This window comes from Clarias gariepinus, chromosome 1, assembly GCF_024256425.1.
Source record: "Clarias gariepinus isolate MV-2021 ecotype Netherlands chromosome 1, CGAR_prim_01v2, whole genome shotgun sequence".
NCBI lineage: Eukaryota > Metazoa > Chordata > Actinopteri > Siluriformes > Clariidae > Clarias > Clarias gariepinus.
This window is the reverse complement of record NC_071100.1, coordinates 22847740-22991918: the sequence shown is the minus strand read 5'-3', so window position 1 is coordinate 22991918 and position 144179 is coordinate 22847740. Positions and strand designations below refer to the sequence as shown.

The window sequence follows — 144179 nt, the reverse complement described above, 5'->3', positions numbered from 1 at the left end:
TTTCTGAAAGATTTATCTACAGCAGGCTATAACAAGAAAAGATCTAAAAATATATTTATCTGTAATAGCTTCTCTGTCCATTCCAGAGGAAGAAAATATGCGATTTGTCATTTTTGTCTGTTTATTTTTTGATAAGCAGGCTCATGACTTGTGAGAAAAGAGAAATGCAACTGCAAATAGACTTTGCTTTTTCATTTGAAATTTGGGAGTCAGTGTTCGTTCGCGAAGGCGAAAAAGCAAACGTTAATGCAAAATTTGCAATTGAATTTATATTATGTCACACTTTATGTGTCCACATATGGAAAACGCAGTTGCAAGTGCAATTTGCAATTCCTTTTGAAAAATGTCCGGGATTTCACTTCATACAGACCTTTTGGTAGCGCACTGCCTACTTTGCCTGCCGCAGATCAGATGAAGAAAAAGACCAAGAAGAAGACAAAGCAGACGGTGAAGGTGGGTTTTACTTTTTGCACCGAAATGAAAATTAAGTGCGTAGTTATTATTGACAGAGAGTCAGAATGTTAAAAAACGATAAAATGTAAAATAATAATAATAATAATAAATTAACAAAAGTGTTAAAAGTTAAAACTACAGAGTCTGTGGTCAAAAAACATGTAGTATATTTTTAGCTGAATATTACACAGCTTATGTTCGTTCTTTAATTGCAAAAGGAATTCAAATGCTACCTGTGGTTTAGCATGTTAGGTTCTTTTCAGAAGCATTCGAGGAGAACAAGAATTTAAACAAAGAAACAGGAGAATGTTCTGAAGTCTCCATCAGCACCACCTCATCAGTCAGGTCAGCACCAGCCCATGAGCAAGCTCAAGCCCACCTCTCAACCTTATAGAGAGAGGAATAGAGTTGCTGAATGGTGTTTAGGTAAATCTCATATGTTTTAATACCTTTTTTTGTTCCATTAGATATTAAGCAGCCTTAGGATTTGCAGACTTTGGACAAACTTGTTGGACATCCACCACAAGAGAAGACTGATGTAGACGGTGAGAAACTTTTCCAGCCCTGTTCCTGTAGCTCTTACATACAGCAAGCAACCAATTAAAAACATTTTCATCTCCTTTTTGACTGATTCTTTTTACAGGAAGATTGTCACAATGCTGTGGACTTTGTGTAACTCCTGTATAAATCATACTTTTAGTTGAGCAGTGTGACATTTAATATCTTTGTGACATTTTGTATCATTTAGTGTCTTGATTTGACAGATTTTGCTTTTTGTCTGTTATATTGTATAAATTGTAAATTTATTACATAATGAAAACTATATATTGTAGTTTGCACATTTAAGTTTATTTTATTTATGTTTTTATTTTAAAGCATGGGCTCGATTTACAAATTAGTGGTAATAGTAAACTGTAATCTTTTTAATATTGTTAACCTGCTGGTTTTTATGTTGTAATGGACAGAGGTCAGTATGGAAACTGACTGGTCTAAGGTGGTGTTTGTTGTGGCTCATCACTGTATGCTGTTGTTTAAGGATTTTTGATATATGAAAAGCAGCAATTCCTTATGTATTTTATATAAATATATATATATATATATATATATATATATATATATATATATATATATTAATATAATAAATTATTCTGTATATTGTGAATATATTTAGATCAGAACACTAAATCATTCAGTATATTGACAGTTAATATATAGAGAAATATATTTTCTTTCCGTAAGGGTGATTAGTGCCACACCTGTTCGCAATCAAGAAATTACTTAAATAGGACCTGCCTAACAAAGTAAAGTAGACCAAAAGATCCTCAAAAGCTAGACATCATGCCGAGAAATAAAGAAAAATATGAGAAAATAATTAAAAACAATTATTAATAATTGAGATCTAATTGAGATCTGTCTGGAAAAGGTTATAAAACCATTTCTAAAGCTTTGGGACTGCAGTTAACCGCTGTCAGAGCCATTATCTACAAATGGCACAAACATGAAACAGTGGAGAACCTTCCCAGGAGTGACCGGCCGACCAAAATTACCCCAAGAGCAGTGTTGGGTGTAACGTGTTACAAAGTAACTTACAAGTATTCTGACAGTTACATTACGCTGTAATTTAACTGATTACTTTTTAAAGACAGTAATTTTGTAATGTAACTAGTAACTTTAAAGTAACATCCTCCAACACTGCCCAAGAGCGCAGCGACAACTCATTCAAGAGTTTACAAAAGACCCCACACCAACATTCATAGAACTGCAAGTCTCACTTGCCTCAGTTAAGGTGAGTGTTCATGACTCCACCATAAGAAAGAGACGGGGTTTGCATGGCAGAGTTCCGAGACGAAAACCACTGCTGAGCAAAAACATAAAGGCTCGTCACATCTTGATGATCCCCAAGACTTTTGGGAAAATACTCTGTGGACTGATGAGACAAAAGTGTGTCCCATTATGTGTGGTGTAAAAGTAACACCACATTTCAGAAAAAGAGCATCATACCAACAGTAAAATATGGTGGTGGTAGTGTGATGGTCTGGGGTTGTTTTGCTGCTTCAGGACGTGTAAGACTTGCTGTGATAAATGGAAACATAAATTCTGCTGTGTACCAAAATATCCCGAAGGAGATGTCCACCCATCTGTTTGTGACCTTAAGCTAAAGCGAACTTGATTTCTGCAGCAGGACAATGCACAAAGCACACCAGCAAGTCCACTTCGGAATGGCTGTAGAAAAAAAAAAATGAAAATTTTGTGGAGTAGCCAGTCAAAGTCCTGACCTGAATCCAATTGAAATGATGTGGCATGACCTTAAAAAGGCGGTTCATGCTCGAAAACCCTCCAATGTGGCTGAATTACAACAATTCTGCAAAGATGAGTGGGCCAAAATACCTCCACAGCGCTGTAACAGACTCATTTTAAGTTATCGAAAACCTTTGACTGCAGTTGTTGCCGCTAAGGGTGGCCCAACCAGGTATAAGGTTTAGGAGGCAAACACTTTTTCATACAGGGCTATGCAGTTTTGAATTATTTTTTTTACTTTAATGATAAAACCTTCATTGAAAAACTACATGATGTGAGTACTTGTGTTATCTTTGACTAATATTGAAATTTATTTGATGATCTAAAACATTAAAGTGATCATCAAATAAATTTAAATTTGTATGATAATTGTGATTTATATATGTTTTTTTTACACATTTCATACTCATTTTTCCAATTTTAGATTTTGTAAAGCTGCTTTGTGACAATGACCATTGCTAAAAGCGCTATATAAATTAAATTAAATTAAATTAAAAACGAGCATGAATGAAACAAGTACAAGGGCATGTTTACAATGTTGTTGTATCTATATATGTTTCACTTTACAACATATAGACTGTTTACAGAGATGTCAATATTGACACAGACAGATAAAGAAGTTTAACGAAGGGGGGGGGGGGCAGAATTGAAGACAAATCATGCAGTGTACAGTAAATGTCATGGACATGTCAGGCTCCGCCCCCAATCAACGCTCCCAATCTCACGAATTCTAATCACATACACCTGAACCTCATCACCAACACATACAAATACACCTCACTTCCCTTCACTCAGCGTCTAGTCTCCCCTACAGACAAGGACTCCATGACTCACCTGTTCCAAACTATCTTCCCACTCTGTGTCTCCGGCCTTCTCGTCTCCTTCCCTCCGTGTCCTGTTTACCAGTTCCACTGTTCCTGATCCTCTGTCCACCAGCTCCAGCGCCATTTCAGATAAGACTTTCCTGTTTACTCTCTTTGCTCACATCTCACCCCAAACAGTTTATATTCATTGTAAATAAAAGCGCCCATTCAGGTTTTCTATATTCCTGTCTGTGGAGTCTGTTATTCCGTAACAATGAGACCATCAACTATGACAAAGTTGCTCACTTTAAGGTTAATTTATTAACATATGCATCCATCTATTTCACCTTAAGCAGTACTTATTTCACAGTCTATACAGTTTATATTTATGTGCAGATACTTCATACAGATGTTTACAGATATTTATACATATGTTTATGCAAAGCTTTTTGCACTAACAGACTATTTCCATTTACCATCATTACCACAGTTGTATTTTATTTATATTCTTCTATTGTATTTTGTACTTGTACTGATTTTTTTTTTTTTTAAACAACTACTGTGTGTGTCTTATCATGACCAATGGGGATAAATAAAGTTTTTTAATGTAATTGAATTGAAAAAGGGGGTTTTCATACAGGATTCGAGAGTTGGGTTCAACAACTGTGCAAATGCACGGCTTGTAATGGAGCCCATGTTAAGTCATACCTTTGTGTAGAGGAAGAGTCAGTTAGTAATACAAGTCACTTTTCATTACTTTTAATGAAGCCCCTTTAAGTATTACTACTATAAAAAGGCGTTTCCATGATAGCCAGTCTGGTCCAGAACTTCAAAACTATCACAGTATACCTGTCATCATATAACATTTATGACACCCTTGTAGAGACACATATGCATTTTTCCTGCTGCCCTAGTGAGGTCCTTTAACTCAATTAAATACTAATGCAGCTAGTTAATGCTTAAATCTAACCATAATCGTAGCTGAAATGAAAGCTACTTTTTAAAGAAAACACATATATCCTTTAAATCTGTGAGTTATTCTTATCCTTGCGGGGACACATGTTCCTTACAAATATAAAAAACATGCCCCAACCCCACCCCAACACACACACACACACACACACACACACACACCATGTGCCAAATTTAAATTCAGTCTAACAGGTGTAGTCTGAGCTGAGGAAGGAAAACTAAGAGGAGCAAATGAAAAAAAAATGTCCCACATTTTTCACATACTGTAACACTGTGACTACCTAGTATTATTTTTTATAATTATTATTTAAAGTCTTCATAAAATGCTACAAAAAACACACAGCTGTGGTAATAATTTTAACCGTTTTATAATAGATTAGCAGTATTTAAAAAAAATAAAATTAGCTTGTGATTCTTGATGTGTGCTACTTAACGCTTATGGCTGAGTGTAAAAAAAAAAGTAGATTATATATATATATACTGTATACAATTTTTTTCATAGTACGATTTGAATATGTTGTAGTTCCTAAAGTTGTCCAGCAGGGGGCAGAGCGCCTGAGTGTTCATTATAATGAGGATGGGGGGAGCGCTTTTCCTGCTTGACTCTGTGTGTGTGTGTGTGTGTGTGTGTGTGTGATCCCAAACCCGAGTGGCCTGTGCAGAAGGCCGGGGGTTAGACCGAGCAAATGGAGCAACGCAAATGAATCTCGAAAAAAAAAAAAAAAAAACCCAGCAGAGAATCACAACCACAGCGGCGTTTCGGGAATGTAATTCCTCCTGTCTTTTGTCTTCCTCGTCCCTCCTCATTTCCTTCATGTCTTCTCGCCGGAGTGAAGGTAAGATCCTTCGTTTCTCTCCGTTTATTTATTTATTTCTTCCACACTTGGTCGAGCTTTATTTCCCGGCTCCTTTGTTGAGACTCCAGCCCGTGTCCGTGTCCGTTTCCGCACAGCGCGTTTTCTCTCCGCGTTTCTCCCCGAATCTCCGCAGTTCAGCTGCACGTTAACGTCCTTTTGTTGTGACCGTGAGATGAGAGCGTTAGCAGTCTGTGTCTTTAACAGGGTCTCTGGGCTGGAAAAACGAAACGTGGCTGTTCAAAACCCTCCACAAGGGTTCACTACGTATTCCTAATCACTCCGTTAATAGCTGTATAATCTACATAATCTCAGCAATAATAACCTGAAACACAGTAACGCATGAAATAACTGTCAGACCTGATGTCGGTTTAATGGAAGATTCATTTCTAAATGTCCAGCAAGACATCAGTGGTGTTTCTTTCACGATTTAAATGAGGAAATCAAACCATTTTATTCGCCTGTAGACAGATTATTACTATGTTATAATAGGAGCTCATTAAATGTTTGTGGTTGAAATGCTGTAATTAAGTAATTAATACATATTTAAAGCTGAGAATTATTATTATTATTATTATTATTTTTTACACTGGGATTGTATTTTATTGAAATGAAATATTTTGAAAAGTGTACAAACATCAGCTTTTTTATATTTTATATCCCCCAGGTCGAGATCAGGCGATATAGTCATGGACGACGGTGTGAAGCGGCGAGGAAGATCTGCAGTAAGCAATCAACTCTACTTAATGCAAGGAAAGTGGTTTTGACATCACGCCAGTCTACACCACCGGGACATCTGAGTCAACGCCTGGCTCTGACAGACGTACACATGGGTTACACACTCTATATGTGACCAGGATATTTAAAAAACATTTTTAAAAAGGCTTGTCCAGAACCAGCACACACCCGGACTGAGCTTTGATACAGAGCTTTGATACAGAAATCACTGGCAGTCATGTCTCTCTCTGTAAGTGTTTTTATGTGTTTGTTTGTTTGTTGTTTTTTTTATTTATTATCGAAAGCACATAGTCTAACATGCAGACTTTGGTATTTACCGTTCACCGCTGTTAAATCCCCTCCTGTTGGGACCAATCGTTTGAAATCCCTCCGGGAGAGAGGAGGAGAAGTGATCGGGGCTCAGCTTGTCCCAGAGTAGTTCAACCCCCCAAGGGAGAGAGCAGGAGAAAGACAGTGAAAATGAGGGAGGTAAAGCCTGAGCGGATGACAAAAGGACCCCTAAAACCGGGGGACAGATGTGGAACCCCCTCCCCCGCTCATTCCTCTCGTTATCATCTGTTCCCTTTCTCTCTCTCTCATCTACGTATCGACTCTATTGTGCTTTAATAAAAGCAGCCAGGAAAGTCACACTTACCATATGTATAGGGTTAGTAACCAGTTGTCAGTCAGTCGAGCCAGTACTGATCTTTCAGTGGCTCTAGTAAAGTGTGCTGATGATTAAAAGTCATCCCTAACAACCTGCAACCTCAGAGTAGCTCATTTGACTTCATGACTCTGTTTGCATAGACTATTCTGCATAACCCTAATACTGCAGATCTAATGGAGAGTCGCCCGACACACACCTGGATTGTTCGACTGCGAAACCTTAGTATCTGTACGCTCAGAAGTAGGTTTTAACACAGAAAGCATAAAGGCATCATATCTTTTACAGAAATGGCTCGGATTTATTTAACAGCCTCCGAGAATACACTTAACAGCTGTTCCTAATTTGTACACCTTCTTAATGAATTGAAGCCACTTTCTACAATTAGAAGTAATGGAAAGGAAGAATTGTTTATGTGTGACCTCCAACAGACTTTTTCCAGCTTCTGTCGGTTTCTGTTTGTCAAGCAAGCAGAAAAACAAGGTCATTTTATCTCATGGCCAGTTGTTTGTGTAATCTGCTGAACTCGTGTAAACTGTAGTGTTATTCTGTATAATAGGCCTAATGTTTGGCTTGCCTTGCTGTTTGTCTTCTTGGTTTAGTCCTGTTCTGCCAGTAGAACTTGTGCAAGTCTAACCGGTGCAGTATTTAGCTGAGGTGGATCTCTGCAAAGTGAGCTTGGCTAAACTGACTTAAGACTTTTTAAATCCGAACACATTGGATTTACTTCGCCAAATTGTGTTATGAATGGCATTTCTGGTATGCTGGTGTGGTGTGACACGGCTGACTGTCCCTGCATATGCACTGAGTATCCACATGTACAACCAAGACTTGTCTTCCTTTTAAAACTTTTAATGCAGCCAATTTCTTCAAACTTTTCCTGTACTTTGCATAAAATAGTTGAAGTTTTAGGTTTCTCTGATTGATTTCAGTGATTGCATAAATTTTCTCTTACTTTATCGACTTTAATTTAAATTTGAACTTTTATTTTACTTTTGTAGTCTTTCCAATGTAGTTTTTTTTCATCGCTTTCCTATCTCACTCATTGCTAGTAAATACAATGAACAACACACCCCCTTTTTTCATGACTATGTTTTGTCTATTTCTATACAACAAATTGTGCCAATCTAATTCTATCTTTCCTTCTTTGTTAAATTTTTTTTTCTCAGACGGTGCTAGCAAAGGCGTTATATGATAATGCGGCTGAGAGTCCGGAGGAGCTGGCTTTCCGGAAAGGTGATATCTTGATGGTGCTGGAGCAGGAGCAAGATGGTGGGCCGGGGTGGTGGCTCTGCTCCCTCCACGGGCGCCAAGGCATCGCCCCTGCTAACCGCTTACGGCTCCTCCAGACAGCACCGGCTGCCCCCCGTGCCCCCAGTGTGGACTCAGTCTATCTCTCTCCAGTTCAGCAGTGACACGTTAATGGCTGGACGGAGGGGTTAATTAATTAATAGGGACGGAGTGTATCTCTCTCCTTCAAGCCTAGCTGAAGGGATGTAGCAGAGACCTGCAGGGGCATCAGGATCTGGTAGTCGTCCACGCTCCCACTCCAGCTCTGGTGCTAGGCCACGGCCAGAATGGGCAGATATAGGAGTTGAAGGACGTCCACGCTCACCGTCCCTTAGAGGACAGACAGGAGAAGTGGATTCAGTATATCAGACTCCTGCCACAACAGCACCACTAGGGGCACCTTACAGATCGCAGGGTGATTCAGTGTACCTGTCACCCAGTGCTGTGCCAGAGCTACCGTTGAAACAGGAAGCGAGGCTGCTTATCTGAGCCCCAGAGATTCAAGCATCACAGGCCATTCAGATGCCGGTTATTTGGTTCCTCGGCCAACTGTGGCAGCTTTACCAGGTGAGGATTTTTATCAAACTCCGGTTAACATGGCTTCAGTGCCAGTGCTTCAAGACGGATGGAAACTTCCAGGAATGTACCAGACCCCGAGTGCACCAGGGACAGCCATAACTAGGACTCCACAAGCCGAGCGCAAGCTATCTGCTGGATCTGTTGTGGTATCGGTTGCCTCGGGACAAAATGTAAACACACCCCCAACAAGCAGGTCATCTGCCAGAGCACAGGGTCAGTGTGCCACTCCCCCGGTGGGTCGTGGAAAAACATCACAGGTTTCCGTAAAAGGATCCCCTCTTGTTGTGCGAAATGCGGCCTGCCAATTTTGGACGTAAGCCTCCTCCACCAGCGCCGTCGGTTAGAAGTGTGACCCGGAAGGATTTACCTCAGGGGCAGGCAACATCACCTGCTGCAAAACCCACTATGCAGGCAGGTCCGCCTACGGAGACTGCTAAGGAGGAGAAACAACGACAGATAAGTAAAGATGGTGGGAAGAAGAAGGACATAAAGATGATGAAGACGGAGTGCACACTTTCTGATGATGGAACACATGGTGATCAGTTAAAGGAAACCGTATTGTTTTACACTTATCCCATGCTGTTTCAGTTTCACATTATATTTAAATGTTAATAGGTAAATAGGACTTACTTGGAAGGTGTTTGTATTTGTAGATTACAATGGACGTCTGCTGTTCTAGTGATTGTTAATATTGTTAAACCAGACTCACCTTGGTATATTTATTTGATGCTGTCTTTATATTCATCAACAAATTTTTGTTTGGTTGAGTTTATCTAGGTGAACTAGATAATAGATCTTGCAGCATTTAATACCTTGGAAGTGTACCAAGATGCATGGTTGTTGTTTTTTTCTCTTCTAAAGTGAAACAGTGTTAATTACTGTTAATTACTCATAGTCATATGAAGCTCACCAAAAAACAATCTAACTAACTAGCTGTTTGCTAGCTACTTGTACGAAAGCTTGTTTAAAATCAAATCACATTGTCTGTGGAGCATCAATAATTGTGATAAAGAGTATGTGTCACGAGCCAGTCTGATCAACCCAGCACATCTAAGTCATAACTCCTGCTAATACACTCTGCGCCAATGGCGAGAGCACACCTGTTACCAATCAGCCAGGGACTTTAAAAGTAATGCAGAGAGCTCCTCACCTTGCCGATGTATCTTACTACGTGCCTCTCGTCTTGTTTCTTCGTGAAATTTCCTAGTGTCCTGGATTTGTGTTTTCGACCTTGCCTGTTGTGGATTTTACTTTCGTGCTTTGCCCTCCGGATTTGCTTGCTTTGGATGCGTCTATGTGTATGACCTCGTCTGTTTATCTACTCTGAGTTTGGATCACGTTTTGGATCATGTAACTTGTCTCTCGGCTGGATTACTGGTCACCAACTTTGCCTGCCTCTCCGACCTCGACTTGCACTATTCCTCTCTTCCTCACCATTGTTTTGTTTATTTGTGGTCATTAATGGCACATTTCTTGTTTTTGTGCGCTTGATAGAAGTAGTGCATGATAAAGTCATGCTAGAAGTGACAGCAGTGTTAGCGATGTAATATGTCTACAGCTGTAGCAGCTCACAGAAAGTAGAGCTTGCTGTAGTCTGGGTCTGGAGGGGGTTGAGAAATTTTGAGGGAGTTGCAGCTGGAAACCAAAAATTAACCACTAAAGTAAGAAGTATGGAAAAAAATTGACAAACAGTAATAGATGGAATTGCATTTTTAACAGAATTTTGACAAAGTAAGCAGTGAGCAAACTGTGAAGTCTGGTCACACTGTGTCTTGTGTCACTTTTTTTGATACACTGAGATACATCTACAGCTATTCGTACAGATTTTTAATAAAACATTTATAAGTTTTATATTCTGTTTCTTTTTCCCTTTCCCTTAAATTATCTGTGAAAGCAGGAGAATTTATGTGAGATTGTCGGGTGTTGACATCATTTCCCATGTGACATTAGCAGTAGATGTTTTCTCAGCTTCAAGGCCTTTTACTTGACATCTAATGATGTGTTTTTCATTATACTTGACAAGCAAAATGTCTTGTTCAGACTGCAGGCAAATCCGAGATGTTTCACAGATCTGATCTTTAGGACTGACTGTCCACACTGTTATTTGAGAGTGATCTGATCGGATTTGTCTCTGTTCAGACTTGCAGCTCAAATCTGACACAGTGGCAAACTACCTGCATTGGTTGCCGCGGTAACGATGCCAGAGGCATGGATACACGTGTGATGTGTGACGTCAAATACTGGTGATTTATAACAACGGAAGGATAACACGAAGGTCGATATCATTGTCTAATTGTGGTCCATTTCGTCCATTGCCTTTCTGCCTGTTTTTCAACCATTGATCTATGTCCATACTACATGATCGCATGAACTCAAACTTCTGCATCACATTGCGAGTGACATAACGAACAGTATGAACTCTGATGTCAGTGGGTAGAGCATCCAGACTGAGACACATCTTAGGAATCCAATCTGAGACCACCACTGGATGTGGTTTAAATATATATTTTTTTATGTTTTACAGACTACATGAAAGCAATCTGATTCAAAACTGGTTCCAATCTGGATAAGCCAAAAAATTTAATTTGTGCTGGTATTGTAAGGCCTTAAAGTGTTAGTTTTTTTCTTCTCATCTCAATATGAAACATGAAGCTGTGTACACTGCATTTGACCAGTCAATTGTCACTATTTCAAGCTCCATCTATACGATAGCTATTTAGTACTCATAGTGCATCAATAATGGTAACAAAAGTCCCCCCAGGAACCCACAAGTAAGTTTCTATGTGGGTTATGCCAAATACATATTATAGAGTGTTTCTGCTGGATTAAATGATGATCATGATGAGATGTATGTTGCTGAATATGGAATAGAATGGATTCCACTGTTGTTTGTCATGCTGCTGTTAAGTAGTTTGTGTTACGTTAACTGAGCTTTGATTCTGTGTCCTAATCCAGGGAAAGCCTGAGCCGCCTCCTGACTCACAGGCTGAAACTGGCACTTTGCAGGTCATCTCTACAAATGTAACGAGAGTGAGCAACAACACATACAGACATTCACAAACTGCACAACTGAAAATCTGGACAGGAATCATACAGAACCTCAAATGGCCTCCCATAAGCACATGTGGGAGATAACGGAGGCTCATGACTTTAGTGATGTATAGAGAAATGTAATAAAAAAATAAAAACGGTACACATGGGCCCATTCTATGGACAACGCACTCTCCCTGGCGAGACTAGATCATTTTCGATGCTTTACACATTAACTGAATTAACAAAAATACAATAAAGTCTGGCTCTTTGGAAGCAACATATAAAGAAATGAGGTGACTCAAGACTTTTGCACAGTATTTAAAAAATGTCCTAATTATATATTTCATGAAATATGCATTTTCCAGAAATAACAGTTGAAATTTATTATATTATATCTGTATTCATTAAGTCCTGTGATTTTAGTTTTTTTTTGAATGGGGATGATTGTGGAACGTTTAAAGCACAAAGGCACTTCACATTGTTCCAGTGATCTGTTAAAGATCTGTGTGAAGATGGGAGTCAGCTGGTCAGCACAGGATTTCAGACAGGCTGGTGTCACACCATCTGGAACTGGAGCTCTCCTTCTCTTTTGTTTCAGAAAGATCTGGCGAAAATCCTTTTCACAGACCTGGAGTGCAGGGGGGTAAGAGAGGGTGGTTGTCAGAGGTAATAATGGTGGTGTAAAAAGAGGGTCAAGACAGGGGTGTGGTGTGAGACTGGGAGTTTCAAATCTACAATAGAACTCATTCAGGTCATCAACCAGTTGTTGATTCTCTACAGAGTTGGGGGATGGCGTCTTGTAGTTAGTGATGGTTTTTTAGGCCTTTCCACACTGAAGCAGGGTCGTTTACAAAAAACTGATTTTCCAGTTTTTCAGAGTAGCTTCTCTTAGCCGCTCTGATCGCCCTTGTTAGTGTGTTCCTGGCTTGGTTGTACAAGATCCTGTCCCCACTCCTGTAGGCATCCTCTTTGGCCTGACGAAGCTGTCTGAGTTTAGCTGTAAACCATGGTTTGTCATTGTTATATGTTAAACAAGTCCTGGTAGTGATGCACATGTCCTCACAGAAACTGATGTAGGATGTTACTGTGAGCTTTTCCAGGTTGGTGGCAGCACCTTCAAAAAATACTCCAATCAGTGCAGACAAAACAGGCCTGTAATTCCTGCTCTGCTTTACTGGTCCATCTCTTTACTGTCCTTACTACAGGCTTAGCAGATTTATGTTTTTGCCTATAGATCGGGAGAAGATGAACCAGGCAGTGGTCAGAAAGTCCTAATGCTGCTCTGGGGACGGAACGATATATACATTTACATTTACATTTAGGCATTTGGCAGACGCTCTTATCCAGAGCGACTTACAAAAAGTGCTTTAATGTTTACAACATTGGATACATACTTACACTGGGTTAACTAGGTTAATAACTAAGTACCATTAGTCCAACACATCTGAGGGTGTTTTTTTATTTTTATTTTTTTTTTCGGGGGGGGGGGGGGGGGTTAGTCCAAGTACTGGAGAAACAGATGCGTCTTGAGTTGTCGTTTAAAGATAGTCAAAGTCTCTGATGTACGGACATCTAGAGGAAGTTCATTCCACCACCTAGGTGCCAGAACAGAAAAGAGCCTGGATGAATGCCGCCCTCGATCCCTGAGAGATGGTGGGATGAGGCGAGCAGTGCTGGAGGATCGGAGGGAGTGTGGTGCAGTTCGTGGTGTAATTAGCGCAGAGAGGTAAGTGGGTGCTGGGCCACAGGATATGCATCCTTTATTGTGGTGTAGCAGTGATCCAAAGTATTTTTGTCTCTGGTGGGGCATGAAATGTGCTGTTTGTATTCAGACAGATCACGTTTGAGGTTTGCTTTGTTAAAATCTCCAAGTATAATTATAACCGAGTCCGGGTGTTGTTGCTCCGTGTCTGTGATCTAAGCAGCAAGCTGTTGCAATGCTGCGTTCACACACGCTTGTGGAGGGATGTTCACACTCACAAGAATAAACAAGGTAAACTCCCGGCGCGAATAGACAGGCTTGGAGTTGATGAAAAATGCCTCTAGATCAGGACAGCACATCTTCTTCAAGGGTGTCACATTTGTACACCAACGTTCATTGATGTAAAAGCATGTCCCGCCGCCTCACGATTTCCCCGTTGATTCTATGTCGCGATCCACTCTGGGAGCCCGGCAGGTGTAGCGCGTTGTCTGGAATGGCTTCATTCAGCCAGGTTTCAGTAAAACACAGCACAGCAGAGTCCTGGAGAGCAGGAAAAGTTTGTCCATTTTGTTGGGTAGAGAGCGGAGATTCGCCAGTTATATACACGGCAGTGCAGTTCTAAAGCCGAGCTTAACGAGCGTGCCGGCTCTCTTTCCCCGCCTGCGCTTTTTAAAGCATTTCAACAGCGCCGCTGCTCCGCCAGTTACAATGTTCAGCAAAACGTTTGAAAAATCTAAAACTGGTTAGAAATTGTGTGCTGTGTCCTGCTGAATGTTCAGCAGTTCATCCCTGTATAAGTGTTAACATTTGAGAAACAAAAAACAGGACAAACTAACAAAAACAGTAAGACAAATAGAGAGCTCCACACCGAGGCAGCCATCCGCGGCGCGATCAGGTCTATCTGCTCACATGCTGTGTATTTAAGAGGGGTCATGTGTGATACTGCATCATGCTCCCTCCAATCCTCCAGCACTGCTCGACTGCCCCCACCATCTCTCAGCCTCCAGAACTCTTCCCTGTTCTGTCAGAGTCACTGGCAGTCTTCAAACAATGTTTTAAAACCTATATTTTCCTTAAGTACTTGGGCTAAAAAAAAGAAGAAGCGCGTCTGCCAAATGATTTAATTATAAAGTTTACATTTGCATTTACATGATGTTCAGTGTAGTCCACACCCAGGCTCAAACCATGGACCCTGGAGCTCCTCTCTGTGAAACTGTAAATTCAAACTTCTTGCAGCAAATAATATTAATAGTTAATATAAAGTCAATTATTTGTCGTTGACTTGTTTAACCAATTATCCAATGTTAAAGACAAAGAGCTGAAATTGTAGATATCAGTTTGTAAAAAAATGAACTGGTAAATTTAAAGTGAACTTGCAAAAAAAATTAATTTGACTTCTGAGTGTTCAATCTCATCATGAATTCCTCTTTCAAACTGAGTATGTGGAGAGAATGTTAGAAAATTATATGATATACATGTAGCTCGAGGTAAATAGAAAACAATGCATGCACTGCATGTCTGGGATGTTCCACCCTTCGATGGAACAACAGTCCACCAAAGTTACACAAATCTGCAAATTTTGATGTAATCCCACTCATCCTCACTGATGTAAATCATGTAAAAATCATGTAATTTACCTTGCTGTTGCTGGCCGCTAGTCTATTAGGTATTTAAAGTGATCGGTGTCTTTTCTGTGCAATTCTAAGAAGGGCTGTTTCAGTGGAGAGTAAGCCATGAAAACTCAAACTAATTCAGAATATCGTGTCTTATCTGAGATGTGTGGACTTCGATCATCGCTCAATTTTGCAACAAATGTTAAACTCTGCTTTCCCACAAATGTTTAAAAGATCAAATATTGTGATTAAAAAACACACAACTATGATCAGATAGCCTTGGACACAGTGGTTGTCTCGCATCTGATATATTTTAAGTTTGTTCTACCCTGTTTTAACCTGTTTCATTAATTATTGCAGTTGTGTTTGTTTGTTCATTTATTATTATTATTTTTTTTTTATTGTTGTCCTTGGTTTTCTTTATTTTCATTAAATGTCTTAAGGCCTGCAAATATGCCTTGCCTTCATCTTCTATCCGATTCTGACATTTTCCCAAATTTGTCAGAAAACATCTTGATTATCTCAAGACTTCTGAGCAAATGTTCTGTGGACTGATGAAACGAAAGTTGAACTTTTTGGAAGGAGTGCATCCAGTTACGAACACATAGTTCACAGTTCATAAAAATATCCAGCTATCAGTTTGTGACCTCAAGCTTAAGTGCACTTGAGTTATGTAGCAAGACAATGCTACTGTATAAAACACACCAGCAAGTCCACTTCTAATTGGAAAAAAAAAAACAATATTAAAAATTAAAGGTTTTGGAATGGCCAAGTCAAAGTCTGGACTTAAATCCGATTGAGATGACGTGGCATGACCTTAAACAAGCCATTCATGCTAAAAAAAAAACTCCAGTGTGGTTGAATTAAAACAATACTGCAAAGAAGAGTGGGAAAACATTCCTCCACAGTGATGTGAAAGCCTCACTGCCAGTTATTGCAAATCCTAGATTGCAGTATTTGTCACCAAGGGTGGCCAAAGCAGTTATTAGGTTTCGGGGCAATTATTTTACCACATACAGCCAGGAGTTTTGGACAGCTTTTTCTGGTTAATAAATAAAATAATTTAAAAAAAAACTTCTTATTTTTGTGTAATATTAAAATTAGTTTGATGATCTCGATCATTTAAGTGTGATAAATATGCAAGAAGTGAAAGGAAGATGGAAATATATTTCTGGAACTGTAGGTTTTTTAATTTTGAGCAGCTACACACAGGACTAAGATCACCATGTGCAATGGCAACTCTATATTGTTGTCCATGGTTCTGAAATGAGATTTCCAGCAAACTCAAATACTATAGGTGTGATGGTCAGGTGTCTATATACTCTAGTAAAGTACATACAGTATAGTATATATAATATTATTACTATTTTTGTTAAGCTGCAGAGACAAAGAGTGGCAGATGGTATTACCTCCAAGTTTGTGAAATTATTAGGAAACATTTTTAAAAGAAATTAGATACTTTTTTTGCTTCTGTACAATTTGTTATATAAGATTTAGGTGAATTTATATCCAATATTGGTTAATGTTAATTTCTGTCGTGTGTGTGTGTGAGAGAGAGAGAGAGAGAGAGAGAGAGTGTGTGTGTGTGTTTGTCAAGTCAAGTCAAGTAGGCTTTTATTGTCATTTCAACCATATACAATTTAGAACACAATGAAACAAAACAACGTTCCTCTAAGAACAAGGTGCTGCACATGACATAACATAAATCAACAAAAAACTAACTAACTAACTAAGAAATCTAATTAGCTGGCTAGCTGAGACAAACCAGTTTAACATTATAAATTAACAGAAACTATCTAAGGCCAATACAGAAAAGACAACATAAAGTCCACATGCAAATGTGCAAACAAGAGTGAAAAACGACAACATAACACTTTTCAACACTCTGTGGTAATAATTTGAGGTAGTGGAATGAGAAACAGTAAACATTTCCTTGTAAATAGCAGCAAAGATAGAAAATAGTTTTTTTTTTCTTGCAAATAAATATTATGCAAAAGAGCACTTTCAGGTTGGTATGTACAATTGTTAGATGGTTGTTGGTCAGTGTGTTTGTGTGTTTATCAGTTCAATCCTAATGTTGTTAAGTTATTGAGTGATTTGTGTGCACGTGTGTGTGTGTGTGTGTGTGTGTGTGTGTGTGTGTGTGTGTGTGTGTGTGTTTATCAGTCCAGTCCCTTTGTGTTGAGGAGACGGATGGCATGTGGGTAAAAGCTGTTGCACAGTCTGGATGTGTGTGCCCGAATGCTTCGGTACCTTTTTTCAGATAGCAGGAGGGTAAAGAGTGAGTGAGAGGGGTGTGTCTGGTCAGCCACAATGCTGGTGGCTTTGCGGATGCAGCGTGTGGTGTAGATGTCTTTAATAGAGGGGAGAGAGACCCTGATGATCTTCTCAGCTGTCCTCACTATCCGCTGTAGGGTCGTGAGGTCTGATATGGCACAATTCCCAAACCAGACAGTGATACAGCTGCTCAGGATGCTTCCGATAGTTCCTCTATAAAAAGTAGTGAGGATTGGTGGTGGAAGCAGGAAGAAAAGACGTTGTTGGGCTTTCTTGTGCAGAGAGCTGGTGTTGAGGGACCAGGTGAGGTTCTCCTCCAGGTGGACACCCAGGAATTTTGTGCTTTTAACGATCTCCACAGAAAAGCCGTTGATGGTGAGCAGAGAGTGATTGCTCTGTGTCCTCCTGAAGTCAACAACCATCTCTTTTGTCTCTTCGACGTTCAGAGACAGGTTGTTGTCTTTTCACCGGTCCATTAGCCTCTGCACTTCCTCTCTGTACGCTGACTCATCGTTCTTGCTGATGAGGCTCACCGCAGTCATCAGCAAACTTGATGATATGATTGGAGCTGTGTGTCGCTACACAATCATGAGTCAGCAGCGTGAACAGCAGGGGACTAAGCACACAGCCCTGGGGGGCCTCAGTGCTCAGTGTGGTGGTGCTGGAGGTATAGTTCACGATTCACACTGCCTGAAGTCTCTCGGTCAGAAAGTCCAGAATCCAGTTACAAAGGGAGGTGTTCAGGTCCCATAGGCTCAGCTTCCCACTCAGGTGCTGGGGGATGATTGTATTTAATGCTGAACTGAAAAATGTACAGCATTCTGACATAAATGTCCTTCTTGTCAAGGTGCGTCAGTGCCAGGTCGAGTGTGGTGGAGATAGCGTCGTCTGTCGAGCGGTTTGAACGATTCGCAAACTGCAGTGGGTCCAGTGAGGGGGGCAGCAGGGTCTTGATGTATCTCATGACAAGCCGCTCGAAGCACTTCATGATGATGGGTGTGAATGCAACAGGGTGGTAGTCATTGAGACAGGACACAGAAGACTTCTTCGGCACTGGGAAGATACATATTGTGTGTATGTATGTGTGTGTGTGTGTTTCTCTCCGTGGATGTGACCCTGGATCCTGATACAGCTCATCCTGAACTCAGAGTGTCTGCTGATGAAAAAGAAGTGAATCGTAGAGACACATGACAGTGGGAAAGCAGAGTTTTTTCTCAGTGAGAGTTTATCATGAGGTGCAGGTCAGAGGAAACACTGAGTGGATATTAGGAGTGATGAGAGAGAACATTAACAGGAAGAAGGGGATTCCGTGCTCATCTAAGGATGGAGTCTGGACTGTGGGATTGTTGGAGAATCAGTACAGGGCTAATGCTGGTCCCGCTGTCCCCATCAACCTGAGAGAGAAGGTGGAGATGTTTGTGGATTATAAGCAGGGTCTGGTCTCCTTTTATGATGTGGAGGCCAGATCTCATATCTACTTTTTCACTGGTCAGTCGTTCACTGAGAAACTCTATTCATACTTTAGTCCATGTTATACAGATGATGTCTTATTTTTTCAGGACACTGAACCACTAAGCATAATTGCTCTTATTAAATAAATATTCTGTATGATTTATAGCTTATAACATTTTAAACTGTATGTTTTACAGCTGGCTATAATCATTACTTATGTATAAAAACAGAATAATTTGTTTAAAATATATGATTTGAGACTAACTGTTATTATATATAAAATGAGCATAAATTCAAAAACAGCTAAAACATGTAGAGCCTTTATCATTATCTGATTTAAGCAGTTACAATTAAATTAAAGTCATTATTAGACACATGGATGTTAGTCCAGTTACTGGATTATTACATGTTTGTGGTGTTAATCTGATTTCTCTAAGAAACCCTGATGAAATGTAGACATTTATATTTACTTTACTAGGCATTTGGCAGACTCCCTGTTCCAGGGAAAGAAATTTCCATCATTATATAGATCCCCATACTGGTTACTAGGCTACTAACTATAAGTACCATTAGTCAAACACTGTTGGAAAGGTTCAACCATTTAGAAAAGATTCCAGAACATAAAACAGTCTAGATGCATGTCTACCTTGATCCCTGAAAGATGATGGAAAAGTTGAGCTGTGCTTAGGAATCTGAAGAATTAAAAAGAGCTTTATTGGTAAGTACATTTGCACATACAAGGAATTTGTGACAGAAGCCTTTTAGAGAAGACAATAACACAAACAAAACAAAAAAGATTATAATTAACAAAGAATGGAATAAGATTTGGAGCCTCAAATATTATCAAATAAGGCAGCATCAAACCCTCCAGGGTCCGGGTTCGATTCCCGTCTCTGTGTGTAGAAAAGTTGCATGTTCTCCCTGTGCTTGGTGGGTTTCCTCTGAGTGCTCTGCTTTCCTCCCACAATCCAAAGATATGCAAGTTAGGCTAACTGGTGTTCCCAAATTGCCCGTAGTGTGTGGATGTGTGTGTGCCCTGCGATGGATTGGCACCCTGTCGAGGGTGTACCCTGCCTTGTGCCCTAAGCCTCCTGGGATAGGCTCCCCATGACCCTGAATACAGGATAAAGCAGTATAGAAGATGAGTGAGTGAGTGAGTATTATCAAATAAGAGTGGTATTGCACAGTATTTTGCATATTGCACATATGATTATTTCACATATTTTAATTGCACACTGGGGAGAATATTTGACTGTTCATGAGATAGATTGATCTATCAAGGAAAGATATATCCTTTCAGCAGTCCAAATCCCTTGTAGTCTTGTGATATCTGATTTATAGCTAAGACAAACCAGACAGTTATTGAAGTGCACAGGAGAGATTCAATGATGGTTATGTAGAACTGTGTGCCCAAATTCTGTTACAGGTTAAATGACCCTCAGCTAGCTAAGGAAATACAACATCTGCTGTGATTGTCCATCTTTATGTCCTAAAAAATAGTGATGCCCAGGAACTGGATTGACTCCATTGATGGGGTCTGTAGAGGTGCAACCATTAGTGTAGAGAGAAATGAGCAGTGGGGAAGGAACACATCTCTGGGGGATGGCAGTGTTCATAAACTGGCTGTTGGACATGAAAAAGCTGTTGATCGATTAAAAGAAAGGGCTAGGAACAGAGAGGTGGGTTAGTTTGGTGTGGAGCAGAACCAAGCAACAAGAGGACCGAGAGCCTTGTGGGACACTAGTAGACAGTTTGCGTGGAGTAGATGTGGATCCCCTCCAATTTATACAACTAATCTTCTATGTAGGAAGCTAACCATATCCGTGCCATGCCACAGATTCCAAGGCTTGCAAGGATAGACAAGAGAAACTTGGTGTGGCAGTTAATTGCTATTTTCCCCCCATCATAGAATATGGCAAAGTAATCAGCAGTCAGAAAAGCCAGTGGGTTGAGTAGTGAAGAGAAGATATTGTGGAGCTTGCAAGGATTATTTGCATAAGCTTTCAGCTTTTCCCTGTTAAAGGCAGTTTTAGTGAAACTGCAGTTCTCTGCAGTTTTTCTGCAGTTCCTACTTCTTTTCTATTGTTGCACAATACATAGCCAAGGAGCAGGACAAGAAATCTATCTTGATCTATTTGTCACTAGCAATAGAGGAAGAAAATGAGTCTGAGAGGGATGATAGGGTACAGGAAGACACAGAGGAAGGGGAGACAGATTGGAGGTCTCTGCGGGTAGAAGAGAAAGATTCGTGGTTGGTTTTAGGCAGGAGAGGAAGAGTGAAGATGAAGGATACCAGATAATTATCAGATTTAACAAGAGGAATAGCAGTAATTTTTGTGGCTGGGGAGGGGTAGTGGGAATTTCCTTCTCTTATGTGTGGGCGGGCAGCTGTTTAATGTTAAGAAAAAGTTGTTAAGGAGAGGGATTGCCAGATTACCTCACAGCAACCATAGCTTTTTCTGACAAATACTACGCTTTTACCCTCGAGGTGGGCATGGCTATATGCATCAATCAACACAATAGTTTATCATAAATACACAGAATATGTGGAAGACAGAGATGTACGTAATGCCCCTACAAAGTGCCAAAATGTTCACAAAACATTAACAAATGCATGAAAATGCAGGGCTTACTTCAAAAAAAATGTATGTAACTTTTGGAAACTCAATCTTTAGAGATGTGTGGACAGATTATTATACATATTGTAGCGTTTTACCGGCGGAAGAATCTTGGAGAGACGAGTGAGCTTAATTGCTGCCCAATGCAATGGCTGGGAGAACTTTATTTAAACAACACAGTACAGTCACTGTATAGCATGAACAGCACATTCATATGAGAACCTAGACCTAATTTAGCCTTAGCATGAACCGGAGCACATTCAACAGGTCTCACCCTCTAACACACAAACTTAGCCGAAGCCACTAATCCAAACACCCTTCCCCAACAGGGTGAACGCATAGAACAAACCCCTCCTGCAAGGCATGATGATCGCCAGCCGAAGCCCCACCTACGCCACACTGCCCCCACTCGAGCTGTGACCGTCCCCGGTCACCATGACGAACTCCGTCTCTGAGGCGTGAAGGCGGTCGGCGAGTCCTTTTGCAGGGGAGGGAGGAGCGCAAATATTGTCCTGAGGCGGTCCGGCCTCCGCAGAGTTTGCTGTTTCGCCGGCGTGCGGCTGATAGGGAGCGAGACAGTCTTGGTGGAGCACAACCACTTGCGCCTGCCCCGCCAACCGCATAACTGCCAGAGCTGTGAGTGTCATAGACCCGTTGCTGCTTAAGCCCGGCGTCCGCCAAGTGTTTACGCACCAACTCATGGACCCGAAACTGTTTGTCCTTCAAGGAACAAAAGTAATCCAACCCAGGCTTCATGGGTAAATCCAGTTGGGGAGGTCCAAACATTAAAGCAGCTCGCGTTAGCTGCGATGACTCCTGTACCGCTGTGCGGTATGCCCAGAGCACGAGAGGCAAATGTTCGTCCCAGTCCCGTTGCCGATCGCTGGTAAGCACGGCGAGTTGTGTGGTGAGAGTCCGATTAAATCGTTCCACGAGGCCGTCACTTTGAAGATGAAGGGGCGTGGTGCAGGTCTTTTTCACCCCGAGGCGCCCGCACACTGCCGCAAACACCTCCGCCTCGAAATTTCGCCCCTGGTAGCTGTGTAACTGCTCCGGGGATCCGAATCGGCTGAACACCTCATCCACCAGCACTCGAGCTATGGTAGAAGCGAAGCGCTCTGGTCAGGAACAGCAAACGCCTCCGGCCATTTCGTGAAGTAATCTACGACTACCAGCACATAACGGTTACCGCGATCGGAAACGGGCCGAGAATGTCCACGCCCATATGCTCCATAAGTGGGGCCCTTCTTTGCCGTGCAGAGATCGCATCGGTGGACAAAGAGTTCACTGTCCCTATGACAGCCCGGCCAGTAGAACCGAGCGCGCAACCGCCGCAGCGTTTTAGTCACCCCGAAGTGTCCCGAACCGGAATGTCCGTGCACCAAACCCAGTACACATGTCCGCAATTGCCCCTCGGGCTCTTTAAAACTGAGCAGCCAAACCAGCGAAGCGTGATCGGTCTGCAGCAAGAAGGGTTGCCCCTATAAATATGCCTGGAAAGGTTTAAGAGCCGCGACGACTGCTAGCAGCTCGCGCTGCGTGATGCAGTAATTCCTCTCAGGTCCAGACAACGAACGGCTAAAGTAAGCGATAGCACGCTCCTTGCCCTCGGAAACCTGAGACAGGACAGCCCCCAGTCCTACATCGCTTGCGTCCGTGTCGAGGATAAACGTGCAAGATGCATCCGGATACTCAAGAAGGGGAGACGTGACCAAAACTTCACGCAACCAGGCGAAAGCACGCGCATGCACAATGCCCCAGCAAAACGGCTGGTTCTTTTTCGTTAGCTCGTGCAGCGGGCTTGCGATCATGGCGAAGTCCTTCACAAACCGGCGGTATTAAGAAGCTAACCCGAGAAAGGTGCGTAGCTGCGACACATTTATTGGTTTGGGCCAATTCTGTACCGCATCGATTTTCGATGGATCGGTAGCAATCCCTTGAGCACTAATTATGTGACCCAGAAAAACGTCTTTTGCCGCAACAGCTGGCGCTTCTTGGGATTAAGCCGCAAATTTGCCCGCCGGATAGCCTGAAATACCACTTGTAGGTTAGGTAATGCGCCCTCAAACTCAAACTTCCCCGTGCACCAATAAATCATCCAAGTAGACCACACAACGGCTGCGAGGAATATCTGTCAGCACTTTTCCATTAACCGTTCAAAAGTAGCTGGAGTGTTACATGCGGCGAAATTGCCATAGCCCTTGCCTGATCGAAAACGCGGTTTTAGGTCGTGCTTCCGGGGCGAGCTCTACTTGCCAGTACCCACAATGCAGATCCAACGAGCTAAACCAAGCTGAGCCCGCAACATGTTCCAGCGCATCATCTATCCGTGGCAACGTAAGAGTCCTTTCAAATTACCTCGTTTAACCACTGGTAATTGACACAAAACCGCCAAAAAATATTTTTTTTGTTTATGCACGAGCACAACCGGTGAAGACCACGGTCCGGATGCTGGCTCAATGATGCCCAAGTCGGCCATCTTACGCAGCTTCTGTTTGGCGATAGCTCGCTTAGCTAATGGAAGGCGTCGTGGATGTAGCCAAACAGGAGTTGCGTTTCCCGTGTTGATCGTGTGCTGCACCAGGTTGGTATGGGTGCACTCATGCTCATCCACTGCAAAAATATCCGCAAATTTATGAAGGAACAACTTCAAAGTGTCGGTCTGTGTTTGATTCAACCCCGCGCTGCTACGCTGCAGAAGCTCGCCCAGTATACTCGCTCGGTCTGCTACCGGATGTTTACATGGCACGACCACCGGGTGTGTGCTACTAACATGTCTGGCTGTGGTTTGGGTATTAGCAACCTGGCTAACCCAAAGTTACTACGCAGAGTTCCGTTATTCCAGTCTAACACCGCACCCTATTTTTCTAAGAGATCCAAGCCCAAAATGCACTCATCCTCGATGTTTCCCACAAAGAAATCATGAGAATGAGTCCGCTTACCTATTCTAACTTTAACCATGCGACACACCCATATCTGTACGTAGCTCCCAGAAACGGTGCGAACATTAAAACCTGGGTCAGGCAGTCCGCAAAAGCGCTCGCTTTGCCCCAGTAATCCACAGCCCAACAGCGAAACAATAGAACCGGTGTCCACGAGCGCCGGTAGTCGTCCAGGACACAGTTCACATAGCCCCCAGAGCGATTTCCTACACGTCCCGACCAGAAGTTGAATTCACAAGTTGGGGGAACAGAGACGGTTGCTGGCTTCCCCTCAGTGCCCCCCGGACCTAGTTTAACGGCTGCTGGGGTACGCTGTCTTCCAGGCCTAAAAACGTTGCAGCGGTAGTCCTGCGGTCCCGGGCCTCGGAAGATTAAAAGCAGTTTGTCTCCAAAACCATTATGCTAATAAAAAGCAGACATTATACACCACTTTAAGATAAAACATGGGTCGTTAGAGCAAACATATCCACAGCAGTCAGAGGTGAAGGCACGTAAAATATCCGAACTAAGGATGTCAGCCGCTCAAATCTAACTGTTGAGTAAAAATGCTGTTATGTGCTGGCTGTAATAATCTACCTTAAACAGAGAATGTATTTGGCTGACAACAAAAGAAGTACAACTTAGTGTTAACAAGGCGTAAGATACTCAACCTTACAAAATGTGATTTATTTGTATTACCAAGTTAAGCAAATTCTGCTTTATTGAAATAATAATATCACTGATTACATTAAAGCTGATCAGCTTATTTTTAGCTTTTAACTTACAAACTCTTTACTGTCAACGGTGGGTACTAACTCTAGTATATTATAAATTACAACTACTACAGTACTTCAAGAAAATGCATATTTTACGAAATATATTATCAGGACATTTTTTAAATACTGTGCAAAATTCTTGAGCCACGTCATTTCTTTATATGTTGCTTCCAAAGAGCCAGATTTTATTGTATTTTTGTTATGTTGTCTTAATAATCAGCTCTGCAAGCTCTCATCTTTGGTAAGTTTTTGTTTTTTTTTGTCTAGTCCCTGTACCTGAAACAGTTTCAAAGGAATGTGTTTTGTTGGTTAAGCTACACAGTGAGTTATGAATCATTCAAGCATAAAAAACATCTAACTCAAGGCCTGAACCAGTGAGAAACAGATCGGTCTCTATTTGGATTACACAGGAGGTCAAGTGTCCTTCTACGATGCAATGGCTAAACATCACCCACTGTACACTCTTATCTTACCACCTTTAAAAAAAAACAGCTTTTCACATCGGGATTGAAGAGACTCAGGAGGTGATGCTTTTGTTTGTTTAGGGTTGATATTTGAGCATGTTAGGTTCGGTCAACTATTAATGTACCTTGAATTAACATGAAAGTTGTCTTATTGTCTTATTATCCTAAGTGTTTTAATTTTTATTTTTAAACTCCTGTTGGTATGAATATTGTAATTATGAATAAAAACTTGTTAAAAATAAAGAAATAATTTAAAACAGAGACACAAATAAATAGATGTTAATGAATTACTTTATTAGGTTTCTAGAAGGTTTGTACAAAATCCCTCAAATTCTGAAATGACTTTCTACCCATAGGGACATTAAAAAGTAATACTACATGTATCTTATCTGTGCTCTAGCATTAAAATATATTTGAAGATAAAGACATTTCAAACACTGAAGGTGGCTAGTTATTTATACATATCACTGAGAAAGACAAACAGTGCTGATTTCCCAGTTCAAACTGTACCCAGACTGTAGTCCTACAAAACTGAGTATGATCAACCTAATGCAGTTTGCATGTTCAGTGCAGGACATTTGGGACCAGACACTGTGCTTCAATCCATCTCAGCTGCAGAGACCACACACACACACACACACACAGACACACATACAACACTTTCTTCTGTTTTGGATAATGACCTTGATCTCATTATCCAAAACAGAGGCAAGTGTTGTGTGTGTGCCATAGAACATTCAGCAGTAGGACAGACACGACTGATCAAATATGTGCGCAAATGAGAGCATGGATTCCAAAATGTTGGGTTGGATGGTGAAGTTCAAGAAAGAGAAACCAACATTAAAGACAAACCCTGCAGTGGGAGACCATCAACTGCTTCCTAGTGAGGACCTTCCACAGACATGAACATAAATGCAGCTAATAAATGGCCAAATTTAGTTTAAATTAAGGTCAAACATTTTTCTAAATCTGTGATATATTCTTACCCTTGTAGGTACATACTGTATGTACTGTACGTCCCAATATAAAAACGTGTTCCCACCCCAACACACACATGCACGCCTACTGTATGTGCTAATGTGCCAATTTTAAATTAAGTGTAACAGCTGTGGTGGCATGGTGGCTTAGTGGTTAGCACTGTGGCATTGCACCTCCATGGTTGAGAATTCAATTCCTGTCTTTGGTCTGTGTGTATGGAGTTTGCTTGTTCTCCCTGTGGTTGGTGGGTTTCCTGGTTTTACACCGGTTTCCTCCCATAGTCCAATGACATGAAGATTAGGCTAAGTGATGTTCCCAAATTGCTCGGAGTGTGTGAATGAGCGTGTACAGTAAGTGTGTGTGTGTGTGACCTGCGATGGAATGGCACCCCATTCAGGGTGTGCAATGCCTCAGGCCCTACTGTAAGTCTACTGGGATAGGCTCCAGGCCCCTTTGCAACTTTATATACAGGATAAAGCCTTATAAATGGTGATTAAATGAGTGTAACAGCTGTAGACTGAACTGTGGAAGGAAAACTAAGAGGAGCAAAAAAAAATTGTCCACTATTATTACATCCTGTTACACTGAGTAGTAGTATTTTTTACTATTATTTGAAATCTTAATAAAATAACACATGGATGTGGAAATAATTTTAACATGCCACAGTTTTTCAGCATTTTAATAATTAAAATTAGCTTGTGGTTCTTGATGTGTTTTCTTGTGGTTGAGTGTAAAATAAAATATGAAAATTTAAGTATGATTTAAATGTATGGTAGTTCCTACTGTTGTCCAGCAGGGGACAGAGTCTTCATTATTGTAAAGATATGGGGAACACTTCTCCTCTGTGTGTGTGTGAGTGTGTGTGTGTGTGTGTGAGAGAGAGAGAGAGAGGTTTATAGCTGTTAATGAATTTACAGTTTCCTCAACATCATGGTAATTTTATAGATGTGTAGATGTATTTGAAATCTTATTGAATTTGTACATAATCATACATGAAAACAATGAATTGTTACTACGCTATTAGTTCAGTTATTGTTGTTTGCATTAGTTGAGATCATCAGAAACTGACGATGGCTGCAACACAGAGAATTTTGGTGAAATGAGTTTGATTTGATGAGGTTTGAGCTACATCTCTCCACCGAACTGTAGTTTTAATCTCAGCTCTCAGTATGCAACAACCATAACAAATTCTCTCACCTTCACCTTCACTCTGCTTAAACACACCTACTGTAGACTTTATTACACAATCACAGCCTCAGTACATAAGTACAGTCATGATACAGTTCATTATGAGTTATACACTCAGTGTCATGTACCTGTGGATACCAAGCACTATCTTCTCCAGTTATTGTGTTTAGATTTAGATTTTTTTTTCTGATTCGTGGTTTATTTCCTCGTCTGTTGCTCTCTTTGCATGTCACCTGACTTCTGTCTGCTAAAATAAGGAATCTTTACCTGGAACTGTAAACATCTCTATCATCTGATAGTGTGAAGCACTACCTTTATGCATGTGGTTTTTATACATATACACTGTAAAATGTTCCATAAATATTTAAATTTGTACTCTATGTATATATCATTATTCCTAATAATTAATCTAAAAGTGTCCACCGTTAATGAACCTACTCCTGTTCTGCTGCGCTGTTGTGTAGTTGCTATATATATATATATATATATATATTTTGCTGTTATATATTTTGCTATACAGCAAACATTAAGCAGCACAGTCAGCCCAGTATTTACAGTATTTTAATGCTAAACAGTTTTGATGTCAGTGAAGAATGTTTGTAAGATTTGCTTTATTATCACATTGATTATCAATCCTGCTGCTAAACCTGCTATACATTGGCATGTTTTCATATTACACACTAATAAATATTAATAAGAATTATTTTACATGCAAAGATCATTTCAAACACACAATCACTTCATGAACTGAGTCAGCAATTTAAAACAAAGTACTGTATATATAGACTTCCGGTCCACTATAAAAAGAACACTTTTACATCTGCTTATTTATACACAGTAGGTCATTTCATTTATTCAGTCAGCCAATCATGTGGCAGCAGCACAGTGATTTCAGAAGCTGCTGGTCTCCTGGGATTTTTACACACATAATTATCATCAACTAAACCCACTCTCATCTCTCCTTACTGCTTTTAGTCTCTGCCTCATGCAAAGACTTTTCATGTCCATGTGCATGTTTGAGTTCAAAGTTTTCTATAGTCCTGTCATGTTCTATTCTGATTGTTATTTTGATTCTTACCCATTAATATCTGCCATATTTCATTACAATCTCCCTAGGATTCCTAAAAGCTTAAGATTGTACTGTTTCAGGGTCTAATTCAGGACTGTGGGAAATGAATCTAAAGCTCTGTATGAAGAGTTAAAATGAGAGCTACAGTCTTACTAACACCACTATAAGCAGTCAGTCGAATGGCATTGTGGGTACTGCAGGATTAAACTAAAGTGAAAAATCATGAACACATAGATGAAAGAAGTTTAAACTAAAAACTCCACTTGAAATTTTGTTACAAAATACATTTTGAACACCACTGAAGATCACATTGTAATTATAAAGATTAACATGTATGCTTTTCAGGGTGGATTTTTCCTTGAAAGCAAATTAATGTAATTTGATTTTCATACATAAAATAGTGTGATTTAGTATTATACTACTTCTGCCTGTTGCAACTAGAACCTAAACTAGTCTGTGTTAACACACATCTCACTTCCTATTATGTTTCTTTAGAAAAAAGGGGGTCTTCCAAACGACCAAAAACGAAAGTACACCAACTGTGGAAGAGTGAACTTTGTAACAAAGCATGTTTACTTTCATCTACACATCTTAAAATAAGTGAGTATTTAGATTTTTGGCAAAAGTGATAAGTTAATTTGGGCTAAACACAGGTGTAATGTAATTTAGTTTGAACAAATAATGTGAAATTGTCTTTCAGGGATGATGGTTGTTGGTGTGACTCTCCTGATTTTCTACAGCTTTATGGAATCTCATTCAGGTATGAAAAAATATTCTCATGTGTGTGTAAGCATTAGTGAATTCTATGGTTGTGGAATTAATGTTGTATATAATATAGTTTATATTTGGTCTACTTGTAAACACTGAAATGAAGCCTGAAAGCAGATTAATTTGCTGTTAGCGTATAAATAAAACTCACAGATAAACATTCTGAATAATATTCTGTGAATCTCTGTACACAAGAGTAACATGTGAAAGTGTGTAATGATTCACGATTATAAAGAAAATTTTCAAAACTCCCAGAGACTAGAACCTGTTCTACATGTGGAATTAACTAAATTAATCGGACCTCGTCAGACCTGTTCAAGCTTTCATTTGTTTTGCATTTGTTCTCTGGGGAAGAGAGAAATGTTTTACAGCATTGTGGTCCTGAAAAACAAAACTGATCCTCATCACTCTTCAATAAAACAACTTCCTGTAACTTCAGGGTTTCTGATTGTTGAGATTATTTTTTGATCCATTATATTAATGTGTCAGTTTGTAAAACATCCATCCCTAGTTTAAACAATGTAAAGGAGAAAAGAAAAAGTCTAGCTCCTTTTATTTTTAGGTTCAGCATGCATCAAAGGTTTTTTTTCCCAAATTCTGTTCTCTCCAAGTTTCCATTTAAGGTTAAGTTGATAGGAATGTTTATTGCATTTCGGAGGTGTGATGTGTGTGCTAGAAGTTCTACATACATTATGCATGCGATGCACCAAGGTACAAATGTTTCATTATACCTGTACAATGTGAAGTTCACAGTAATTAACTTTAAAATACATTTATAGTAAAATATTGCAATATCATAAATCCAATAAATTATGGATGCTGGGATTGAAGCACACAACATTCTTAACTGTAAGGCAAAGCCTTAAGCACAAAGTCACCACAACTAGCCCAAATAACCGGTACTGATTCAGTATAATATTTAGTGGTGTTAATTTAGTATTATAAACGCTTGTGGTTGTACTAAAAGGGCTAGCTCTGGTGGCTCAGTTCCTAAGGATTTAAATTACAGATCAGAAGGTGGTGTGGTCAAGTCCTAACACCACCAACCAGCAATATCTGCATCCTGGAACAAGACTCTTCAGCTCAGTTGTATCCTGCATTGAGGGAATATACTGGATTATGTGTTACTTTAGATCAAGTTATACATTACAGTCTTTACTGTATGTTTTTTTTACTAAACATTTAACAAATTTGCAAATTAGATTGGAACTTTATTTATTTTATTTATTTAAATTTAATGTTAAGGCATTTATAATGCCTTAACATTAAAACCTCTGAAGGATGAAGTGAATAATTTATTATCTCAATACAGTGGCTCTTTGCGAAGAGAGGGATAAACTCACCAATTACTTTATTAGAGACACCTGTATACCTACACATACATGTAATTATCTAATCAGTCAAGTGTCTGGTAACTGTGTTGTGTATAAAATTGCACAGATACAGGCATTTAACTTCAGGCAACGTTCACATAAACCATCAGCACAAAACTCTGATCTCGATGATTTTGACTGTGTCATGATCAGTGTCAGACAGATTTGAGTATTTCTATAATAATTGCTGATCTCCTTCGATTTCATGCACAACAATCTCTGGAATTTCCTCAGAATAGCGGTGTAATAAAACAAATCTGGTGAGTGGCAGTTCTGTAACTAAAAGAAATAAAAGAATGGTCAACATGTCAGTCCTTAAGCAAACAAATTGCTTTCTGTGTTGCAATGTTAAACATTTATGTATGTGTGTATGCATGTACAGGTAGTTCCCTACATAATGACCTATGTATGAACTATGTACTGTAGTGAACAAGTGTTAAACAACCCAGAATAGGTTTTATATTGTAGTTGTCCAAAGTAGCTACATTTAGCTCGGCAAATTCATGGCATTCTCTCATCTGATTCATGAGGTAGTCACCTGGAATGGTTTTCAATTCACAGGTGTGCCTCATCAAGACATTTCTTTCCTTCTTAATGTGCTTTACACAATCATTTGTCTTGTGAAGGGGAAGAGTGGGTCAATAGCCCAATTATTGGTCAGTCAACCAGAACAATCTCAAGAACCAAAATCATCTAATGTTCCACAGACAAACCATCAGCATTGTTCAGGGTGATATGAGGATCACCACAAAGGCAAAGAGTGAAACTGTTTTTGAAATATGTTATTCATTGTTCATTTCATATTTATGTTTTCATCAGCTAATGTGTACAGTCCTATACAATTTGTAAGCGATCATCAAAAAATATGAGTTTCAGTTTTCATGGCGAATGTACTGTTAAAGTCCCACAAGATAAGATATCATTCCATCACCTTTAGCTTTAATTACAGCACATTCACCATTTGAGTCCTGAAATATGCCTGTGCCATCATTGAATAAAAACTTCATTAATGTGATACCCTGGCATTCAGTGCTCTCAGGTCATCAGCTGACTACCTTTTATTTCCACATAAAATTTTTGAACCTAGACCTGACCAACTAAAGCAACCCCACACCGCAAACACTGTCTCCAGAGGTTTGTACAGTTGCCACTATGCATGATGGGTGCATCGCTTCATGCATTTCTCTCCTTACCCTGTTGCACCCCTCACTTTTTGGACTAGGGTCAAACTGAACTCAGCAGACTACATGACCTTTCAAAGTCCAAAGTTTAGGCTCCCTAGCAAATTGAAGCCTTTTTTTCTGATAAGTCTCACTAACAAGTGGTTTTCTTACAGCAACACTGCAGTTTACTCCCAAGCCTGTGATTGAGTGCACTCTAATTTTAACTATTTTATAGTTTTGATTTTTATCATGCCAAATTTTACCAAGTGATCTCCAGTCACGAGCTTAAACCCCAAATTTCTTACACAAAGTTGATGGTTCAGCAATATCCGTCCAGGTTTTGATAATGTGTTAAAAGGTTCTTAACCCAGTTCCTTTAAAATTGTTTTCTTTGCTTGATGCAGCCCAGTAGTTGTACTCTTCTGAATGGTGACTTTTTTTTGACCAGACAGCATAATTGCCTAAATAAGCCTTGCTTTGTTTTGACGTAAGTGTTTTATTTGAGACAAACATCTGACTGACACTGCCATGGGTTTTTACTCCCCATGTCAGGGAAAAACTCCACTCAGTGTCTCATATTTGTTCTGACAGCCTGATTCTTTCTGTCTTGACCATTGTATCTATAAGTTATTATTTGTTTCTTTTTTGAAAAAAAAAAAACAGAGCAGTTAAAGGTGGTTGGGCCAGAAGCTTCTCTTGATGCTGTTGCTGGTGAAAATCTGGTTCTTCCTTGTTTCATCAAACCCAACACCAGTGCTGTGGACATGACAGTGGAGTGGCTGAGGCTAGAGGAAATGCCCTTATTAGTGCATCGCTACAGGGATCATGCAGACAGATATGAAAAGCAGACTCCATCATACGGAGGAAGAACATCACTGTTCAAAGAAGAGCTACAGAAAGGCAACGCTTCACTCAAACTCTCACCTGTCCGAGTCTCTGATGAAGGAAAATATAAGTGTCTCATTGAGGACAAATCCTGGTATGATGACATCATTGTTCACATCAGGGTTGAGGGTAAGTAACATTTTTGCATTTAAGCTTTACACAATTAACTTCACAGAAAACCTGTATATTATGATACCATAATATCAGTGGTTTTTGCATACATTATTTGTATTTTCTATTGTATTTTTTGTTTGTTTGGGTTTTAGAATGGGAGTTAGCTTAATGCGCCCAATGAGAGAAATCTTTAAGGGGGACCATTTGGAAAGATCTTTCTTGATTTGTTCAAGAAGAATACCAAAATTATGTTTAAAAAGATGATTATGTTGGGGAGTAATACAGATACCAAGATATGTGAATTTATTTTTGACTATCTTCAGTGGTATGTTGGAGTACTGTAACTGCATGTCTACTTTACTAATTGGAAAACATTCACTTTTATGCGGATTGAGTTTATAGCCAGAAAGCTGACCAAAATTCTCAAGTAAGGAAAGAGCTGCCGGTAAAGAAGTCTGTGGGTTAGAAATAAAAGCAAGAAAACATGCATATGCATATAGAGTAACTTTATGCACGGCGTCACCACATGAAATACCAGTAATCTGTTTTACATTCACGTAAAGCAATTGCTAAAGGCTCAATAGCAAGGGCAAATAATAGTGGGCTTAACTGGCAACCCTGACGAGTTCCATGATGTAATTTAAACGGTTGAGGAAACAGGCCATTTGTCAAAACTACAGCGGTGGGAGCACTATAAAGTAATTTAATCCAAGAAAGTTAGGCCGGACAGAACCCAAATTTTCCAAAAACTAAAAAAAGGTATTCCCACCCTACCCTATCAAACGCCTTCTCAGCATCCAAAAAGACAACACATTCTGGAACAGAATAATGCTGAGAATATACCACATTCAGTGAACGGCGGATGTTAAAAAAAGACTGACGGTTCTTTATAAATCCTGTTTGATCAGGTGAAATGATGGTGGGGAGAACACCTTCAAGTCTTGAGGCAAGCACCTTAGCTAAAATTTTTACGTCACAATTAAGCAGGGAAATAGGCCTATATGAAGCACAATCCAAAGGGTCCTTATCCTTTTTAAGCAATAAGGAGATACATGCTTGATTTAAAGGGGAGAATACCGGTCTTAAAGGACTCTGCAAAAACAGTCAGAAAAGGAGCAAGCTGTGCAGAGAATTTTTTATAAAAATCTGACGGAAAACCGTCGGGTCCTGGGGATTTCCCAGATTGTAAGGAAACAATGGCAGCTATCACCTCCTCGTCTAAAATTGGCTTTTCTAAAAGATTACGGGCATCAGAAGATAGTATGGGGACATTTAATTGATCAAGAAATTGTTTAGTATACTTCTGCAAGAAGGGGTTAGCGGTGTACAAAGTGGAGTAAAAATCTCTAAATTTTTCATTAATGAAATAAATCAGGAGTGTTGAAAGAAAAGGGGAGATGTGGCAGAAAAGGTGAGCTTTGTGAGACCCTAGTGGAGAGTCTGCATGGAGTAGATGTGAATCCCTGCCATGTCACCCTATACGACTGGCCTTATAGATAAGAAACAATCCATTGCCATGCTATGCCACAGTTTCCAAGGCTTGCACGGTCAAGTACTGCTGAGAGGTCCAGGAGGATGCGGACAGATGACAGTTTAGCCAAATCTGGCACAATGGAATTCCTTTGAATCCAGACTGGTTAGGGTTATTAAGGTTGTTCTGTGAGAGATAAAGAGACATTTGGTTAAAAAAAAATGTAAAGGAAAGGAGAGAAGTGATATCGCCTGATAGCTTAAAAAGATAAATCGGTCTAACCCTAGTTACTGACATCTGCTGGATATAGGCAGTGTTTTTTGAGGATAGGAGTAACCCTTGCCTTCTTAAATGCAGCAGGAACATTACCAGATGATATAGTAAGATTGATGATGAAGGGGAAGATGTACTGTAGAGGTTGGGGAAGATCTGGCAGATTTTAAAAAAATTTTCCAACATAAAAGACAAAAGACTCATCCACAGTCAGGGAGGATGGAGCAGAAGGTACATCGGACACAGTACATCGGATAAAAATAGCTGTGCTATCTCTAATGGTAGAAAAGAAAAGGATTCAGGGTCTGGAAAGGATAATAGACAGGATTATGTAGGGTAAGAGTGAAGGATATCGTGTAATGATCAGAGTTGTGAAGTGGGATAGCAGTGATATCTTTAGCGGGAGATGGACAGAAGAAAACCAGGTCGGGGGATTTCCCACTGTTGATCACTCAAACAGCTGACTCAAACTACCCGCTAACCCCTCTACAATTTTGCTTCTTCAATGTCTTTAGATCACATAGGCCTGGTTTGGTGGCAATCATGTAAATTCCCTAGGAGGAGTATATCAAAATCCAATGGATGCGTTTTAGCAAATGACACAAAATAACTGCATGTTTGTGTGCGTGGTGTGTGAGTTTGTGTGTTGACATTTGTGATGTGTGTTAGTATGTGTGTGTGAGACATGTGAATTGTTAGTGTGTGTGTTTCTACGTGCATGCATGAGAGAGAGAGATGTGAGTGTGTGAGTTTTAAATTTGTAATGTGTGTGTATGTGTGTAAAGTATGAGTGTGTTTGTGCGTGTGTGTGTGCATGTATGTGTCCATGTGTATCCGTGTGTGGCCAAGATTTATTTATTTTTTTGTTTGTTTTTTATTGTGGCCAAGATGTGGGTGTTTGAGTGTTACAATTTCTGATGTGTATGTGTGTAGATTAGGCTGCAGATGCTGGAAAAAAAGCAATACACTATGATGTTACTCAGTGTGATGTCACTGAATGTGATGTCACTGAATGTGTCACTAAATATAATGACGCTCAATATAATGACACAAAGTTATTAACCACTTTTCAGCATAAGTTTAAGTCATGTGCACAGCTGACCCGTTTGAGATATCAAAAATCCCTCTACAATTGTCCATCCTTAATGTCCTTAGATCACATCGGCCCCGGTTTGGTGGTGATCGTATAAATTCCCTAGGAGGAGTATATCAAAATCCATCAAAAGTTGTTCAGATAGCAACAAACAGCTCAATTAGGTCTAAATGTGTACCGAGTTTTGTGTGCATACGTGCATGTGTGTAGCAAGTGCTGCATAGCAAGTGAGCTATGCAGCCAAATCTCTTGTGAGGGCCCCGGGTCACGCAACTCTTGGGCATCCTAATGGCAGTAGATTCCAACCTGTCTGCCAATTTTAAAAAAAGTTTTTAAGCATGTTAAGACCCCCATAAAGCCCAACATAGTGGGTAAAAAAATCCTTAGGAAAACAAGAGGGTCCTGCACATCCTATAATGCTTTTGCCCTAAAAACAAGAGGGTCCTGCACATCCTATAGTGCTTGGGCCCTAAACACAAGAGGATCCTGCACATCCTATAGTGCACAAGAACCGATGCCATAGCCACCCGGACACACCGAAAGAAACAGTGGGCAAAGAGTGCACGTTCACTTAAAGGGGAATGCCTAAAAGACAAAAGTGACAGTTTGGGTCTAATGAAACAAATTATAACAGTGTCCACTGATGTCAAAAGGGACTTAGCAACTAAACTCTAATGTCTATACTGTGTGTGTGTGTATATATAAATATATGTACGTGTGTTTGTGTATGAATTAGCTACTTTTCAGCATTAGACATCTAAACATGATATGTAAACATGAAGCCATATTAAAAGAACAAGAGGAAATAGTGGACATAGTTTAGTACTGCAGGAGTCAGGCCAAAACCATGTCTAGTCAATGGGCTCATAAATGTAAAAATGAGTTATGAGCGTCAAAATCATATTCTTTCCATGTAAAATGTTTGAACAAATGTTTGAAAAATGTTTGTAACAGACTCATCTCTCTAAGTAAATTTTTCATTATATAATATCTACTTATATATATTTGCATATATTTGTAATATCACATTTATTCAAAGCTTCAATTTTATGTAATATGTGGATAGCCATTAGATATTAGCTTAGCCTACTATACCAGTATTTCTTGCTATTTTCTTTGCCTACTGATTATTGTTTATTTGCTATTTCTTTTAGTTTTACTCTTAATTCATAAGGTACCTGGCATCTTATTAAAACGTCAAACACTGAGATGAATCCTGACTCGTCTGTACTTTATGGATGGAGTTTGACTTGCTGTTAAATTGCATGCGTAGATGCAAGGAGAACAGTACAATGGTCAAAAACAAAAGAGACTCAAAATACTATAAGTGTATACTATACATGTCATGGCAGATTCTAAACTGAGGGTTACAGCGGATTCATACACATTCACATTCCATACAAACTTAAATAATTCTTTTGATTGTGTAAAGCTGCTTTGCGACAATGAAAATTGTTAAAAGCGTTATACAAATAATATTGAATTTAATTGAATCTGTCGGACTCAGTGTACAGTAAGAGATTCATGAATCCAAAGATTTAGTGGCTTCTAGGGATTCGATGAGCGCCCTCTAGTGGAATATTATAGGAAAACGCAGTCAGAATCCCTACTGACTCAAGTGACTTGTGAGACTCGGAACCGTTCAGTGAGTGATTCAGAAGGATTCGAATCCGTTAATGTAGCCGGGTTTAACACTCGTAGGTGATCATTAGCAACTCTGAAGCCAAACTAACACGGGCATTTTTATATCCCTAAACTTACGAGTCCTAAAGCGCCGCTACTCCTTAACTGTTAATTAACTGGGTTTTTCGTTTATCTCAAAATTTTGTTAACTGAGCACTCGCGTGGCTAAGCTCATCTCAGTAATCAGGGTGCCTCAGTATAAAGACTGTGTCAAATAGTCTGAAACAAAAATGTTTGTGTGTGTGTGTTCGATAACAAGGTAATATAGGCAGCCTTTCTGAAATTAGTTTTAATACACGAGTCTTAGTTTAGCTCTATACGTGACCTTAAAAGCTTAATATAATTTCAGTATATTTAAAACTTTCTTCTTTTTCATGATTATAGCTCAGGGAAGCCACCCAGTCATCACGATGGAGAGTTATGATAACTCAGGAGGGGTTAATCTAGTGTGTGAGTCCAGAGGCTGGAATCCTGAACCTGTGGTTCTGTGGCTGAATAAAGAAGGAGACACTCTACCAGCTGAAGAGACACAGATACACAGAGAGACTGAGGGCTTCAGTGTGAAACGCCGCATCACTGTTCATGATTATAGTGACTCCAACAGATTTTACTGCAGACTTCAACAGAAACATCACATGATAGAAGCAGAAGTCATCATTAATAGTAAGCAAAATCATTAATACATGAAAAAAAACTTGAAATAAGACATAATAAAATAAAACTTTTAGATTTTTTTAAGATTTATATAGTAACATATGTCATTACATATGAGGTAATTAAACATGAACACGATAAAGATAATACTTTTGTATTAGAACGTGTGCATTTTTGAATTTTTTTTTTGTGTGTGTTTGTTCTGTCTTTCCAGTTATGTCTTGAAATTATGAAGTATTCTTGCCCAGGTTTATAAAAATATCTGTAACAGGCCTGGTTTTATTTCAGGTAAAGTCTTTGAGGCTTGGAAGTGGGACGTCGGCATTTCAGTGTCAGCATGTCTTATTACTCTTGGAGCAATAATAACTGCAGTTATCTGTTACAAGAAAGGTAATCTTAAAATTCCTTTATAACATTCCTAGCACATTCAAACACACTCACTTTAAGTCAGGAAGGGTTGTAAATCATCCACTTATATCAGGTGCGTTAGCGCACAGAAAACCATGCCATGCTTTTTGGGAAGCGAAAGATTTAATTCAGCCCTGTCTTAAAATTTCAGTTTCTTTATCTATTATATATAAAATTACCACAATCCTTTTCTAAAAGTAAAAAAAAGGATATTTAATAAATGAAAAGTTTGAGAGAGTATCACGTTTCTGTCTGCACATCAGGACATTATTACAGAAAACATGATTTAGCTTTAAGGTTTTTCATTAGAAAACCCTAAAGTAGCTATACATTAAAGTTTTTAATTAAAATGCTTAAATGTTTGCAATGTGACATAATTCTGCAACATTATGCAAATTAGCATATTGATACTTAGACCTCAATAAATTCAATTATATTTTATTTTGTATTACTCCTTTAACAATGGACATTGTAAAGCTTTAAACAACACCCCCCAAAAAATGTTTTTTATATAAATTTAAAATATAGATGCTCCGATCAGCATTTTTGGGGACGATCACCGATTACCGATCACCAAGATCATGATCTGGCGATTGTTGATCACTGCCGATCACAGAATGGCGGGGGAATGGGAATCTTTTATCTATAATCTAGCAGAGTTTGCACCATTTGTAGAAATGAAACTAACTCTAAATTAACTATATATTTTAAAAAAAAACTGTAAAAATAGGCTACATTCAAGATCTTGAAGAACCACCAAATGTTTATTTTAGAAAATGAGAATTTTACAGAAACTGCTGTATGGTTCACGTCGTTTAAATGCATCACTCACAGTCGGCTGGTTGAGGGATGGGGATGTTGTTGGCTTCGGCTGGTTTAGTTTCTCATACTCGGCATATTCATTTGTATGACGTGTTCTAAGATGCCTAATCATGTTAGTGGTGTTAAAATGCCGGTGCTTGCTTCCACCTCGAGAGATTTCATCACGACATACATTGCAAACGGCTAACTTTACATCTTTATCGGACACTTGAAAAACTTCCAGACGGGAGAACTCGTGTTGCCACTGGTAAGCTCCGCTCTGCTGTTGTTTACCTGTGCGCCGTGCATGCACATGTGAAAAAGTCGCACAAGTAATTTCCGTCCATTGATCGGCGCTTTTGGGGTTCACTGATCAAGCTATTTTAAACCAATATCGGCCGATCATGATCTGTGGCCGATCAATCGGAGCATCACTAATTAAAAAGGTAATTTTTTAAATATATGAATATATATATATCTCCAAAGCCATTGTGGATGCTGAAGGAGAAGGTGACATGAAAAGCTCTCAGAGAGATCATAAAGAAGAAACCTTGAGAGTAATAAAAGACTTAAAAGGGTATCCATACTCATTTGGGTGATACAGGATAGTGTGATAATTAAAAAATGAAATACCTTCCATAACTGTATTATATGAGATCAAATGTGAAATGTATAATAATAAATGTGTTCATATAAGTCTACTAATAAAGAATTAGGTACAAAATGGTTCATGACAATTTCAGTTTTAAAACTATAAGTGACATTAAAACATACCAGTTCACCATAAAACTATAAGTGTTGGATTAAGGTGGTACAAGTAACTTAGTGCCATGTGCGACTGGCCTGGGCACATTCAGAGCACATTAGCTTAAACACACATTGAGACAACCTTTATGGCAGGGCTACAGGAAAAAAGGAATTCGCAGTCCATCTTCTAGACAGTTATCAATTTTTAACTTTCCAAACCAACAGGTGCAACAACAGTACAGACCACCGTATCAGGCAAAATAACAGCATCCTTACAGAAACACAAATAAAACTGCACTGTAAAAAAAAAGACAGCCACAACGGAAAAAAGTATAGTGAGTTGCACAGCGTTATTAAGTTCACTTAATTTTAATAGAAATTTGCTGGCCAAACAAAATATTTCACCTTGCTGTTTAGTTGACAAATTGTGTACCCAGTTCAAAATCTTAAGTTGACTCAACTCAATTCAAATACAGTGGCACCTCAAATTGCGAGTAACGTGGTTTGCGAGTGTTCCGCAAGACGAGCAAAGATTTGTAAGAAATTTGACTTTAAAAACGAGCAAGACTTGGTTTACGAGTACAGAGTATCATGTCTTACACATGCGCTTTTTGTTTTGACGCCGAGCGTCACGTGATCACAACTGTGGGTAATCGTCTCCCCTGCTTGGTCTTAATATGGTATAATCAACATCTGTGCACGTGTGTACTGTTTACTATAACACTGTGCCCACCTGTGTGTGTGTAAAACATATTTTATTTTGTGTTTGTAGGTGTGCAGCGTTCATGTACTGTTTATTATAACACAAGTGTGCGCCCATTTAAAGCAAAAGAAAGTCTCATTAGAGAGGTTCAAGATCCCTTTTCTTTCTCTTCCTGGGTTAGCATGCCATTATGTGTAACGCGTAATTTGACACCATGCCCCTTCAAACACACACACTTTTCTCTCGCCTTTACACACACATACACACAGACTCCATACAGAAACACTCCTCTGTCGAGATTCTTTTTAAAGGTAAAGTAGAAGTTAATTTGTTTTTTATTTTTAATTTACAGCAGTGATTCTGTTAGCGTGCGCTCATGTTAAGCGTTAATGTGTGTGTATGTAAAACTCGAGTAAGAGAGGGGAAAGTGTTACTGTGTAAGACGAGAAAGGGAGAAAGGCTGATTCCTCCTTTCCTCTTACTTTAGCTTCACTTAAGGCACTTCAAGGCAAAGTGGGGAAAAAGATACAATTATAAATGTTTAGCTCTCTAACTCCTGTTCCTGCTCACCTCAGTAATGTCAGGGTGCCTCAGTATAACAATAAGCGGAAAACACCAGCCTCACATATACAACGTTTATTGTCTTAAATACCTGTAGGCTAACTAAAACATATTTTATATGTAAAAATTAAATACTCAATAAGTGCTCACCAAAATCATAGAATCCACAAAACGGACATCCTCACGTCTTCAGTGCAGTCTGATACCGTCAGTCTGGTAATGGGAAGGGGGCGGGGTTTTATAAATCACGTGATTGCACCTCAATGAAGATAAATTACTGACTCAACTTGATTTTTTACATTTATTCAGTCTGGGTCTCCAAAGTATTAAAGAACATTGGTTACCTGTTGTCTCAACAAATACCACTGTAAAAAGTTGGGCCACCAATACAGTATTACTTCATTCAACATTTATCTAGTTGGAATTTTTACAGTGTGCTTTGCAATATTTAAATAATAGAAGTAGTCATGAAAATAGTAAGTACAACAATATTGCAACAGCAGCATGATTATGAATATTTATTGCTACCTTTAGAATGCTTTCTATCTTGTCTTACTGATAGAGAATTAATTCTTGTGGCTGTCAAAATCCAATTTGAACAGAATTTAACTTTCAGTGGACATCATAAACAGGTGATTAAGTCTGTTTTGGCCCACTGTCGATCTCAGTTTGTTAGTAGTAGTTCCAATTTTGAAAAAGAAGTCTAGCATTGGTAAAACGCAAAGTCCTAAATATCCAGAGTACTACTGTATGTCAACATGTGGAACCCTGCTGGGGTGTACTTGTTTTTTTTAAATAAATTCTCTGAATTGTTCAATTTCGTCAACAAAATCTTCCACCAATTCAATTAATTTAATTTTATTTTATTTGTATAGTGCTTTTAACAATTGTCATTGTCGCAAAGCAGCTTTACACAATTAAAATGAATTATTTAAGTTAGTATGGAATGTGAGTGTGCATGAATGAAAATGGTCAGATAGTCCCTGATAAGCAAGCCGAGGGCGACAGTGGCAAGGAAAAACTCCCCAAGATGGCAGGAGGAAGAAACCCTAAGAGGAACTGAACTCTACAGGGAACCCATCCTCATTGGGTGAAACTAAGAGCAGGAATTAATCTGCATTTATACAGTGTGTTAGGTGGCAGCCAGTTTAGCTATAACAGTTGATGTTAATTGATGTTAATATGAAGTCCAGGCAGTTATTGGAGGCTCAGGTAAACTGCAGCCAAGTCAAGTCCTCAGAGAAACAGCTGTCAACATCAATCGAGGCCAGAAACGTTTTCGTGAAACTGTCCCCAGACACCAGACGCATCCCAAAGACACACACGGGGCATCCTTGTGATGAGTTCTCCAACCAGAAGCAGGGCACCATGTTAAGTCAGACAGGTCCAGAGGGCAGAGGGGGTCTGGATCACTGGCAGCTCAGGAACGACATCTCTCTGGAGAGAGGGGGGGGAGAACAGGGGAGGGGAGAGCAGAATAGGAGATATAACAGTCAGGTATGGTCACACTCACATAATGTATAATGTAATTATATATTTAGTGTAGCATGCAAGCAGAGACTTCGGCAGGACTAACTATAACAGCATAACTTAAAGGGAGAGCCAGAAGGAAACACAGACATTAGGGCTCCCTAATATGTAAAGCAACCAATCACCCATCAACAAACCTGAATGATCAATGAAAGTGGGGAAGACAGCATCTAAACATACTCTACATCCATGAGTCCCCCTGATCTGCTCCTATACCCAAGGCAAATTTATTTATAAAAATGCTTAATTAAATAAATAGGTTTTTAGCCCAGACTTAAACACTGAGACTGTGCCTGAGTCCCGAACACGATTTGGAAGACTATTCCACTAACTTTGGGACTTAAGAAAGACAGAAAAAAAGAAAAAGAGCTGTAAGACAAAGCTCTGCCCCCTGCAGAAAATTCTGCAATTTTATAGTTTTAATAATGCACGGTACTGACAAGCAGCCTGCATCCTTTGATCGAAGTAGGCGTGGTGGATCGTAAGATACTAGCAGTTCGCTCAGATACTGCGGCACGAGACCATTTAATGCTTTATATGTCAAGAGTAGTATCAATGCGAAATTTCACAGGGAGCCAATGCAGTGAAGATAAGATAGGAGTGATGTGCTCGTATCTTCTGGTTCTAGTGAGGACTCTTGCTGCTGCATTCTGGACTAATTGAAGCTTGTTTATGCACCTAGCTGAACTTACAGTAAGACCTTACAATAGTCCAACCTAGAGGTGATAAAAGCATGAACTCGTTATTTCTGCATCGTTTAGCAACAATATATTTCTGAGGTGAAAGAATGCAATCCTGGTAATATTATCTACATGAGATTTAAATTAAAGACTAGAATCTATAATCACACTGAGGTCTCTTACTGTTGCACTAGATAGAACAGAAAAGCCATCTAAACTTACAGTGTGATCTAAAATCTTGCTTCTAGCTGTATGCGGTCCTATGACTAGAACTTCTATCTTATCAGGATTAAGCAGAAGGAAGTTAATTAGCATCCAGTCTCTTATATCCTTTACGCATTGCTCAACTTTAGCAGGCTGGTTTTTCTCATCTGGTTTTGCTGAGATTTATAACTGTGTGTTGTCAGCATAACAATAAAAACTTAACATAATTACGGATTATTTTGCCCAAAGAAAGCATGTAAAGGGAAAAAAGCCGTGGGCCTAAAAATGAACCCTATAAAACACCAAACTCCACTAGAGAACATGCAGAATCATTACCATTTAAATCTACCTACTGATAACGATCGGTCAAATAGGATCTAAGCCAGGAGAGGGCTGTTCCCTTAATTCCTACTACATTTTCTAATCTGTGAAGAAGAATAGCGTGATCAATGGTGTTAAAAACTGCACTGAGGTCGAGTAATACAAGCATAGTTACACAACCCTGATCAGAGGCCAATAGGGAGGTCATTTACTACTTTAACTAGTGCTGTCTCTGTGCTGTGATAAGGCCTAAATCCTGACTGATAAAATTCATGTATGCCATTTCTATGTAGATATGAGCATAGATGCTTCGCTACTATTTTTTCCAGAATCTTGGATATAAAAGGGAGGTTTGATATTGGCCTGTAATTGGACAGCTGACAGGGGTCAAGGTCAGGTTTCTTAATTATCGGTTTAATAACTGCTAATTTAAAAGATTTTGGAACATACCCAATGCTGAGTGAAGAATTAATTATACTAATTATATAATTTAATTAACTCAATAGTTCTGTTATTTCTTTCACTATCTGTTTGAGAAATGTGTCGGTATAGGATCTAATATACAGGTTGATGAATTTGCAGAAGAGATGAGTGAAATTAGTTCATTCTCTTCAAGGGGAGTAAAGTATTTTGGGTTCCGATCTGACATGGTTAGTTTAACATCTCCATCAATTACATTGTGCGGTTTCAAAACCTTAATTTTCTGCCTAATATTTACAATTTTATTACCAATACAATTTTATTACCCTGTGTGGTAGTTGATGTGAATGTACGTTTAATACAGTAACGCGGCACTGTGCGTACATTATTACTATGACAAACTTTATTTGGGACAGATAGTGATCTGAGATGTAAACTTCATTGTGAATAAATTTCTCATACTTAATCTGAAGAATATTATTAAGTCTAACGTGTGACCTGCTTTATGGGTCGGTCCTACCACACACTGATTTACTCCTACTGAGTTGTCCTACACCACATCTTAGGCATATTTTTTCTAGTGATTAGCTGCTCCCATCTTGCATGGCGATGGATGAAAGAATCCAAATGTTTGCTTAATGTTTTGTAAGTAGAATACCTCTAATCAAGTTTGGAGACGAGTTGGAGACGAGTGTATGACAGCTCAAAAAAAATTGCCAAGTAAGGTGATTCGCCATTGTTTTAGCATCGGCCTTTTGCCCTGTAAACAGCATCAGGTGAAGTTGTCATGGCGAGACTCGTACAACATAGTGGCGTTTCCAGTGGTTGAGCAATCTGTCCCCCTGTCTCTGACTCATTAACTAAGTGAGGTGGTAGTGAGGCATGATTGGTGTCACCTTGTCAAAGCTAGAGTTAGTTGCAGCAAAAACTAAGGGTCCAGTTGTAGTTGTTTCAGCCACACCAGTGATTGCTGGCAGTCCTCCTGCTCTCGATAAGCGTTTTCTGGATGACTAGATGATGATTCTGCAATTTTTAAATATCCAGTCAATTTAATTTTAAATAATCCAGAATTTTCTTCAGCCATTGTGCTTTTTCGTTTTTGTACTCCGCTATCATATTTTTTTTTTTATATTTTGCCGCTGTGCTGTTTACTCAGAATGACACAACAGTGACACAGTGACCTCACTAATCTGTGCACAAATACCCATTTTTTTAAATGTTTCTCATGGCGCAATAGGGGTCAAGTGGGATTTTTTTTTTAAGTAAATTTAAATTTACCCCTGAGTCCCCTGTTTTTTTTTTTCCTTTACATAAGGAAAAAAATAAAATCACAAAAGGCTTGATTAAACAAATACATTATCAGTCTAGATTTAAACACTTTGAATTGTAAACATGTTCCATGACTTTAGGGCTTTGTAAGAAAAAGCTCTCGCCCCAGCTAGAATATTCATTATACATATTATATTTCATTTTACAAGGTACCTTGTAAAAACTGTACAAGGCAGCTATTAATTGAAGTAGGCATAGCAGATCAGATTTTGTTAGTGTCTTCTTACATTTTCCCAGGTTTCCCTCTCTCTTTGTTCTCTGCGAGTTCTTTCTCATTCCTTACACATATGACAAAATTTCCTATAGATCGTTTTCCTCTCTTTTTTTCCCTTGATTTCACCAGACGAAGATGATGACTCTTGCTGTCTTGATCTGGCAGATGTGCATGATGCAGGGTTCTTGGCTAATGGTTTCTACAGTATGTCTCTTTATGCTATTAATAAACTAGAATATTCAGACACCATCTTGTGGTGTGGATGGAGTTTGCCTGTTCTCCCTGTGCTTGGTGGGCTTTCTGAGGGTGCGCCGGTTTCCTAATACACTACAAAGACATGCAGATTATGTTAATTGGCATTCCCAAATTTGCGAGACAGAGGCAAAAATAGTATGTGAACCTTTAGGAATTTCATGTTTTCTGCATTGATTTGTCATAAAATGTGATCTGATCTTCATCTAAGTCAAGAGTATTTGATGTGCCTAAAATAAATAACACAAAAAATCTGACCTTTCATGTCTTCAACACACACATTCAACATTCAAAATGGTAGTGAAAAAAGTAAGTGAAACCTTGAAATTAATAACTGGTTGACTGACCCTTGGCTGCAATAACCTCAACCAGACACTTCCTATAGCTATGGATCAGATTTGCATCGTTTAAGAGGAATTTTAGCCCATTCTTCCTGGCAGAACAGCTTTAGCTCTATCATATTGTTTGGACATCTCATGTGTATGGCTCTCTTCAAGTCATTCTATAGCATCTCTATTGGGTTGAGGTCTCTGCTCTGACTTGGCCAGTTCAAAAGTTTTTTTTCTGAAGCCATTCTGTTGTGGACTTGCTCTGGTATTTTGGATTATTTTCCTGTTGTATCACCCTACTTTTACAGAGGTTCAGCTGACATACAGATATTCTTATATTATCTTTAAGAATTTTTGACTACAAGCTGACTATGACTACAAGCTGGCCCAGCAAAGCAGGTCCAAATCATGATACTTCATTTCCACCATACTTTACGGTTGTGAGGATTTCATGATGATATGCAGTGCCCTTTTTACGTCAGATGTATATTTGGTTCTTTCCAAATAATTTAATATTACTTTTACAAAAATTCACAAAATATTTTGTCAATATCGCTGTGGAGTGTCAATGTGCTCTTTCACAAACTTAAGGGCGTGCAGAAATGTTCTTTTTATTAAGCAGCGGCTTTTTTGTGATGTCCTGCCATGGACACGCTACGTGTCAATTAGGGTTGTGCCGATAGACGATACTATTGTCTATCGACGATAGTCTCGTCTATCGACGATAGTCAGCTATATGGACGATACAGATGTCGCCATTAAAAACCCACGTTTCAAGAAAAGGAATCCCGTGACTTGCCACGGCTGCGCACGGCAAGCTGTGAAAATGCCCTTCATTACCTGTATGGGGCAGTCGTGTTTCAGTCTGAAGTATTGTGTGTCTACTGAAGCCGAAAATGTGTTCTCTCTCCTAGTCACCCATTGACAGCAAGCGACAGAGCTCATAAACATGTCGAGCTCAAACTGTAAATACTGATAAGTATTAATTCTTCATTTTCTTCTCTCCTTCAATGATACTTCTTCGACGGCGCTTTCTTCATTCAGTATAATTATTATTAGTAGTACTGCTCCGAATTTATTATTGTGATTTTTCCTTATTATTATTGTAACGCACCCGCGCGTGTGCAAAAAAACTACAATGAGGTATGATATGTTAGCCTAAAACAATTGTTTTATTGTGTTTATGCGCCTTTAAATATACACTAAACAATAAACACTGCCTTGTGCAAAGTGAAAGTGAGTTGCGCGTGCAACTTTTTGATCAAAAGGCTGATAAACGCGTGCGCAGATATGAGCAGATTTATCGATAAAACAACAGACATGAAATGAAAAAAATAACCACAAAAATATGTACTACTCTCTGAATACAACGCGACAGCACGCAGAATCCCTGGGCTTTGACTACTATCGTGTATCGGCGATCTTACAGGCTGACGATAGGACGATACGACAATGGGCATATCGCGCAACCCTAGTGTCAATGTTTTACTTACTGTAGACACATACACACAGATGTCAGCAAGTTCCAATGATTCCTTTAAATCTTTGGTCATTCGGGGTTGTTTCTTTACCTCACTGATGAGTCTTTGTTGTGCTCTTCAGGTCATTTTTTATTCAGGTATGCTAACACCTCACTCCAGTTAGCTTTTTTGAGGTCAGGATTCACATAATTTGTCCACCAGCACTATGAGGTTTTTATGATTGTTCTCAAAAAACACATACAAGATCCGATTTATTTTGTGTTATTATTTTAGGCACATTCTATTTGTCAAAAATCACATTTTATGGAAAATGCATGCAGAAAACCATGAAATTACAGTATTTTTCTTGCCCCTTTATATATATATGCAGAGGGTATAAATAATTTTGGACATGACACTTTTTGTTCAAATGTAAATAAAAGCTGAGAAATGTTGTTTTTTTTCACAATGATGCCTCTTGTACATCGTCTTATTATCTTTTGGGAGAGCCACATTGCATCTCTTTTCCACGCAGATGGATAAGTGGGTCGGTCGCATGGGCGCCGCCGACAAAGGCCGTGTGTTTGTGAGCATGTGAATGTATTGCCCTCTTTCCCTATTAATAAGTTGGGTCTATTTTATATGTGTTTTGAAACACGCCCTCTTTCACTTGTATTTTACAAAGGAAAAGATATTGATGCTTTCTCGATACAGAGAATTTCTCTGAGCAAATAATTAATAATAATGTCCATGGATGAAAAGGGGAGAAAAGAAAAGGTGGAGCTAAAAAGTTACAAACACACCTCAACTATCAGTGTGGAATCATATGAGGATCATAAACTAACACCTTCTTAGGTTTACTAACCGTGCCCCTTTACTCACACCTCAGGTTTTAACCATTTAAATGTTACCGCCATACTGGCCCTGGCAAGACTGTAAACATAAGAAGCATGATAGCGTTTACGTTTTGCAAGCAAATTTAATGGAGTGTATTTATGTTCAGAGTTTTATGATAAGTGTCAAGTACCAAAAAGTTTCATCTATAGATCTTTAAAATCTGGATATTTAATATCATAATATATTACATACTATAATGTATTCATAAGCTACTAATATGCTGTACTACACTGTACTAACAAATCCTATTTTACACTCACATATTCTATATTATTTTTACTGTATTATATTTTAATTGTTTATAAAAATTAATTAAAACAATGAAACCTTAATGATGCCAATGTCTTTTTGCTGCGCAATTGTTGATGATGTTCCCCTTTATTTGTTCTAACTTTGACATAGAGAAGGCTCATTTAGATTTTTTTACTGAAGTAAAAGTGCTTTGCATTGACCTGAAGCACAGGAAAACTATAGTGATGGGGCCGTTGACAGAAAAAAAAAACATTTATGCCATTAGAGACATCACAAGTATTGCCAGGAAAGCCAAGTCAAATCCATGCTTGAGAATGATGACAAATGTTTGTCTACCATGGTTCCATTAAGGAATTAATTTCATGTAAGCCTAAAAAATCTGAGCTCCATCGTTCACTTGTATTTGTTTACAGAACAGGTTTGTCTTCATTATTATTGCACATTCGTTCATGTATTTTTTGAGGGTCCAAAATGCAACATCATCTGATATGTACATGGCAAGCATAGAGGGCTAAAATACCAAAATCTATACCTAGGATTCTATACCTCATGTTAAATATACACAGCGTTCCAAATTATTATGCAAATTGGATGTGTCATAAACATTAAATGTTTAGTTTTAAAATTAAACTCATGGATGGTATTGTGTCTCAGGGCTCTTTGGATCACTGAAATTAATCTCAGACACGTGTGATAATTAGTTTGCCAGATAAACCCAATTAAATGAAAAGTACTGAAGAAGGTTGTTCCACATTATTAAGCAGGCCGCAGGTTTCAAGCAATATGGGAAAGAAAAAGGATCTCTGCTGATGAAAAATGTCATATATTGCAATGCCTTGGACAAGATATAAAAACATTAGATATTTCACGAAAATTTAAGCGTGATCATCGTACTGTGAAGACATTTGTGGCTGATTCAGAGCACAGACGGGTTTGTGCAGATAAAGGCAGAATGAAGAAGGTTTTTGCAAGACAAATTCATCGGATTAAGAGAGCAGCTGCTGAAATGCCATTACAAAGCAGCAAACAGGTATTTGAAGCTGCTGGTGGCTCTGGAGTCCTGCGAACCTCAAGGTGTAGGATGCTTTAGAGGCTTGCAGTTGTGCATAAACCTACTTTTCGGCCACCCCTAATCAATGCTCACAAGCGGAAACGGTTGCAGTGGGTCCTGGCATACATTAAGACAAGCTTTTAAACAGTCTTGTTTACTGATGAGTGTCGTGCAACCCTGGATGGTCCAGATGAAGGGAGTAGTGGATGGTTGGTGGGTGGCCACCATGTCCCAACAAGGCTGCAACGTCAAAAAGGAGGTGCCAGAGTAGGCCGCTTTAGGGTCCCTGAAGGGTGAAAATGACCTCTGCAAAGTATATTGACCGACCACTTTCTTCCATGGTACAAAAAGAAGAACCGTGCCTTCCATAGGAAAATCATCTTCATGCACAACAATGCACCATCTAATGCTGCAAAGAACTTTGTTGTTGCTCGTTTGCACATTTGCACGTGCACTTTATGTTGTCTGTTGTCTGTAAAACCTGTAGATAGTCTTCCTTAGTTAGTAAGTTTTAGTTAGTTTTTGTTAATTTATGTTGTAATTTATGTTAGGTCAATCTGTCTTGTTTCTGCTAGCCAGCTAACTAGGCCTCTTAATTAGCTAGTTTAGCTTCTCTGTTAATTTATGTTGTAAGTTTATGTTGCATGTAGCACCTTGGTCCTGGAGGAACGTTGTTTCGTTTCACTGTGTACTAACTGTATATGGTTGAAGTGACAATAAAGCCTACTTGAACTTGAACTTGTGTCATTGGCTGCTATGGGCATAAAAGATAAAAAACTCATGGCGCGGCCACCATCCTCCCCTGATCTCAAACCCATTGAAAACCTTTGGAGCATCCTCAAGCAAAAGATCTACTGTATGAGGGTGGGAGGCGGTTTGCATCAAAACAGCAGCTCTGGGAGGCTATTATGATATCCTGCAAGAAATTCAAGCAGAAACTGTCCAAAAACTCACAAGTTCATTGGAAGAACTGTGAAGGTGATATCAAACAAGGGGTCCTATGTTAAGATGTAACATGCCCTGTTAGGATGTTTTTGATTGAAATAGCTTTAGATTTCTTTAAATATGACCTCCTAAAGCTGAACAGTGCATTTTCATTTTTTTTTGTTTTTATAAATATTATCATTAGGGGGTTTGTTCAATAAAATTCAAATTATACCCTAATGGTTGATGACTTGAAAATTATACTGACCGTCATTTGCATTGACTAATTACGAAAATCAGGGAAAGATATTATTTGTGTAATAATTTGGAACATGGTGTAGATTCATTTAATACCAATACATTAAAATATTTTGATTCATGCAGACAGTTTTCAAGCATTACATATTCAGGTTCAGGTTCTGCTCAGTTCGATTTCACTCTATAGAGGATTTAGTAATAAGATCAGAGATATAAACACATCGGTCATAATCCATTTAATCACATGTTTTCTATAACTGAGATGTAACATCATGCTCCACTTTGTAAAGCTTCATCATTTATTAAATATTTAACATCAAGGACAATTACATTTAATAACTGCAATCTGATTTGTTTTGTCCATTTTCCTTATCACTACATTATACTGTTTAATCTGCTTGTATTTTTATTTATATAGATATAATATAACTCAAAACCGCTTTATCTTTTTCAGCCTCAGTGCTTCAAAGGGAGAAGCAAAAAGCAGGTAAAAATAAACTTTTTTGCTTTAAAATTATCCAAATTATTTAATTGGAAAAAAAACCTAACATACCAAAAAAAATTATCACTACTGAGAGTGCGAGACTCTTTCTCAGACAATATCACAAAGGTAACTGGGAGCTTGTTAGTTCTTGTAACTAACTAAGAAGTTTTAGTTCTTGTAAAGTGACTAGAAATAATGACTGATTCATCCCAGTCTGTTGAAAACACACTTAGAGACACAATGTACCATGGTGAAGGTTGTAATTAATGCTAACAAATTCTGGGCAGCTCAGATCAGGAGTCCATATTTGGACAACAGGAAGGAGGCAGGAACAAGGTCGACCCAATAGTGCTCGATTAGATAATAATAATAATAATTATTATTATTATTATTATTATAAATTCTTTATTTACCTAAATTCCTTGAACTAAAATTTCAGTACCTCAGCATAAATATGGATTAATTTAAAACCGGTACAGCGATATATATTAAGATTCCTGCAGATAGTTTACAAGCATTACAAATTTAGGTTTAGGTTCTGCTCAGTCTGATTTCACTCCATAGAGCATTCAGTAATAAGATCAGAGATATAAAGACATCAGTCACAATACATTTAATCACATGTTTTCTATAACTGAGCTGTAACATCATGTTCCACTTTGTGAAGCTTCATCATTTAACAAATATTTAACATCGAGGACGATTACATATAATAACTGCAATCTGATTTGTGTTGTCCATTTCCCTTATCACTATATTATACTGTTTAATCTGCTTGTATGTTTATTTATATAGATATAATATAACTCAAAACCACTTTATCTGTTTCAGCCACAGTGCTTAAATGGGAGACGCAAAAAGCAGGTAAGAATAAAATTTTTATTCTTTAAAATTCTACAAATTATTTAATTGGAGAAAACCTAACATACCAAAAAATAATCACTACTGAGAGAGCATGACTCTTTCTCAGACAATTTGGACAACAGTAAGTAGACCAGAAGAAGGCAGGAACATGGTCGACCCAAAAGTGCTCTATTAGATTATTATTAATAATAATAATATTTATTTATTTAACCAAATTTCTTAAACTGAAATTTCAATACCTCAGCTTAAATATGGATTAATTTAAAAACGGTACATCAAAATATTTTAAGATTCCTGCAAATAGTTTACAAGCATTACAAATTCAGGTTCAGGTTCTGCTCAGTCTGATTTCACTCCATAGAGGATTCAGTGATAAAATAAAAGATACAAACAGTCACAATACATTTAATCGTGTGTGACTCATAACTGAGTTGTAACATGTAGGGCTGCAACAAAGAAATCGATTAAATCGATAAATATCAATTACTAAAAGAGTTGGCAACGAATTTCATAATCGATTCGTTGAGTCGCGCAACGCAGAGACATTTGATTAGCAGAGTTCGGCACCTCATAGACAGGGCAGATCAATAAAAGAAAAACAAGCGGAAGTAGAGGAAAGATACATGGCGGAGGCAGAGAAATCCGTGATTGTCTCCCCTGCTGGGCATATTTTATTTTGTGTCTGTATGTGTGTGTACAGCAAAAGCAAAAAAAAAAAAATCTTTTTTTTCTCTCTGCATAAAGCTTAGCCTGCTCTTTGCCTGCTGTGTGCGTGTGTGTGTCTGTCTGCGCGCGCCTCATTGGACACCGTGCCACATACACAGACACATAGACCCCTCCTACTTTTGCCTACACACACACACTCTTTCTCTCTGCTCTACACAGAAACACTGCTCTGTCACGATTCTTTTCAAAGGTAAAATGCATTTATTTTTACTTTGCAGCAGTGATTTCATTAGTGTGCTTTTAAAAATTCAATTTGGTTTACGAGTGTTTTGGAATATGAGCCGCTTCCGGAGCGAATTATGCTCGTAATCCAAGGTTCTGCTGTACATCTGTATATTTTGCAGATGTAAAGCATACATGTCTATGTTTTTTGTGTTAGTCCATTTTTATTTTATTTTATTACTATTATAATCGCTCAAGGAGCAACATGTTTGTTCCAAAACAGAACTAAATCTTTAGAAATTGCACAAAGGGTTTGAAAACAGAACTTTTCTTTTCTTGTTTTGTTTTTATCTGATTCATCGTTTAATCGGGGGAAAAAAATTTATAATAATAATAATCGACAGATTAATCGATTGCTAAAATAATAGTTACTTGCAGCCCTAGTAACATGTTTCACTTTGTGAAGCTTCGTCATTTAACAAATACTTAACAGAGGAGGATTACATTTAATAACTGCAATCTGATTTGTGTTGTCCATTTCCCTTATCACTATTTTATACTGTTTAATCTGCTTGTATGTTTATTTATATAGATATAATATAACTCAAAACCACTTTATCTGTTTCAGCCTTAGTGCTTCAAAGGGAGAAGCAAGAAGCAGGTAAGAATAAACTTTTTATTTATTTATAAACTTTAAAATTTTACAAATTATTTAATTGGAGAAAACCCAACATACCAAAGAAATGATCACTACTGAGAGGGCATGACTCTTTCTCAGACAATATCACAAAGGTAACTGGGAGCTTGTTAGTTCTTGTAACTAACTAAGAACAGTTTTAGTTCTTGTAAAGTCTGACTAGAAATTATGACTTATTCATCCCAGTCTGTTGAAAACACACTTAGAGACACAATGTACCATGGTGAAGGTTGTAATTAATGCTAACAAATTCTGGGCAGCTCAGATCAAGAGTCAATATTTGGACAACAGGAAGTAGACCAGAAGGAGGCAGGAACAAGGTCGACCCAAAAGTGCTCTATTAGATTATTATTATTATTATTATTATTATTATTATTATTATTATTATTATTATTATTATTATCATCAATAATAATAATTCTTTATTTACCCAAATTCCTTGAACTAAATTTCAATACCTCAGCTTAAATATGGATTAATTTAAAACCGGTACAGCGATATATATTAAGATTCCTGGAGATAGTTTACAAGCATTACAAATTCAGGTTTAGGTTCTGCTCTGTCTGATTTCACTCCATAGAGGATTCAAAATTCAAATTTAAATTTATTTTGTCACATACACAGTCATACACAGTACGATATGCAGTAAAATGCTTACACGACCGCCTGTGTCCTTATCTTTATTAGGAAATAAATATGAAAAGGAAAATAAAAGTAAATTTAACTAAGAAAGAATTAAATATTTGTGTAATACAAAATATATAATATACAATATATGAAAAATAGGAAAAACCTAGCTGAACAATATAGACAATATAGAATTATGGAATTTTTGTATGGGAATAAGGTTGTATATAAATAAAAGTTGTATAAAAATAGAAATGTCCAGGGGGTGTGCAAATATGCCTGTAATTCAGTAATAAAATCAGGTTAGTAATAAGATCAAGTTCAACACATTAGTCACAATACATTCAATCATGTCTTTTCTATGTGACTCATAACTGAGATGTAACATCATGTTCCACTTTGTGAAGCTTTATCAGTCAAAAAATATTTAACATAGAGGACGATTACATTTAATAACTGCAATCTGATTTGTGTTGTCCATTTCCCTTATCACTATTTTATACTGCTCATACTTTTATTTCTATAGAATTTACACAAAATAACTCAAAACCACTTTATCTGTTTCAGCCTCAGAGCTTCAAAGAGAGAAGCAAAAAGCAGGTAAGAATAAACTTTTTATGCTTTAAAATTCTACAAATGATTTAATTGGACAAAACAAAAGAATAATTACTACTGCGAGCACATGCCTCTTTCATAGACAATATCACACTGAGCAAATGTCATCACAAAGGTAACTGGGAGCTTGTTAGACTGTTTGGCCTCCTTGACTTAGAGACACAACTAAACATTGTCAGATCAGGAGAGAGAACAGAAATTACAGCACCTTCTCGTGTTTATTTTAAATGAATGATGCTAAATTCTGGGTATCTCAGCTCACGTATTCAGATTTATACAACCAAAAACAAAAAAGCTAGCCCTAGGCCTCTTAGTTAGCTAGTTTAGCTTCTCTGTTAATTTATGTTGTAAGTTTATGTTGCATGTAGCACCTTGGTCCTGGAGGAACGTTGTTTCGTTTCACTGTGTACTAACTGTATATGGTTGAAGTGACAATAAAGCCTACTTGAACTTGAGCTACTTGAACTTGAGATGTAAACAGGAAGGAGGCCTATGGAGTAAAATCTAAATGATTTTTTATTTACAAACATATTCACAGGCACGACCCAAACACAGGAATAGAGGCTATGATCTGGGGCCATTAGCATTAGCACAAGCTAGGAAACAAAATAGTGACTCAAGCATCTCACAGTAGCAGCAAAACATGGACATGAAATTAAACCAAAAAGAAATTAAAAACAAAATGGGACGTACCCTATAAACTTATAACAAATAATAAGTCCAATAACTAAGAACAGAAGTGCACGTCAAAATAAGGGTCGAAGAACCCAAATCCATTACCCATCATCCCCAGCATGTCACATGTCACTGGTCACCTTCACCTGTGTCTGTTATTCCTGGTGGCAGAAGACAGCAAAAAGTATTAAGACAACATGAGCAATGTATTATAGTTCTCCCTGTGCACAAAACAGGTGATGTCACTAATTAGTTCTAGCCTCGCTGACTGAAGAGCTGTGCTAATTAACTTTTTAAACAGCTGTGAAAAACTGGCTATGTGACAATGCTATTCAGCTTAAATAAACATAATATACAATAAAACTATTTAAAAAAAAACTGTAAAACTGTAGCAGTCAAGAAACTGTCTTCTGTACATTATCTTCAGGAAGTAATGAATTAGGCACAGATTGAGCGCCACCAGAGTACTGCACATGTCTTTTGGACTCTATGGCTCGTCGCAACAAGCAGGTTTTGAAGGACAAATGACTTCATACTAAATATTGATTGTTGTATAGTAATTTTATTGCACAAAATAAATTCGCATTATCTTGATTGTCACTATTTTAAAAGCAAAAAGAGAATGTAATTAAACACATAATTTCACTTTTGGCTGAATACTTTTGAGATGTTTTAAAGGTCAAAATTTTGGTCATGTAACAGCGATCCAGTAAATAGAAATGCAGGAGGTGTGCAGGAGAGCACATGTATTGTTGCTATGAAGCCAGTAAAAGAGGAGCAGATTAGAAGTGCACTGCGACTACCTTACTGTGAAGTACAGGAAATACATACAGTAGCAGAACAAAGTCTGTCAAACAAATAGCTGTAATCATTAGCAGAAGCAGTCACTGTGAAGGATTTGAGAAAATAAAGAGAAACGCTGTTATCTAACAAAAATTACTTCGTTGTGTTTATGAATGCAATTAACTGTTCAGCTCAAATTAAATAAATAAATACTACTGGAGAATCAGCTGGAAAATACCTTGGAATTGAAGGCCTAAGTTGATAAAGAGTAAAAGAAACAATATGATACGGACTATCCTATTGTTCTCAGGCTATCACTACCATGCAACTGAGATCTTCATACATTTCACTCTATGAAGTGATAATCAGAGTCATCAAAACTGTCACGAGCCAGACAGATCTGATGAGTCTAATTTCGCTTTATAGAGGATTCAATAAGAAGACCAGAGATCAACACAGTCACTTTATAAAAAAATATTTTCAATAGGATCATAACTGAGCTGTAACTTTAATGTTTTACATGTGTTTCCTCATTTAGCAAACATATGGTTTGCTCAGGGGATCTGTTGTGGCGACCCCTTGATGGGAGCAGCCGAAAGACCAACAACATAACATGATTGATGATTACGTTTTTGTGCTGTCCATTTCCCTTATCACTATATTATACCACTTTTTTTTTTCATACTGTACAGGTATCTTTATAGAATTTACAAAAAATACTTAAAACAATTTAATCTGTTTCAGCCTCAGAGCTTCAAAAGATGGAGGAATACGCAGGTGAGAATAAACTTGTTGTGCTTTTAAAATAATAATTTTATATTTAATAGGAAGCCACAAGGAATTACAGTAAATATACATAGTATTCTGATATGAAATACCATCTTTACATTGCACATTAGCTCTTATCTACACCACACGGCCAAAAGTATGTGGACACTTATGAATACTAGGATATAATTAGGTGTTTCAGCCACAATCATCACTAACAGCTGTAACATAATTAAACACATAGTCATGCAATCTCCAGAGATACATACAGTAGAATGGATTGTAGTTCTGCAAAAAAAAGTCTGGTCAAATATTGCAAAGACTAGGTTATGTGCAATATATATATATATATATATACACTACCGTTCAAAAGTTTGGGGTCACTTGCAAATTTCTTTGTTTTTGTTTAGTGATTTATTTTCTACATTCTACAACAATACTGGGGATTTCAAAATTATAAAATAACACGTATGGAATTAGGTAATTACGTAACAAAAAAAAACAGCAGTTAGTTGTTATTTTAAGACACAGAGGTCATCCTTTCTGTAATAGTTCTTGCAAGAACAGTATTGTCAAGTGCATTTGCAAAATCCTGTGCTGGCCAGGGGTAGCTCAGTGGTTAAGGCATTGGACTACGGTAGGGAAGATCCCAGGTTCAAACCCCACAACCACCAAGTTACCACTGTTGGGCCCTTGAGCAAGGCCCCTAACCCACAACTGCTCAGATGTATAATGAGATAAAAATGTAAGTCGCTCTGGATAAGAGCGTCTGCCAAATGCCTAAATGTAAATGTAAAATCCGTCAAGCACCATAATGAAACTGGTTCTCACGAAGGCCATCCCAGGAGGGCGAGACCTAAACCTACCTCTGCCGCAGACGAGAAGTTCATTTAGAGTTATCAGCCTGAAAAATGACCAATTAACAGCACCTCAGATTAGAGGCGTTATGAAGTCTTTACAGAGCATAAGTAGCAGATACATCTCACTATTAACTGTTCAAAGGAGATTAATGCATTATTTGGACGCCTTTAGCATTCCTTTACAATGTAGAAAGAAACAAAAAATCAGGAACCATCATGGAGTTAGAAAGTGACCCCAAACGTTTGAACAGTAGTATATATATATATATATATATGGTTATGTGCAAAGCTTTGTGTTACATTGAGAAGGTGATCAGCTTCACCTGATTGAGTTTGCAAGTTATTTTTGGGAGAGGGTGATTCTTTTCCAAATCAGTGAATCTGTTTTTTATTTTTTTGAGTTTTTTCTTTGACATGTGGGTGTTGTATCTTAAACTTGGATGTTAAAAGTTGCACTAAGTAAATACAGCTAGATAAACAAAAACTTTCTGTCTTAATTTAAACACAAAGCAACACAATGAGACTGTTTTCTTTTCTATACCCATTGTAGGTTAGGATTTCTTTCCATAATAAATGAAATCATTATTTAAAAACTGCATTTTGTATTTACTCCCGTTATCTTTATATAATATTATTTTTTACTATTTACTATTTTTTTTAAAGATCTGAATCATTTAAGTGTGACAAATAGGCAAATAAAAATAAAAAAATCAGGAAGGGGGCAAACACTTTTCAAGGCACTGTAGGTTTTCATGTCTGAGCAGCTGCGCACAGGACTAAGATCACCATGTGCAACACCAACTCCATTTTAATGCCCATGGTTCTGGGATGAGATTTCATTCAAGCTCATATAGGTGTGATCGTCAGGCGTCCACATACTTTAGTCCATGTAGTATATATATTTTATACACAAAACCTCATGCATGTGTTAAACAATGCATTTCTACTATTTATACAAATGTAGAAATAAAAAATTATATAAGGTGACCTCACTTATTATGTGTTGAATAAAATTCAGGTTTTATTCCACACATACAGTAATAAGAGTTTGTTAAACTATTTCAATAAATAATTAAAGAATTTCTTACAATAATGTATAATCTCTAAATATATTGTCCTTATTTTTGTAGAGCTGCAGAGACGGAGAGTGGAAGACGGTAATTACATCTGAGTCTGTAAAACTTTTAGGAAACTTTCATTAAGAGAAATGAGATACATAATGTTTATTGGGGTTCTTTGGCCTCTGTGCACGACCATTTTTAATAATGTTTGAAACAGTTGATTTCTGTAAGAAGAAAGTTTGGTCAATGTCTCTTACTGATTTATTTTTGTCTCTCAGCCTTAAAATATGTTCTTGACATTCATTTGTGTGAGTCTGATCCTTATGTTGACAAGCAGAATAAAGTTAGATGCTGAAATCTCTCTTGTAAGTGGCTAATGAAGCAATTATACACACCTGAATAATCACTAAGACCTGTAAAGCCCCATGTGTTGTGTGCATATGTCTTCTGACGTCACACGTGTTACTGTTGCAAAGCGTTTAGCAGTCAGCTTTCTCGGTTGATTACAAATAATGACAATTATTTAACTAAAATGTAACCAGTAACCAAATGCAAACTATTCACTAAAGCACTTACTTAAGATGTTGTGAATTGTATTGAGACAAATTTATATAAAATATTGCATTATTTTTTTAGAGTTTATAAAGAAGAAGTCATTTTCAGGTAAAAACAATTTTACCTTATCCTTTGAGTGTGTGTGTTAGGGAGAGAGCAAGAGAGAGCAAGAGAGAGAGAGAGACTGTGTGTGTGTGTGTGTGTGTGTGTGTGTGTGTGTGTGTGTGTGTGTGTGTGTGTGTGTGTGTGTGTTTGTGTGTGTGAGAGAGAGAGAGAGAGAGAGAGAGAGAGATAGTGTGAGAGAGAGAGAGAGAGAGAGTGTGTGTGTGAGAGAGAGAGAGAGAGAGAGAGATGGTGTGTGTTAGAGAGAGAGAGAGACTGACTCTTAACGTTCCTTTATTTTACAAAAAAGTAATTTTTCTAATGACAAAAATAGTTCGTATAATATAAATAAATAAGGCAAGAGGTTTAGTAAAAATAAAGAAAAGAGAAAAATAAATGAATAAATAAAATAGGAAAAAAGGGTACAAAAACATTCATTTAGCAAATTGTGTGAGGAAAAAAAAGCTTAGCAATGGGACTTTGAGGTAAAATTCAAGTAAACCAGATCAATGAAAGTGTTGAACTAGTGTATTAAAACAATGTTTAAAAGGTACGAATAGGTACAGTAATACACATGGTATATAAAACTAGCACATAGATAAAATACAGGTAAAACACAAGCTAAAAAGGATCTCGTGCTTATTTTAAAAGTTAAAAGTAAAAAAAAAAAAACCTGTCTATGGATATAAGACGTCCCCTTGTGCCCACATCTGGTCAAACCCTGGTAGTCTGTGGGTCATCTTTAGGAAGGCGAACTTAACTTTTAATCTTGCCCTAACCAATGCTATTGAGAGTTTTGCCCGGCCTATAAAGTAGTTTAATAGAATGACAGATTTGTCTTTTGGTTATACTTTGGCGCATGTATGTAGAGGATGTTAGTCCATGTCACTCCTAACTCATTTGTCCAGGTTTTAAGCAGAGAGAACAGCCTTTCCAATCTTTTGCATTTTAAGAACAGGTGGTCTACTGTTTCCTGCCTCCCACAGAAGAGACACTCTATGCCCCTAGTGGGATCCATGTGCACCATGTGTCTGTCCGTGGCCACAGCCCCGTGTACTACCCGCCGCTGTAGATCGGCTGTGCGCTTTTTCTATGAGTGGTTTGTACAGGGACCTCCAGCATCCTCATGGGGATGAGCATGGTGTCAGCCACTCTGACCACCGTGAGTCCCTTTAGTCCAGCCAAGGAGCTTCTGTGCATGACCTTGACACATGTTCCATGCAGCGCTTTTTTCTAGGCGTCCTCAAAAGTTGTTAAAACAGGTGTTTTGAAAGAGAGGAGGGCTCCTTTCTTTTGCTGAAGGTTTTCCGCTGCTGGGCGTATGAATAGTGTTAGAGGAGGCTGCTGATGCTCTCTAGGGCTTTGCCTCGGGAGGTAAGTGCTGACATCACTTCGCCCAGGAGTCTCTCAATTAGACGGCTTGATTTTAGTCCAGTTTTTGTACAAAGTTCATCTGCAGTCTTCCACTCTGTTTCATTCCTCATGTCCTTGATTTTGGTGATTCCTGCTTTCTGGAAGCGGTGTCGAATGAAAGTTGATGACAGCATCCTGGTGTTTATGAGCGGGTTGTGGAATAGTGGCTCCTCATCTGTGCTTCGGAATGGTTGTGCGTCAGCTCTGCTCATCATTATTATTGATGTCCAGGCTTTAAGTACGGATTGATAGAACTGTGTTGTGAATGATAAGTCCATTTCATTGAGGTTAAGCGCAAACAGGTGTGTGTCATAGTTCAGGCCTTCCACTAGTTGGAGTAGGGCTTTGGCTATGCCTTTCTATGCCAGTCCTTCGCCATAGAGGAGCCTCTGAAGGTTTTTATTTTGCAGGACAGGTCAATCAAGCCCTGCCTACCTTCTTGTACAGAGAGATATAGCCAGTCCAAAAAAAGTTCACCAAGTTTCTCTATATTTTCCTGATTAATGTCTCTGGGGGATCAAGGACAGTGAGGTGGTGCCAGAGCATGGAGGTGATCAGATAATTGACAACCAGTACTCTTCCTCTGTAGGACAGCTGAGGCAGGACCCAGGTCCATTAAGACAACTTGGCACACACTTTTCCCACTACACCCTGCAAGTTTTTATTTTGTAAATTTTGTGTCCCTAAAAACACCCCAAGGTACAGTACTTGAGGCTGACTTTGCCCCACTGGAGACCACCTGGCAAGATTGGGGGTCCTGTTTCCTGCCATTGCCCAATTAAAAAACTCTCACATTTTTCCCAGTTTACACATGCTAAGGAAGCTCTTGCGTAGATGCTCAGGTTCCTTGTCAAAGCCACACATCAACCAGACCACTCTGCTTAATGAGTTCCTCGAGCGCCTCAGCAAACTTTGGGTGTGGTTCCTCTCCAGTCCATCCTGCACCACTACACCACCTGTCTGCTCCACACTGGATCTCGGTCCATCCTGCACCACTGCCCTGACCCCACTAGGCCCAGCCTCCTCCCTAACCTGTGCTTTATGTGCACAGCTGAACTTTTTGTGTCCGATGTCCCCACATTCAAAGCACTTCATGCGCCCGGTGCTGGAGTACAGCATGTATGATTTTCCCTCATGTGTGACTCTGAATGAGATGTCCAGCGTGAACTCAGTCAGAAACATGAGCACTGTACGCCTGAAGGAGACGCGTGTTTTAGCGCGGGGTTTTTACAGTTTAGAGAAACCATTCTCATACTGCTTACTATCTTACAGAATCGAGACAATTTCCTCTTTATATCATTGGGGATAAAAGGAGGAATGTTCGACACGGTAACCTTAATTTTTGTTGCACCCAGCGAAGTAACGGAATAAAGTTCTCCACTTACCTTTATTCCGTTTTCAATCAGCTGATGTACGAGTTCCCTCTCCTTAACGAACACCACCACGGCCTTGTTCATCCGCGATGCCGTCACGATGCTCTCACACACAATACACTCTCCCACCGCCAGCAACACCTGCTCCTCTGAAACCACGGCGCTCACCTCACAACGCACCCCGTGACGGAGTGAGAGAGGACGGGCTCCACCGCTTGGGTGAGCCGCCATCCCTGCACCCCGCCACGAGATTAACAGCTCCACACAACAGCGGATTAAAAATAATTACGGCGTGTGCTTGCTATTAATTATGTTATGTTTGTGCTTTAGAAAAAAAGCTTAAAAGTGTTTCAAAAGATTTGAAAACGCTCATTCGCTCTCACACCACGCTCCACACTCTGCTCTCACACCACCTCCCAGCATGAACCAGAGAGAGAGACTTTGACTTTGACAATCCTTTATTTCTGCTAGGCACATTAAACAATAAAATTGGTTAGTAAAATAGTATGTAGATAACTTACTAAAATATACACATGAAATAGATAAATAAGTATATAAATAAATAGAAAGAGCATGGTTGTGGTTATTCTGTTAGCTAAAGTAAGTTTCAATCATGGCTCTACAGTCGATCACAAGCGTCTGTGAACACATGCAAGCAGAAGGAGGGGATAGCACTCTCTTCTGAGTGTTACGCCGCCCCAACGGTGCGTGAGTTTAGAGTTCAAAAAGATGCGGTTGGTGGCTTCACGTGACTCTGAGGAAGCACGTGCTAGTCCTTGCCCTCCCTGGTTGGTGGTTGTAGCCTTGATGTGGAAGTGTGGGTGGGAATTGGTTACTAGGATTCTCGATTTTGTATGTTTGGACAGAATTGTCATGGTGTCATAGTCTGTGCCTAGGGTTACTTGGTTCTTCCTGGTAATATAAATTGCCATTTTTGGCTTGACCCAGGCTAACATTAATCAGTTGACATCTGACTGCCACCGGGGACAATGTATAAAAGCATGAAAAACTGATTTTCTTTGACAACAGAAAGGACATTCTTGTGTGACCTGTGGGATTAAAATAGAGATAAAATAATTTACAATGATACCGTGTTACATCCTCCATTGGAGGTCAGCAAATTTCTTGACTAACAACGCCCTTCACTCTCGTTTAACATCGTCATTAACCACAAGTACACTTCGCCATGGGGTTTTTTGACCTGCCAGTCAGTTTTTTCTTATTTAAAACATTGATGCAGGTTCCATACAGTAGCTTACCCGACCAAAATGTTAGTTTCTCCTTCACCTGGCACTGTAGGAAAGGGCCCTCACACCCATCCAGGTCTGAGGCGATGTTCAGCTGGAGAAAAGGCTCCAGCTGAACATTGTAGGACCAGGCTCACAGATTTTGTATTCCTTCAGCTGAACATGCTCTTGTGATGTTATGTAGACCGTCACTGATGTAAGAGCTTGCTGATAACATGCCAGGAGCACACAATCCCAACCATGCTGCCAAGTCATCTGCCCATGAGAGGTCTGTTCCTGTTATGTTAATAAGGTGTCGAAGTTTCACAATGCCTGATGAAATCAGACTTTTGGACAGTGTCGGGGTTGTCATGCCAGAGATGTCCAGATGGCCCCTGTAGACCAGGGGCTTCTTTAGCAGCCAGTGTATGGTACATCCTTGGTCCTGGATTTTATAACAGTTCTAAATTTTAAAAAGTCCACAATAAAAAAACTGGTGTCCAACATTCCTAGTAAAAATAAAGTTCTGTCGAGCACCAGAAATCGGCAAGCAGGCCCTGGATTTTTGCTAGCAGGTTTGGTGGTGGGTACACGTCAGTCTGTGCCATAAAGATGATGCTGCCAGGTTATTAATAACTAGTGTATGCACCCTGTAGGACATTTTTGAGACCATCCACTTTCACCTGCTAAGTCTCGCCTTCAGTTTCATCACTTCAGTAGGCTCACTATACCACTTTTAAATTTTGCTTAGTTGAATGCACTAGTTGGGGGAACAAAGCGGTTGCGGGAGGTGGCTTCCCCTTAGTGCAGCCCGGAGCTACTTTAAACGGCTGCTGGGGTACGCTGTCCTCAGGCCTGAGAACGTTGCAGCGGTAGTCCTGCGGTCCCTGGCCTCTGAGTCGTCGCGCAACTTTGGAGGCTTGTTCCTTGCCTAGCCGCGACGGGTAGCCCTGTCCCTGGCTAGGTTCGCTCGGCCTTTTTGCCGTGATGTTCCGCCATTATGGGTGCAGCATGCTCGGCCTCGTGCAGCGCCTCAGAAAGGGAGGCTGGTGCCGCTAACCTGATGTGGTTGTGGAGCCGCGGTGGTCGAAGTCCCCAGAGAAATGCGCGACGAGCTAGCTCTTCCTGCATGTCGTGCTCGAATTCCGGATAAACACGGCGCGCGAGGCATCTTAAATCCATGGCGAATGCGCCCAGTGGCTTATTTATTTTATTTTTATTTTTCAGTTTCCCCCCTGAGGGATTGCCACCTTATTGTGGTCAGGGGGTTTGCGTGCCTCAGTGACCTTAAGATCTATACCAGCAGGAGCTTAGTCTTCAAGTGGGACACCCAAGTTGGACAGGTCTGAAGGTAGAGTGTACACATGATGCCCCCTTCACATTTCTCACTGCCCCCCATATGTGCCTGTCAAGAACCGACCCTGGCTGTAAGAGCTTATGACAGACATGGGAAGACATTTCCTTTTGGAGATAGCGTTGGATCATTAATTAAGAAAATTAAAAGGAAACCAAAAGAAAACTGAAAACACAAAATAAACAGAGCTCCGCCGTCTACGCAAGAACGGACAGGATTCTGGAAACTAAAACAAAAAAAACTAAAGATGCTCTCGGGGCTTATGTCTTTAGGAAGAGAGAGAGTAGAGTTTATGCTTTGTGCACTTTAACCCGAGAGGGCACGCTAAACTGATGAGTGTCGCTCTCCCTCACTTTTTTGCCGGTGTCTTAGACAGACAGAGGCTTGGGTTTTGCCTGTGTCTTCTTTAGCACGCTTTGTCTTTGGCCCTGACACCTTTTACTCGTGCGACCGAATGATCACACAGAGTGTCGCGGTATCACGACCTGGCCCGTTCTGAACAGTTTATGTGCGGCTCTGCCCCTCGCGCGAGCTGCATTGTTATATACATATCCACAAATACTTTAACAACATACAATTATCATGAATTGCATTTAATATGAATGTTACATATGAGACGCGCACACAAACACATACTTATATAATATATTCACATACAAACACATATACACATACAAACATAATATATTCAGTAAATTTGTGAATTACACTCAAAGTAATTATGAAGTCTGATTATTTCTACTTATTCTATGTTTTGCTGGCGAAATACAATTTAGGCATATTTATATATATATAAACATAATGTACATTGTTCATTCATGTCTTCTGATGATGGCAACACATTTTTACGTTTTAATTAAGATATGTTGGCATATTCACAAATCAGGACATTTGCATAGTTAACTATCAGATAGCCTACTATCAGGAATGGTCTGTTATTTCAAATGACATTCGAGCAACTGTCATAGATCATGTTCTGGTGCATGGCATGACTATGAGGGAGGCAGGGCAACGCAACACACACACATACACACACACACACACACAATCTCTCTATCTCTCTTACACACACACACACACACACACACACAGAAACACAATCTCTCTATCTCTCTCTCACACACACACTCACACACAATCTCTCTCTCACTCACACACACAATCTCTCTCTCTCACACACACACACACACAATCTCTCTCTCACACACAATCTCTCTCACACACACACACAATCTCTCTCTCTCACACACACACACACACACACACACAATCTCTCTCTCTCTCTCACACACACACACACACACAATCTCTCTCTCTCACACACACACACACACACACACACAATCTCTCTCTCTCACACACACACACACACACACACACACACAAGCTCTCTCTCTCTCACACACACACACACAATGTCTCTCTCTCACACACACACACACACAATCTCCCTCTCTCTCTCTCTCTCTCACACACACACACAATCTCTCTCTCTCACACACACACACACACACACACACACAATCTCTCTCTCTCACACACACACACACACAATCTCTCTCTCTCACACACACACACACACACACACACACACACACACACACACACAATCTCTTTCTCTCTCTCACACACACACACAATCTCTCTCTCTCACACACACACACACACACACACACACACACACAATCTCTCGCTCTCTCTCTCTCTCACACACACACACACAAGCTCTCTCTCTCTCACACACACACACACACAATCTCCCTCTCTCTCTCTCACTCTCACACACACACACAAGCTCTCTCTCTCTCACACACACACACACACACACACACACACAATCTCTTTCTCTCTCACACACACACACACACAATCTCTTTCTCTCTCTCTCACACACACACACACAATCCTTCTGCTTGTACAGTAATTGTGGATGTTCTTCCTCTGTTAATTTGAGAATAGCACACAAACTTTTGTATGTATACACATTTTTATTGTGTATATACTGTATATATTTATTGTGTATATATAAACTTTCATGCAAGCTTTAAAAAGTTTTTTCACTAAGACAGTGAAGGAATTTGTTTGCAAGGTTTTTGTAGTAAAACAATGGTTAGTGTTTACTTCTATGTTTGGAGAAAGCATGAGCTCTCTTATCTCCCATCATAGTGATCTCTCAGTCATAGTGGTCTCTCATACTCTTTCTCTTTCTCATACTCATGTGCTCCATGGTGTGAAGGTTCTTTTAGAAATCAATATACATACCTTGTACTCTCTGTATTGTTTCATTTTAAAAAGGTTATGTTGGCAACTGTCCAGAAAAAGTGTAGGTGAAAGTCTGCAATTATGCTCTGCAGATGCATTAAGCCTTGTCCTTTTTCTTCATTAGGTAGATATAAAACATTTCTTGGCAGGCAGTCCAAATGACTACTAAAATCATTTAAATTTTTATTTAATTCCTCCTCTTGTCCATTCAAGTTTCACTGATAGTGTTGATACATTTTCAGACCTTTCGCTAATTGCTTTACTTTTTGCTCAGTTTATTTTTGCAGAGGAAATTTCGTCACCTATTTTGTAAGTGTTATTTTGTTTAAAACTTAAATTATGTCATCGGCATACACTAATAGATGATGTGTTCCTTTTCCATCAGTTTCATCAGTAAAGCATACCTTTCAGTAAACATGCTTGTCTAGCCCCTCTACTGTATTTTAATAGGTGCACTCAAGCCACCATTAACTTTCAGCACACTCCCAATGTCATTATGTAAACCTTTTTTTTCTTAATAAAATCAGGACGAAAGTTGGTTATTCATAGATATCTGTGCTCTACACTATCAAATGCTTTTTCTTGGTCTAGGGAAATCATACTTATAAAAATAATTATATTTAAAATGTATAATCTTAAAATTTTTAAAATGCCTTGAATCAGAGAAATATTATTGAATATAGATATTTCAAACATACATACATTTGATCTGTATTCATGACTTCCTCTAAAACATTTCTTAGCCTTCCCGCAAATACCTCTGATATCATTTGTGTCGCAACTAACCCTTTTTTGGGTAACAGTGTGAGTGTATTAGTGTTTACTAATGTAAACTGGCAATTTAAGGCTTTTAGTTTGATAGTGACACTGACTGTGTGCACAGAAGGAGAAGACAATGACTTCCTGCTCATTGTAATATAAAGGGTAAAAATTAAGTATGAAGAAGAAGAAGGTAATTGCACACTTTCATGACTATATTCAGTGATGTAATCTAGTTATTTTTATGGTGAAATGTTTGACTGTATTGCTGTACAATAATCATGTTCATGTCAGCTGTAGAGGCTATGCTTAAGTGAAGGTGCTAATTTCTACCCTCCCATATGTACGTGGTAGAAGAGTATTTGTATGTAAGATAAATATGGCGTAAAAGATTTCTGTGCGTATCCGCATTAGAAGCTGTGTACGCTCACAAAGTTTTAAGTTTTATTGTCATATGCACAGTAAAGAAACATTTTTCCCCTTACAATGAAATTCTTTCTTTGCTGTCCCCCAGTGAATGCCACTAAATAAAGCTGTCTGCACTGTGCTTGCAGTTGCTTAACACGCGTACAAGGCTTTGGAAGTATTTTAGGTGTAAAACATCACTGTTTCTTTATCATCCTACAGGTTGTGCACTCTGTTTAGTTTATGTTAAATATAAAACTCTTGTATTTGAAGTAATTTCGTATTGTTTAAATTAGAGATGGGGGGAAATCAGTTCAGTTATGAATCAAGATTCTTTTGTGTGGCTATTCACATATCACCACATTGACTGCAAAAAGTATTTTTACATTCATAAAAGAGATGAACTGGGCTATCGGCCAGTGACTAGAATTGGCTGATTTTAGGTTTGATTGGCCATGACTGGTGATCTCGCATCAGCCTCAGATATTAATGATTCTGAAAAGAGCAGAGAAGCTTCCGGGTAGTGGCATTACACATACGTTACAGTTTGTTCCAATTGCTAACACACAAATTTTTTAACTATTTTTTTTCTGGTTTTATCAAAATACTTAACACAAATCACAAAACCACACACCCAAACTGCAAAATACCTCATATATCCTGCAAAATGAAGCACTGCAACCGAAACTACACATAACATTATCAAAATCAAACCTTTGCATGAAATGGCACACACTTCATTTATATTACCAGATTTTTGCCTAACCATCTATGTACACACTGTTGGGCATAATGAAAAGCACCCCCATCTTTAGTATGCTCTTCCATGTATCAGATTGTTCACATGCACAGAAATATTTGCAGATACACACACATGCTGTTGCAACATTTTTTATATATTTACATGGGACTGAACAAAAATATTCTTACAAAAAACAGTAAACTAAAAAAAAAAATTCTGAAAAAATATATTACAATTAAAAAAAAAGAGGCAAGAAAAATAATTAGTCAGCATTTAGCCGCACAGCCACAACGCCTCATCAACATCACATGCAATATCTTCCCTTGCCAGACATCGAGGGAAGAAGTGCCTTGAGTGCCTTATCCATCCCTAAATTGCACCCACATCAATCTCATCCCATGCCTCTTCCATGGCCTGCATAAGAGGCATGCGCACAAAGGGCTGCCGGTCGTATACCTTCCACCGCCATGCCGAAAAGGACTCTTCTATGGGGTTCAGAAATGGTGAGTATGGTGGGAGGTATTGCACGAAAAAATGTTGGGTGGTCAGCAAACCAGATTTGGACTGGGGCTGCACGATGAAAGCTCACGTTGTCCCATACTACAAGGTACCGGTTTTTTTTTTTGATGGTCTGCATCATTCATACGCTCTGGTGGTATAAGAATGTTGTGATGTCTGTCCAGAAATGTGACAATATGGGCTGTGTTGTATGGTCCAAGGTTGGCATAATGGTGGAAGACACGATGCATACTGGAGATGGCAGCGCACATTGTGATGTTCCCACTACGTTGGGCAAGAACATCTATAATGGCTCTGTGGCCAATGACATTTCTCCCCCTTCATCTGGTCTTTGCTAGGTTGAACCCAGCCTCATCTATAAAGATGAACTCATGTGGGATTGCATGATCATCCATTTTCAGTACTCCCTGAAAACAAAGAACTAAAATCAGTCAATACGGTGTTATCCAGTACACTGGGAAACAATGTTCCGTGTAGTATACTGCAGTCAATATAGTACTTACATCCACATATGCTCGTCTGAGCTCTTTGTTTCTTTAAGAGTTTCTCTTAAACGGCACCTTATAAAGTTGTTTCATTCTGATTTGGTTTCGCTTGAGAATGCGAGCCAATGTTGTCGAATAAGGTGTTGTCTTGGATGATGTGGCTTTGAATTTCTCGTAATCTAATTTCATTATTTTACAAAACTAAGTTTACAATGGCAGCTTCCTGTACCCCGGTGAACATTTGGCTCCTTTCTCCACCATGGTGTCATCTCTCAGTCCCTTAGAAAAGAAATTATAAAAATATATATAGGGCTTGGACAATGCAGGCTAAATATTTCCCACAATAGAGTACATTGTACAGGAAACTTGTACAGTTCATGAATGGCTGATGTCATACACTAAGTAAACAGGTGTCACCCGACTGATACACTAGACATGGAGTATACTACATGTGTACTACATGAAATTTTGGTTACATACCTGTTCTCCAGTCTAAAGGTCCGGATGACAGAGGCGACAGTAAAACAGCTAAAGTTTGGCTGCACTCTCTGTCCAGCCTCACGCATCGTCAGCCCATGGTTAATGACATGATCTACTAAAGTTGCTCTGATTTCATTTGAAAGTGTTTGTCTTCTTTGGCCATGAAGTCCTCTACCTGCTTTACCCCTACCACTCACTCCTCCTCCCCCTCTTATTATCAACCTCCTTCTTCCTCTTCCTCTCTCTGTAATGTCTTCAATTGTTGTTGTAAAAAAAAAGGTGGTCTTTTCACTGTGCCCACATCCTCATTGAAGTGTTAACAATTAACTATTGAGGTGTTTGGCCAGGTGGCACATGTAATTGGCCAATTAGCTCATGTAGTGTCATTTTAAATGGCAGTGTTTTGAAATGGCAAACATGTGACTTTATGTCAGATTGTTGTGTCTTATGCAGATAACTGTTTTCAGTGCATTTAAAGTGTGTCATTTTTATAAAACTAAGTGTCATTTTGAAATGCAAAATGTGTGTAAAGCAGAAAATGTGGTTAGACTTTTGGAGACTTGAGAAGTTTTGCTCTCTGTTTATCAGTTTAAATAGTTGGGCTGTGCATGTCATTTTAGTGTGTTCGCAATTGGAAAAAAACTGTAAAAGCCTCAGATCTGCCTTTTTCTCTAAACTCTATAAGCGAATTAGTCTCAAATCCACACATTACACACGCTTACACCAGTCTCAAAACACCGTAAGCGCCAATTAGTTGAAAACCCCATCCGTGTGCACCCATGTGCTCATTGTCAGATTGGGTTTTGAGACTTTAGAGGTATTTAATGAGATAATATACCACCATTTCTTCATAATCCTACAAGTGGTACACTGTGAATTATTTGCTAAGTTTGTTTAGAAATATTATTCATGCAGGATTACACATACGCACTGCTCAGTTAAATGTCGTATTAAACTCTTGTATTTCAAGTTAGTTTGTATTGTTTAAATGCTTTTTTTTAGTGGGAAAACTAATGATATATAATGTTATAAGGAACAAGCTTTATTTAATTAATCATGAAACTTTTAAGGTGTAAAATTGTAACAAAATCAGGGAAAATGTAATATTGAATCGGGTTGTTTATGAAATCCTATGCATTGTGATATATTATTGGGAGGCAAGTATCCAATGAGATGTCTCAATTTTCAAAGCATAATTTGTCAATTTTTCCCCCCCAAGCTAAAAAAGATTTCCTAAAATCTCATCTTTGTCTCAAAACACAAGCTCTAAAATTCAAGCTACAGTCACAAAACCTTCGACTCCAGATGCAAAACCAAACATTTGACCCAAAACTATTTAAACTTTACTCAAAATCAAGCACTACTGTCGAAAACCACACAAAACCAGCCAATGTGCACAACGCAACGATTACACACTAGATAAATAAATACAAAACACTGTGGAATAGCGGTAAAATAATATTTATTCATTTATTCTTGTACTCACATTTAAACAAAGAAAGTTTTATATAAAAAAAATATATACTGTATATTTTACAGCATATTCAGATAATTCATTCTGCCTTAGCATCATGCCTCTGTGCTGGGTGAGGCAACAGGACTTCATCCACATCACATGTCATGTTCTCCCTTGCAAGGGAACGAGGAGAGAATCCTTTAGCATGCCGAATCCAGCCCTGGCAAGATTCCACTTCAATCTAACCACATGCTCCATTCATTGCTTAAAGTAGATTTTCTTGTGTGAAAGGGTTTTGGTCGTATACTTTCCATCTTCATGCCACAAAAAACTCCTCAATAGGGTTTAAAATGGTGGAAGACACCCATTAATCGCGTATACTTGGACCACGGTGAAAGCTCACATTGTCCTAAATGATAACATACATGGGATGCTCAAGCAAAGCATCCCGTAGACCATCCAGGAATGTTAGTAGAATTTCGGAGTTGTATGGCCCAATAGTAACATTACTGTGGAGAACCCCATAGCTGTTGATGGCAGCGCAGATACTGTAGTTACATTTCCACCATGCTGGCCAGGCAGTTCAATAATGGCACGTTGACCTATGATGTTACAACCTCTTCTTCTCCTTTTTGCTAGATTGAATCCAGCTTCATCCACGAAAATGTATTCGTGAGGCCTAGCCATTGAGTCAAGTTTAAAGATTCTCTGTACATGGTGAAAACAAACTACATTTAGTTCTGTAAATTAGTTCACAGTATGATGCACATGTGCTGCTTCTCAGACAATACAGTATACATTCTAGTACTAAGTTTACTGTAAAAGTTTACTTACTTGCACATATTGACATCGTTGCTCTTTCACTCTCACTGTTTTGCTCAAATGGTACCCGATAAACTTGTTTCATCCTTATCTTGTTGTGTTACAGGACACGGTCAATTGTTGACAGACTTACACTTTTTATTCCCTCAAAATGTATGTTGTCTTATGTAATCCGCTGCTGTATTTCACGCAGTCGAATTGCATTATTTTGATGGACCATATCCACAATAAGTGTCTCCTGGTATTATGAGAACATGCCTGTTCTTCCACCCTCATGTGGCCGTCTTTCAGTTCTAAAAAAACAACAACATTTAGTTAGAAGTATACACATATATATATATATATATATATATATATATATATATATATATATTGTAGCGTTTTTACGCCGAGAAGAATGCTGGAGAGCCGAGCGAGCTTATTTGCTGCCCAATGCAATGGGTGGGAGTACTTTATTTAGCACACAGCCAGTATGGCATGAGCAGCACCTTCACTCAGGAGCCTACCTCTAATTCAGCGTCAGCCTGAACTAGAGCACATTTCACACGTCAGACACCTCAACACACACACAACAGGGCCGAAGCTACTTCCCCATCATGGTGAACACACCGACATTCCCGCAAAGCATGCTGGTCGTCAGCCGCCGCCCCGCCCACGCCACACTGCCCCCACCCGAGCTGTGACCGTCCCTGGTCACCATGACGAAGTTTGTTTTGGAGGCGTGGAGGCGGTCGGCGCTGGCGGTGGGAACGCCGGCGTCCTTTGGCAGGTGAGGGATGAACGCGAACATAGTCCTGAGGCGGTCCGGCCTCCACAGGGTTCGATGTTTCATCGGCGTGCGGCTGGTAAGGCGCAAGACGGTCCCGGTGGAGCAAAACTCGTACCCGCCCCGCCAACCGCACCCGGTAGATGACATCGGAGAGCCGAGCTATTACCGCACAGGGGCCCACCCAGTGAGACACACGCCCGGCCGAGAGCCCCCTCCTTCTCCTTCCGGAGGAACACACCCACACCTGCTTGCCAGCAGCAAAATCTCGCCCCTGGCTGTGGGTGTCCACGCCCATTCGCCCCATAGGTGCCCCCACCTGAAAGTCTTGCAGCGGTGCCCGCGAGCGCTGGGTGGGGCCCTTCTGCCTGGCGATGAGCGGTTCACAGTTCAGCTGTGAGACCGGCGAGACCGGCGGAGCGACTGCGGGTGACGCTTTGGGAGACGCAGTAAGACGGCTGCCTGCTGGCTCGGACGGCTGATCACCACGGGAGGACCTGGAGGACTGCACGGGGAGAACGTCCTGCGTCGAGGGTTCTACGTCGTGACGGCGCTCCACTTGCTCGCAGTACCGGCCACGCGCTTTGCTGCCCGGCCGGCGAGGTAAAGCGCCGGTGTTAGCGCGCAGATTTCCCGCTCGGTCTGCTACCGGAAGTTCCGCCCCCCGGGTGTGTGCTGCTAACCTGTCCGGCTGTGGTTTGGGTCCGAGCAACCTGGCTACCCCGAAGTTACCACGCAGAGTTCCGCTGGACAAATTCAGCAGCGCACCCCATCTCTCCAAAATATCCAACCCCAAAACGCAGTCCTCCTCGACGTCCCCCACAACGAACCCATGGGAATAAGTTCGGCCACCCACCTGGACTCGCACTGTGCGACACGCCCTTACCTTCACGTAGCCCCCAGCAACGGTGCAGATGCTGAAGGCAGGATCAGGCCGTCCGCAAACACGCTTGCTTTGCCCCAGTAATCCAGAGCGCAGCAGCGAAACAGTGGAGCCGGTGTCCACGAGCGCCCGCAGTAAGACGCCATCCAGCACACAGTCGATGTAGAGCCCAGCGCGGCTTACCACGCGTCCTCCCGGCGCTAGTCTAGCGGCTGCTGGTGTACGCTGTCCCGTGCCTCGGCCTCGCCGCGAAACGTCGGGGAGTTGCTCGTTGCCTAGCCGCGACGGGTAGCCCTGTCCCCGGCTAGGTTCACGAACCGAGCGCCACTGAGCTGCAGGCGGTCGCTCGGCTCTTCCGCCGTGATGTCCCGCTGATATGGGTTTAGCGCGCTCAGCCTCGCGCAGAGGCAGGTCGCTTTGCCGGCTAACGGTGCGCGGATTTTCACCTCGCCGCTCCGCGTTGGTTGCCGTGGTGTGCTCGCTTTAGCGCCGTCGGGAAAGCGCTTCTTCGCGAGTAGTCGCTCCGCTACTCGGCGGCCCGCTTGGATTTTCAGTAGGTCTTCCGTTGTGCGCTCGAACCCGTTACTCTCCATCCCACTTTTGACACCAATGTAGCGTTTTTACGCCTGAAAGAATGCTGGAGAGACGAGCGAGCTTATTTGCTGCCCAATGCAATGGCTGGGAGTACTTTATTTAGCATACAGCCGGTATGGCATGAGCAGCACCTTTACTCAGGAGCCTATCTCTAATTCAGCGTCAGCCTGAACTAGAGCACATTTCACACGTCAGACACCTCAACACACACACAACAGGGCCGAAGCCACTAACCCAAACACCTTTCCCCATCATGGTGAACACACCGACATTCCCGCAAAGCATGCTGGTCGTCAGCCGCCGCCCCGCCCACGCCACAATATATATATATATATATATATATACACATACAGTACATACAGTATATACATATATACACATACATACTTACACACATATATATATAGTATATACATATACAGTCGTGGCCAAAAGTTTTGAGAATGACACAAATATTAGTTTTCACAAAGTTTGCTGCTAAACTGCTTTTAGATCTTTGTTTCAGTTGTTTCTGTGATGTATTGAAATATAATCACAAGCGCTTCATACGTTTCAAAGGCTTTTATCGACAATTACATGACATTTTTGCAAAGAGTCAGTATTTGCAGTGTTGGCCCTTCTTTTTCAGGACCTCTGCAATTCGACTGGGCATGCTCTCAATCAACTTCTGGGCCAAATCCTGACTGATAGCAACCCATTCTTTCATAATCACTTCTTGGAGTTTGTCAGAATTAGTGGGTTTTTGTTTGTTCACCCGCCTCTTGAGGATTGACCACAAGTTCTCAATGGGATTAAGATCTGGGGAGTTTCCAGGCCATGGACCCAAAATTTCAACGTTTTGGTCCCCGAGCCACTTAGTTATTACTTTTGCCTTATGACACAGTGCTCCATCGTGCTGGAAAATGCATTGTTCTTCACCAAACTGTTGTTGGATTGTTGAAAAAACTTGCTGTTGGAGGGTGTTTTGGTACCATTCTTTATTCATGGCTGTGTTGGATGAGATGCGAGCCCACTCCCTTGGATGAGGAACAACCCCACACATGAATGGTTTAGGATGCTTTACTGTTAACATGAAACAGGACTGATGGTAGCGCTCACCTTTTCTTCTCCGGACAAGCCTTTTTCCAGATGCACCAAACAATCGGAAAGGGGCTTCATCGGAGAATATGACTTTGCCCCAGTCCTCAGCAGTCCATTCACCATACTTTCTGCAGAAGATCAATCTGTCCCTGATGTTTTTTTGGAGAAAAGTGGCTTCTTTGCTGTCCTTCTTGACACCAGGCAATCTTCCAAAAGTCTTCGCCTCACTGTGTGTGCAGATGCGCTCACACCTGCCTGCTGCCATTCCTGAGCAAGCTCTGCACTGGTGGCACTCCGATCCCGCAGATGAATCCTCTTTAGGAGAAGATCCTGGCGCTTGCTGGACTTTCTTGGATGCCCTGAAGCCTTCTTAACAAGAATTGAACTTCTTTCCTTGAAGTTCTTGATGATCCTTTAAATTGTTGATTCAGGTGCAATCTTAGTAGCCACAATATCCTTGCCTGTGAAGCCATTTTTATCCAACGCAATGATAGCTGCATGCATTTCTTTGCAGGTCACCATGGTTAACAATGGAAGAACAATGATTTCAAGCATCACCCTCCTTTTAACATGTTAGTCTGCCATTCTAACCCAATCAGCCTGACATGATGATCTCCAGCCTTGTGCTCATCAACATTCTCACCTGAGTTAACAAGACGATTACTGAAATGATCTCAGCGGGTCCTTTAATGACAGCAATGAAATGCAGTGGAAAGGTTTTTTGGGGATTAAGTTAATTTTCATGGCAAAGAAGGACTATGCAATTCATCTGATCACTCTTTATAACATTCTGGAGTATATGCAAATTGCTATTATAAAAACTTAAGCAGCAACTTTTCCAATTTCCAATATTTATGTAATTCTCAAAACTTTTGGCCACCACTGTATATACCACATATATATTTTATTCAGTAAATGTTTTCAAAGACAGTACCATGGAGAAATATTTTTTATTGTCCCCTTACTGAGACAAGTATACTTTTACCTGTTTTCTTCTCTGAAGGTCTGGATTATAGTAGCCACTGAGAACCTGCTTAGGTTTGGTTGGACACGTTGCCCTGCCTCCCTCATAGTCATGCCATGCACCAGAACATGATCTATGACAGTTGCTCGAATGTCATTTGAAATTACAGATCTTCTTCTTGGTTTTAGTCCTTGCCCACTACCTCTACCTCTGACTCTGACACGTACTCCTCTGACTCCTCTTCCTCTTCTATTGTATTGTATTGTATTGCTCCATTGTTGGATCCACTCATGCCATTTGCATATGACTAGGCTTATATACTGTTTACTGTTTTTAATTTTGAGTGGTAGTGTGTAAATGATGAAAACAGTGTGTTAGTTGTGTTTAACTTCTGTAGCCTGTGTGCACCAGTCTGGGTAGAAGTGCACCACACTGCTAAATGTGTTTTGTGTGTGAGAATGTGTTTACAGGTGTGATAAATGGGAGATTTAGATTTGCAAATTGTGCCCTAACCAGAAGAATAGTGTTGAAGATTTTGACAACTCTGGGATTGATTTGATGATAGAGTTTTGATAAAAGAGTAGTTGACAGTTTAGTTTTTACAATGGGACTTAGTGTTTTAGCAATTCAGAAAAACTGTAACGTCCTGGAAGCATGCTCTCACTGTGAGATCTGTGAGTTTCTGATTTTTTCTTTAAGGGGCAGAATAGGTTTACATCACTAGAAAAACATGGAGATGAATAATTTCTCTTTGTAAGTTACTTTTTGGCTGATTTAAAACTTTTGTGACATTGAGAGTGTGCTGTTAAAACAACTGTTTATTCTGGATTTTACCAAAAACCAACGTGAATCAAAAGCTGACTGCTATTTTTATTTATTTTTTTTAATTGGAAATTGTCTAATAATGTTAATAGCCAATTGTGTTCTTTGATTTAACACACATAAAGACAAAAGTATATATTTTAAATTATGCTTTAACTTTTAGCAATCTACCTTTTATAATTTTTTCTGTTAAAAGATATTGTAGTAAAATATTTAGAGAATAAAATTGTAACCCTGGTGGAAGTGAAGTGACTCAAATAAAACTCATAAAACAATACAAAATCAATTCATCATAATTAACCAGAGATGAGATTTGAGCATAGTTACAGTATAGTTTTCCTTAGTCTAAAAGTTTCAGATGTTTCACAACACTTCTCACTCGGTGATATTTCTATAAGCAGTCTTTGTGCATCCAGCAAGAATCCAATATATTAAACTTTTTCCAGTTTTTTGTTGTTTTCAAAAAATAAAAAAGGTTCTTTGCACTGTACTCATTTCATTTGTAGCCAACCAACTTTTTCCCCAGAACCAAAACATTTTATTGTTTCAGTAGAGACATAAATTACATGAAACAGTTGATTTTGAAGGTCAGAGTCGACTACAGTTCTGTGTTCTTTTCTAAATCATGTAAATCTTCTGAATGACGTTACATACTTTACCTGGTGTGTGTGTGTGTGTGTGTGTGTGTGTGTGTGTGTGTGTGTGTGTGTGTGTGTGTGTGTGTGTGTGTGAGACAAAGAGAGAAAGAGTGTGTGTGTGTGAGAGAGAGAGAGAGAGAGAAGTTCAGTAAATAAAAAAAAATCTATAATACTTGTACTTTTTCACACACAGTTTCTCTGAATGACGTGTGTGTGTGTGTGTGTGTGTGTGTGTGTGTGTGTGTGTGTGTGTGTGTGTGTTTCTCAGTGGATGTGACTCTGGATCCTGATACAGCTCATCCTGAACTCAGAGTTTCTGCTGATGGAAAACAAGTGACACGTGGAGACACAGAACAGAAGAAACTTACTGATACACCAGAGAGGTTTAATATGTCTCACTGTGTTGTGGCAAAGCAGAGTTTCTCCTCAGGGAGATTTTATTATGAGGTTCAGGTCAGAGGAAACACCTGGTGGACATTAGGAGTGATGAGAGAGAGTGTTAACAGGAAGGACTGGATTACATGGTCACCTCAGGGTGGAGTCTGGACTGTGGAACTGTCGGGGAATCAGTACAGGGCTAAAGCTGATCCTGATGTCCCCCTCACACTGAGACATAAGGTGGAGAAGGTGGGGGTGTTCGTGGATTATGAGGAGGGTCTGGTCTCCTTTTATGATGTGGAGTCCAGATCTCATATCTACTCTTACACTGGTCAGTCTTTTAATGAGAACCTCTATCCATACTTCAGGACTTGGGACAATAACCCACTGATCATCCCTGCTGTTACTGAATAAACATCTGATTTATAGTTTATAACATTTTATACTGTATGTTTTACAGCTGGCTATAATCATAACTTACTTACTAAAACCAAAATAATAATTTGTATTAAATATGATTAGAGACTAAATGTTATTGTGAATAAAATAAACATAAACAGTTGAAACATGTCGAGTCTATAATGAGGTGTGTTTACATTAATATCATCAATATCTTACAGGGTGTGTGTGTGTGTGTGTGTGTGTGTGTGTGTGTGTGTGTAAGTGCGTGAGTGTGTAAGTGCGTGAGTGTGTGTGTGTGTGTGAGAGAGAGAGAGAGAGAGAGAGAGAGAGAAGTTCAGTAACTAGTTTCTTTGAATGAATTGTGAGTGTGTGTGTGTGTGTGTTTCTCAGTGGATGTGACTTTAGATCCTGATACAGCTCATCCTGAACTCAGAGTGTCTGCAGATGGAAAACAAGTGACATATGGAGTCACACGACAGGAGAATCTCTCTGATACACCAGAGAGGTTTAAATATAATCGCTGTGTTGTGGGAAAGCAGAGTTTCTCCTCAGTGAGATTTTGTTATGAGGTTCAGGTCAGAGGGAACACTGAGTGGGCATAAAATAAACAGTAACTCTATAAACAGTTGAAACATGTCGAGTCTATAATAAAGTGTGTTTATTTAAACATTAATAATACCTTCATTATCTGATTTCAGCAGTTACAATCAGATTAAAGCTGGTATTAGATTTCTATAAATTCTATAAATAAACACAGATTTTAGTCCAGTTACTGGATTATTCTCTGTTTGTGTTGTTAATCTGATTTCTCTTAGAAACTCTTAAAGAATGTAGACGCCTCATGAAGTTGAGTCAGACACGTCAGTGACGCCGCCATCTTGGTAAGGGCAAGTTTCCAGCTCTGTCACTTGAGTTTACAGCCTTAACTAACATTTTCTCCATCTCTATTTCAGGTGTGAGATCTCTGACCTGGTGTTGTTTCTCCGATAACCACAGTGGTGATCCCGGCTGGGAAAGGGGGCCTTAACCTCTTCAGTGGCTGGATTGTGAAGGCTGGCTCTCATCGAAAGAGAAAGTGCCCCGGCAGCTTGTGTAGTCCTTTAGCCACCGTCTCTTGTGCCGCAATCAAATGACGGTGCTCAGTCCATCCACCTTTGAAGTCCCTGGGACACATGACATAGCCATCGCGAATATGAATATGAGCATGAACATGTAGGACTTCAGGAAATTGAATCATTTAATGTCTTTGGATCCACCATGACCCTGACCAGGATAAAGCACTTACACTCACATAACAGTCACATTTACAATCAAACTAGTGTACACTGGGTTATTAACACACACAGCTAAACACATCCAGTTTGCTTAACTGCTCACATGCTGTGTATTTAAGAGGGGTCACATGTGATACTGCATCATGCTCCCTCCGATCCTCCAGCACTGCTCGACTGCTCCCACCATCTCTCAGCCTCCAGAACTCTTCCCTGTTCTGACACCCCGTTGGTGGAATGAACTTCCTCTACTGTAAATGTCCGAACAACTGAGCAACTGGCAGTCTACAAACAACTTCTTAAAACCTATATTTTAGTACCTATATAAGTACTTATATATATATTTATACTTATCATTGTTCTATTAAAACATTATTGTAACAATATTAAATAATATTGATATTGAAAAAGCTTACTTTACAATGTACAAATGTCATTACCAATAAAGAACTAATATACAATATACAGAATTTTTTTTTATCAAAAAGTGAAGCAACGAGATAATGTTTGTGTTCAGTGTTTTCTGTATGCACTTATCCTATAATTTAAGGCCAAACCTATTTTTGATTATACATTTATGACTGAATGTTCAACATTTTCTTATGGCCAACCCAATTAAGCCTACAGTACATATAGATCCTAATAATTTCTCCCACACATGCTCTAAGCCTGCAAATGTTTAAGTGGCCAGTGTGTTAGAGAAATGTGCAGGACATCGCCAGGCCTCGGTGTCAAGTCAGCAAAAAACACTTTAAAAGTATAATTTATCCAGACCTATGGTGTGAAATCCCAGACATTTTTGAAAAGGAATTGCAAATTGCATTTGTAATTGCGTTTTCCATATGTGGACAAATTGTAACAAAATTCAAATGCAATTGCAAATTTTGCATTACTGTTTGCTTTTTCGCCACTGACTGCCAAATTTCAAATACTGTAGCCTAACAGTGTAATATGTTTGATGTCCTGTGAGGTATTTCTCTGTAATCTTGTGTATTCTTCTTTAACCAAACGGTTGGGTCTTGGTCGTGCACTTTTTAGACGGTCCCTTAGTGACTCCATCGCTATAAAGCGGCGGTAAGCAGCGTTTCTGAAAGATTTATCTACAGCAGGCTATAACAGGAGAAGATCTAAAAATATATTTATCTGTAATAGCTTCTCTGTCCACTACAGAGTAAGAAAATATGCGATTTGTCATTTTTGTCTCTTTATTTTTTGATAAGCAGGCTCATGACTTGTGAGAAAAGAGAAATGCAACTGCAAATAGACTTTGCTTTTTCATTTAAAATTTGGGAGTCAGTGTTCGTTCGCGAAGGCGAAAAAGCAAACGTTAATGCAAAATTTGCAATTGAATTTATATTATGTCACACTTTATGTGTCCACATATGGAAAACGCAGTTGCAAGTGCAATTTGCAATTCCTTTTGAAAAATGTCCGGGATTTCACTTCATACAGACCTTTTGGTAGCGCACTGCCTACTTTGCCTGCCGCAGATCAGATGAAGAAAAAGACCAAGAAGAAGACAAAGCAGACGGTGAAGGTGGGTTTTACTTTTTGCACCGAAATTAAAATTAAGTGCGTAGTTATTATTGACAGAGTTAAGAGTCAGAATGTTAAAAAACGATAACATGTAAAATAATAATAATAATAAATTAACAAAAATGTTAAAAGTTAAAACTACAGAGTCTGAGGTCAAAAAACATGTAGTATATTTTTAGCTGAATATTACACAGCTTATGTTCGTTCTTTAATTACAAAAGGAATTCAAATGCAAATGCAAAAGGAATTCAAATTCAATTCTACCTGTGGTTTAGCATGTTAGATTCTTTTCAGAAGCATTCGAGAAGAACAAGAATTTAAACAAAGAAACAGGAGAATGTTCTGAAGTCTCCATCAGCACCACCTCATCAGTCAGGTCAGCACCAGCCCATGAGCAAGCTCAAGCCCATCTCACAACCTTCAGACAGTTGGGAATAGAGTTGCTGAATGGTGTTTAGGTAAATCTCAAATGTTTTAATACTTTTTTTGTTCCATTAAATATTAAGCAGCTTTAGGATTTGCAGACTTTGGACAAACTTGTTGGACATCCACCACAAGAGAAGACTGATGTAGACGGTGAGAAACTTTTCCAGCCCTGTTCCTGTAGCTCTTACATACAGCAAGCAACCAATAAAAAAAAAAAAACATCTCCTTTTTGACTGATTCTTTTCACTGAAAGATTGTCACAATGCTGTGGACTTTGTGTTACTCCTGTATAAATCATACTTTGAGTTGAGCAGTGTGACACTTAATATCTTCGTGACATTTTGTATCATTTAGTGTCTTGATTTGACAGATTTTGCTTTTTGTCTGTTATATTGTATAAATTGTAAATTTATTACATAATGAAAACTATATATTGTAGTTTGCACATTTAAGTTTATTTCATTTATGTATTTATTTTAATGCATGGGCTCGATTTACAAATTAGTGGTAATAGTAAACTGTAATCTTTTTAATATTGTTAACCAGCTGTTTTTTATGTTGTAATGGACAGAGGTCAGTATGGACACTGACTGGTCTAAGGTGGTGTTTGTTGTGGCTCATCACTGTATGCTGTTGTTTAAAGATTTTTGATATATGAAAAGCAGCAATTCCTTATGTAATTTATATAAATATATATATATATATATATATATATATATATATATATATATATATAGAGAGAGAGAGAGAGAGAGAGAGAGAGAGAGAGAGAGAGATATTGATATATATTGTAATATATTAATACAATATATTATTCTGTATATTGTAAATATATTTAGATCAGAACACTAAATCATTCAGTATATTGACAGTTAATAGAGAAATATATTTTCTTTCCGTAAGGGTGATTAGTGCCACACCTGTTCATAATCAAGAAATTACTTAAATAGGACCTGCCTAACAAAGTAAAGTAGACCAAAAGATCCTCAGAAGCTAGACATCATGCCGAGATCCAAAGAAATAAATAAAAATATGAGAAAATATTTGAGAATAATTATTAATAATTGAGATCTATCAGTCTGGAAAAGGTTATAAAACCATTTCTAAAGCTTTGAGACTGCAGTTAACCGCAGTGAGAGCCATTATCTACAAATGGCACAAACATGAAACAGTGGAGAACCTTCCTAGAAGTGGCCGGCCGACCAAAATTACCCCAGGAGCAGTGTTGGGTGTAATGGTTACAAAGTAACTTACAAGTATCTTGAGAGTTACACTACGCTGTAATTTAACTGATTACTTTTTAAAGACAGTAATTTTGTAATGTAACAAAATTTTTTAAAGGAACATCCTCCAACACTACCCAAGAGCACAGCGACAACTCATCCAAGAGTTTACAAAAGATCCCACACCAACATTCATAGAACTGCAGGCCTCAGTTAAGGTGAGTGTTCATGACTCCACCATAAGAAAGAGACGGGGTTTGCATGGCAGAGTTCCGAGACGAAAACCACTGCTGAGCAAAAACATAAAGGCTCGTCACATCTTGATGATCCCCAAGACTTTTGGGAAAATACTCTGTGGACTGATGAGACAAAAGTGTGTCCCATTATGTGTGGTGTAAAAGTAACACGGCATTTCAGAAAAAGAGCATCATACCAACAGTAAAATATGGTGGTGGTAGTGTGATGGTCTGGGGTTGTTTTGCTGCTTCAGGACGTGTAAGACTTGCTGTGATAAATGGAAACATAAATTCTGCTGTGTACCAAAATATCCCGAAGGAGATGTCCACCCATCTGTTTGTGACCTTAAGCTAAAGCGAACTTGATTTCTGCAGCAGGACAATGCACAAAGCACACCAGCAAGTCCACTTCGGAATGGCTGTAGAAAAACAAAATGAAGACTTTGTGGAGTAGCCAGTCAAAGTTCTGCCCTGAATCCAATTGAAATGATGTGGCATGACCTTAGAAAGGCGGTTCATGCTCGAAAACCCACCAATGTGGCTGATTTACAACAATTCTGCAAAGATGAGTGGGCCAAAATTCCTCCACAACGCTGTAACAGACTCATTGTAAGTTATCGAAAACCCTTGACTGCAGTTGTTGCCGCTAAGGGTGGCCCAACCAAGTATTAGGTTTAGGAGGCAAACACTTTTTCATACAGGGCTATGCAGTTTTGGATTTTTCTTTACCTAAATGATAAAACCTTCATTGAAAAACTACATGATGTGAGTACTTGTGTTATCTTTGACTAATATTTAAATTTATTTGATGATCTAAAACATTAAAGTGATCATCAAATAAATTTAAATTTGTCTGATATTTGTGATTTATATATGTTTTTTCACACATTTCATACTCATTTTTCCAATTTTAGATTTTGTAAAGCTGCTTTGTGACAATGACCATTGCTAAAAGCGCTATATAAATTAAATTAAATTAAATTAAATTAAATTAAAAACGAGCATGAATGAAACAAGTACAAGGGCATGTTTACAATGTTGTTGTATCTATATATGTTTAACTTTACAACGTATAGACTGTTTACAGAGATGTCAATATTGACACAGACAGATAAAGAAGTTTAACGAAGGGGGGGGGGGGCAGAATTGAAGACAAATCATGCAGTGTACAGTAAATGTCATGGACATGTCAGGCTCCGCCCCCAATCAACGCTCCCAATCTCACGAATTCTAATCACATACACCTGAACCTCATCACCAACACATACAAATACACCTCACTTCCCTTCACTCAGCGTCTAGTCTCCCCTACAGACAAGGACTCCATGACTCACCTGTTCCAAACTATCTTCCCACTCTGTGTCTCCGGCCTTCTCGTCTCCTTCCCTCCGTGTCCTGTTTACCAGTTCCACTGTTCCTGATCCTCTGTCCACCAGCTCCAGCGCCATTTCAGATCAGACTTTCCTGTTCACTCTCTTTACCCCCATTTTACCCAAAACAGTTGATATCCATTGTTAATAAAAGCACCCATTCAGGTTTTCTATATTCCTGTCTGTGGAGTCTGTTATTCCGTAACAGTGAGACCATCCACTACGAAAAAGTTGCTCACTTTAAGGTTAATTTATTAACATATGCATCCATCTATTTCACCTTAAGCAGTACTTATTTCACAGTCTATACAGTTTATATTTATGTGCAGATACTTCATACAGATGTTTACAGATATTTAGACATATGTTTATGCAAAGCTTTTTGCACTAACAGACTATTTTTATTTACTATATTTACAACAGTTGTATTATATTTATATTATTCTATTGTATTTTGTACTTCCACTGATTTTTTTTTAAGAACTACTGTGTGTGTCTTATCATGACCAATGGGGATAAATAAAGTTTTTTAATGTAATTGAATTGAAAAAGGGGGTTTTCATACAGGATTCGAGAGTTGGGTTCAACAACTGTGCAAATGCACGGCTTGTAATGGAGCCCATGTTGATAGAGGAAGAGTCAGTTAGTAAAAAAAGTCACTTTTCATTACTTTTGCTACAGCCCTTTTAGTATTACTACTATAAAAAGCTGTTTCCATCATAGCCAGTCTGGTCCAAAACTTTAAAACTATCACAGTATGCCTGTCATCATATAACATTTATGACACCCTTGTAGAGACACATATGCATTTCTCCTGCTGCCCTAGTGAGGTCCTAAATTAAATACTAATGCAGCTAATTAATGCTTAAATCTAACCATAATCGTAGCTGAAATGAAAGCTACTTTTTTAAGAAAACACATATATCCTTGTGAGGACTTTAAATCTGTGAGATATTCTTATCCTTGCGGGGACACATGTTCCGTACAAATATAAAAAACATGCCCCCAACCCCACCCCAACACACACACACACACACCATGTGCCAAATTTAAATTCAGTCTAACAGGTGTAGTCTGAGCTGAGGAAGGAAAACTAAGAGGAGCAAATGAAAAAAAAATGTCCCACATTTTTCACATACTGTAACACTGTGACTACCTAGTATTATTTTTTTATTATTATTATTATTTAAAGTCTTCAAAAAATGCTACAAAAACACACACAGCTGTGGTAATAATTTTAACCATTTTATAATAGATTACCAGTATTTAAAATGAAATAAATAAAAATTAGTTTGTGATTTTTTATGTGTGCTACTTAACGCTTATGGTTGAGTGTAAAAAGAAAAAGTATATATATACTGCACATATATATTTATTATTATTCATAGTACGATTTGAATATGTTGTAGTTCCTAAAGTTGTCCAGCAGGGGGCAGAGCGCCTGAGTGTTCATTATAATGAGGATGGGGGGAGCGCTTTTCCTGCTTGACTCTGTGTGTGTGTGTGTGTGTGTGTGTGTGATCCCAAACCCGAGTGGCCTGTGCAGAAGGCCGGGGGTTAGACCGAGCAAATGGAGCAACGCAAATGAATCTCGAAAAAAAAAACCCAGCAGAGAATCACAACCACAGCGGCGTTTCGGGAATGTAATTCCTCCTGTCTTTTGTCTTCCTCGTCCCTCCTCATTTCCTTCATGTCTCCTCGCCGGAGTGAAGGTAAGATCCTTCGTTTCTCTCTGTTTATTTATTTATTTCTTCCACACTTGGTCGAGCTTTATTTCCCGGCTCCTTTGTTGAGACTCCAGCCCGAGTCCCTGTCCGTTTCCGCACAGCGCGTTTTCTCTCCGCGTTTCTCCCCGAATCTCCGCAGTTCAGCTGCACGTTAACGTCCTTTTGTTGTGACCGTGAGATGAGAGCGTTAGCAGTCTGTGTCTTTAACAGGGTCTCTGGGCTGGAAAAACGAAACGTGGCTGTTCAAAACCCTCCGAGAAGATTCACTACGTATTCCTAATCACTCCGTTAATAGCTGTATAATCTACATAATCTACATAATCTCAGCAATAATAACCTGAAACACAGTAACGCATGAAATAACTGTCAGACCTGATGTCGGTTTAATGGAAGATTCATTTCTAAATGTCCAGCAAGACATCAGTGGTGTTTCATTCAGGATTTAAATGAGGAAATCAAACCATTTTATTCGCCTGTAGACAGATTATTACTATGTTATAATAGGAGCTCATTAAATGTTTGTGGTTGAAATGCTGTAATTAAGTAATTAATACATCTTTAAAGCTGATGATGTTTATTATAATTTTTACACTGGGATTGTATTTTATTGAAATTAAATATTTTGAAAACATCAGCTTTTTTTTATATCCCCCAGGTTGAGCTCAGGCGATATAGTCATGGACGACGGTGTGAAGCGGCGAGGAAGATCTGCAGTAAGCAATCAACTCTACTTAATGCAAGGAAAGTGGTTTTGACATCACGCCAGTCTACACCACCGGGACATCTGAGTCAACGCCTGGCTCTGACAGACGTACACATGGGTTACACATTCTATATGTGACCAGGATATTTAAAAAACATTTTTAAAAAGGCTTGTCCAGAACCAGCACACACCCGGACTGAGCTTTGATACAGAGCTTTGATACAGAAATCACTGGCAGTCATGTCTCTCTCTGTAAGTGTTTTTATGTGTTTGTTTGTTGTTGTTTTTTTATTATTGAAAGCACATAGTCTAACATGCAGACTTTGGTATTTACCGTTCACCGCTGTTAAATCCCCTCCTGTTGGGACCAATCGTTTGAAACCCCTCCGGGAGAGAGGAGGAGAAGTGATCGGGGCTCAGCTTGTCCCAGAGTAGTTCAACCCCCCAAGGAAGAGAGCAGGAGAAAGACAGTGAAAATGAGGGAGGTAAAGCCTGAGCGGATGACAAAAGGACCCCTAAAACCGGGGGACAGATGTGGAACCCCCTCCCCCGCTCATTCCTCTCGTTATCATCTGTTCCCTTTCTCTCTCTCTCATCTACGTATCGACTCTATTGTGCTTTAATAAAAGCAGCCAGGAAAGTCACACTTACCATATGTATAGGGTTAGTAACCAGTTGTCAGTCAGTCGAGCCAGTACTGATCTTTCAGTGGCTCTAGTAAAGTGTGCTGATGATTAAAAGTCATCCCTAACAACCTGCAACCTCAGAGTAGCTCATTTGACTTCATGACTCTGTTTGCATAGACTATTCTGCATAACCCTAATACTGCAGATCTAATGGAGAGTCGCCCGACACACACCTGGATTGTTCGACTGCAAAACCTTAGTATCTGTACGCTCAGAAGTAGGTTTTAACACAAAAAGCATGAAGGCATCATATCTTTTCCAGAAATGGCTCGGATTTATTTAACAGCCTCCGAGAATACACTTAACAGCTGTTCCTAATTTGCACACCTTCTTAATGAATTGCAGCCACTTTCTACAATTAGAAGTAATGGAAAGGAAGAATTGTTTTTTATGACCTCCAACAGACTTTTTCCAGCTTCTGTCGGTTTCTGTTTGTCAAGCAAGCAGAAAAACAAGGTCATTTTATCTCATGGCCAGTTGTTAGTGTAATCTGCTGAACTCGTGTAAACTGTAGTGTTATTCTGTATAATAGCTCTAATGTTTGGCTTGCCTTGCTGTTTGTCTTCTTGGTTTAGTCCTGTTCTGCCAGTAGAACTTGTGCAAGTCTAACCGGTGCAGTATTTAGCTGAGGTGGATCTCTGCAAAGTGAGCTTGGCTAAACTGACTTAAGACTTTTTAAATCCAAACACATTGGATTTACTTCGCCAAATTGTGTTATGAATGGCATTTCTGGTATGCTGGTGTGGTGTGACACGGCTGACTGTCCCTGCATATGCACTGAGTATCCACATGTACAACCAAGACTTGTCTTCCTTTTAAAACTTTTAATGCAGCCCATTTCTTCAAACTTTTCCTGTACTTTGCATAAAATAGTTGAAGTTTTAGGTTTCTCTGATTTGTTTCAGTGATTGCATAAATTTTCTCTTACTTTATCGACTTTAATTTAAATTTGAACTTTTATTTTACTTTTGTAGTCTTTCCAATGTAGTTTTTTTCATCGCTTTCCTTTCTTACTCATTGCTAGTAAATACAATGAACAACACACCCCCTTTTTGCTTTTTATCACTCTGTTCCATGTCTAGATTTGTATCAGTATTTTTCATGACTATGTTTTGTCTATTTCTATACAACAAATTGTGCCAATCTAATTCTATCTTTCCTTCTTTGTTCAATTTTTTTTTCTCAGACGGTGCTAGCAAAGGCGTTATATGATAATGCGGCTGAGAGTCCGGAGGAGCTGGCTTTCCGGAAAGGTGACATCTTGATGGTGCTGGAGCAGGAGCAAGATGGTGGGCCGGGGTGGTGGCTCTGCTCCCTCCACGGGCGCCAAGGCATCGCCCCTGCTAACCGCTTACGGCTCCTCCAGACAGCACCGGATGCCCACCGTGCCCCCAGTGTGGACTCAGTCTATCTCTCTCCAGTTCAGCAGTGACACGTTAATGGCTGGACGGAGGGGTTAATTAATTAATAGGGACGGAGTGTATCTCTCTCCTTCAAGCCTAGCTGAAGGGATGTAGCAGAGACCTGCAGGGGCATCAGGATCTGGTAGTCGTCCACGCTCCCACTCCAGCTCTGGTGCTAGGCCACGGCCAGAATGGGCAGATATAGGAGTTGAAGGACGTCCACGCTCACCGTCCCTTAGAGGACAGACAGGAGAAGTGAATTCAGTATATCATACTCCTGCCACAACAGCACCACTAGGGGCACCTTACAGATCGCAGGGTGATTCAGTGTACCTGTCACCCAGTGCTGTGCCCAGATCTACCGTTGAAACAGGAAGCGAGGCTGCTTATCTGAGCCCCAGAGATTCAAGCATTACAGGCCATTCAGATGCCGGTTATTTGGTTCCTCGGCCAACTGTGGCAGCTTTACCAGGTGAGGATTTTTATCAAACTCCGGTTAACATGGCTTCAGTGCCAGTGCTTCAAGACGGATGGAAACTTCCAGGAATGTACCAGACCCCGAGTGCACCAGGGACAGCCATAACTAGGACTCCACAAGCCGAGCGCAAGCTATCTGCTGGATCTGTTGTGGTATCGGTTGCCTCGGGACAAAATGTAAACACACCCCCAACAAGCAGGTCATCTGCCAGAGCGCAGGGTCAGTGTGCCACTCCCCCGGTGGGTCGTGGAAAAACATCACAGGTTTCCGTAAAAGGATCCCCTCTTGTTGTGCGAAATGCGGGCTGCCAATTTTGGACGTAAGCCTCCTCCACCAGCGCCGTCGGTTAGAAGTGTGACCCGGAAGGATTTACCTCAGGGGCAGGCAACATCACCTGCTGCAAAACCCACTATGCAGGCAGGTCCGCCTACGGAGACTGCTAAGGAGGAGAAACAACGACAGATAAGTAAAGATGGTGGGAAGAAGAAGGACATAAAGATGATGAAGACGGAGTGCACACTTTCTGATGATGGAACACATGGCGATTATGTAAAGGAAACCGTATTGTTTTACACTTATCCCATGCTGTTTCAGTTTCACATTATATTTAAATGTTAATAGTTAAATAGGACTTACCTGGAAGATGTTTGTATCGGTAGATTACAATGGACGTCTGCTGTTCTAGTGATTGTTAATATTGTTAAACCAGACTCACCTTGTTATATTTATTTAATGCTGTCTTTATATTCATCAACAAATTTTTGTTTGGTTGAGTTTATCTAGGTGAACTAGATAATAGATCTTGCAGCATTTAATACCTTGGAAGTGTACCAAGATGCATGGTTGTTGTTTTTTTCTCTTCTGAAGTGAAACAGTGTTAATTACTGTTAATTACTGATAGTCATATGAAGCTCACCAAAAAACAATCTAACTAACTAGCTGTTTGCTAGCTACTTGTACGAAAGCTTGTTTAAAATCAAATCACATTGTCTGTGGAGCATCAATAATTGTGATAAAGAGTATGTGTCACGAGCCAGTCTGATCAACCCAGCACATCTAAGTCATAACTCCTGCTAATACACTCTGCGCCAATGGCGAGAGCACACCTGTTACCAATCAGACTGTAACTGTAACTGTTACTGTAATCAAACCTGTTGGTTTGTCATTGTTATATGTTAAACAAGTCCTGGTAGTGATGCACATGTCCTCACAGAAACTGATGTAGGATGTTACTGTGAGCTTTTCCAGGTTGGTGGCAGCACCTTCAAAAAATACTCCAATCAGTGCAGACAAAACAGGCCTGTAATTCCTGCTCTGCTTTACTGGTCCATCTCTTTACTGTCCTTACTACAGGCTTAGCAGATTTATGTTTTTGCCTATAGATCGGGAGAAGATGAACCAGGCAGTGGTCAGAAAGTCCTAAAGCTGCTCTGGGGACGGAGCGATATGCATCCTTTAATGTGGTGTAGCAGTGATCCAAAGTATTTTTGTCTCTGGTGGGGCATGAAATGTGCTGTTTGTATTCAGACAGATCACGTTTGAGGTTTGCTTTGTTAAAATCTCCAAGTATAATTATAACCGAGTCCGGGTGTTGTTGCTCCGTGTCTGTGATCTAAGCAGCAAGCTGTTGCAATGCTGCGTTCACACACGCTTGTGGAGGGATGTTCACACTCACAAGAATAAACAAGGTAAACTCCCGGCGCGAATAGACAGGCTTGGAGTTGATGAAAAATGCCTCTAGATCAGGACAGCACATCTTCTTCAAGGGTGTCACATTTGTACACCAACGTTCATTGATGTAAAAGCATGTCCCGCCGCCTCGCGATTTCTTTGTTGATTCTGTGTCGCAATCCGCTCTGGAAGCCCGGCAGGTGTAGCGCGTTGTCCGGAATGGCTTCATTCAGCCAGGTTTCCGTGAAACACAGCGCGGCAGAGTCCTGGAGAGCAGGAAAAGTTTGTCCATTTTGTTGGGTAGAGAGCGGAGATTCGCCAGTTATATACACGGCAGTGCAGTTCTAAAGCCGAGCTTAACGAGCGTGCCGGCTCTCTTTCCCCGCCTGCGCTTTTTAAAGCATTTCAACAGCGCCGCTGCTCCGCCAGTTACAATGTTCAGCAAAACGTTTGAAAAATCTAAAACTGGTTAGAAATTGTGTGCTGTGTCCTGCTGAATGTTCAGCAGTTCATCCCTGGTATAAGTGATAACACTTGAGAAACAAAAAACAGGACAAACTAACAAAAACAGTAAGACAAATAGAGAGCTCCACACTGAGGCAGCCATCCGCGACGCCATCAGGTCTATCTGCTCACATGCTGTGTATTTAAGAGGGGTCATGTGTGATACTGCATCATGCTCCCTCCAATCCTCCAGCACTGCTCGACTGCCCCCACCATCTCTCAGCCTCCAGAACTCTTCCCTGTTCTGTCAGAGTCACTGGCAGTCTTCAAACAATGTTTTAAAACCTATATTTTCCTTAAGTACTTGGGCTAAAAAAAAAAAGAAGCGCGTCTGCCAAATGATTTAATTATAAAGTTTACATTTGCATTTACATGATGTTCAGTGTAGTCCACACCCAGGCTCAAACCATGGACCCTGGAGCTCCTCTCTGTGAAACTGTAAATTCAAACTTCTTGCAGCAAATAATATTAAAAATAGTTAATATAAAGTCAATTATTTGTCGTTGACTTGTTTAACCAATTATCCAATGTTAAAGACAAAGAGCTGAAATTGTAGATATCAGTTTGTAAAAAAATGAACTGGTAAATTTAAAGTGAACTTGCAAAAAAAATTAATTTGACTTCTGAGTGTTCAATCTCATCATGAATTCCTCTTTCAAACTGAGTATGTGGAGAGAATGTTAGAAAATTATATGATATACATGTAGCTCGAGGTAAATAGAAAACAATGCATGCACTGCATGTCTGGGATGTTCCACCCTCCGATAAACCAACAGTCCACAAAAGTTACACAAGTCTGCAAATTTTAATGTAATCCCACTGATCCCCACTGATCTAAATCATGTAAAAATCATGTAATTTACCTTGCTGTTGCTGGCCGCTAGTCTATTAGGTATTTAAAGTGATCGGTGTCTTTTCTGTGCAATTCTAAGAAGGGCTGTTTCAGTGGAGAGTAAGCCATGAAAACTCAAACTAATTCAGAATATCGTGTCTTATCTGAGATGTGTGGACTTCGATCATCGCTCAATTTTGCAACAAATGTTAAACTCTGCTTTCCCACAAATGTTTAAAAGATCAAATATTGTGATTAAAAAACACACAACTATGATCAGAAATGAATGACTCCTCAGTGTGAACAGAATCACCATTTAAACCCCAAGTAAAAACAAGATCTGTTAAGATTAAAAGATTCAGTAAGCAAATAAAGAGTGAATCAAAGCTACCTGGTGTAATCAATATAAAAAAAAAAACATTTTGAGAAAAAGTCACCAAATAAATTAAAAAAGACACTGGTGGACATTGGTTACCAGGTGGACAGTAAACATAACTAAAATGAAAAAAAAAAAATTAGAGCGGATGACCTTGATCATTTGTCATTCTAAAGAAGAGGGCGATTCAGTGTTTTGCACCCAAAGACTTTGTTTTCATGTGGGACTTTAATTCCCAGAGTACTCCTCTGTCATGCTGAATGCCCTCACCTGAGCCTTTTTGCCTTGGACACAGTGGTTGTCTCGCATCTGATATATTTTAAGTTTGTTCTACCCTGTTTTAACCTGTTTCATTAATTATTGCAGTTGTGTTTGTTTGTTCATTTATTATTATTATTATTTTTTTAATTGTTGTCCTTGGTTTTCTTTATTTTAGTTTTTTCATTAAGTGTCTTAACGCCTGCAAATATGCCTTGCCTTCATCTTCTATCCGATTCTGACATTTTCCCAAATTTGTCAGAAAACATCTTGATTATCTCAAGACTTCTGAGCAAATGTTCTGTAGACTGATGAGACAAAAGTTGAACTTTTTGAAAGGAGTGCATCCAGTTACGAACACAGCAGTTCATAAAAATATCCAGCTATCAGTTTGTGACCTCAAGCTTAAGTGCACTTGAGTTATGTAGCAAGACAATGCTACTGTATAAAACACACCAGCAAGTCCACTTCTAATTGGAAAAAAAAAAACAATATTAAAAATTAAAGGTTTTGGAATGGCCAAGTCAAAGTCTGGACTTAAATCCGATTGAGATGACGTGGCATGACCTTAAACAAGCCATTCATGCTAAAAAAAAAACTCCAGTGTGGTTGAATTAAAACAATACTGCAAAGAAGAGTGGGAAAACATTCCTCCACAGTGATGTGAAAGCCTCACTGCCAGTTATTGCAAATCCTAGATTGCAGTATTTGTCACCAAGGGTGGCCAAAGCAGTTATTAGGTTTCGGGGCAATTATTTTACCACATACAGCCAGGAGTTTTGGACAGCTTTTTCTGGTTAATAAATAAAATAATTTAAAAAAAAACTTCTTATTTTTGTGTAATATTTAAATTAGTTTGATGATCTTGATTATTTAAGTGTGATAAATATGCAAAAAGGCAAATATATTTTCAAGGCACTGTAGGTTTTTTAATTTTGAGCAGCTAACAGGACTAAGATCACCATGTGCAATGTCAACTCCATATTGTTGTCCATGGGTCTGAAATGAGATTTCCAGCAAACTCAAATACTATAGGTGTGATGGTCAGGTGTCTATATACTCTAGTAAAGTACATACAGTATAGTATATATAATATTATTACTATTTTTGTTAAGCTGCAGAGACAAAGAGTGGCAGATGGTATTACCTCCAAGTTTGTGAAATTATTAGGAAACATTTTTAAAAGAAATTAGATACTTTTTTTGCTTCTGTACAATTTGTTATATAAGATTTAGGTGAATTTATATCCAATATTGGTTAATGTTTCACAGAGTTTATAATGAAAAAGTTTACAAGTAAAAACTATTCACCACTTATTCATCTTATATATATATATATATATATATATACATATGTGTGTGTGTGAGAGAGAGAGAGAGAGAGAAAGAGAGAGAGAAATTCAAAACTAAAAATAAAATACATATTGCTTACACTTTTTTAAAATATAAACACACAGCATTTCTCTAAATTAATAATTTGCTGTGTGTGTGTGTGTGTGTGAGAGAGAGAGAGAGAGAGTGTGTGTGTGTGTGTGTGTGTGTTTGTGGCAAGTCAAGTCAAGTCAAGTAGGCTTTTATTGTCATTTCAACCATATACAATTTAGAACACAATGAAACAAAACAACGTTCCTCCAAGAACAAGGTGCTGCACATGACATAACATAAATCAACAAAAAACTAACTAACTAACTAACTAACTAAGAAATCTAATAAGCTGGCTAGCTGAGACAAACCAGTTTAACATTATAAATTAACAGAAACTATCTAAGGCCAATACAGAAAAGACAACATAAAGTGCACATGCAAATGTGCAAACAAGAGTGACAACACAAGACAACAACATAATACGTTTTTAACACTCTGTGGTAATAATTTGAGGTAGTGGAATGAAAAACAGTAAACATTTACTTGTAGATAGCAGCAGAGACAGAGAATAGTTTTTTTTTTTGTTGCAAATAAATATTATGCAAAAGAGCACTTTCAGGTTGGTATGTACAATTGTTAGATGGTTGTTGGTCAGTGTGTTTGTGTGTTTATCAGTTCAATCCTAATGTTGTTAAGTTATTGAGTGATTTGTGTGCACGTGTGTGTGTGTGTGTGTGTGTGTGTGTGTGTTTATCAGTCCAGTCCCTTTGTGTTGAGACGGATGGCATGTGGGTAAAAGCTGTTGCACAGTCTGGATGTGTGTGCCCGAATGCTTCGGTACCTTTTTCAGATAGCAGGAGGGTAAAGAGTGAGTGAGAGGGGTGTGTCTGGTCAGCCACAATGCTGGTGGCTTTGCGGATGCAGCGTGTGGTGTAGATGTCTTAATAGAGGGGAGAGAGACCCTGATGATCTTCTCAGCTGTCCTCACTATCCGCTGTAGGGTCGTGAGGTCTGATATGGCACAATTCCCAAACCAGACAGTGATACAGCTGCTCAGGATGCTTCCGATAGTTCCTCTATAAAAAGTAGTGAGGATTGGTGGTGGAAGCAGGAAGAAAAGACGTTGTTGGGCTTTCTTGTGCAGAGAGCTGGTGTTGAGGGACCAGGTGAGGTTCTCCTCCAGGTGGACACCCAGGAATTTTGTGCTTTTAACGATCTCCACAGAAAAGCCATCCATGCTGAGTGGAGAGTGATTGCTATGCGTCCTCCTGAAGTCAACAACCATGTCTTTTGTCTTATCGACGTTCAGAGACAGGTTGTTGTCTTTACACCAGTCTATTAGCCTCTGCACTTCCTCTCTGTACGCTGACTCATCGTTCTTGCTGATGAGGCTCACCGCAGTCATCAGCAAACTTGATGATATGATTGGAGCTGTGTGTCGCTACACAATCATGAGTCAGCAGCGTGAACAGCAGGGGACTAAGCACACAGCCCTGGGGGGCCTCAGTGCTCAGTGTGGTGGTGCTGGAGGTATAGTTCACGATTCACACTGCCTGAAGTCTCTCGGTCAGAAAGTCCAGAATCCAGTTACAAAGGGAGGTGTTCAGGTCCCATAGGCTCAGCTTCCCACTCAGGTGCTGGGGGATGATTGTATTTAATGCTGAACTGAAAAATGTACAGCATTCTGACATAAATGTCCTTCTTGTCAAGGTGCGTCAGTGCCAGGTCGAGTGTGGTGGAGATAGCGTCGTCTGTCGAGCGGTTTGAACGATTCGCAAACTGCAGTGGGTCCAGTGAGAGGGGCAGCAGGGTCTTGATGTGTCTCATGACGGGCCGCTCGAAGCACTTCATAATGATGGGTGTAAGTGCAACAGGGCGGTAGTCTTTGAGACAGGACACAGAAGACTTCTTCGGCACGGGGAAGATACATATTGTGTGTATGTATGTGTGTGTGTGTGTTTCTCTCCGTGGATGTGACCCTGGATCCTGATACAGCTCATCCTGAACTCAGAGTGTCTGCTGATGAAAAAGAAGTGAATCGTAGAGACACATGACAGTGAGAAAGCAGAGTTTTTCCTCAGTGAGAGTTTATCATGAGGTGCAGGTCAGAGGAAACACTGAGTGGATATTAGGAGTGATGAGAGAGAACATTAACAGGAAGAAGGGGATTCCGTGCTCATCTAAGGATGGAGTCTGGACTGTGGGATTGTTGGAGAATCAGTACAGGGCTAATGCTGGTCCTGCTGTCCCCATCAACCTGAGAGAGAAGGTGGAAATGTTTGTGGATTATAAGCAGGGTCTGGTCTCCTTTTATGATGTGGAGGCCAGATCTCATATCTACTTTTTCACTGGTCAGTCGTTCACTGAGAAACTCTATTCATACTTTAGTCCATGTTATACAGATGATGTCTTATTTTTTCAGGACACTGAACCACTAAGCATAATTGCTCTTATTAAATAAATATTCTGTATGATTTATAGCTTATAACATTTTAAACTGTATGTTTTACAGCTGGCTATAATCATTACTTATGTATAAAAAACAGAATAATTTGTTTAAAATATGATTTGAGACTAACTTATTATATATAAAATGAGCATAAATTCAAAAACAGCTAAAACATGTAGAGCCTTTATCATTATCTGATTTAAGCAGTTACAATTAAATTAAAGTCATTATTAGACACATGGATGTTAGTCCAGTTACTGGATTATTACATGTTTGTGGTGTTAATCTGATTTCTCTAAGAAACCCTGATGAAATGTAGACATTTATATTTACTTTACTAGGCATTTGGCAGACTCTCTGTTCCAGAGCGACTTACAAAAATGCTTTGAAATTTCCATCATTATATAGATCCCCATACTGGTTACTAGGCTACTAACTATAAGTACCATTAGTCAAACACTGTTGGAAAGGTTCAACCATTTAGAAAAGGTTCCAGAACATAAAACAGTCTAGATGCATGTCTACCTTGATCCCTGAAAGATGATGGAAAAGTTGAGCTGTGCTTAGGAATCTGAAGAATTAAAAAGAGCTTTATTGGTAAGTACATTTGCACATACAAGGAATTTGTGACAGAAGCCTTTTAGAGAAGACAATAACACAAACAAAACAAAAAAGATTATAATTAACAAAGAATGGAATAAGATTTGGAGCCTCAAATATTATCAAATAAGGCAGCATCAAACCCTCCAGGGTCCGGGTTCGATTCCCGTCTCTGTGTGTAGAAAAGTTGCATGTTCTCCCTGTGCTTGGTGGGTTTCCTCTGAGTGCTCTGCTTTCCTCCCACAATCCAAAGATATGCAAGTTAGGCTAATTGGTGTTCCCAAATTGCTCGTAGTGTGTGGATGTGTGTGTGCCCTGCGATGGATTGGCACCCTGTCGAGGGTGTACCCTGCCTTGTGCCCTAAGCCTCCTGGGATAGGCTCCCCATGACCCTGAATACAGGATAAAGCAGTATAGAAGATGAGTGAGTGAGTGAGTATTATCAAATAAGAGTGGTATTGCACAGTATTTTGCATATTGCACATATGATTATTTCACATATTTTAATTGCACACTGGGGAGAATATTTGACTGTTCATGAGATAGATTGATCTATCAAGGAAAGATATATCCTTTCAGCAGTCCAAATCCCTTGTAGTCTTGTGATATCTGATTTATAGCTAAGACAAACCAGACAGTTATTGAAGTGCACAGGAGAGATTCAATGATGGTTATGTAGAACTGTGTGCCCAAATTCTGTTACAGGTTAAATGACCCTCAGCTAGCTAAGGAAATACAACATCTGCTGTGATTGTCCATCTTTATGTCCTAAAAAATAGTGATGCCCAGGAACTGGATTGACTCCATTGATGGGGTCTGTAGAGGTGACCATGAGTGTAGAAAGAAATGAGCAGTGGAGAAGGAACACATCTCTGGGGATGGCAGTGTTCATAAACTGGCTGTTGGACATGAAAAAGCTGTTGATCGATTAAAAGAAAGGGCTAGGAACAGAGAGGTGGGTTAGTTTGGTGTGGAGCAGAACCAAGCAACAAGAGGACCGAGAGCCTTGTGGGACACTAGTAGACAGTTTGCGTGGAGTAGATGTGGATCCCCTCCAATTTATACAACTAATCTTCTATGTAGGAAGCTAACCATATCCGTGCCATGCCACAGATTCCAAGGCTTGCAAGGATAGACAAGAGAAACTTGGTGTGGCAGTTAATTGCTATTTTCCCCCCATCATAGAATATGGCAAAGTAATCAGCAGTCAGAAAAGCCAGTGGGTTGAGTAGTGAAGAGAAGATATTGTGGAGCTTGCAAGGATTATTTGCATAAGCTTTCAGCTTTTCCCTGTTAAAGGCAGTTTTAGTGGAACTGCAGTTCTCTGCAGTTTTTCTGCAGTTCCTACTTCTTTTCTATTGTTGCACAATACATAGCCAAGGAGCAGGACAAGAAATCTATCTTGATCTATTTGTCACTAGCAATAGAGGAAGAAAATGAGTCTGAGAGGGATGATAGGGTACAGGAAGACACAGAGGAAGGGGAGACAGATTGGAGGTCTCTGCGGGTAGAAGAGAAAGATTCGTGGTTGGTTTTAGGCAGGAGAGGAAGAGTGAAGATGAAGGATACCAGATAATTATCAGATTTAACAAGAGGAATAGCAGTAATATTTGTGGCAGGGGAGGGGTAGTGGGAATTTCCTTCTCTTATGTGTGGGCGGGCAGCTGTTTAATGTTAAGAAGAAGTTGTTAAGGAGAGGGATTGCCAGATTACCTCACAGCAACCATAGCTTTTAATGACAAATACTGCTCTTTGCCCTCGAGGTGGGCATGGCTATATGCATCAATCAACACAATAGTTTATCATAAATACACAGAATATGTGGAAGACAGAGATGTACGTAATGCCCCTACAAAGTGCCAAAATGTTCACAAAACCCTAACAAATGCGTGAAAATGCAGGGCTTACTCCAAAAAAAAAGTATGTAACTTTTGGAAACTCAATCTTTAGAGATGTGTGGACAGATTATTATACATATTGTAGCGTTTTACCACCGGAAGGATCTTGGAGAGACGAGTGAGCTTAATTGCTGCCCAATGCAATGGCTGGGAGAACTTTATTTAAACAACACAGTACAGTCACTGTATAGCATGAACAGCACATTCATATGAGAACCTAGACCTAATTTAGCCTTAGCATGAACCGGAGCACATTCAACAGGTCTCACCCTCTAACACACAAACTTAGCCGAAGCCACTAATCCAAACACCCTTCCCCAACAGGGTGAACGCATAGAACAAACCCCTCCTGCAAGGCATGATGATCGCCAGCCGAAGCCCCACCTACGCCACACTGCCCCCACTCGAGCTGTGACCGTCCCCGGTCACCATGACGAACTCAGTCTCTGAGGCGTGAAGGCGGTCGGCGAGGTCGTTGTGAACGCTGAAGTCCTATTGCAGGAGAGTAAGGAGCGCAAATATTGTCCTGAGGCGGTCCGGCCTCCGCAGAGTTTGATGTTTCGCCGGCGTGCGGCTGATAGGGAGCGAGACAGTCTTGGTGGAGCACAACCACTCGCGCCTGCACCGCCAACCGCAGCACTGCCAGAGCTGGGCAATCACCGAAAGGGGCCCACCCAGTGGGACATAAGCATGGGCGAGAGCCCCCTCTTCCTTACGGGGGAATACACCCATACTAGTTCTCCAGTAGCAAAGTCCCGTCCCCGGCTGTGAGTGTCATAGACCTGTCGCTGCTTAAGCCCGGCGTCCGCCAAGTGTTTACGCACCAACTCATGGACCCGAAACTGTTTGTCCTTCAAGGAACAAAAGTAATCCAACCCAGGCTTCATGGGTAAATCCAGTTGGGGAGGTCCAAACATTAAAGCAGCTCGCGTTAGCTGCGATGACTCCTGTACCGCTGTGCGGTATGCCCAGAGCACGAGAGGCAAATGTTCGTCCCAGTCCCGTTGCCGATCGCTGGTAAGCACGGCGAGTTGTGTGGTGAGAGTCCGATTAAATCGTTCCACGAGGCCGTCACTTTGAAGATGAAGGGGCGTGGTGCAGGTCTTTTTCACCCCGAGGCGCCCGCACACTCCGCCTCGAAATTTCGCCCCTGATCGCTGTGTAACTGCTCTGGGGCACCGAATCGGCTGAACACCTCATCCACCAGCACTCGAGCTGTGGTGGAAGCGCTCTGGTCAGGAACAGCAAACGCCTCCGGCCACTTCGTGAAGTAATCCACGATTACGCACATAACAGTTACCGCGATCGGAAACGGGCCGAGAATGTCCACGCCCATACGCTCCATAAGTGGGGCCCTTCTTTGCCGTGCAGAGATCGCATCGGTGGACAAAGAGTTCACTGTCCCTATGACAGCCCGGCCAGTAGAACCGAGCACGCAACCGCCACAGCGTTTCAGTCACCCCGAAGTGTCCCGAACCGGAATGTCCGTGCATCAAACCCAGTACACTTGTCCGCAACTGCCCCTCGGGCTCTTCAAAACTGAGCAGCCAAACCAGCGAAGCGTGATCGGTCTGCAGCAAGAAGGGTTGCCCCTATAAATATGCCTGGAAAGGTTTAAGAGCCGCGACGACTGCTAGCAGCTCGCGCTGCGTGATGCAGTAATTCCTCTCAGGTCCAGACAACGAACGGCTAAAGTAAGCGATAGCACGCTCCTTGCCCTCGGAAACCTGAGACAGGACAGCCCCCAGTCCTACATCGCTTGCGTCCGTGTCGAGGATAAACGTGCAAGATGCATCCGGATACTCAAGAAGGGGAGACGTGACCAAAACTTCACGCAACCAGGCGAAAGCACGCGCATGCACAATTCCCAGCAAAATGGCTGGTTCTTTTTCGTTAGCTCGTGCAGCGGGCTTGTGATCATGGCGAAGTCCTTCAAAAACCGGCGGTAATAAGAAGCTAACCCGAGAAAGGTGCGTAGCTGCGACACATTTATCGGTTTGGGCCAATTCTGTACCGCATCGATTTTCGATGGATCGGTAGCAATCCCTTGAGCACTAATTATGTGACCCAGAAAAACGTCTTTTGCCGCAACAGCTGGCGCTTCTTGGGATTAAGCCGCAAATTTGCCCGCCGGATAGCCTGAAATACCACTTGTAGGTTAGGTAATGCGCCCTCAAACTCAAACTTCCCCGTGCACCAATAAATCATCCAAGTAGACCACACAACGGCTGCGAGGAATATCTGTCAGCACTTTTCCATTAACCGTTCAAAAGTAGCTGGAGTGTTACATGCGGCGAAATTGCCATAGCCCTTGCCTGATCGAAAACGCGGTTTTAGGTCGTGCTTTCGAGGCGAGCTCTACTTGCCAGTACCCAGTATGCAGATCCAACGAGCTAAACCAAGCCGAGCCTGGAACATGTTCCAGCGCATCATCTATCCACGGCAACGGATAAGAGTCCTTTCGAGTTACCTCGTTTAACTGCTGGTAATCGACACAAAACCGCCAAGAATCGTCCTTTTTACGCACAAGCACAACCGGTGAAGACCATGGTCTGGACGCTGGCTCAATGACGCCCGAGTCGGCCATTTCACGCAGCTTCTGTTCGGCGATAGCCCGTTTAGCTAATGTGAGGCGTCTCAGATGTAGCCGAACAGGCGCTGCATTTCCCGTATCGATCGTGTGCTGCACCAGGTTAGTATGGGTGCACTCGGGCTCATCTACCGCAAAAATATCTGCAAATTCGTGAAGGAACAACTTCAAAGTGTCGGTCTGCGTTTGATTTAACCCCGTGCTGCTATGCTGCAGAAGCTTGCCCAGTATACTCGTTCGGTCTGCTACCGGATGTTTACCTGGCGCGACTACTGGAAGTTCCGCCCCCCGGGTGTGTGCGACTAACACGTCCGGCTGTGGTTTGGGTATTAGCAACCTGGCTAACCCGAAATTACCACGCAGTGTTCCATTATTCAAGTCTAACACCGCACCCTATTTTTCTAAGAGATCCAAGCCCAAAATGCACTCATCCTCGATGTTTCCCACAAAGAAATCATGAGAATGAGTCCGCTTACCTATTTTCACTTGAACCGTGCGACACACCCATATCTGTACGTAGCTCCCAGAAACGGTGCGAACATTAAAACCTGGGTCAGGCAGTCCGCAAAAGCGCTCGCTTTGCCCCAGTAATCCACAGCCCAACAGCGAAACAATAGAACCGGTGTCCACGAGCGCCGGTAGTCGTCCAGGACACAGTTCACATAGCCCCCAGAGCGATTTCCTACACGTCCCGACCAGAAGTTGAATTCACAAGTTGGGGGAACAGAGACGGTTGTGGGAGGCGGCTTCCCCTCAGTGCCCCCCGGACCTAGTTTAACGGCTGCTGGGGTACGCTGTCTTCCAGGCCTAAAAACGTTGCAGCGGTAGTCCTGCGGTCCCGGGCCTCGGAAGATTAAAAGCAGTTTGTCTCCAAAACCATTATGCTAATAAAAAGCAGACATTATACACCACTTTAAGATAAAACATGGGTCGTTAGAGCAAACATATCCACAGCAGTCAGAGGTGAAGGCACGTAAAATATCCGAACTAAGGATGTCAGCCGCTCAAATCTAACTGTTGAGTAAAAATGCTGTTATGTGCTGGCTGTAATAATCTACCTTAAACAGAGAATGTATTTGGCTGACAACAAAAGAAGTACAACTTAGTGTTAACAAGGCGTAAGATACTCAACCTTACAAAATGTGATTTATTTGTATTACCAAGTTAAGCAAATTCTGCTTTAGTGAAATAATAATATCACTGATTACATTAAAGCTGATCAGCTTATTTTTAGCCTTTAACTTACAAACTCTTTACTGTCAACGGTGGGTACTAACTCTAGTATATTATAAATTACAACTACTCCAGTACTTCAAGAAAATGCATATTTTTTACGAAATATATTATCAGGACATTTTTTAAATACTGTGCAAAATTCTTGAGCCACCTCATTCTTTATATGTTGCTTCCAAAGAGCCAGATTTTATTGTATTTTTGTTATGTTGTCTTAATAATCAGCTCTGCAAGCTCTCATCTTTGGTAAGTTTTTGTTTTTTATTTTCAGTTTAGTCCCTGTACCTGAAACAGTTTCAAAGGAATGTGTTTTGTTGGTTAAGCTACACAGTGAGTTATGAATCATTCAAGCATAAAAAACATCTAACTCAAGGCCTGAACCAGTGAGAAACAGATCGGTCTCTATTTGGATTACACAGGAGGTCAAGTGTCCTTCTACGATGCAATGGCTAAACATCACCCACTGTACACTCTTATCTTACCACCTTAGAAGAAAAACTTTCTTTTAATTTTCTATGCAGCTTTTCACGTCGGGATTGAAGAGACTCAGGAGGTGTTGCTTTTGTTTGTTTAGGGTTGATATTTGAGCATGTTAGGTTCGGTGAACTATTAGTGTACCTTGAATTAACATGAAAGTTGTCTTATTTTCTTATTATCCTAAGTGTTTTAATTTTTATTTTTAAACTCCTGTTGGTATGAATATTGTAATTATGAATAAAAACTTGTTAAAAATAAAGAAATAATTTAAAACAGAGACACAAATAAATAGATGTTAATGAATTACTTTATTAGGTTTCTAGAAGGTTTGTACAAAATCCCTCAAATTCTGAAATGACTTTCTACCCATAGGGACATTAAAAAGTAATACTACATGTATCTTATCTGTGCTCTAGCAATAAAATATATTTGAAGATAAAGACATTTCAAACACTGAAGGTGGCTAGTTATTTATACACATCACTGAAGACAAACAGTGCTGATTTTCCAGTTCAAATTGTACACAGACTGTAGTCCTACACAACTTAGTATGGTTAACCTAATTCAGTTTGCATGTTGAGTGCAGGACATTTGGGACCAGACACTTTGCTTCAATCCATCTCAGTTGCAGAGACCACACACACACACACACACACACAGACACACACACAACACTTTCTTCTGTTTTGGATAATGACCTTGATATCATTATTCAAAACAGAAGCAAGTGTTGTGTGTGTGCCATAGAATATTCAACATTCACGACTGATCAAATATGTGCGCAAATGAGAGCATGGATTCCAAAATGTTGGGTTGGACGGTGAAGTTCAAGAAAGAGAAAACAACATTAAAGACAAACCCTGCAGTGGGAGACCATCAGCTGCATCTTAGTGAGGACCACAGACATGAACATTAATGCAGCTAGTTAATGGCCAAATCTAGTTTAAATTAAGGTTATACATTTTTCTAAATCTGTGAGATATTCTTACCCTTGTAGAAACATACTTCATGTACTGTACGTCCCAATATAAAAACGTGCTTCCACCCCAACACACACATACACGTCTTTGTGCTAATGTGCCAATTTTAAATTCAGTGTAACAGCTGTGGTGACATGGTGGCTTAGTGGTTAGCACTGTGGCTTCACATCCTTCATGATTAAGGATTCAGTTCCTGTCTTGGGTCTGTGTGTATGGAGTTTGCATGTTCTCCCTGTGGTTGGTGGGTTTCCTGGTTTTACACCGGTTTCCTCCCATAGTCCAATGACATGAAGATTAGGCTAAGTGATGTTCCCAAATTGCTCGGAGTGTGTGAATGAGCGTGTAAGTGTGTGTGTGTGACCTGCGATGGAATGGCACCCCATTCAGGGTGTATAATGCCTCAGGCCCTACTGTAAGTCTACTGGGATAGGCTCCAGGCCCCTTTGCAACTTTATATACAGGATAAAGCCTTATAGATGGTGATTAAATGAGTGTAACAGCTGTAGACTGAGCTGAGGAAGGAAAACTAAGAGGAGCAAAAGAAAAAAGTGTCCACTATTATCACATCCTGTTACACTGAGTAGTAGTATTTTTTACTATTATTTGAAATCTTAATAAAATAACACATGGATGTGGAAATAATTTTAACATGCCACAGATTGTCAGCATTTTAATAATTAAAATTAGCTTGTGGTTCTTGATGTGTTTTCTTGTGGTTGAGTGTAAAATAAAATATGAAAATTTGATTTTTTTTTATTTATTTTTTTTACGTAGAATGAGTTAAATGTATGGTAGTTTCTACAGTTGTCCAGCAGGGGACAGAGTGTTTATTATTGTAAAGATATGGGGAACACTTCTATGGCAAGCCGTTTTAACATTTAATGGCAAAATTTTACTATCCGAAATAAACCTTACAGATATCAACAACATATTTTTGACAAGTTGTAATTGCATTCTGACAAGTCAAAATGACAGTTAGAGATATCTGTAATTCAGTTTTGGATAGTCACAATGAAAGTTATGGATATCTGCAATTAAGTTTTTAAGAGTCAAAACTGAATTATGGATATCTGCAATGACGTCACTGAAACTGATATTCGACTTGTCAGACATTCTAAATTACAATAACAGATATCTATAACTGAGTTTTACCTAGGCAGAATTAAAGTTAAAGATATCGTAAACGTCAGCATTCTTGTGTCCGACGTTGCTCGTGAAAGACTTCTCATTGGATATTTGCCCAGCAGACAAATTATTTGAACAGTTAGCAGAAGAAATGGCGGTCGCTGTTGTAGACAAATTATTAAGAATGCCATGCCATAGAACTTATATACAATCAAGGAATCTGTGGGGAACAAGAGCTTAGTTGTGGGAAAAATTTACGTCGTATTTGAACAGTAAGCCGCTCCCGCCAATATCAAACCCGTCCCGTCCTCCTATTTGCCGTAACTTGTGACACAATTACAGATATCTGCAACGTTATTTTGCCTAGTCAAAGCTCTATATTCAAGATATCTGTAATTACAATTTGACTAGGCAGAATGAAAGTTAAAGATATCTCTCATTTGAGATATCTCTAATCAAAATTAATTTAAAGATATCTAAAATGTAATAACAGATATCTGATTCTAAATTATGTCTATTCACAATTCCTGTTAAAGATATCTACAATTTCATTCTGACTAGTGACAATACCAGTTCAAGATATCTATAATCCAGTTTTGACTAGTTAAAGTAGATTTTAAGATATCTAAAAAGGACATTATAAATATCTTTAATTGAGGGGAGTTGATGATATCTTGAATTGGAATTGTGACTAGTCAGAATTAAATTGTAGATATCTCTAACAGGAATTATGGATAGTCATAATTTACTTGTAGATATCCACATTTCACAATGTGAATATCTACAACTGAGTTAAAGATATCTGTTAAGGAAAGCTCCATAGACATGAACGGTAAAAGTGACGTCATTCCTCCTAGGAAGAACGACGTTGTGGATATCTGGAATGGTCGTTGTTGATAGGAGGAATGCTATTGTGGATATCTGAAATTTTCATTTTGCCTAGGAAGAACTGAATTACGGATATCTGTAATACATATCCAGACTTGCCATTAAATGTTAAAACGGCTTGCCATACACTTCTCACACTTGAACACCTGGGTTTGTGTGTGTGTGTGTGTGAGAGAGAGAGAGAGAGAGAGAGAGAGATTTATAGCTGTTAATGAATTTACAGTTTTAGTTTTGTCCTCAACATCATGGTAATTTTTAGATGTGTAGATGTATTTGAAATATTATTGTATTTTTATAATCATACATGAAAACAATGAATTGTTACTAATTGTTTGCATTACTTGTGATCTTCAGAAACTAATAATAGCTGCAACACAGAGAATTTTGGTGAAATGAGTTTGATTTGATGAGGTTTGAGCTGCATCTCTCCATAGAACTGCAGTTTTAATCTGCTCTCAGTATGCAACAACCATAACAAATTCTCTCACCTTCACCTTCACTCTGCTTAAACACACCTACTGTAGACTTTATTACACAATCACAGCCTTAGTACATAAGTACAGTTCATTATGAATTATACACTCAGTGTCATGTACCTGTGGATACCAAGCACTATCTTCTCCAGTTATTGTGTTTAGATTTAGATTTTTTTAAATTTATTTCCTCGTCTGTTGCTCTGTTTGCATGTCACCTGACTTCTGTCTGCTAAAATAAGGAATCTTTACCTGGAACTGTAAACATCTCCATCACCTGATAGTGTGAAGCACTACCTTTATGCATTTGGTTTTTATACATATACACTGTAAAATGTTGCATTTAAATTTGTACTCTATGTATATATCATTATTCCTAATAATTAATCTAAAAGTGTCCACCGTTAATGAACCTATTCCTGTTCTACTGGTCTATTGTGTAGTTGCTATATATTTTGCTATACAGCAGACATTAAGCAGCACAGTCAGCCCAGTATTTACAGTATTTTAATGCAGTGAAGAATATTTGTAAGATTTGCTTTATTATCAGATTGATTATCAATGCTGCTGCTAAACCTGCTATATATTGGCATGTTTTCATATTACACACTAATAAATATTAATAAGAATTATTTTACATGCAAAGATCATACAAACACACAATCACTTTATGAACTGAGTCAGCAATTTAAAACAAAGTACTGTATATATAGACTTCCGGTCCACTATAAAAGGAACACTTTTACACCTGCTTATTTATATACAGTAGGTCATTTAATTTATTCAGTCAGCCAATCATGTGACAGCAGCACAGTGATTTTAGAAGCTGCTGGTCTCCTGGGATTTTTACACACATAATTATCATCAACTACACCCACTCTCATCTCTCCTTACTGCTTTCAGTCTCTGCCTCATGCAAAGTCGTTTTTATGTCCATGTGCAGGAGTCAATCATTTTTTAGTCTAAAGTTTTTTATAGTCCTGTCATGTTCTATTCTGATTGTTATTTCGATTCTTACCCATTAATATCTGCCATATTTCATTACAATCTCCCCAGGATCCCTAAATGCTTAAGATTGTACTGTTTCAGGATCTAATTCAGGACTGTGCGAAATGAATCTCAAGCTCTGTATAAAGAGTTAAAATGAGAGCTACAGTCTTACTAACACCACTATAAGCAGTCAGTCGAATGGCATTGTGGGTACTGCAGGATTAAACTAAAGTGAAAAATCATGAACACGTAGATGAAAGAAGTTTAAACTAAAAACTCCACTTGAAATTTTGTTACAAAATACATTTTGAACACCACTGAAGATCACATTATAATTATAAAGATTAACATGTATGCTTTTCAGGGTGGATTTTTCTTCGAAAACAAATTAATGTAATTTGATTTTCATGCATAAAATAGTGTAATTTAGTATTATACTACTTCTGCCTGTTGCAACTGGAACCTAAACTAGTCTGTTTACAGATCACACTTCATTTCTTATCATGTTTCTTTAGAAAAAGGGTGTGTCTAACAAACGACCAAAAACGAAAGTACACCAACTGTGGAAGAGTGAACTTTGTAACAAAGCATGTTTACTTTCATCTACACATCTTAAAATAAGTGAGTATTTAGATTTTTGGCAGAAGTGATAATATAATTTGTGCTAAACACAGGTGTAATGTAATTTAGTTTGAACAAATAACGTGAAAATGTCTTTCAGGGATGATGGTTGTTGGTGTGACTCTCCTGATTTTCTACAGCTTTATGGAATCTCATTCAGGTATGAAAAAATATTCTTTCTCGTGTGCATACTCACTTACTTGTGTGTGTACAGTACATGTGTGTGTAAGCATTAGTGAATTCTACGGTAGTGGAATTAATGTTGTATATAATATAGTTTATAGTATAGTATTAATTAGTTTATTTCTGGTTTACTTGTGAACACTGAAATGAAGCCTGAAAGCAGATTAATTTGCTGTTAGCGTATAAATAAAACTCACAGATAAACATTCTGAATAATATTCTGTGAATCTCTGTACACAAGAGTAACATGTGAAAGTGTGTAATGATTCACGATTATAAAGAAAATTTTCAAAACTCCCAGAGACTAGAACCTGTTTTACATGTGGAATCAACTAAATTAATCGGATCTCGTCCGACCTGTTCATGCTTTCATTTGTTTTGCATTTGTTCTCTGGGGAAGAGAGAAATGTTTTACAGCATTGTGGTCCTGAAAAACAAAACTGATCCTCATCACTCTTCAATAAAACAACTTCCTGTAACTTCAGGGTTTCTGATTGTTGAGATTATTTTTTGATCCATTATATTAATGTGTCAGTTTGTAAAACATCCATCCCTAGTTTAAACAATGTAAAGGAGAGAAAAGGAAAAGTGTCTAGCTCTTTTATTTTTAGGTTCAGCATGCATCAAAGTTTTTTTTTCCCCCAAATTCTGTTCTCTCCAAGTTTCCCTTTAAGGTTAAGTTGATAGGAATGTTTATTGCATTTCTGAGGTGTGATGTGTGTGCTAGAACTTATACATACATTATGCATGCGATGCACCAAGGTACAAATGTTTCATTATACCTGTACAATGTGAAGTTCACAGTAATTAACTTTAAAATACATTTATAGTAAAATATTGCAATATCATAAATCCAATAAATTAATTTGACTGATACAGAATATAAATGAGCAATGCTGGGATTGAAGCACACAACATTCTAAACTGTAAGGCAAAGCCTTAAGCACTGAGTCACCACAACTAGCCCAAATAACCGGTACTGATTCAGTATAATATTTAGTGGTGTTAATTCAGTATTATAAACGCTTGTGGTTGTACTAAAAGGGCTAGCTCTGGTGGCTCAGTTCCTAAGGATTTGAATTACAGATCAGAAGGTGGTGTGGTCAAGTCCTAACACCACCAACCAGCAATATCTGCATCCTGGAACAAGACTCTTCAGCTCAGTTGTATCCTGCATTAAGGGAATATACTGGATTATGTGTTACTTTACATTAGGTTAGACATTACAGTCTTTAGTGTAAATGTGTTTTTTTTACTAAACATTTAACAAATTTAGCAAATTAGATTAGAACTTTATTTATTTTATTTATGTTGTTAATGTTAAGGCATTTATAATGCCTTAACATTAAAACCTCTGAAGGATGAAGTGAATAATTGATTATCTCAATACAGTGGCACCTTGTGAAGGGAGGGATAAACACACCAAATACTTTATTAGAGACACCTGTATACCTACACATACATGTAATTATCTAATCAGTCAAGCGTCTGGCAACTGTGTGGTGTATAAAATTGCACAGATACAGGCATTTAACTTCAGGTAACGTTTACATAAACCATCAGCACAAAACTCTGATCTCGATGATTTTGACTGTGCCATGGTCAGTGTCAGATTTGTTTGAGTATTTCTATAATAATTGCTGATCTCCTTCGATTTCATGCACAACAATCTCTGGAATCTCCTCAGAATAGCGGTAATAAAAAAAATCTGGTAAGTGGCAGTTCTGTAAATAGAAATAAAAGAATGGGTAAAATGTCAGTCCTAAAGGTGCAAAAAATGGCTTTCTATTTTGCAGTCTTTAACATTTACTGTATGTACAGTATGTGTGTATGCATGTACAGGTAGTCCCCTACATAATGATCTATATATGAACTATGTAGTGAACAAGTGTTAAACAATAAAATTGCACAGATACAATTTTAGTATTTGTGCAATTTTAAAACCAGAATAGGTTTTATATTGTAGATGTCCAAAGTAGCTACATTTAGCTCGGCAAATTCATTGCATTCTCTCATCTGATTCATGAGGTAGTCACCTGGAATGGTTTTCAATTCACAGGTGTGCCTCATCAAGACATTTTTTTTCCTTCTTAATGTGCTCTACACCATCAGTTGTCTTGTGAAGGGTAAGGGTGGGTCAATAGCGCAATTATTGGTCTGTCAACCAGAACAATCTCAAGAACCAAAATCATCTAATGTTCCACAGACAAACCATCAGCATTGTTCAGGGTGATATGAGGATCACCACAAAGGCAAACGGTGAAACTGTTTTTGAAATATGTTATTCATTGTTCATTTCATATTTATGTTTTCATCAGCTAATGTGTACAGTCCTATACAATTTGTAAGCAATCATCAAAAAATATGAGTTTCAGTTTTTATGGCGAATGTACTGGTAAAGTCCCACAAGCTAAGATATCATTCCATCACCTTTAGCTTTAATTACAGCACATTCACCATTTGAGTCCTGGAATATGCCTCTGCCATCATGGAATAAAAACTTCATTAATGTGATACCCTGGCATTCAGTGCTCTCAGGTCATCAGCTGACTACATTTTATTGCCACATAAAATTTTTTTAACCTAGACCTGACCAACTGAAGCAACCCCACATCGTAACACTGTCTCCAGAGATTTGTACAGTCGCCACTATGCATGATGGGTGCATCGCTTTATGCATTTCCCTCCTTACCCTGTTGCACCATAACTTTTTGGACTAGGGTCAAACTGAACTCAGCAGACCACATGACCTTTTTTCATTGCTTCAAAGTCCAAAGTTTAGGCTCCCTAGCAAATTGAAGCCTTTTTTTCTGATAAGTCTCACTAACAAGTGGTTTTCTTACAGCAACACTGCAGTTTACTCCCAAGCCTGTGATTGAGTGCACTCTAATTTTAACTATTTTATAGTTTTGATTTTTATCATGCCAAATTTTACCAAGTGATCTCCAGTCATGAGGCTAAACCCCAAATTTCTTACACAAAGTTGATGGTTCAGCAATATCCATCCAGGTTTTAATGTGTTAAAGGGTTCTTAACCCAGTTCCTTTAAAATTGTTTCCTTTGCTTGATGCAGCCCAGTAGTTGTACCCTTCTGAATGGTGACTTTTTTTTGACCAGACAGCATAATTACCTAAATAAGCCTTGCTTTGTTTTGACGCAAGTGTTTTATTTGAGACAAACATCTGACTGACACTGCCATGGGTTTTTATTTCCCATATCAGGGAAAAACTCCACTCAGTGTCTGATTGAAGATTTCCTCATTTGTATCTATAAGTTATTATTTGTTACTTTTTGGAAAAAAAAACAGAGCAATTAAAGGTGGTTGGTCTGGAAGCTTCTCTTGATGCTGTAGCTGGTGAAAATCTGGTCCTTCCTTGTTTCATCAAACCCAACACCAGTGCTGTGGACATGACAGTGGAGTGGCTAAGGATAGAGGAAATGACTTCATTAGTGCATCTCTATAGGGATTATGCAGACAGATATGAAAAGCAGACTCCATCATACAGAGGAAGAACATCACTGTTCAAAGAAGAGCTACAGAAAGGCAACGCTTCACTTAAACTCTCACCTGTCCGAGTTTCTGATGAAGGAGAATATAAGTGTCTCATTGAGGACAAATCCTGGTATGATGACATCATTGTTCACATCAGAGTTGAGGGTAAGTAACATTTCTGCATTTAAGCTTTACACAATTAACTTTACAGAAAACCTGTATATTATGATACCATAATATCAGTGGTTTTTGCATACATTATTTGTATTTTCTATTGTATTTTTTGTTTGTTTGGGTTTTAGAATGGGAGTTAGCTTAATGCGCCCAATGAGAGAAATCTTTAAGGGGGACTCAAGTAAGGAAAGAGCTGCTGGTAATGAAATCTGTGGGTTAGAAATAAAAAGCAGTAAATCATCTGCATATAAAGTAACTTTATGCACGGCGTCACCACATGAAATACCAGTAATCTGTTGACATTCACGTAAAGCAATTGCTAAAGGCTCAATAGCAAGGGCAAATAATAGTGGGCTTAACGGGCAACCCTGACGAGTTCCATGATGTAATTTAAACGGTTGAGGAAACAGGCCATTTGTCAAAACTACAGCGGTGGGAGCACTATAAAATAATTTAATCCAAGAAAGTTAGGCCGGACCGAACCCAAATTTTCCAAAAACTAAACAAAGGTATTCCCACCCTACCCTATCAAATGCCTTCTCAGCATCCAAAGAGACAACACATTCTGGAACAGAATGATGCTGAGAATATACCACATTAAGTAAACGGCGGATGTTAAAAAAAGACTGACGGTTCTTTATAAATCCTGTTTGATCAGGTAAAATGATGGTGGGGAGAACACCTTCAAGTCTTGAGGCAAGCACCTTAGCTAAAATTTTTACGTCACAATTAAGCAGGGAAATAGGCCTATATGAAGCACAATCCAAAGGGTCCTTATCCTTTTTAAGCAATAAGGAGATATATGCTTGATTAAAAGTTGGGGGGAGAATACCGGTCTTAAAGGACTCTGCAAAAACAGTCAGAAAAGGAGCAAGCTGTGCAGAGAATTTTTTATAAAAATCTGACGGAAAACCGTCGGGGCCTGGGGATTTCCCAGATTGTTAGGAAACAATGGCAGCTATCACCTCCTCCTCTAAAATTGGCTTTTCTAAAAGATTACGGGCATCGGAAGATAGTATGGGGACATTTAATTGATCAAGAAATTGTTTAGTATCCTTCTGCGAGAAGGGGTCAGCAGTGTACAGCAGTGGAGTAAAAATCTCAAAATTTTTCATTAATGAGATAAATCAGGAGTGTTGAAAGAAAAGGGGAGATGTGGCAGTGACTGAAGGTGTGGTCCGAGTGTTGTCCAGAGGATCCTAAAGTCGTGATGGTAATGAATCACCGGGGATGAACAGCAATTTGGTTTTGCTGAGATTAAGGTTAATTTGATGAACTGTCATCCAAGATGAAATATCTGATCAAAGTGGAAATATGAGTGTCTGAGGGAGGAAAGGAGAAAATTAGTTCAGTGTCATATGCATAACAATGGTATGAAACAAAGTGTGGGGATATGACTTAACTAAGAGATTGGGTATAGAGGGAGAACAAAAGAAGGCCAAGTACTGAGCTTTGTGGGACACTATTGGAGAGTCTGCGTGGAGTAGATGTGAATCCCTGCCATGTCACCCCATACGACTGGCCTTATAGATAAGAAACAAACCATTGCCATGCTATGCCACAGATTCCAAGGCTTGCAAGGTAAAGTACTGCTGAGAGGTCCAGGAGGATGCGGACAGATGACAGTTTAGCCAAATCTAGCACAATGGAATTCCTCAGTGCTGCTTTGAATCCAGACTGGTTAGGGTTATTAAGGTTGTTCTGTGAGAGATAAAGAGACATTTGGTTAAAAAAAAATGTAAAGGAAAGGAGAGAAGTGATATCGCCTGATAGCTTAAAAAGATAAATCGGTCTAACCCTAGTTACTGACATCTGCTGGATATAGGCAGTGTTTTTTGAGGATAGGAGTAACCCTTGCCTTCTTAAATGCAGCAGGAACATTACCAGATGATATAGTAAGATTGATGATGAAGGGGAAGATGTACTGTAGAGGTTGGGGAAGATCTGGCAGATTTTAAAAAAATTTTCCAACATAAAAGACAAAAGACTCATCCACAGTCAGGGAGGATGGAGCAGAAGGTACATCGGACACAGTACATCGGATAAAAATAGCTGTGCTATCTCTAATGGTAGAAAAGAAAAGGATTCAGGGTCTGGAAAGGATAATAGACAGGATTATGTAGGGTAAGAGTGAAGGATATCGTGTAATGATCAGAGTTGTGAAGTGGGATAGCAGTGATATCTTTAGCTGGAGAGGGACAGAAGAAAACCAGGTCAGGGGATTTCCCACTGTTGATCACTCAAACAGCTGACTCAAACTACCCGTTTTGGTATCTCAAACTACTCGCGAATCCCTCTACAATTTTGCATTCACAATGTCTTTAGATGACATCGGCCTGGTTTGATGGCAATCATATAAATTCCCTAGGACGAGTATATCAAAATCCAATGGGTGCGTTTTAGCAAATGAGACAAAATAACTGCATGTTTGTGTGCGTGGTGTGTGAGTTTGTGTGTTGACATTTGTGATGTGTGTTAGTATGTGTGTGTGAGACATGTGAATTGTTAGTGTGTGTTTCTATGTGCATGCTTGAGAGAGAGAGAGAGAGATGTGAGTGTGTGAGTTTTAAATTTGTAATGTGTGTGTATGTGTGTAAAGTATGAGTGTGTTTGTGCGTGTGTGTGTGCATGTATGTGTCCATGTGTATCCGTGTGTGGCCAAGATTTATTTATTTTTTTGTTTGTTTTTTATTGTGGCCAAGATGTGGGTGTGTGAGTGTTACAATTTCTGATGTGTATGTGTGTAGAATAGGCTGCAGATGCTGGAAAAAAAAGCATTACACTATGATGTTACTCAGTGTGATGTCACTAAATGTGTCACTAAATATAATGCCACTCACTATAATGACACAAAGTTATTAACCACTTTTCAGCATAAGTTTAAGTCATGTGCACAGCTGACCCATTTGAGATATCAAAAATCCCTCTACAATTGTCCATCCTTAATGTCCTTAGATCACATCGGCCCCGGTTTGGTGGTGATCGTATAAATTCCCTAGGAGGAGTATATCAAAATCCATCAAAAGTTGTTCAGATAGCAACAAACAGCTCAATTAGGTCTAAATGTGTACCGAGTTTTGTGTGCATACGTGCATGTGTGTAGCAAGTGCTGCATAGCAAGTGAGCTATGCAGCCAAATCTCTTGTGAGGGCCCCGGGTCACGCAACTCTTGGGCATCCTAATGGCAGTAGATTCCAACCTGTCTGCTAATTTTTATAAGTTTTTAAGCATGTTAAGACCCCCATAAAGCCCAACATAGTGGGTAAAAAAAATCCTTAGGAAAACAAGAGGGTCCTGCACATGCTATAGTGCTTTGGCCCTAAAAACAAGAGGGTCCTGCACATCCTATAGTGCTTTGGCCCTAAAAACAAGAGGGTCCTGCACATCCTATAGTGCTTGGGCCCCAAAAACAAGAGGATCCTGCACATCCTATAGTGCACAAGAACCGATGCCATAGCCACCCGGGCACACCAGAAAAACAGTGGGCAAGGAGTGCACGTTCACTTAAAGGGGAATGCCTAAAAGACAAAAGTGACAGTTTGGGTCTAATGAAACAAATTATAACAGTGTCCACTGATGTCAAAAGGGACTCAGCAACTAAATTCTAATGTCTATACTGTGTGTGTGTGTGTGTGTGTGTGTATAAATATATATATATATATATATATATATATATATATATATATATATGTACGTATGTTTGTGTATGAATTAGCTACTTTTCAGCATTAGACATCTAAACATGATATGTAAACATGAAGCCATATTAAAAGAACAAGAGGAAATAGTGGACATAGTTTAGTACTGCAGGAGTCAGGGCAAAACCATGTCTAGTCAATGGGCTGTAAATGTAAAAATGAGTTGTGAGCGGTTTGACCATGACAAAATCATGTTCTTTCCATGTAAAATGTTTGAACAAATGTTTGAAAAATGTTAGTAACAGACTCAAAATTGCGGGTACTAATTTATTTGAACTTTAGGATTCAGTAGATCTGCTGGAATCGTTGCACCTAGAAACAGACAGATCCGAGGGATTCAGTGTGTTCATAAGTCCAAAGGTTCGAGGGATTCTAAGGATTCGGTGAGCGCCCCTAGCAGGGGCGTAGATTTAGGGTGGACGGAGGGGATGTGTCCCCACCAATATCCTCCGACCATTGAAATGTTCCCACCAATAATTTAATCCACTTAAAAAAAATCGTGCTGTCAACCTTAACCTAGACACGCAGAAAGGAATATATCATGTTCTCTCCGTGAGTCCTCCCGCCCCCAAAACACATATGAACATTTTGATTGGCTGTGCCTTTCCCTGCTATCATGTGAGAGCCTATGGCTGCGTTCAGATACAAGCAGCGCCAAATGCAGTGGATTTTTTGTGTGTGTTGGGTGACATACATGTGAGGATGGCGGCAGCAAATAAAAGAAGCTAGACATAAGAAGAAAAGTGTAAGTCACTTCAAGTTCGCTAGTGAATCCATCAAAGTAACGACAACAGTTAACGTTAATGCTAGTGGCTTTTTTTTTTTTTTTACCGCTTTGACGCACATTCATTATAGCAGGGCAGGCTGGGCAGGCTATAGTCTGTGAATACGGACTTAACACTAACAGCAGATCAAACAGCTAAATGTAAAAGTATAAATATAATCCCTGTCAGTTCTCCTAACCTAATGACGACTATTCAGTCAGAATGACTATTATGTCAGAAATCAGTCTTGTGGAAGAAATTTATGTGCTACATACTAATATTGCCATGACTAGAATTTTGTTGACGGTTCACCAATAAACAATCCACTTCGCACAAATAATTTTTAAAATGCATTTACTGACTTGGCAACCATTAATGATTTGATTCTAAATTTGCACACTAAAACTCAGAAAAAGTTAAATAAAATGATTGCTGTTTAAAAAGCATGTGTTTATCCTGTTTTGTCAGGTGACAGAACCTAAACAACTGTGCTGTATATCAGACAGCGATGGAGAGAAGGGTCTTTTTGGCTCCTTCATATAGGAGCAATAGGCATTGAGCTGTTGTGTGATACCACTAGTTGTGTGTTGTGTGATACCACTAGCTGTTGTGTGATAACACTAGTTCATGTTTAGATGTGATCTACTTTTATATATACTGATGTTTGAGATGTTTCATTTGCACTATGGCTTAATAAAGAATAGTCTTTATTAAACTATCTTTTTGTCAGTTATTAAAAATTCCTTTTTTAAGGAGGGGGGGTGCAAATCTACGCCCTTTGCCCCTAGTGGAGAACCATGGCAAAAGCAGATTGAATCTGTATCACAATGACACAACAAACTGCAGCTATTTCACTTTTCCAGGATTATGTGATTGGACGTAATGCTCTATAATCTGCTTTTATTAACCACCAAAAATATAAAAAAATGTAATAAAAAACGGCTCTGGCATTTGTATTACGCCAGCCTTGTTTCCAACCCCACAACGACAAAATGGGAATATTAAGCATGTGATGCTTAATAGACACAAAAACCCAAGGTTAAATGCTGGCAAATATCTTTTTTTTAACTGAATCAAACCATCCCTGATGCCTAAAGTGCATTTGTAATTAAAATAAATATTTGCCATTGGTAGCTCTTGATTCTCATTAACTTTTATGTTTATGGTTGTTCTGCTCCAGCATTGTTGATGTAATTTTGCTGCCCCATAGTGGCAGTTGCTTCAGAGAGAGAAAAAAGACGAGTAGAGTTCTACATGCGGTTGGTTTCAGTCCAATGTTTGGATGCCATCCTTTGTTTTGTGTTTATAAATGCATCATCTGTAAGTTAATTTTTCATTATATAATATCTACTTATGGGTGATTTCATCTCAAATCAACCAGTGGGTTCCACCACATGATCACAGATTTTGCAGATTTTTTCACCAATTGTTGGTATTGGCATGAAAATAAAACCCCCCAATTTTTTTGTCCCAACTCCCGTTCGTTAAAAAATTGCAGCCATCTTGATTTTTGGCCTCGACGCGCTTCGAGACGTGCCACGCCCCTTTTTGAAATCCTCTTTTTCTAGATAACTCACTTGCTGTATGTCATATAGAGATTATGGAGTTATTGTGGTTATGGAGATATTTCTGAAAAACCATTTTTTGGGGGTTCCCCTTTTCGACCCCCAGAACCCAAGGTCTGCATGTATATATGTCACTCAAAAAAATAGGGGTTACTTCACATCACCTTATCTTGAAAATAAATAAAAACCAGAGTTGTGTTATGCCTTGTTTTATAGAAATCTTTAAAAATGAATTGTCCAGGTTTTGCAACATTTTATGATTTGACATACAGAAATGTACTGCAATATCTGTAGAATACTTAATGCATACTCATAAAATCTGCTCCTTTCAAAGTAAAAGTAACCTTAAATTCTTCTGTAATGCATATCTAGTCAAAGACTGTTTCTCTTGGAGTTCTTTTAAATAAACAGCTTGGGCCTTGGCTGTATAGTGATGAGCTGTGCAGGAGTCACATTTTTCACATAGTAAGTCTCATAATAAAATCAGACACACAGACATGTCAGAAATTTTGCCATGGCTTTCATAATTCCACTGCTTGAACTGAACAATGTCATCTGGGTCCAAATCAGCATTTTCAAATATACCATCAAGATTAGGGCTGGGCCATATTATACTTTTCACGGTTATACCAGTACAATGTTAGGCAATGATAAGAAAATGAAATATCGCGATTGAATAGGGGTAAAACGCGCATGCGCAGTGCCTTTGTTTTCATACATTTTTATAGTGGAAAAAGCATGGCGGCGGCGGAGAATAAGAAGGGCGAAAGCGGATCGTTGATGAACCAGAATTGGTTTGTAAAAATGGTGCAACTTCAGTAGTGTGGAACTGGTTTGGTTTTCGCCCGTTAGATACCCAACAAAGCACAAAATTTTTTGTAGAACATAACAAGCAAGCGGGTCGTTGTGGCATTTACAGAATGTCTGGGTTGAAAAAGAGGGATCTCATTAATTTCAACGCATCTGTAGCTTGAAGAAACAGCGTTTATTTATTATTTTTTTTATAAAAAATTAAATTAAAATAATTAAGGACATTTCTGTACCTAATTGAGGTGTACCTTTTGGGGGTGTCAGATCTGATTATTTTGGTACCAGTTTGGGGTCACCAAGTCACATGACCTAGAAACTATTAAAGAAATTGCTTTTTTTTTAAATAAAAAAATAAATAAAAATCAATGTAGACATATCTTGGAATAAAATCAGGTGTACCTTGTGTGGGGCTCCAATGAGATTATTTTGGTACTAGTTTGGGGTCACCAGGTGACATGACCAAAAAGCTATTGAAGAAATAGTGATTTATTTAATAAAAATATATAATATTTGCAAATTAATTCACAATACTCAATTAATATTATCTATTAACCAAATGAACCAGAATTGGTTTGTAAAAATGGTGCAACTTCAGTAGTGTGGGATTGGTTTGGTTTTCGCCTGTCAGATACCCAACAAAGCACAATTTTTTATAGAACATACCATGCAAGCAGGTCGTCGTGGCGAAGGGAGGAAACACCACAAACCTTTTTTATAATTTAAAGCAGAAGCACTTGTTTGAGTACAACAAAGCTGTTAAAGCATGTGAAAAACTTCCATGAGCCGTAGCATAATTTATCCATGTTTTTTGTTTGCTTGTTTTGTTTTTACTTAAGAGTTTTGAGTTTTATTATTTGACCTATTTATTTGCCACACTGCAGTTTATGTTGCAAAGCAACTCTTTTTAAGTTTTGTGGATATTATACATGGTTATGCTCAGGATATGTCAGCCCATTTCCACTGGAAATGCCTTTTGGTTAAATTGTCAGCAAGGAATTTGCATTTGCACTGTTAAAATTTTATATAGCTTTAATGCACATATAAACAGCTGCTTGTTAATTGAAAATAAATTGATGGGTTTTTTTTGCACTAATAAAGTTTTGGAATTGTAAAGCATTTTGTCTCGTGTCAATCATATTGTCAGTTATATCATTATCGCAAATTTTCAAATATATATTGTGATAAATATTTTTGGCCATATTGCCCTGCTCTAATCAAGATAATCAGATAGTTTTGATTTAGGGGGCCACTGCTCACACCTGTGCAACATATAGTCACGAGAATCCAAAGAACAGACAAGCTTTGCCATCAAGTCTTTGTAATCAGATTGTGATTAAGACAACAAACTACACTGGAAAGATTCAGTAAAAGAATTAACATAAATGAAACACACTTAATTAGTACGAAGAAAAAGATGATGCAATCATCCTCAAGTTCCTTGAGTGCGAGGTCACTCATGGAGTTGGTTGGAGGTAATTCAACTTTCTGATCAGTATGAACCTGAATGGTTCAGTTACAGGATACTGTTTGACAGTAATATATGTATCTTACATGTACCACCATAAAATGACACATTTACTGGTAGATAAGGCCTATTGTGTAGATCCATGTACATTCTCTGTATATAAAATGTGTATCAAATCGTAAAACATTTGCAAAACCTGGACAATTCATTTTTGATGATTTCTATAAAACAGGGCATAACACACCCCTGGTTTTTATTTATTTTCAAGATAAGGTGATGTGAAGTAACCCCTATTTTTTTGAGTAACATATATACATGCAGACCTTGGGTTCTGGGGGGTCGAAAAGGGGTACCCCAAAAAAATGTTTTTTCAGAAATATCTCCATAACCACAGGAGATAGCCAAATTCTGATTACGGAATCTGTATCTACATAAAAAAAAATACATAATTATACCCAGTTTCATCTCCATATGACATACAGCAAGTGAGTTATCTAGGAAAAGAGGATTTCAAAAAGGGGCGTGGCACGTCTCGAAGCGCGTCGAGGCCAAAAATCAAGATGGCTGCCATTTTTTAACGAGCGGGAGTTGGGACAAAAAAATTGGGGTTTTTTATTTTTATGCCAATACCTACAATTGGTGAAAAAATCAGCAAAATCTGAGAAGTGATGGTGGAAAATTTCTCTTCCACTGGTTCATTTGAGATGGAATCACCCTTATATATATTTGCATATATTTGTAATATCACATTTATTCAAAGCTTCAATTTTATGTAATATGTGGATAACCATTAGATATTAGCTTAGCCTACTATATCAGTTTTACTCTTTATTCATAAGGTACCTGGCATCTTATTAAAATGTCAAACACTAAGATGAATCCTGACTCGTCTGTACTTTATGGATGGAGTTTGGCTGGCTGATAATTGCATGCGTAGATGCAAGGAGAACAGTACAGTAAAAAGATGAAGATACTATAAGCAAATCAAGTTACATGGCAGAAGAACACAGTCATATTAGTACTATAAACTCAGATGAGAAGCTAGCAGCCTCTACAGAGGAAATCACAGAAGAAGCCATGAGCACTGTTGACAGAGCTTTCGAAGCAGGTTCAAAACTTTCTCGTTCAACACGTTAATTGCGATCGTCAAGGATGTCAGCTAGTATGGCAGCAAACACCGCACAGCTCAAGCAGAAGCAGCACGAACTCATATTTCATTTGTAAAGAAAGATAATGCGATTAATCTGGACAAAATTAAATCAGAAATGGCCCATAAATTGGACAAAGCCAAAATAGAGGCAGATCTGGAGGTGCTTCAACACGAAAGGGAACAAGCCACTGCTCTGGCCCAGGCAGAGGTGCTAGAAGCAGCTGTAGCAGCGATAAAGGATAATATTTCCAGTGCTAGTTTCTCAGTGTCTTTCCGCAATAAAGTGAAGCGCATACAATACTATGTCGAAACACAAAAAGGGACGGAGCCAAAAGAACCACTGGTGAAGAAGTTTCTTCTTACAAGTACCAAGTGGCTGACAGGACCGAACTTTCTTCATGTAGCCTCAGAAAGCAATCCAGTCTTGCAAAAAATGTGTGAGCTAGTGGATCCAGAGACGGATTCAGAGGTTCGACCTTTACCTCAAGTGAACACTGCTGCCTCAGGTATAATCGAGAAACCACTTACCCCGGAACGCTTTGAACGCTTTTCCACATGGAAGTCCCTGTTAAAAGCAGTAACGTGCTTGATCCATGTCGCCAGGTCATTTCACTGTAATTCGAAAGGGCAGACATGCAAATATATGGGCTGGCATAAGTGCCTTAAACCTTACTGTCTAAGTGAGTTGGCTGAAGCCAAAAAGATTATCCTTCTTTCTGTTCAGAAGTCAGTCTTTCCTGAAGAGTATAGTGCTCTCATGAGAAATGTTGAAATCACTCAGAACAGTGCTCTACTAAAGTTGAATCCTGTTCTAATCACAATCACAATTGGTGGTTGTCTAACACATGCACCTGTGGTCAGTGATGAGAGAAATCCCATTGTCTTACCTGGACGTCATGTTATCTCTATCTTACTAATTCGTCACTTCCATGAGCAAGTAAAGCATCAGGGCCGCAACTTTACTGAAGGGGCTGTACGCAGTGCAGGATTCTGGCTAATTAATGGAAAGAGATAGATTAGTAGTGCCATACATAAGTGTGTTGTATGTAGGAAGTTACGTGGGAATACAGAAAGTCAGAAAATGGCTGATCTTCCGGAAGAGCGCCTCAGTCCATCCCCGCCTTTTACATATGTCGGTTTGGATGTGTTTGGTCCTTTCTCAGTCTCAGCTCGTCGGACAAGAGGAGGTTATGCGGAGAGCAAACGTTGGGCCATCCTCTTCACCTTGCAACGGCAAACAAAGAACTGGGATTCTCCAAAAAGCGAATGACCCAAAGATGCAAGAATACCTCGCCAATTGCTCTTGTTCATGGGAATTTAATCCACCCCACGCTTCACACATGGGGGGAGCTTGGGAATGTTTGATAGGTGTAGTAAGGAGAATCCTGGACTCAATGTTGATGCAGTATGGATCTCGTCCCCTTTCACATGAGGTGTTATGCACATACATGGCCGAAATTTCTGCAATAATTAATGCAAGGCCCTTAGTTCCAATCTCATCAGACCCCGAATCACCTCTCATGCTAACTCCGGCTATGCTCCTCACTCAAAAGGTCGGGGCTCCTCCATCTCCTGGGAACTTCTCAAGTAGTGACATGTTCAGGCAACAGTGGAAGCAAGTGCAGAGTCTTGCCGACAACTTTTTATTATCGCTGGAGACGTGAATATCTTCCAACACTACAAAGTCGTCGCAAATGGAATAGTACCCAGCCTGACATTCAAGAAGGAGATCTTGTTCTCTTAAAAGATAATCAGAGCTCTCGAAACAAGTGGCTATGGCTTTTGTGTCCAAAGTCTTTCCAAGTATTGATGGGAAAGTGCGAAAAGTGGAGTTAAAAGTTTCTAAAAGCGGATCTGGAAAAGACATAAAGTATCTCAGACCTATTACAGAGGTTATTCTTCTATTGTCTAAAGACTTTAGGAATTAGATAGGACATCCTTAGGATGTAGTATCCTGGACAGCAATCAGCAACAATGCTGCAGTGTTCTGCTCCAGCATTGTTGATGTAATTTTGCTGCCCCCTAGTGGCAGTTGCTTCAGAGAGAGAAAAAAAGACGAGTAGAGTTCTACATGCGGTTTGGATGCCATCCTTTGTTTTGTGTTTATAAATGCATCATCTGTAAGTTAATTTTTCATTATATAATATCTACTTATATATATTTGCATATATTTGTAATATCACATTTATTCAAAGCTTCAATTTTATGTAATATGTGGATAGCCATTAGATATTAGCTTAGCCTGCTATATCAGTATTTCTTGCTATTTTCTTTGCCTACTGATAATTGTTTATTTACTTTATCTATTTCTTTAAGTTTTACTCTTAATTCATAAGGTACCTGGCATCTTATTAAAACGTCAAACACTGAGATGAATCCTGACTCGTCTGTACTTTATGGATGGAGTTTGACTTGCTGTTAAATTGCATGCGTAGATGCAAGGAGAACAGTACAATGGTCAAAAACAAAAGAGACTCAAAATACTATACGTGTATACTATACGTGTCCTGTAACCGAGGGTTACAGCGGATTCATACACATTCACATTCCATACAAACTTAAATAATTCTTTTGATTGTGTAAAGCTGCTTTGCGACTGTTACGAATAAAATTAAACCCCTACTCAAAGAGAAATAAATGAACCGTAACAAGTAAACAGGGATCCTCTTTAGAAGATCCCTGGGGTCCCCGCTCTCACTCCCCAAAAGTTTCACGACCACAAAACACAGTTAGAATGCAAGAAAAGAAATTTATTAATTAAAATGGACAGAAACAGCATAGCCTTCGGGAGGGGAAACGCCAAAAGAAAATACAATGAACAAAACTAACTACCGATCGCAAAAACTAACCTAGAAAAGAAATTATAAAGAAAAGGATACAAAATCTTCCCTCCCTACTAACAAAAACAGGAGAAAAACGAACATAACAAACAGGCACCCACCTCCCAGCCGTAGTCCACTTAACAAGGATCAGGAAGTAAGGTGACAAAACATAACAGCTACCAACACAACTCAGTTATACTTAATTCACAAAATAACAACAAATGTCTTGCTTAGCGATCCTTTCGCAATCACTCAACATAATCGAAAGAACACATCAAATACGAAAAGGGAAAACCAGGAGAGCGGGGAAGCCGAAGAATCCTCCATCGCAGCGGCTTAAATACTGCGCCATCACGCCGGTCGCCAAACGAATCCGTCCTCATGAGCCACTCCACCTGTAAACAATTAGAGGTAGAACAACACTACACACAAGCTACACCGTAACCAAGCAACAACTTACAACCACTTGTAACAGCGACAATGACAATTGTTAAAAGCGTTATACAAATAATATTGAATTGAATTGAATCTATCGGACTCAGTGTACAGTAAAAGATTCATGAATCCAAGGATTTTGTGACTTCTAGGGATTCGATGAGCGCCCTCTAGTGGAATATTATAGGAAAACGCAGTCAGAATCCTTAATGACTCAAGTGACTTGTGAGACTCGGAACCGTTCAGTGAGTGATTCAGAAGGATTCGAATCCGTTAATGTAGCCGGGTTTAACACTCGTAGGTAATCATTAGCAACTCTGAAGCCAAACTAACACGGGCATTTTTATATCCCTTAATGTACGAGTACTGAAGCGCCGCTACTCCTTAACTGTTAATTAACTGGGTTTTTCGTTTATGTCAAAGTTTTGTTAACTGAGCGCTCGCGTGGCTAAGCTCACCTCAGTAATCAGGGTGCCTCAGTATAAAGACTGTGTCAAATAGTCTGAAACAAAAATGTTTGTGTGTGTGTGTTCGATAACAAGGTAATATAGGCAGCCTTTCTGAAATTACACGAGTCTTAGTTTAGGTCTATACGTGACCTTAAAAGCTTAATATAATTTCAGTATATTTAAAACTTTCTTCTTTTTCATGATTACAGCTCAGGGAAGCCACCCAGTGATCATAATGGAGAGTTATGATAACTCAGGAGGGGTTAATTTAGTGTGTGAGTCCAGAGGCTGGAACCCTGAACCTGATGTTCTGTGGCTGAACAGTGAAGGAGACACTCTGCCTGCTGAAGAGACACAGATACACAGAGAGACTGAGGGCTTCAGTGTGAAACGCCGCATCACTGTTCATGATTATAGTGACTCCAACAGATTTTACTGCAGACTTCAACAGAAACATCACATGATAGAAGCAGAAGTCATCATTAATAGTAAGCAAAATCATTAATACATGAAAAAAAAACTTGAAATAAGACATAATAAAATAAAACTTTTAGATTTTTTTAAGATTTATATAGTAACATATGTCATTACATATGAGGTAATTAAACATGAACACGATAAAGATAATATTTTTGTATTAGAACGTGTGCATTTCTGAATTTTTATTTTTGTGTTTGTTCTGTCTTTCCAGTTGTGTCTTGCAATTATGATGTATTCTTGCCGGGGTTCATAAAAATATCTGTAACAGGCTTGGTTTCATTTTAGGTAAAGTCTTTGAGGCTTGGAAGTGGGACGTCGGCATTTCACTGTCAGCATGTCTTATTACTCTTGGAGCAATAATAACTGCTGTTATCTGTTACAGTAAAGGTAATCTTAAAATTCCTTTTTCAACATTCCTAGCACATTCAAACACACTCACTTTAAGTCAGGAATGGTTGTAAATCATCCACTTATATCAGGTGTGTTAGTGCACAGAAAACGAGTCCATCTGGCCATGCTTTTTGTGAAGCGGAAGATTTAATTCAGCCCTGTCTTAAAATCTTAGTTTCTTTATCTATTATATAACATTACCACAATCCTTTTCTAAAAGTAAAGAAAAGGATATTTAATAAATGGAACGTTTGAGAGAGTATCACGTTTCTGTCTGCACATCAGGACATTATTACAGGAAACATGATTTAGCTTTAAGGTTTTTCATTAGAAAACCCTAAAGTAGCTATACATTAAAGTTTTTAATTAAAATGCTTAAATGTTTGCAATGTGACATAATTCTGCAACATTATGCAAATTAGCATATTGATACTTAGACCTCAATAAATTCAATTATATTTTATTTTGTATTACTCCTTTAACAATGGACATTGTGAAGCTTTAAACAACAACCCAAAAAAAATTTTAGATATCAATTTTAAATATAGATGCTCCGATCAGCATTTTTTGGGACGATCACCGATTACCGATCACCAAGATCATGATCTGGCGATTGTTGATCACTGCCGATCACAGAATGGCGGGGGAATGGGAATCTTTTATCTATAATCTAGCAGAGTTTGCACCATTTGTAGAAATGAAACTAACTCTAAATTAACTATATATATTTTTTTTAAAAACTCTAGAAATAGGCTACAGTCAAGATCTTGAAGAACCACCAAATGTTTATTTTAGAAAATGAGAATTTAAGGCTACTGTAGGCCATCTTTCCCAAATAAGGTAAAGTAACTTAAAATTATTCCAAACAAAGAGGGGTCTGAACGTGATGTCTTTCCACCTCGTACTATTCCTGCTGTATGATTCACGTCGTTTAAATGCATCACTCACAGTCGGCTGGTTGAGGGATGAGGATGTTGTTGGCTTCGGCTGGTTTCTCATACTCGGCATATTCAGTTGTATGGCATGTTCTAAGATGCCTAATCATGTTAGTGGTTGCTTGCTTCCACCTCGAGAGATTTCATCACGACATACATTGCAAACGGCTTACTTTACGTCTTTTTCGGACACTTGAAAAACTTCCAGACGGGAGAACTCGTGTTGCCACTGGTAAGCTCCGCTCTGCTGTTGTTTACCTGTGCGCCGTGCATGCACATGTGAAAAAGTCGCACAAGTAATTTCCGTCCATTGATCGGCGCTTTTGGGGTTCACTGATCAAGCTATTTTAAACCAATATCGGCCGATCATGATCTGTGGCCGATCAATCGGAGCATCACTAATTAAAAAGGTAAAAATTTTTAAATATATGACTTTATCAGTCTCCAAAGCCATTGTGGATGCTGAAGGAGAAGGTGACATGAAAAGCTCTCAGAGAGATCATAAAGAAGAAACCTTGAGAGTAATAAAAGACTTAAAAGGGTATCCATACTCATTTGGGTGATACAGGATAGTGTGATGATAAAAAAATAAAATACCTTCCATAGCTGTATGATATGAGATCAAATGTGAAATGTATAATAATAAATGTGTTCATATAAGTCTACTAATAAAGAATTAGGTACAAAATGGTTCATGACAATCAGTTTTAAAACTATTAGTAACATTACAACATACCAGTTCACCATAAAACTATAAGTGTTGGATTAAGGTGGTACAAGTAACTTAGTGCCATGTGCAATTGGCCTGGGCACATTCAGAGCACATTAGCTTAAACACACATTGAGACAACCTTTATGACAGGGCTACAGGAAAAAAGGAATTCACAGTCCATCTTCTAGACAGTTATAAATTTTTTACTTTCTAAACCAACAGGTGCAACAACAGTACAGACCACCGTATCAGGCAAAATAACAGCATCCTTACAAAGACACAAATAGAACTGCACTGTAAAAAAAAAAAAAGACAGGCATAACGGAAAAAAGTATAGTGAGTTGCACAGCGTTTTTAAGTTTACTTAATTTTAATAGAAATTTGCTGGCCAAACAAAATATTTCACCTTGCTGTTTAGTTGACAAATTGTGTACCTAGTTCAAAATCTTAAGTTGACTTAACTCAATTCAAATACAGTGGCACCTCAAATTGCGAGTAACGTGGTTTGTGAGTGTTCCGCAAGACGAGCAAAGATTTGTAAGAAATTTTGACTTTAAAAACGAGCAAGACTTGGTTTACGAGTACCGAGTATCATGTCTTACGCATGTGCTTTTTGTGAAAACACCAGCCTCACATATACAACGTTTATTGTCTTAAATACCTGTAGGCTAACTAAAACATATTTTATATGTAAAAATTATAATAATTAAATACTCAATAAGTGCTCACCAAAATCATAGAATCCACAAAACGGACATCCTCACGTCTTCAGTGCAGTCTGATACCGTCAGTCTGGTAATGGGAAGGGGGCGGGGTTTTATAAATCACGTGATTGCACCTCAATGAAGATAAATTACTGACTCAACTTGATTTTTTACATTTATTCAGTCTGGGTCTCCAAAGTATTAAAGAACATTGGTTACCTGTTGTCCCAACAAATACCACTGTAAGAAGTTGGGCCACCAATACAGTATTACTTCATTCAACATTTATCTAGTTGGATTTTTTTACAGTGTGCTTTGCAATATTTAAATAATAGAAGTAGTCATGAAAATAGTAAGTACAACAATATTGCAACAGCAGCATGATTATGAATATTTATTGCTACCTTTAGAATGTTTTCTATCTTGTCTTCCTGATAGAGAATTAATTCTTTTGGCTGTCAAAATCCAATTTGAACAGAATATAACTTTCAGTGGACATCATAAACAGGGGATTTAGTCTGTTTTGGCCCACTGTCGATCTCAGTTTGTTAGTAGTAGTTCCATTTTTGAAAAAGAAATCTAGCATTGGTAAAACGCAAGTCCTAAATATTCAGAGTACTATGTCAACATGTGGAACCCTGCTGGGGTGTACTTGTTTTCTTTAATAAATTCTCTGAATTGTCCAATTTCGTCAACAAAATCTTTCACCAATTCAATTCAATTTTATTTGTATAGTGCTTTTAACAATTGTCATTGTCGCAAAGCAGCTTTACACAATTAAAATGAATTATTTAAGTTAGTATGGAATGTGAGTGTGCATGAATGAAAATGGTCAGATAGTCCCTGATAAGCAAGCCGAGGGCGACAGTGGCAAGGAAAAACTCCCCAAGATGGCAGGAGAAAGAAACCTTAAGAGAAACCAAACTCTCCAGGGAACCCATCCTCATTTGGGTGAAACTAAGAGCAGGAATTAATCTGCATTTATACAGTGTGTTAGGTGGCAGCCAGTTTAGCTATAACAGTTGATGTTAATTGATGTTAATATGAAGTCCAGGCAGTTATTGGAGGCTCAGGTAAACTTGTAGGAAATTCCAGTCCTGAACTATCGAGCAACTGCAGCCAAGTCAAGTCCTCAGAGAAACAGCTGTCAACATCGAGGCCAGAAACGTTTTCGTAGTAGAGTGAAACTGTCCCCAGACACCGGACGCATTCCAAAGAGACACACGGGGCATCCATGTGATGAGTTCTCCAACCAGAAGCGGGGCACAATGATAAGTCAGACAAGTCCAGAGGGCAGAGGGAGTCTGGATCACTGACAGCTCAGGAACGACATGTGTTCCCCCCTCTCTCTCCCCTCTCTCCAGAGAGAGGGGGAGGGCGGGGGGGGGGGGGGGAGAACAGGGGAGGGGAGAGCAGAAGAGGAGAAATAACAGTTAGGTATGGTCACAGTCACATAATGTATAATGTAAATATATATTTAGTGTAGAGTGCAAACAAGGACTTTAGGCAGGGCTTACTATAACAGTATAACTAAAAGGGAGCACCAGAAGGAAACACAGACATGAGGGCTTCCTGAGATGTAAAGCAACCAATCACCTCACCATCAACAAACCTGAGTGATCAATAAAAGTGCAGAAGACAGCATCTAAACATACTCTACATCCATGAGTTCCCCTGATCTGCTCCTATACCCAAGGCAAATTTATTTATAAAAATGCTTAATTAAATAAATAGGTTTTTAGCCTAGACTTAAACACTGAGACTGTGCCTGAGTCCCGAACACGATTTGGAAGACTATTCCACTAACTTTGGGACTTAAAAAAGACAGAAAAAAAGAAAAAGAGCTGTAAGAAAAAGCTCTGCCCCCTGCAGAAAATTCTGCAATTTTATAGTTTTAATAATACGCGGTACTGACAAGCAGCCTGCATCCTTTGATCGAAGTAGGCGTGGCGGATCGTAAGACACTAGCAGTTCACTCAGATACTGCGGCACGAGACCATTTAATGCTTTATATGTCAAGAGTAGTATTTTAAAATCAATGCGAAATTTCACAGGGAGCCAATGAAGTGAAGATAAGGTAGGGGTGATGTGCTCGTATCTTCTGTTTCTGATTGGGACTCACGCTGCTGCATTCTGGACTAATAGAATCTTGTTTATGCACCTAGTTGAACTTACAGTAAGACGTTACAATAGTTCAACCTAGAGGTGATAAAAGCATGAACTAGTTATTTCTGCATCGTTTAGCGACAATATATTTCTGAGGTGAAAGAATGCTATCCTGGTAATATTATCTACATGAGATTCAAACGAAAGACTAGAATCTATAATCACACCAAGGTCTCTTACTGTTGCACTAGATAAAACAGAAAAGCCATCTGAAGTTACAGTGTGATCTAAAATCTTGCTTCTAGCTGTATGCGGTCCTACAGTATGACTAGAACTTCTATCTTATTAGGATTAAGCAGAAGGAAGTTAATTAGCATCCAGTCTCTTATATCCTTTACGCATTGCTCAACTTTAGCAGGCTGGTTTTTCCCATCTGGTTTTGCTGAGATTTATAACAATGTGTTGTCAGCATAACAATAAAAACTTAACATTATTACGGATTATGTTGCCCAGAGGAAGCATGTAAAGGGAAAAAAAATAAACCCTATGGAACACCAAACTCCACTAGAGAACATGCAGAATAATCCACCATTTAAATCTACATAGTGATAATGATCGGTCAAATAGGATCTAAGCCAGGAGAGGGCTGTTCCCCTAATTTCTACTACATTTTCTAATCTGTGAAGAAGAATACTATGATCAATGGTGTTAAGTAATACAAGCATAGTTACACAACCCTGATCAGAGGCCAATAGGGAGGTCATTTACTACTTTAACGAGTGCTGTCTCTGTACTGTGATGAGGCCTAAAGCCTGACTGATACACATAATTTATGCTATTTTTATGTAGATATGAGCATAGATGCTTCGCTACTATTTTTTCCAGAATCTTGGATATAAAGGGCAGTTTGATATTGGCCTGTAATTGGACAGCTGACAGGGGTCAAGGTCAGGTTTCTTAATTATCGGTTTAATAACTGATAATTTAAAAGATTTTGGATCATACCCAATGCTGAGTGAAGAATTAATTATACTCAATAGGATTGAGTATAATTAATTCAATTAACTCAATAGGTCTGTTATTTCTTTCATTATCTGTTTGAGAAATGTGTCGGTATAGGACAGGGGTCGGCAATTAGGTTTGGCCTCGGGCCAGATTTTTTCCAAGCCATTACATGGCGGGCCACAACCAAAACATTGGCTAATTTATTGAATTAATAGGGGAGGATGAATGGTAGGTGCTCGTAAAATGACAGACTCGAGATTCGAGATAAACTGACACATCTAAGATGAGATCATCGTGCTAATTACGATCCGGCAAGGTTGGTTCTTCAAGCACACCTGTTGTTGATGATTAGTATAGCTGGATTGAGTTGTCTACTCACTGATCACAAGCCCTGCTATTGGTTGACGAAATGGAAAAAGAGCGGCTCCATTTTTTTTGTAACACGTGTTATGCGCAGAAATGCCCCCTGCCATGGATTGCCCCCCCCACACACACACACACATAATCGCTATTAAATATTATATTAGAACACAAATTTAGAGGTTAATGCTTTACAAATTACATGAGACAATGAAATAAAATAAGCAATATGAAAATAAATATGTTGTATATAAAAAATAGAAATATTAATATTTTTGAAATACATGTATACTTTTATATTGTTTGTTATAAAATTAGTTTCGTTTATATAATTTATCATTATAAAATATTTCTTTTTATTATATATAATTATTTATTTGCATATTCATCACAAACCCCTGAAAAATAAATGTGCAAGATGCAGGGATATATACAAGATCCTTTTCTTTTCCCACGTGAGTCAGTCCGCCTCAGTCGTGCTCTTTAACCAATCAGATGTGACCTCGCCATTTCAACCAATCATAACCCGGCAGGAGCGCAGCCTAAATCCTGTTTACATGAAATAAACCTGCTCCCGAGCAGGTTCAAGCTTACGGATATGTTGCTATGACAGCAAATGCGAGAAGCGCATCGAAGAACGAAACAATCCAAGATCAGGACAAATCCACAACAATCAAATCCAGCTAACTAAGTTAGAGACAGATGAAGAACGGACCCCAGGGTGCTCGCAAAGCACAACAAGACGTCATTTGTTTTTGCATATTGAGCGTGCGCTCTGCACCTTGCTGATGCGCTTATTCACCCTCGTATCCAGTTATAACAAATAAGAATTTAGATAGATTGAAATATTTCTGTTCTGAAAAATGAGGTTTCCAAACAAAGAGTTTTTTTTAGACTGTCAGTCCGATTTTTGAAAATATATAATTTATTTATTTTCATTCTCTAGTTTACTAGTTTAAACAATCTCACGGGCCAGATTTTTTCGCTTGCGGGCCACATGTGGCCCGGGGGCCGCTAATTGCCGACCTATGGTATAGGATCTAATATACAGGTTGATGAATTTGCAGAAGAGATGAGTGAAATTCTCTTCAAGGGGAGTAAAGTATTCTAGTAATTCTAGTAATTCTGACCATGAGTCCCCTGTTTTTTTTTTTTCCTTTACATAAGGAAAAAAATTTTATCACAAAAGGCTTGATTAAACAAATACATTATCAGTCTAGATTTAAACACTTTGAATTGTAAACATGTTCCATAACTTTAGGGCTTTGTAAGAAAAAGCTCTCGCCCCAGCTAGAATTTTCATTATACATAGTATATTTCGTTTTACAAGGTACCTTGTAAAAACTGTACAAGGCAGCTACTAATTGAAGTAGGCATAGCAGATCAGATTTTGTTAGTGTTTTCTTACATTTTCCCTAGACAATGTTACATTTCCCGGGTTTCCCTCTCTCTTTGTTTTCTGCGAGTTCTTTCTCATTCCTTACACATATGACAAAATTTCCTACAGATCGTTTCCCTCTCTTTTTTTCCCTGGATTTCACCAGACAAGATGATGACTCTTGCTGTCTTGATCTGGCAGATGTGCATGATGCAGAGTTCTTGGCTAATGGCTTCTACAGTATGTCTTTTTATGCTATTAATAAACTAGAATATTTAGATCCCATCTTGTGGTGTGGATGGAGTTTGCCTGTTCTCCCTGTGCTTGGTGGGCTTTCTGAGGGTGCGCCGGTTTCCTAATACACTACAAAGACATGCAGATTATGTTAATTGGCATTCCCAAATTTGCGAGACAGAGGCAAAAATAGTATGTGAACCTTTAGGAATTTCATGTTTTCTGCATTGATTTGTCATAAAATGTGATATGATCTTCATTAGTCAAGAGTATAGACAAATATGATGTGCCTAAAATAAATAACACAAAAAATCTGACCTTTCATGTCTTCAACACACACATTCAACATTCAAAATGGTAGTGAAAAAAGTAAGTGAAACCTTGAAATTAATAACTGGTTGACTGACCCTTGGCTGCAATAACCTCAACCAGACACTTCCTATAGCTATGGATCAGATTTGCATCGTTTAAGAGGAATTTTAGCCCATTCTTCCTGGCAGAACAGCTTTAGCTCTATCATATTGTTTGGACATCTCATGTGTATGGCTCTCTTCAAGTCATTCTATAGCATCTCTATTGGGTTGAGGTCTCTGCTCTGACTTGGCCAGTTCAAAAGTTTTTTTTCTGAAGCCATTCTGTTGTGGACTTGCTCTGGTGTTTTGGGTTATTTTTCTGTTGTATCACCCAACTTCTACAGAGGTTCAGCTGACATACAGATATTCTTATATTATCTTGAAGAATTTTTTGATACGCTTGGGACTTCCCCTCTATGACTACAAGCTGGCCCAGCAAAGCAGGTCCAAATCATGATACTTCATTTCCACCATACTTTACGGTTGTGAGGATTTCATGATGATATGCAGTGCCCTTTTTACGTTTTTTTCATTCAGGTATGCTAACACCTGACTCCAGTTAGCTTTTTTGAGGTCAGGATTCACATAATTTGTCCACTAGCACTATGAGGTTTTTATGATTGTTTTTGAAAAACACATACAAGATCAGATTTATTTTGTGTTATTATTTTAGGCACATTCTATTTGTCAAAAATCACATTTTATGGAAAATGCATGCAGAAAACCATGAAATTACAGTATTTTTTTCTTGTCTCTTATATATATATATATATATATATATATATATATATATATATACACTACCGTTCAAAAGTTTTAGAACACTTTCTAACTCCATGATCGTTCCTGATTTTATGTCTTTCTACATTGTAAAGGAATGCTGAAGGCATCCAAAAAATGCATTAATCTTCTTTGAACAGTTGATATTGAGATGTTTCTGCTACTTATGCTCTGTAAAGACTTCATAATGCCTTTGATCTGAGGTGCTGTTAATTGGTCATTTTTTTTAGGCTGATAACTCTAAATGAACTTCTCGTCTGCGGCAGAGGTAGGTTTTGGTCCCGCCCTCCTGGGATGGCCTTTATGAGAGCCAGTTTCATTATGGTGCTTGACTTATTTTGCAAATGCTTGCACTTGACAATACTGTTCTTACAAAAACTATTACAGAAAGGCTGACCTCTGTGTTTTAAAATAACAACTAACTGTTGTTTTTCTTGTTGTTACGTAATTACCTAATCCCATATGTGTTATTTTACAGTTTTGAAATCCCCTATTATTGTTGTAGAATATAGAAAATAAATCACTAACAAAAAAAAGAAATTTGCAAGTGTTCAAAAACTTGAACGGTTTTGTGTGTGTGTGTGTGTGTATATATATATATATATATATATATATATATATATATATATGTATAAAAGCTTCTCTCTCTCTCTCTCTTATATATATATAAGAGAGAGAGAGAGAGAGAGCTCCTTTGTCTTAGCCATGACTCTCCACAAACCAACACCAGAGAGCTTATGTTTTTAACCTGTCAAGTTGAATTAAACAGCGGTTCCCAATGAATTAGGATGCTTTAGAACAGCTTGGACTATTTAAAATTGTCATGCACACTCAGTCCGCGACCGGCACTAGGACCCGGAAGTAATGCGGCCGCGAACCAGGAAGCATAAAAGGAGACAAGATGGCGCAACACATCGCTCAGTCATTGAGTTCGCCCATGCCACTTCGGATTCGTTCGCCGATTTGTGAGTACTCACTTTCTTGGGTTTGCTTTCCGATTGAGTGTGTGTTTATAGGACGCGGGTTAGATTGTGTCTATCCCTTGCTCCCCTTTTTGTGAGAGTCCTTAAACCAAATAGCCTAATTATCCTGCCTACTCGTTGTATTCCGCGCTTATCAACAGGCCAACCGAGGAGGTCGCTACTCTGCGCCTGAGTTCGCAGAGCTCCGGCGGGAGAACGCGGATCTCCGGGCGGCTGTTGGCAGCGCGGCTAGCCGGCCTTCCGTCGCGGCGGCCGCAGCGCCGCATCAACCAACCTCCCTTCTGATGTTTTTCTTGCACCTCCAGATAAATGAGATGGCACAGACGGGAAGTGTAGTGTCTTTTTGACCACGCTGGATTTGGTGTTTGAGTTTAATTCCACCAAATACTCCACTGCCCGGCTACGCATTGCTCTCCTTGTCTCATTGCAAGGAGGATCGTCCGTGAGCCAGTATACAGCTGAATTCCGGAACCTCGCTGTACAGACCACCTGGGGGGATGCGGCACTCCGGACATCCTTCTTCCAGGAACTGACTTCACGAATTAAAGACGAGATCGCTGGACGAGAGCTTCCCGCTTCCAGCTTCCATGCTGGAAGGCGCTGATCCAGTTCGCTCTTCGCATCGATCGCGCCTTCTCTCTCTTCCGAAGCCAGTCCCGAGGACCCTGCCGCCTGCCCCCACCTTCTTCTACGCCACCCCACGACCACCTGCAGCTTTCAGCACCACCGCTACTGGACCTGTGGATCTCCACCTCCTGCCGTGGTTGACACCAGAGATGGTTGACAACAGATTCAACTCCATCTCACCTCCATCTCGTCACCTCCCATCATCCTTGGATACCCCTGAATGTTGCAGCATGACCCCCTCATTTCGTGGACCTGAAGTCGAATCCTCCAGTGGGGGCTGACCTGCGCTGAACTTTGCCTACGGGCTCAGGCTGGGACGTGTTCCAAGGAGTCCGAGGCCCCCGATGTTGGCATCAACGCCATCATTCACATTCAACCCGCCTATCGTGACCTGGCTGAAGTCTTTTGTAAAAGAAGAGCCACCCACCTTCCACCATATCGCCCTTACGACCTGGCGATACGGCTTCAGTTCCGTTCCTTCCCGCGGCCACCTCTACTCTCTTTCGGCTACCGAGATGCAGGTGATGGAAGAGTACGTCGCCAGCGCCCTTTGCCATGGAACCATACAGCCTTCCTCGTCGCCGGCAGCCACGCGGTTTTTCTTCGTGAAGAAAGGAGGCAAACTTCGCCCATGTGTCGACTATCGGGGGCTGAATAAGATCACCATAAAGAACTGACACCCGTTGCCGATCACCAACTCAGCCCTGGACGCCCTCTCTGGTGCCACCGTGTTCACAAAGTTGGACCTCCGGAGCGCCTACAACTTGGTGCGTATCAGAGAGGGTGATAAGTGGAAGACGACCTTCATCACTCCCACCGGACATTATGAGAGCCTGGTCATTCCATTTGGACTCTGTAATGCACCCTCTGCCTTTCAACAATTCATCAATGGCGTCTTGAGAGACATGCTAGGCCGATGGGTGTCCATCTACTTGGACGATATCCTCACATACTCTCGCACCACTGAAGAACATATCCAGCACGTCCGGACTGTTCTCAAGAGATTGCTTGCTCACCAACTGCGAGTACTGCAAGTTGGAAAAATGTGCTTTTCACAAGCACTCCACCACGTTCCTGGGTTTTGTTATCTTGCCCCAGGGTGTGGCCATGGACCCGCAGAAACTGGAAGCTGTCATTGGCCCCTACCCAAGACTCTCAAAACGGTTTCTCGGGTTTGCGAACTTCTATCGTCGCTTTATCCGGGGCTACATTACAGTTGCAGCACCACTGACCAATCTGACAAGGCCCTCCTCTCACCCCTTCCAACTCACTCCCGCCGCCATTTCTGCTTTTCAAGAACTTTGCCACCGTTTCACCACTGCCCCTATTCTTCTTTACCCAGATGCCACCCAACCATTTGTTGGGGAGGTGGACGCGTCGGATGTGCATGGCAGGCACGGTGGGCTTTGTTTTTTGAACAATTTAACTTCCATCTGTCATACTGCCTGGGATCTAAAAACACCAAGGCCGACGCCCTATCCCGACAACAAGAGAAAGACTTCCCCCGGGCGGACCCCGTGCCTGTCATACCAACCTCGCGTATCATTGCACCTCTCCAATGGGACTTAGAGACGAGGATCCACCAGGCTCAGTCTGCAGAGGCCAGACCGGCAGGTGCGCCACCTGGATGACTCTATGTGCCTCAGCCCTTAAGATCAGAGGTCCTCCAGTGTGGGCACTCCTCGCCCGTCGCCGGACACCCGGGAAATCGAAGAACTTTTTTGTTTGTGAAACGGGCATTCTGGTGGCCCTCCATGAAAAATGACACAGAGGAGTTCGTTCAGGCGTGCCCCGTGTGCGCCCGGGGCCAAAGACACCAATCGACCCACCCCTGGAGAGCTTCAACCACTTCCCGTTCCTTGACGGCCCTGGATGCACATCGCCCTAGATTTTATTACGGGCCTGCCGGTTTCTGAAGGAAAAAATACCATCCTAACTATAGTCGACCAGTTCTTCAAAGCAGTACATCTGGTGGCCCTCACCGGACTCCCATCAGCCAAGGACACCGCAGAGCTGATATTAGAACACGTAGTCCGCCTTTATGATTTCCCCAAAGACATCATCTCGGACAGGGGGCCCCAGTTCACTGTCCGGTTCTGGATGGCCTTTTGCCGTCTGATCGATTCCTTTAGCAGTCTGTCATCTGGTTACCATCCCCAGACTAACAGTCAGACGAAACTGACCAACCAGCAGCTGGAGCGCTACCTGAGGTGTTTTGTTTCCGATCGCCAGCGCTCCTGAGCCCGCTACCTCACATGGGCAGAGCTATCCCACAATCTCCACATCTCCTCTGCTACAAGCCTAAGCCCATTTGAGGCTTGCTATGGTTACCAACCTCCAATGTTCAACCATCAAGAACCGGCGACGTTCAACCATTGACATACCATCGGCCCAACAGTTGGTCCGTAGGTGTCGGCGGATATGAAATCAAGCAAACATCGCAATTCAACGTGCCAACACCAGCTACGTCGCCCAGCATCGCCGCCGACACCCTCCGGGGCGGTTGTACAAAGTAGGTGACAAGGTATGGCTTTCTACAAAAAACCTACATCTACACACAGAATCACGGAAGCTCTCACCCAGATTCATCGGACCGCATCACCCTACGGATTAACCCTTTCACTTACCGGCTCCAGCTGCCTGCGGCGCTCCGGATCCACACAATATTCCATACATCACAACTAAAACCCTTCATCACTTCACCTATGGTTCCACCCACCCCCCCCTGCTCCTTCTTCCTGAATCATTGACGGCGGTCCCACCTACACCGTGCAACGGATCCTCGACTCGCACCCTCGGGCAGGGGCACTCAGTACCTGGTTGACTGGGAAGGCTACGGTCCCGAGGAACTAACTATACCAAAAATGAAGGCAAGAGACACACACTCTGCTCTCCGGAGAAACACTGTCGCAAATCTTTTCAGAGGTAAGGTGCTGGGTCATTTGTTTGTTTTTTTTACTTTACAGCAGTGATTCTGGTAGTTTGCGCTCACACGAGTGTCATTAGTGATGTTTATACCTTTTTTTTTTTTTTTTTAGATAAAACAGTGTAGCGGGAGAGAGACGTTGATTTATGACCTCTGTTTACAGAAGTGTAGTCCAGTGCGGGAGATGCATTTTGGGTAATGCAGTCCTGTGTGTGTAAACGCGAATGTGAGATTTAAGTTAGGATATTGAGCCTGAGTTTTGTTCTTCTGTAGTTTAGTTGGATTTAAGTGCAGGATCCACCCGAAAGTTTGTAATATAACCTGACAATGCAGAAAATAAAAGAACGGGCAACGACGAGTTTGTCCATCTCATCATTACACGAGCATGGATTAACGGACTGTTACGTTGTGGCGAGCAACATGAAAAAAACAGAGAAGCTTTAATAATTTAGAACAGAACAACAGTCTTTCCGAGTGTGTGAGTGTGTTTAAATGAGAGGAGAACGTTTTAATGTGTAAGATAAGGAAAGGGAGACAGGAGGGGCTAAAAGGAAGAGTCTCCACTTACTCTAGCCTCACGCACACACATACACAGCGCCTGCATGCACAAAGGGAAACGCTTATCTGCCGGGATTTATTTTAAACTTTTTTGAAAGGTAACGTGCGGGTTAATTTGTTTTATTTAAACTTCATATTTTGTACTAATTATTTTTAATTTTTGGGTTGTGGAACGAATAATTTGAGTTTCCATTATTTCTTATGGGAAAGTTAAATTTGGTTTACGAGTGTTTTGGAATACGAGCCCACTTGGTCGTAATCCGAGGTTCCACGGTAATGTCCATGGATGAAAAGGGGAGAAAAGAAAAGGTGGAGCTGAAAAGTTACAAACACACCTCAACTATCAGTGTGGAATCTTATGAGGGTCATAAAATTACACCATCTTAGGTTTACTTAAACAAATCGTGCCCCTTTATGCACACCTCAGGTTTTAACCATTTAAATGTTACCGCCATAGTGGCCCTGGAAAGAAAGACTGTAAACAAATGAGTAACTCTGGGTACTGTGTTTTGCAAGCAAATTTCATTGCTTGCAAAACACAGTGTGTCCATGTTCAGGGATCTATGATAAGTGTCAAGTACCAAAAAGTTTCATCTATAGATCTTTAAAATCTGGATATTTATTATCATAATATATTACATAGTATTATGTATTCATAAGCTACTAATATGTATTATACTGCTGTACTACACTGTACTAACAAATCCCACTTTACACTTTCAAATATTCTATATGATTTTTACTGTATTGTATTTTAATTGTTTATAAATTTCATTAAAACAATGAAACCAGAATGATGCCAACGTCTTTTTGCTGTGCAATTTTTGATGATGTACATAGAGAAGGCTCATTTAGATTTTTTTATTTACTAAAGTAAAAGTGCTCTCCATTGACCTGAAGCACAGGAAAAACTATAGTGATGGGGCCGTAGACAGAAAAAAAAACACATTTTCATAATGTAAAAAAAAAACAAACGTTTATGCCGTTAGAGACATCACAAGTATTGCCAGGAAAACCAAGCCAAATCCATGCTTGAGAATGATGACAAATGTTTGTCTACCATGGTTCCATTAAGGAATTAATTTCATATAAGCCTAAAGCTGATACACGTTAACAGCCTAGCATTTGAGAAGAAAATGCAGGAAAAACTATTTTCTACCACATGTAGATCATAAACACCTGAACATAAAAAATGACTCATTGAAATCAGTTGAGAAATGTAAAAATTATCTTGCTTTTTATTCCAGAAAAAAAACAGAGCTACATCATTCACTTGTATTTGTTTACGGGACAGGTTTGGCTTCATTATTATTGCACATTCATTCATGTATTTTTTGAGGGATCCCCAAATGCAACATCATCTGATATGTACAGTGGTGTGAAAAAGTATTTGCCCCCTTCCTGATTTCTTATTCTTTTGCATGTTTGTCACACAAAATGTTTCTGATCATCAAACACATTTAACTATTAGTCAAAGATAACACAAGTAAACACAAAATGCAGTTTTTAAATGATGGTTTTTAATTTTTAGGGAGAAAATAATCCAAACCTACATGGCCCTGTGTGAAAAAGTAATTGCCCCCTGAACCTAATAACTGGTTGGGCCACCCTTAGCAGCAATAACTGCAATCAAGCGTTTGCGATAACTTGCAACGAGTCTTTTACAGCGCTCTGGAGGAATTTTGGCCCACTCATCTTTGCAGAATTGTTGTAATTTAGCTTTATTTGAGGGTTTTCTAGCATGAACCGCCTTTTTAAGGTCATGCCACAACATCTCAATAGGATTCAGGTCAGGACTTTGACTAGGCCTCTCCGAAGTCTTTATTTTGTTTGTCTTCAGCCATTCAGAGGTGGATTTGCTGGTGTGTTTTGGGTCATTGTCCTGCTGCAGCACCCAAGATCGCTTCAGCT

General features: G+C 39.5%; 1 protein-coding gene, 1 long non-coding RNA gene and 1 pseudogene across 2 annotated transcripts in view; all 3 read left to right on the top strand.

The window, feature by feature from the left end:
• The first annotated feature begins 5171 nt into the window (after nucleotides 1-5171).
• Nucleotides 5172-8494, top strand: LOC128524756 (uncharacterized). The gene is made up of 3 exons (XR_008360594.1): nucleotides 5172-5362; nucleotides 6048-6347; nucleotides 7931-8494. It is a non-coding gene; the product is annotated as an uncharacterized LOC128524756 (long non-coding RNA).
• Nucleotides 8495-29402: 20908 nt separating this feature from the next.
• LOC128524727 (butyrophilin subfamily 2 member A2-like) lies at nucleotides 29403-80508 on the top strand (annotated as a pseudogene).
• Nucleotides 80509-110629: 30121 nt separating this feature from the next.
• LOC128520754 (butyrophilin subfamily 1 member A1-like) overlaps nucleotides 110630-144179 on the top strand; it is a 57072-nt gene continuing 23522 nt past the window's right edge. Inside the window, exons 1-5 of the mRNA XM_053495138.1 lie at nucleotides 110630-110729; nucleotides 110830-110889; nucleotides 114220-114570; nucleotides 127947-128225; nucleotides 128503-128604. Coding sequence (XP_053351113.1) covers nucleotides 110832-110889; nucleotides 114220-114570; nucleotides 127947-128225; nucleotides 128503-128604 — 790 coding nt within the window. The 5' untranslated portion in view covers nucleotides 110630-110729; nucleotides 110830-110831. The remainder of the gene's footprint in view (nucleotides 110730-110829; nucleotides 110890-114219; nucleotides 114571-127946; nucleotides 128226-128502; nucleotides 128605-144179) is intronic.